The sequence below is a fragment of the Leuresthes tenuis genome, unplaced genomic scaffold (genome assembly GCF_036924035.1).
Source record: "Leuresthes tenuis unplaced genomic scaffold, fLeuTen1.0.hap1 SCAF_14, whole genome shotgun sequence".
Lineage (NCBI taxonomy): Eukaryota > Metazoa > Chordata > Actinopteri > Atheriniformes > Atherinopsidae > Leuresthes > Leuresthes tenuis.
Genome location: NW_027325368.1, coordinates 15359600 through 15493983, shown reverse-complemented (window position 1 = coordinate 15493983; position 134384 = coordinate 15359600). Strand labels below are relative to the sequence as shown.

The 134384-nt window shown below is 40.8% G+C and overlaps 8 protein-coding genes across 9 annotated transcripts; 1 reads left to right on the top strand and 7 right to left on the bottom strand.

Annotated features, from left to right (window-relative positions):
- Positions 1–1416: 1416 nt before the first annotated feature.
- On the bottom strand, positions 1417–4047 carry LOC140268873 (zona pellucida sperm-binding protein 3-like). Its single transcript, XM_072363865.1, has 8 exons — positions 3608–4047; positions 3400–3515; positions 3160–3263; positions 2839–3016; positions 2596–2713; positions 2291–2376; positions 1838–2100; positions 1417–1606 (listed from the first exon to the last, which is right to left on the bottom strand). Exons 1-8 carry the CDS (start codon positions 4013–4015, stop codon positions 1500–1502), a joined length of 1380 nt encoding a protein of 459 aa, XP_072219966.1. The 5' UTR covers positions 4016–4047; the 3' UTR covers positions 1417–1499.
- Positions 4048–6828: 2781 nt separating this feature from the next.
- On the bottom strand, positions 6829–8443 carry LOC140269046 (interleukin-12 subunit alpha). The gene is made up of 7 exons (XM_072364073.1): positions 8425–8443; positions 8177–8328; positions 8000–8086; positions 7746–7787; positions 7440–7562; positions 7195–7239; positions 6829–7080 (listed from the first exon to the last, which is right to left on the bottom strand). The coding sequence occupies exons 1-7, from the start codon at positions 8441–8443 to the stop codon at positions 6955–6957; spliced, it is 594 nt and encodes a 197-aa protein (XP_072220174.1). The 3' UTR covers positions 6829–6954.
- A 1077-nt stretch (positions 8444–9520) lies between these two features.
- LOC140268687 (schwannomin-interacting protein 1-like) lies at positions 9521–16989 on the bottom strand. Its single transcript, XM_072363642.1, has 7 exons — positions 16828–16989; positions 14919–15028; positions 12085–12202; positions 11767–11973; positions 11224–11347; positions 10728–10821; positions 9521–10628 (listed from the first exon to the last, which is right to left on the bottom strand). The coding sequence occupies exons 1-7, from the start codon at positions 16855–16857 to the stop codon at positions 10577–10579; spliced, it is 735 nt and encodes a 244-aa protein (XP_072219743.1). The 5' UTR covers positions 16858–16989; the 3' UTR covers positions 9521–10576.
- Positions 16990–25573: 8584 nt separating this feature from the next.
- On the top strand, positions 25574–29338 carry LOC140268193 (uncharacterized). The gene is made up of 12 exons (XM_072362966.1): positions 25574–25615; positions 25879–26000; positions 26131–26180; positions 26310–26432; positions 26515–26607; positions 26710–26891; positions 26991–27049; positions 27166–27380; positions 27786–27865; positions 28077–28235; positions 28458–28683; positions 28844–29338. The coding sequence occupies exons 2-12, from the start codon at positions 25979–25981 to the stop codon at positions 29096–29098; spliced, it is 1464 nt and encodes a 487-aa protein (XP_072219067.1). The 5' UTR covers positions 25574–25615; positions 25879–25978; the 3' UTR covers positions 29099–29338.
- An 846-nt stretch (positions 29339–30184) lies between these two features.
- On the bottom strand, positions 30185–35260 carry selenot1a (selenoprotein T, 1a). Its single transcript, XM_072363825.1, has 6 exons — positions 35047–35260; positions 34231–34341; positions 33270–33396; positions 31110–31197; positions 30824–30990; positions 30185–30698 (listed from the first exon to the last, which is right to left on the bottom strand). The coding sequence occupies exons 1-5, from the start codon at positions 35178–35180 to the stop codon at positions 30866–30868; spliced, it is 585 nt and encodes a 194-aa protein (XP_072219926.1). The 5' UTR covers positions 35181–35260; the 3' UTR covers positions 30185–30698; positions 30824–30865.
- A 539-nt stretch (positions 35261–35799) lies between these two features.
- kif2c (kinesin family member 2C) lies at positions 35800–43009 on the bottom strand. 2 transcript variants are annotated; one of them, XM_072364103.1, is made up of 23 exons: positions 42926–43009; positions 42659–42737; positions 42462–42556; positions 41562–41663; positions 41184–41232; positions 41075–41110; positions 40167–40313; positions 39753–39872; positions 39537–39634; positions 39330–39425; positions 39189–39243; positions 38904–39066; positions 38695–38785; positions 38536–38599; positions 38243–38334; positions 38018–38160; positions 37573–37786; positions 37194–37304; positions 37024–37091; positions 36811–36889; positions 36645–36725; positions 36465–36558; positions 35800–36209 (listed from the first exon to the last, which is right to left on the bottom strand). In XM_072364103.1, exons 2-23 carry the CDS (start codon positions 42717–42719, stop codon positions 36148–36150), a joined length of 2121 nt encoding a protein of 706 aa, XP_072220204.1. In that variant the 5' UTR covers positions 42720–42737; positions 42926–43009; the 3' UTR covers positions 35800–36147. The 2 variants fall into 2 exon arrangements, with proteins under 2 accessions (XP_072220204.1, XP_072220205.1); XM_072364104.1 differs by lacking the exon at positions 41075–41110.
- A 14554-nt stretch (positions 43010–57563) lies between these two features.
- On the bottom strand, positions 57564–85579 carry ptch2 (patched 2). Its single transcript, XM_072363553.1, has 23 exons — positions 84945–85579; positions 83351–83543; positions 74922–75111; positions 74759–74828; positions 74566–74657; positions 72127–72235; positions 71916–72002; positions 71667–71788; positions 70718–70865; positions 69633–69764; positions 69363–69518; positions 69104–69196; positions 68890–69015; positions 67712–68099; positions 67073–67597; positions 66430–66572; positions 66125–66305; positions 65751–66031; positions 64208–64345; positions 63620–63762; positions 60534–60939; positions 59846–60413; positions 57564–59730 (listed from the first exon to the last, which is right to left on the bottom strand). The coding sequence occupies exons 1-23, from the start codon at positions 85089–85091 to the stop codon at positions 59696–59698; spliced, it is 4473 nt and encodes a 1490-aa protein (XP_072219654.1). The 5' UTR covers positions 85092–85579; the 3' UTR covers positions 57564–59695.
- An 8862-nt stretch (positions 85580–94441) lies between these two features.
- eif2b3 (eukaryotic translation initiation factor 2B, subunit 3 gamma) lies at positions 94442–123376 on the bottom strand. The gene is made up of 12 exons (XM_072364589.1): positions 123061–123376; positions 121102–121254; positions 119065–119222; positions 112401–112560; positions 112153–112264; positions 106426–106515; positions 104263–104399; positions 103794–103984; positions 102182–102244; positions 101879–102027; positions 98849–98952; positions 94442–94672 (listed from the first exon to the last, which is right to left on the bottom strand). Exons 2-12 carry the CDS (start codon positions 121247–121249, stop codon positions 94620–94622), a joined length of 1365 nt encoding a protein of 454 aa, XP_072220690.1. The 5' UTR covers positions 121250–121254; positions 123061–123376; the 3' UTR covers positions 94442–94619.
- Between the last annotated feature and the right edge of the window lie 11008 nt (positions 123377–134384).

Here is a 134384-nt window from a genome sequence, read left to right as displayed (position 1 = left end):
CGTCAGTGCCTGATGACATCTGATGAAGAACATTGTCTCAAACGTGAGGAGATGACCAAGTGGAAGTCGATGGTATCGTTTGAAAAGCAGAATGCAGGAGAGACCATTTACGTGTGGAGGTTACGCTGAAAGATGCCTGGATTGAGACACTGACGCAGAGCCATCATCGACCCACCGCATGCCCAGAGGACGTATAAAGCACTGACAAAAAGTAGCAAAACAATCAACCACGAGTTTACGTTCACAAAATAAAGATGAGACTTAAATGGAGAAAATCACAAAACAAAGTGTGCATCCACATCCTGCAACATATGACACGAACACTTCTTTGGTCTTATGATTTATTATGCACTTAGGGAGTATACTGATAACGTCCCTCAAACAGTCGTAAACAAAATGGCTCATTCACTTGTTATGGAAGTAAACAGGCGCCCAAACCGAAAAATGGGAGGGGGACGTATAAGAAAGCAGCCTTAAGTGGCTGGATATGTCAGGACCTTGGACAGAGTTTGACGCACCCTGTAGTGAAAACAATGAGGGGCGCTGTCCGAGGTTCTGACGCACCCAACGCCACGCATTGCCTCTGGCATGCACAAAAAAAATCCATTTGCGGTACCACTTCGTGTAGACTCATGGGTCAAGTAAGGTCATCGCTTAAAAGGCTGCAACGGTTTGGTCGACGTCCATCTAGGTGGATCAGTTCTTAGCAAGCAATGAGTGCAAAGTGCTGCCGCTTTGAAAAAGGACTTTTGTTGAAACTGAAAGGTTTGGTCATACTGCTGCAACACACAAAACAGTTATGCTTCCATTATTGATGACCTGCAATAAGCTTTTAAATACACAAACTTAGGTTAAATGTAGTCTATGCAATTTTCAAAGAAACATCCAGATTTGTGAGTAATCGTTCTGCTGGATGTGGCAAACGTATCCAATTTTTTGTTCCATCATAGCCTTCAGAGATAATCGATACTGTGACTGCATGATTAGGTTGTGGGTAGTAATGGAAGGAAGTGCTCCCTAATAGCATGTCTGCACATCTTCTCAATGGACAACAGCTAGTATCATGTTACTGTATATGAATATTTTCAGTTGTTTAAAAGGAAGCATTATTTGTGCTCGAGCGACAACATTACATTCTTTGATATTCACCTCTTTCTGGGGTTTAATGGCCATAGGGAGACCCCTTAAAAATTACAGGATGTTAGACTTTCACACAGGCACATGATGCAAGGAAGAAAAAAGTAAACGTGAGATAATTATTGGACAAAAGACATGTCAGAAAATAACTGTTGTCACAAAAATATACAGCAGATAGTCAGTGATGATTTTAAGAGGATGGTTGAAAAGGTTTTTTTTTTAAAAAAAAATAAAAATACAAGGCACAAAGTATTCATAAGAAATTTGTTTAATCTCAGCATTTGCAGAGTTTCTTGTTGTGTCCAAAGTTGTTTGCAGCAGTATAATCACTTTATCCTCACTCTCAAGTCAAGCACAAAGTCTCAGGTTGTATTTTTCTTTTGTGAAAGTACCATTTTGGACTCCGTGCCATTGGCGACATATTTGCGTGATGACAGTACAGTAAGGGGTCCCAGTTGGATGGTTTGTTCTGAAAAACAAATCACAGAGAGTCTCATTTAGAAATGTGCAACATCTTCCTCAGGTGCAGATAATATATTCAGAGTCTCTCAAATAAATAAATGCATTGTTTAGTGTTTCATTTAATAAGTTTTATCCATTTATGACAGTCAAACAGTTATTAGCAACATTTCTGGAAAAGTGAAAAAAAAAAAAAAAGTTTAATTCAACATATGGTACTGTACTACTAAAATGTGCTCACGTTCTTTGTGATCTGCGTCTCTCTTTATTAGTTTAGTAGAGGATTTCACTTGTGGGCTGTTGTGCGATCCTGGATGGTAACGAATGTAAGCGGCTGTAGGATGTTCAGCTTTCTGTTTGACTAAACTTTCCTTGGAAATCATGGAGGGCCATGCTTCAGTGCTCAAGGTAGCTTTTGGAGGTTCAGGGATTGAAGGCATTTCAGCCCGTTGGGAAACATCACAGCTTCTACAAGCATGATTACTCCCATCTACGGAATGCCATCTGGACAAGGAGGAAAACATGTCACAATTCTTTCAATAAAACTCCTGTGAAAATACTGTAATGCACTTCAATCAAATCTTAATGGAGGAAAAAACATTTTCAGATTACATGGGGTTTAATGGTGTAATTTTCTGATGTCGCTCTTGAGACAACTGGCCATTGCTAAATCTACAGTTGATTAGCAAATTACCCGTTTGCAATTAAAGAGCATGCCCGGTTTTTAGGACTGACAGGGAGAGTGACCAGAACAGCTTTCACATGGCATGTTATGTAGACCTGCGGGAGAGAGAGGCTGGTGTGAAATGCAATCAGGTAGTGGCATAGAAAAATTAGGGCAAACCAGGTCAGAACTGTTATTGCAAAGTGAGCTGAGGATAAACTGATCTCCAAAAAAGGCTCATGGTTAAAGAAACATTACCGTCAGTGATACATTAATCTAAAGTTGCTTATTGCCTCCGCTATAAAAAAGTCAAAGGAGAGAAAAACAACATCGACCTGGTTGCTGGGCTCTTGGTAGAACTTGAAGGCCTCTAACTGGAACCTCAGCTTGTGTTCCTCGACTCTTGGTAGGAAACATGAGTTGGAATTTGTCAGGTAAGCATCAGCAAGACATCTGGTATGGCAAAAATAAAAGATAATGGGTTAAAAATGTAGTTTAGTTCAAAGAAACCACAAAAAGAAATGGCCCTCCAGACTTTCTCCTGGCTGTAGGACAGAAAGGTTTGCTCTGAAACATACCCATGATTCTCAATAAAGTCATATCTCAATGTTGCCTCTGCATCAGGAGTTGCTGTGGCAACACAGCGGTCAACATACACTCGCAGAGGCATGTGGTTACCCATGATGGCAGAGACTTCAAAATGAATGGGATCGCCTAGGTAATATGTATAAGAGCCCCTCTCAAACTGCCAGTCATCTACAAAAAAAAAAAAAAAAACATGATTAAACCAACTTCTGATACAAGTATCCTGAAAGTTGTGCATGGCTCCTCTTCAGTAACACACACACACACACACACACATATATAAAAAATGCTCCACCAATGCTGCTTTTTCATACCAGTTCTGATTTGCAAAGTGAAGTCTATTTGGTCATCTACAGAGGCCATGGTGACAAAAGTATCCCAGGTGGGGTGCAGGGAAGCAGAAGTCACAGAGTACCTCCTAAAATCAAACACAGAACACTTAGCAATTGAATGACTGGCATTCAAGAGACCTAACACAAACAAAAAACAGCAATATAAGAATAGTTTTTCCTGCAACACATGTATAACCCATTTTTTAAATGTGCAGGACCCACCTCTCATAGTGACATTCAACTGGGATAGCTGCTTCATCCAATCTGAGCAATCCATCAGAAGAAGGTTCTGGTGTGTAGATCAGCTCATTGGAATAGATTATCTTCTCTTCTGTTGACTAATTTAAATACTTTTACTCTTAAAAACATAATTTCAGCAGAGAACATTAGCCAAAACGAGAATCTGCATCTCGAAATAAGAAGTGCTTACAGAGAGTTTGGTTCCACACTCACTGAGCCAGGTCAGAATGGTGAATTCCTCCTCTCCAGACTGGACCGCTCCGCACTCACTGCCCTCCCTCAGAGAGTTCCAACCCAGTCTCAGATGCTCACCGTCCACCTTCAGGTCCGTGTCAAACAGGTTAGCCTGCACCACAATCTCCATCGAATCTGGGTGGCACTTGACCACGATAGGTCGAGGTCGCCCATTGAGCTCCGCGCTTTGATGCTGTTCGTCCGTCGACTGCCTTTTTTGGATTGTTCTGTATGTCCTGGCTGGAGTTTGAACGTTTGTTGTGCGTGAGCTTCGACTGTCAGCGAGCAGAGGTTCTGTGAAAGTGAAAACTGAGTAAGACACGACAATCCACCAAGAAACGATCCGTCGCAGGTTGCAGTCCATTCTCAGACGTTAGAAAGGATCGTGACGGGGCCCTGCGCTGCTGGAAATAGGAACACGGCTGCAGGTGATTGAGCGTCTTTAAACACACCTGGGCGCCGAGTTCAACTGACTGCAGCTGATTTACCGAACGTGTCTGTGGAAAAGCTCAAATGAAAAAGGCTAAACTTCTATTTGTTTGACTTCCACATATATGCTATATACTTAATTTCCCATTAGGTGGTGCTAAAACTGCATCAGCTCTGTCTGTCAGCTGCAAGGTGCTTTAGTTTTCATCAGCCTCGGTAAAGCAAATTTAGTTAACTGAACAGTTTAGGCTTGTTAACTTTTTTTTCTTTGAGATTTTTCTTGAGGGTCATTCGGTGCTAAATCGCCCAACCCTTAAATTTCATATCCTTACACCCCCCCCCCCCCCCCCCCCCGAAAAAAAAAAAATTCTTATAATATATATTTTATTTGACACATTTTTTTTTGTTGTCACAAAATCATGTGAAAAAGTTCATGACCCCAAAGCTCTGTTTATTTGTTTACATGATATAGTTGCCCTGAGAGCTAGATTATTGTTAAATGCTAATCTTTTACAAAGCCAATTTTTTTCCCTTCTGAATTTGGTTAGAATTTCCCTTCTCAGCAGCTATTGCTTAGTATTTTAATGGGCGAACAGAGAATTCTCACGGTCATATACAGAAGTTCTTTCATCCTGAATACAAAGATCTTAGACATAGCTTTGGAGCTGAAGAACCTACAAAGTGTTTTAAGAGTTTTTTTTTCCCCAGAGAATAATTACTTAAACCGATTTGAAATCTGTTCATGGGAAATTGTTACTATTTAATGCTGACACATCAAAATTCCTTTTTTTCCTTTTTTTTTTAGATTTCTTACAGCAAAAACTGCAAATCTTGCAAAAGATTTCACGGGTGGACTTAAAGTGAGTGAGTATAAGTGTGGCACAGGTAGAGAAAACATTGAAGTCAACATACAACATCTTTAAATCATTCATTTTAAATAAACAACAACAGGTTGCTTTTAAAATGTTTCATGGAATTGGAGGTACTCCAGTCTTTGAAAAGCTGTGTTTTTTAACTGTTGCTATATGTAATAAGATCAGTAGTGGCTCTTTTTTATTGCAGAACTTCATGATACTACACAGAGCCGAGATGTGATTGCGAGAAAGTGAAAACTAGAGGTGACATGACAATTTTACATTTATCTATTATATAATTTAGAGACCAATGTTTAGTTTCTGGTGCAAATTTCCATCATTCATCATTTTAAGAGTATTTTGAAGCATAAATATGCAAGTTTCCCAAAGGGTTAGATTTATGTCAACAAAATCCATTGCATGAATTTGGAGGCTTGGGTGAGCTGACTCTCAGTTTATCATCCATTGTATTGTTATAGTTCAACAAAAAGTGGAGAAAAAAAAACTTTATGCACATATAAAAAGTTTGGAAGCTAAATCTAGATGAGAGAACAAAATGTTATGTCAGTAAGCTAAACAAATTCTATTAGATGACAACGTATATGTTTTGGTACTTGTGTTGGGCTTTAATGGTTTCTCCACAGAGACACCCATGAGCTACTTTAAAGAAAGTATTGTATCATGGGTTCCTATGACTTGCTCATTCTGTCTCACATATGGCTTGCAATGATATTTCTGCCTTCTTATTTAGGCAAACTCTAGTTTGTCTCAGTAGCAAATGGATCATAGGTCTTTCTCAACCTCAGCAACCACAAATGTCATGTGTGGCCACATCACTGGACACAGAGGGAAAAACGGAAACTAAACCCAAACAAAACATCTATTTTCTTTCCTCACCGTTATAAAGAATTTCTTGCAGCTTACCTACACCTTGGAAACATCTGTTTTATATCCAATTTCTGTTACACATTGTTGGAAATGCATGAGGTGCATTAACATGCTCTAAAGGATTTTGCCCAGTATATGTTTTTGGTGTATGTAATTAAATTCTGAACGCAGAACCTGGGATACATTGATCAGATGCTGCCTTACCCAGGTCTCTGAGGATTCATTTTCAGTTACAAACATAGTGTCTGAGATTCTGATAAAGTAATTAGCATTTCGTGTATGAAAACCAAGGCAAGAGGAGTCAAAACCCAATTTCAAAAGTTTAATCCAGACAATGGCCAAATTCAACAAGGCTTTCACATCCTTCTGAGTATCAAACCCCTTTCCCTGACATTTAGGTCCTGTGATTGTAAGTTTGTGAATACAGTGGACTTTCCAAAAGAAGTGTGATTTAAAAAAACACACCATTGCATTCTGTGTGTGTCCAGCATGAAGCACAGAGGTGGTTACAGGAAAATGCTACCATGTCTGCAGCGTAATATCATGGGAAAATACTACTATGGGTCCGGAAGCCACATTTTTTAATTAATTCAAGACCATCAATCAAGACAAGTTTGCTTTTTCCTGTAAATTACACATACTTCTTAGTATTGACAATATATGCAGCTAAGTCCAGTCACTGAATGTGGTCAGTGTGATCAATTGCTCTAACTGTCGATCTAGCATTAATGTATGAATCTGAAAACGAATAATCATCTCAGAGTCATTTTAAAAAGAAAAAAAGAAATTAAGTGTAAAGGACAAACAGCAGTTGGAGAAAAAAAGATAAACCAGCAGGTAAAATGCAGGGAAATGTTTATTTGGTGATTCTTAGAACCAAGTAAAATTCATCACAATAAATAGTTTCAAAATAAATAGTCCAGAATAAAGAAATAATAAATAGACAGCACAAACTCACACAAAAGAAAGTCATGCTCATACAAAGATAATAAATATGTACCCTTATAAAATTATAAAGTAGACATCAGTGTTCTTTGTCACAGGTAGATAATTTGAATGTAACATACAACTGTTACTCTAGTTTATCTTGTGCTATTTGGATGTGAAGTGGTTCTGTAAAGAGAGGATTCATTTAGAGTCCACTGGAGTTGATGTAGTTAATGGCTCGGTTGATTGTGATGGTGCGAACATGGAAGCCCTTCAGAACTTTGCAGAGCTTCAGTCGTTTGGTGTAGGTATTCGCATGCTCCTCATCAGCCTTAAAGAAACACAGAGGCGCCATTACGAATTTATGAAAATTAGCTATATTGTATAACTTTAGGATTTTTATTGCTGTCTGAATGAGGAGCATATTTCTTTGTTGCTGTCTTACCTCCTTTAAGGCCAAGTCTGTTGGCAGGGACCCCGTGAAGCAGTTCTGTTAATAGAAAAAGAAATCCCCTTATATTTTTCAGCATTTAAGTATTCAAGTATTGGAAGCTCGGGATTCTTCCTTTTCACAATATTAGTTATTCAAGTGTGTCACATCTAAAAGCACACATAACAACATTTTTCTTTCAGTTCTGGCACTGATATAAATCTGACATGAATCTATATATTGGGTAAGTAATGCCTCACCTCCATGAGTTCTCTGAGGCTGAGCAGAACAGTTGAGCCAAGTAATTTTTCAGGGTCTGGCTGATTCGTGAGGAATTTGTAGTAGTGGCTGAGGTCCTTCCCAATGTTTGTCACACATGACTCCTAGATGGGAAAACAGCAAAACAGAGCTGATTGCAAACAGCTATGACATTTCATCTGTAGTCTGTTGAGTGCAGTTTAGAGCTTTACTTGAAAAATGTGACTTTTTAGAAATAATCAAAATATGTTTTACATGCATAAGAGCTAACTAAAGCAGTTTTTTTTAACACAAACACTGCATTTTACCTCGTCAAATTCGGATTTTGTGATTCCAAGGCATGCAGATTCCTGTGAGACAAGTGGATATAGAAAATTAAATTAAAAAAAAATCAGAAAAAGGAAAATAAACGGAAAAAGAAAAGATATCAAACCCACTGCAGCAAAAGAGCTCTCAAATGTTCAGCACGTGGATACATGAGGATTGATCTCTGTTAATTCGTTTTAACAATATCGTTTCCCTCTCAGGATATTGACTTTTAATGTAAAGTTTCAGTACATACCGGTGGTGTGCACACAGACGGCGTGCTAGTCTCCATGTTCAGTTCCATGTTCTCCTTTGCACAGTCAAATCCCCTGAAGAGTTTAGTCTGTTCGGAGGAGAGAAGTTTAACACCAAACTATGACAATGTGATAAAAACAAAAAGTTGTCAGAATGTCACCTTAATTTAGCTGCATACCTGTGCAAGGGCATCGGTGATGTTCTGTAGGAGCATCCGTGCATATAAAGTGCAGGAGTCGGTCATCGGTCCTTTGTCCATCACTGGCAGAGACTGGCTGACTTGCCACATTCGACAGCTGAGTGCCAGGAGCAGCAGGGCAGAGGTGAAGCCTGTCAGAAAGAGATACAGAGTCCCAATGAATCTTTTCATCTAACCATTATCTTGCAGAGAATAAATACTCTTCAGTCAGGTTACATAATACTCACAGAGCTTGATGAGTGGCATCTTGGAAAAGACGATTGAGTCAGGTTCTTTGAGTGAGTATGGCTCAACTCAGACATCCTGAAGTGTTTTATACTCTCAAATCATGAAGGGATTTCCCTCATTGCACAGCAATGTTTTGACACCTATCTGTAAACTGAAAGTGCAAGGTCAAGGTTGAGTAATGTCATTTCCCTCTCCATCACCTCAAGTGTCATGGTGAAACTGGAATTAACATTAACCTTGAAGAGTAAAAGGCCTTTACGCCTATTCTGTGGTTAGCACAGAGCTTTGTGTTAATGACTGTTAACCTTCCAAAGAATGCCGAGTTAAAAGATTATGTCATAAGCTATTTTGAGTCAGTGTCCAACACAGTCATGCAAAATACTTGTGCCAGTATCGACACCATCCATAGTATCACAAAACACAATCCTATTAATGTTAGAAGTTTAAAATGCCTTCCTTTTTATCGTTGATCCCGTTATGAATTTTAGAAGAAAAACTACTTAAATGTTAGATATTAAGTAAAGGAAGGCAGTTTTACTATTATATAATTTTGCCCCTTATCGTTTTTCCTTTCCTGCCACTGTGTTGCATCATGTCCTTTGCTGTATTATAACTCTTTTTATTTATTTTTTTAAAGTTTGCTGAAGCCGTTTTAGTTCAGGGATTTAAGGATTTTTCTTTCTAATGAGTGGTGACGACATTAGGAAATCTGCATTTTAACCGTTTGAGACTTTCCCTCTTTTGGCACAGCTACTTTTAGAATAAAATGTATATTAGTTCATTTGAGTCAGCCCAATGTTATTTTTATCAGCGTAAAGTTGTTCCCCTCTTGCTTGTCGTAGTCTTCCACAAAACTCAGGCCATGCGTGTGTCAATGCAAGCGTGAACGTGTGAAAAAGCAGAGAGAAACTCAGCTTGCGCCCCGCAAATGTGAAATAAATGTGTCAGGGGGGACGACGTTCAGTGGTTTCTATGTAAATGACACCAACTCATTGGGCTTTCTTCATCGAGTGATTTTTTTTTTTTTTTGTAAATTAATAAAATGACACTAAGAAATAATTTTCATCATCTTCAGCCAAATATGGACAAAGCTAATTCAGACACTCCAAACATTTATTTCTGGATTTATCTTACAATCATAATACAGTACATTTATCAACTAAGCAGACAATAGAAAGTTTAACTTTGCGTGAAATTACATTCATAAAAAGCCGAGTGTGAAAACACAGAAAATACATCAAGGCATATTCTTCATCCTTTAAATAAACTATCTTACCAGTTACATACAGTGTATCCATAAACATTTTAAACAGTTAAAATAGATTATGCTCTGACCATGATTTTGTGATATATTTGTTTTATATAGCTTTTTCTTTAGTATCAATAAATGAAGCACAACAAAAAGAAAATTATATTGCATATTTCTGTTAAGAGGCTGTTTATTGTAAGATGCCACCATCTTTTCATTCTCTATCTTTTAGTTTTAAAAGAAAATTACCAAAAAAGTGCAACAGCTACAATGACTTTCATGAATCTGCTCCATCATATTAAAAGATAACAGATGATAATCATTCTCTATGACAACAGCAAAGATTTTAGATACTTGCAATGAATTCCAGTGATAAATAGCGATGACACAGTACTCAGTGAAATAAATGACACGCCACAGGTGATGAGGACATGCCAGAAAGTGAATGAGTTGATTATCATAGAGATAAACTAAAGACTTGTTTTTGTTTTTGAGTTTAATTCAGGAGGAGCCCATTTGAAGAGGTAATGATTTGTTCTGATACAAAGGAGAAACGAGGCTTGTTGGAACATCAAACATGCCTGAATGCCAGATAAAGGTCAGGGATGGAATTAAGTCAAGAGGATTCTCCTAATTCTATGAAATGTGGCATGATTAATCAGGTTGAGTAGATGTGAAAAGCCTGCACAAACTCATCTCTGCCCATACTGAAATGATCATCATCCTTTTAGATCCGTTTTTGGGTTTCTCAGACAACCTCATGTGACAACATATTATGGGTGTGTTAATGCAATGTACTTGTGTGGTGCTCTCCAGACATAGTCAGCACAGATGGAGTTTCAATAGCAACACTAGTAACAGTCCATGAAGGGGGTGGGGTTGGACAGCGTGTAGACACACGTTTATTTAGACACAGCCTTCTCCGCCTGGTGCCGCTGATGGCTGTGTGCATGCCTGTCACAACAAAGACAATAAGAATGTTAAATAGAGCTTCAAAAGAGCTTGCGGAGACTTCCCCTCTCTGCCAGATATAGACAGACATATTTGGTTCACCTGGTGAGGTCCTCTATGTCCACCAACATGGCGTCTTGCTCCACGTGCAGCTCATCCCTCATCAGCAGCAACTGCACCAGCTCCTCATTTAGACCTGCAATAGATTACAGATGCCGTTAACCCATTATTGAGGACGCCAAGATAACGATTAAGGGAGAGCAGAGGAGAAATATCAATAAAACGATACTTTCAACTTGAACAATTTATAATCCACTTTACATTTTAGAAGATTCAGTAAAGTGTGATACAGGTTTATTCCCAGTGGTTTCCTCCTCTGACCAGTGAACCAGGGCAAATGATAACAGAAAGCTTTGGAAGCATTATCTGCAGGATTTAAGGAAAATGCTCTTTCCTCCTGCTAACTAAAACATGCCATATGGTGAGAAAGACAATGGTTTGCCACTATTATGGGAAGATAACAGCACTCTAGTTTTTGGGTTGATCAAATATTTGCAGTGCTATTTGTGTCATACATGCATGTGTGTGATCTACTCACTCTGAATCTGTGAGTGCAAGTCATTTGTGATGACTTGCAGCTGTCCAAGACTCATATCTCTCATGTCCCCTTGCCTCAGATTCCTCTTCATTAAGCACTCGCTGATGTGGGGCAGATGGGGCAGCTGAACAAACACGCAGAAAAGAAATCACTGCATGACAAAATGGCTTTAAATGTGTTTTTAGGTTTTCTCAAAGTAAACTTGGTCTGTTTGGATTTGCAAATATCCCTTATGCAGCAACAGTTGGACAAATTTGCTACACTTGTTTACCAGTTTCAGGGGCTTTCTCTTGTCACACACACACACAACAAGCCTGACCACTGACCTTCTGTTGAGGCCATGCAAGTCCCTTATGTCATCTTTATTGTGCTGTGTTTACCGTAAGATTTGCTTACAGTCATTCTATGCTCACTTTATTTCCCCTTTTACATTTGAAATGGATCCGTTATTGTCCTGAACTTTTCTTACATTGCGCTGCCACATAAGAAAGAGTTCAAGCACTCCACACAAAGATCCCTTTGTTCTCTTTCTCTGCGACTAACCAGGTCAGCCACAGGCGAACGTCTGTGCAGCTGGATTTGCCTCTCCACCTCCACCTGCATACGGGCCATTGGTCGAGCCAGAGCCAGCGCCACCCGGGCCTCCTCCTGCAGCCTTCGCTGCACCCTCCAAAACCCACCGCAGTCATCTAAAGGATCCGAGTCCTCCTCTGCAGTGTCTCGGTCTGACAGTGACGAGCTCTGCTTGCTCTGTACAGGAAGTAAGGCGACTGATATGATGCAACAGGTAGTGTGGTTTTCTCATGTGGTTATTACGCATGAAACTAGCGAGACAAGAAGAAATCATCTATAGGTGCATACCACGGGTGACAGCGGTGTGTCCAGACTGGTTTCCGTCCTGCTGTCTTCAGCATCACTGTCTTTGTCACTGCTGCTGTCGTTGACAAAACACACTTGCAGGTTCACGCCACTCTGCAGCCTGGGAAGGAAAACACATTTGTCAAAATAAAACTGCAGGGGGGCAAAGGGAAATTGCTTTGTTTTAACACAAACTCACAATTCAGATTTAAGTGTTTAAGGTTCCAGCTTAAGCGGAATACTCAAAATGAATAAAAAAAAAAATTATATGTAGACATAGGTGTAATTTCCCCAAAAATGTTAAATTCATTAATTTTGATAGCTTTTTTCTGCATTCTACGTCAGACTCCATGGGAAATCAGCTGATTATTTCAAAGCATGTTGCTAGAGGTTCACAGGGGATTTTTCATTGCAATAAATGCTCAGAATTGTTTTTACGCTGTTTTGGTAAAACGTCATGATTTCTTTAAAGAGGGGAATTACTTTATACTGCATCTTTGCTAAAACAGAAAAAGAGGACATGCCTGTCCACCTACTCTACCATAGGCTGAGTAATGAAAGATGTGTTCATGGCTGTTATTAATTCTTAATGTTACTGAAATGCAGATATTACATGTTATGAAACAACTGTGCATGTTTAACTTTAAAAAGATGCTGGGGGAAGACCTTTCCCTGTTCAAACGATATTAAAATGAGACAAGTGGACAATGACAAATTCAATTGGCCTGATGTTGGCATCACCTAAATCAAAATAAGCGTTTAATTTTATGAATGTCACCGATAGCCCACTTAGATTAGCTTTCGACCATGAAATGTATTTAGGTCTGTATTGCTACAAGCTGTGACCTAACACCTGGAAGCAGGTTGAAATGAAACTGAAGGTATCAATGAATCTAAATCAAGTAACAGAACGTCATATCCTTCACAGCAGTCACACAGCAGCATCCGAAACCTCAACCACAGCTTTTCCAAGGGCTCAAAAAGCCATTCATTCAATTCCCCATCATGATACTCCAGCCAAAAGAACCTAAAGTAAAATAAACAATAACTTATACATCCCACAAACTGGACAGGATGGTGCTGGAATTTCCAGTTAAACCTAAGCAACAGAGGATGCACCTTTACCTCCAGTCGTCACATGACTTAAATACTGCAATCGCTGCTGCTGGCTTACATCAGGCGTCACTTCTTCTTTTGGGACTTTAGAACTGAACTTCCTCAAACAGCAGGCAGTAGTGTTTAGGGAGGGGCAGCCCCATTGGTTGATATAAGGTAAAGCTCTTATGGAAAAGAAGTCAAGTGCCAGAAAGTTATTGGTGGTCAGACCTCCCATGATGACAGAGTAGTAGGTGTGTTGGGTTGTTTTTGTCTGTAAACTCTGTAAATACACAGCATATGTATAGATAATTTTTTCTTATGCAAAAATAAAAAACTGCTAACAAAATAAAATAAAATTGTATTGCATGTCGGTGTGTTCCACACCCTCAGAAACTAGGCACAGTAAAACCACACCACAAATTTGAGGTGGAAATATGACATGTTACCACTGTGTTCAGTGGAAGATGCCTCATTCAAGCAGAGACTCTTGATAACTATATCCTAGCATAGTTTCTCTCTCAGAAAAATGTCATGCAACAGAGGTTAACCACTGTGACACGTCTTATACCAGCTTTCTCCCACTGCTGGGGTTACTGTAGATCATTCTATCGATTGTCTGTCTACTTGGACTGTAAACAGGAGTGGCTTTCCGGAAAGCATTTTTCCTACGTGTCTGATGTAAGTGACACAGATATATCATATTTTCTGTTGCCAAGAAAAACATAAAGATACATGACAGTTTTACTGGGCTGCTGTTATTTAACAACATAGTTCTCTCCTTTCATTCGTCACTGTTTCTGAATACAATTCCATAGGATAGGTGCTGCCATCTGCACTGGACATCTAAAAGCCAACAAGCCAATCCAAACAGTTTATTTGTTGAGTTCATAGATTATAGTTTACACTATGTCATTAAGAGCTGATGGAAGCTGCAGAATAGCCCCCTCTCCTGGCCTTGATCCTTGTCATTTTATTTTTGTTACTAAGAAATGGAGGCTTAAGTCAGATTTTGCTGTGTGAGAACTTTTCTTTTTTAAATGATCTGCATAATCTCATGGGATTTGAAATGCAATAAAAGGGCAAGAGAATCCTTCAATTTCTTCTAAAAAATTAATTTTGTTCTCGTTTCATTGGTTTGTCAATAAGTTGGATGTGTGATAAATTTCATATACTATGGTGACCTCATATCTCTCAGAAGGTGCCTTAGAAACCTTACATATTCATCAATTCATTTTTAATGAATGTACACACGTACATGCACTTGTTTTAAAAAATACTTTTTGGCTGTTAAGCCATTCCCAGCCTAATGACTTTTCAGTCATTGCAAGAAACAACTTTTTATGTCCGTAAATCTTGTCAGCTTCAGGGCAAAGTCATTGTGACACAATCATTGCACTCTAGATATATATCAGCCACAGCTTTCTGTTGATGATTTCCTATGTGCCAACTGATTGCGCTAAACAAGCGGAATATCATCTGGTATCGATGTTGGGCCAATATCTGTGCATTCCTAATACAAACCGCACATGTTGTGTGAATCAATAATTAGTTGAAACAAGGGCATATTGCTGTTTTTTTCTTGCATCTATCCAATAATGAAATTGAATAATAAAAGATTTAAAGGCCAACAGCATTGCACCAGCAGATATACAGCACAATACATTTGGCGTGAGTCTTCAAAGGGCTGGAGTGATCAAACCCTGACAAACACAGAACACACACATAGAATTCAAACCTACCGGGAGGATGGGCTGTTCTTGCTGCAGCTGGTGTAGATGACTGGCTCGTCGTCATAGTAACTGCCAAGGGCAAGTTTCTGCCTGATTGACTCCCTCTCATTTCTCTGAGCCTGCCAAAAAGCAAGACACATACATGAAGATAAAGAATATCAATAAAAGTACTGCTCCTGGACTGTCACCTCCCCTTGATAGACTAACTGGGTCATGCCCTGGCTGGAGAGACAACTGAGCAGATCAGAGCCAATATATATTTTTATGATTCCAAAATAAGCAATTATTCTGAGGTTCCAAAATGTGTCTTGAATATTTTTTTTCTACTCCGCCATAAGCTTTGATAATTGCATGTCTTATATTTAACTAATATCATTTCTAATACATACCCTTACAAGAGTAGGACAGGTTCCCCTCAGAGAGATGCTGTCTCGATAAGTGGGAACACATTTGCCCCAATGTACGTATATGAGCGTAAATCCTTTTATCCTGCATCTCTGTTAGCCTCATTATCAAATGACTACCATCAGACATGTAATTCCAGGACCTAGCATCCTGGGATAGACTACAGCCCCACTGGGAATAGTACAGAGAATGATTAACCAGTTAATCTGGTTTATTAACAGATCCTGTTACCTAATTACCCAAAAAGACCAACTAATGAAGTGATGGAATCATTTCTACATTAAATCATCCTTCCTAACATATCAATTTATAGTTAAAGAATATAAGGTATTTGTTCATTGCAAACACAAGATTAGATTGGCTGTAAATCTTCAAAAATGTTTTTTTTACCAATTTCCTACATTTACATGTCGTCATCAATGAAGTGACTGATATCTAAAATAAAATAAACATGGAGAAAGACATTTTTGTTCCATCTCTGCTGCTGGTTGAAAATGCCAAGTCATTTTCTACAATTTTCACCACCTCCTGTAGGTGGCAAATCTCTTTTGACTGATATTTTTTCCCTCCGACCTTCCGTTTGATCTTAAACTTTGCTTACTTCGTCCTAGTACACAATTTGTTCTTCCTTCTGTGCTCAAATTTACATCCATCCTTGGGGCAGTTACCCCTTTTCACAGCTTCCACTCTGTAGCTGTCCTTACATCTAAATTAGTTTCTCTTGAATTCTCTCTTTATTCCTCCCCTCAATGCTGGGTGATATCAAACGTAACGATTCAGCAAGAGATGATTCTCCTGCCAAGAAAAAAAAAAAAAAAAATTCTCTATGGCTGAATTGTGCCAGTTGTCGTCGTCCTGTACTGCCTAACTACATATGTGTGTGTTTTTGACAAACACTCATCAACAATCATTGAGTAACACCTCTAGAATTGGAGATATTTCTCTTATGTGCCATGGCCCTTTCTCCTGTTAAGGTAAAAAAATTATCCAAAACACACACATATATGTGCACCCTCTTTTCTGTGACGCATTATCAGATGAGGATATGACGTAAAAAGACCTGATCAGCCTTTACTCTCTAAAACAACACACTGCATCCTGCTCACCCACTTCATGGATGTCCTCCTCACAGAAGGTTTACACATTCACACAAATTCAGGCACAACCTATTTTACTCCTCCAGAAGAAAGTACAGTATGTTGTACAAAAAAATTCAAATCACAGTGACAAGTACGATGTGGAATGGCTCGATTTATGACAAATTGAGCACAGCATCTTGTGTGTCTATATGGATCAATAAGAGATTTCAAATGTTACTGAAGATATGTTTAAACACAGATGTGCCTATAGAAATCTTATACGAATACACCCACTACCTTTTCACACATTCACTGATCCAGTATGGCTGACCATCTACAGCACACCCATGATGGATACCTTTCATCTGTTAATATCATCTCACATATGCGACACCCTCAGAATTACACACCGACATGAACACAAAGCCACACACCTGGTAAATGCGTTTCTCTTGGTGCACCATCCTTTCAGCGCATCGTACTAAAACAGCCGTCCTGCCCTCCTCTACACTGCAGTGAAGCTAGACCCTGGAGACCCTCTCATATACTGCAGGTCCGTGCAGGAGACGAGAGCGGGGGCGGGAGGGAGGAGACAGCAGAGAGAGCTGGGAGGGGAGGGGCAGCAGAGCGAAGAGTGATGTGGAAAGAGTGGGGAGAGACGGAAGCAAAAAAGAAGAGAGAAATGGAGGAGGGATTGGAGAGAGAGAGCTGCTCAGTGCTGCCACTGCCTTCCTGATCCGTTATCTGCGCCTCTGTCTTCCTCACAGGCTTTCTGTCTCTTGACTTCTCCTCTCCATATTTCCTTTACTTTAAGGGAAGGAGCAAATGATCTAGATAATGCTAGGAATTTGTACATATTTACTGAAGTAAGAGCAGATGATAAGTTGCAGGTGTGCAAAAAGGTGGGTTAAAAATCCTGATGAAATGAGAGAAAATGCAAAACAACCGCTGAAGCAGCTGATATGTAAAAGCACCTCAAACACATGACAGACCTTTTAAGCATCACAGACACAGCATCTGCCTATTGCAAGTGTGGAAAATTCTTAATTGCTATACATCTATTGGTCTCTTAAAGGAAACTCCTGCAGCCTCAACACACATTACAGATTCAAGCACCGTGAGCTGTGTAAAAGGCAAAAGGAAGCACACGGTGCATGTGCCCACACATGCATACACAAACGCAAATACAAAAATATGCACACAGCTCCCACAACACTGTCACACAGTGTAGCAGTGGGATGATTAAACAACATTCTGAGTCATCCGTCATTCGACATCATCATGCAGCTAAATATATCCAGCCTATAGCAGGAATTACTAGGGGCAATGGATGTAGCATTTTAATCACAATTTGTTTCTACACTTGAAAAAGAAACAGTCACAGAACATCATGGTTGAGTTCATACTGTTACCATTTGTAGTTCAGTTTGAATTACTTTTTTTTTTTTTTTTTTTTAAATCTTTAACTTATGTCTTTTGATTAAAGAATGTTTCATTTGAGCTAAAACTTCACTAAGATTATGATTTTTCTTTTAGTCAACTTTAGTCATCAGAGCAAATAAACTTCCTGTGTAGCTCAAACAAGAGAGACAGTCAATCACTCACAGAGATGCTGGACAGCCTGGTTCGCCGTGCACTGTAACAGACTTCAGATGGTGGTACAAAGATAGCCTGAAGCTCCTCGGCCCAACTGAGACTGTTTACCATGCTGCCTTTCACTTCTCTATGGTCTTGTAAGTCACCACTGCTCTCACAGTCTTCCCACCAATGGTGTGTTGTGGCCCCCCTGGTGAACACTTCTTCCTCATTCATGTCTGTGTTGTACTCCTCCATAAAGAAATCTGCAAATAGGGTGAGTGAATGTCAAGGTTGGGCCAAGTGCCAAACTGTGGGACTGTGCCCAGAGATGGAAAGAAGTAGGGTAAGGCTCTCTGACTGAAATTCTTTGCTTGAGCATGGACTGTTCTGTTGCAAAAGGACTTAAGTATGAAGGTTTAGCAAAACCCATTTCCTACCGATCTGTTACGTTCAAGATCTTTCAGTCCTCCGCCATACCTTAGTCTAAGGAAACAGAGGTCAAAACAAATTACTCAAATACACTGTGACCTAAATACTTAAATTCTTTGTCAGTTATAAAACAAAAAGTCCAATTCTGTACAGACTCACCTTACTTGGATCGATGAAGGACCTCCTTAAGATGACTGCAAAAATTCAAAACAAGCAACTGTTGCCAAACTTGACATGGGCACAGTGCTGCATAATAGAAATTTAGGATTTCTTGCATCCAGAATTTATCTGGAACTCAGTGCCCAGCAAAGATTGAAGATTACCAAAGAAGGAAAAATATAGAGGAGCAACTCTGGGTTCAGAGAGAGTAGCGTTACACATCTCTTAACTGTCACGTGTAGCTCAGTTGCAGTGATGTGTGTAGAATTGCTTGTGCATGCGCAGTATCAGAGGGTGCCTGAGGGAGAGAGTGCACCATGTGGAAATACAAGAACAGACAGAATGGGGTGCATGCGTGCACACATCTTAGAGTGTAGACAGGAGTGGGTTTCACATGTTTAAGTACCAATGCAACAGACTGAAAAAGCTTTGAACGCTAAAAGCACAGTGTATTGTAAATAAAATTAAGTAATGTCAACATGCCATGAGTTAATGAAGAATCATTTATATTAAAAATAAAAAAGTTCCTTTTTTTTTTTTTTAAACTGATAAATTTGACAGGTGATACATGCAAAAGAAAGTTGTAAACCCATTTAAATGTCTTTATAGGTGACAGATTTGGGTACACAAAGAAAGTAAATATAACCAAATACTTAAATTGTATTATTGGATTACAATGAATTTAACTCTTATTGGCTTTAATTTGACTGTATCATTGAAGTGCCTTGAGATGACATTTGTTGCGATTTGGCATTATACAAATAAAAGACAAATATACCCAAGTAAAGCCTGTTTATTGAATACTCAGAATTGCCAGACACCTGATAAAGTAAGTAAGACAATGACAGAATGGTTAAACTTACATGGAAACTCTTTTCAAAAGGTAAGCCTCAACACTTAATCAGTTTATACTGTTAAGGGACAAAACCCAGAGAGTCGGCTACTAGTAAAGCCTATCTGCATATGAGGGAGGAGCTTGTGGCTTTTGCCAGTGTAGACGTCTCCATAAATATTTGGCAGGAGACTTTGAAAGCGTAGGTTTTTCACGTATTTGTGGCAGCGTCATTGCGGGATTCGTAAGAGCACCATGGCCACTCAGCAGAAGGTGTTGAGCATGGCTAGGGTAATGGGCAAGTAGGTTTTTCAGAAAGTCTAGATTAACAACAGCCTCCACTGGAGGTGGAGGAGTAGTTGTGGTAGTAGCAGGAGGTAGGGTTGGTGTTACATACATGCAGCAGTAACAAGGGTGATAACGGCAATATGGAGAGCCAGTATGACTCATCAAATGTTGCCAATTTAAATAGCGCTTAGAACGATGAAGGCTCTGTGGACTGCGAGGTAACTGAGATTTAAAGGGCCTGCTCACAGGGCCAGTCGTAGTCAAAGCTGGCACTACAGCAGGACTTGGCAAAGTAGAGCAGGTAATGTCAATTGCTGTCTCCCGCCAGCTCATTGGCAAGACATATCTCCCATTCTGAAACGAGATTGGAGTAATTCAGATGGTTACACAAGGGATTAAGCATTTGTCAAAGTAAACAATTGTTCCATGTAGTTTGGTCTGAGAGTCTTTTGCAAATTCAGAAGGAGCCATGGTATACCTCTCGTTTCACATAGCAGCCATAATAAGGAACAACGAGAACAAGGCCCAGTGCATTCAGTTTCACAGAGTAGTCGCATGCTTCAGGCACCTGGATTAGAGGCAATGGGCGTGCGTTGCCTGAGGAAAAAGTAGAGTAGGGGGTAATTATTATAAGTTACATTTTGTACAAACTAAATTAAATATTTCCCCCCTACCCATATCCATTTGCAAGTCAGCAGCACCAGGTCCCATGGCTTTCAGTGTCATCTTGTTATGACCACAATGAAGTGAAGTATTCAAGTGTCTCCATGCCACTTCCTTTGTCACAGTATCTTCAAGAATTTTAGGAATAAACACCACCCCAACATCAATTTATTTGCAATAGCCTGTTGCTTGGGAGTGTCATTTTCTATGTACATAATATATGAAGTTCAGCAACAACGGTCTTACCTGTATGGTCAGTTTGAGATAAATAGCTATGCAGCATTCCATTATTTTCTGTGGTAGTAGCAATGGCAGAGTCTGACTGGAAGTCAAGCTCTCTCCCATTGAAAATAATACTTCCTTTCATTTTGTCTAATACAGCAGCCTCGTTGATATTCTTTTTAAATCCTTTGTTCAGGCTTTGCAAAATTACACATGTTAAACTCAGAACTAAAGAGCATAGGAGCAAAATGGCTACAGCTTGCCATGTCTTACATTTCTCACCTCCTACCATCCTCAAGATGCAAAACTAAAGGAAATGAAGAGTTGCAATGAAGAAGAGCAACTAAATCCCAACTTTTATTTTCTGTGCAGGTCATAGCACCAGGTGAGTCAGATGACGTTGAAACCAATTGGATGAAACTGCAACTACAGGTTGCAGCTGTGGTAATTAAGCTCAAAACAGGTGGAGTCATTATGAACCTTTGAGGTCTAATTCTATCCTTGTCCCTATATACAAATCAAGAAACACATATAATGGTGTATGGAAAAATTAGCATTTTGGGGGGGTCTAGCAGCGAAGCTACAGATACCCATTGTGTTAGTAGCTTTTCCTATCATTATTGATCTGCTTTCCGCTGCAATTGAAGTCTATGGCAGCCCCATGAACGCTATGGTAAAAAGTTTTGAAATTTGGCACAGATTCCAGAGGCATTTTCATGCCCAAAAAAACTAACTCTCTAGCGCCACCAACAAGTCAAAGTTTGAAGTGCATTCAGCTGCATAACTTTGGAGTCATTGGTCCAAATTTCAGTAATTTGGTACCGTTGGAATCCTTGGATCATGACGATCAAACTTGGTGGCGACAACGCCAAACAGGAAGTAAGGCCATATCTCGGCAACCGTTTGATCTTTTGACATCAAACTTCTAACAGAGACTCATGACCACTTCTTTAAGAGGCCCAAGAATTGTGGTGACCTTTGACCTATAGGGAGCGCTATATTTAGCAAAAATGCATTTTTGCTCATTTCTTTGGACCCGTTGGTCAAAGCACCCTATGACGTCATTTGCGCCATCTTGGATTTTCTGCTATTTTGAAATATATCAAAAACCTTCGAAAAGGATCACAGGTCACCCAGATTGTCTGATTTCCACGGGACTTGACACAGAATCTTCAGATCAAGCCTCACAAACGTTGTTTGGATTTTTTAAATTCGCTTCCATTTAACCGTAGCAGCCAATCAATTTTGGCGCCAACACACCAAACAGGAAGTATGGCCATATCTCTTTGACGCATTGATGTATCAATGCAGCTATACATTTTTATCATTTTTGCTTCCTAGTTATGTGAACTAAGCAACACACATAAGACCTTTTCCACAGCTGACCCTTTGAAAGCGTAAAAAAGGAACCCGTATTCCCTTTCGAAGAGACCATGCTGGTTCACTTGGATCTTAAAGAGAACTCAAGGCTGTGGAAAATGCAAATTGTAGAAAAGGGTCTATATGCAAACAAGGATATCATAAACATGAGGGCATTGAAAAAAAAAAACACTTAAATTATCAGAAAATAATTCCCCAGAACAACATTCTCAGAACACGGGGTGCACCAAGTTCCAAGTTGATGGGAAAAGTGCTTTTTTATGTCTGGACTTCAAATATACCCTTGACTCCTCAGTCAAAACATGCATGTCAGGGATTCTAAAATCTGGATGTGTGAATAGCTGCTGGCAACCTGTCCAGGGTGCTTGTGCTCTTTCATAACCAGCATCTTCTTTGATAGGCTTCAACCTTACATGATTGTCCACAGGAAACAAGAGTTCCCACAACTTCTCTAATCAAGTCATTTGGCCTTACTGTTGGAAATATTTTTAAATTAAAGACAACTTCAAAACCTACAACCTTGAAATGTACACCCATTACAGCTTTAACTAAAAATTTGCAGATGGTACGATGGATCCTACACAATTTTCAATTTGTTAAAACCATCCACTTTAAGTGGAGAATTAAATTAAACTTGTGCACAGAGCCATTGAGTTTCAGAAATGTTCCTTCAGTTTTGAATTGCTTCTGCAGTACACTAAAATTACTCAATTAGAGCACCACTGTATCCAAGGCCAGATAATACAGTCACTGCTAAATTTGAAACCCACTTTCCATTTGAAACACCATGTTATATGATATGTGTAAACCAATGAATTTCATGATCTTTACTCAAAGTCACTCGTTATTCAAAACTTTTATTGCAACAGTTTCAGTCTAGCCTTGAAACTTGTGGGGCAAATATAGATATTCATATGGAATAAAACGTTGCTGTGCAGGTGGATATTGAAGGGGGACATCTCCTGGAGAGAGAGTAGCTGGAGATGGAGCGGCTGTTGGTTTAATTTCTGGCACAGGACTTGACGACTGTTGCATGCGAGGTCCAGAAGACCAAGGAATATGCTAGTAGAAATGTTTCCGGGGAGGAATCACGACTGTGGGCACTGCATTGGTAGTTTGTGCAGCTGAGGGAGGAGGAAGAAAAGGATAAAAACATTGGGCATGAGGAAAGGCATTTTTTAAATTTGTCTGTTCAACTGCTGCAGAGAAGAAATTTGCCTGAGGCAGGGGGTAAATGGGTGGCATAACCAGAGGAACTTGAGGATCCTGTGGGGTCAGGTGAACCTGAGGAGTCTGGCATGTGGCGCAAACCTGAAGGGTCTGGGGCACAAAGTGAATACGACCGTCCTGGGGAGCTGCATGAGCCCGGGGTTCCTGGAGCACACGAGACCATTGAGGTTTATGGTGCCACAGATGCTTGTGCAGCAAATGATGGTGCAACTCAGAAGTAGAAGTTGTTGCATGCCTGGCACACCAGAGCGACACAGGATTTCCATGCCACTGTAGTGGCAGCATACAACTTCCATCCTTGAAACAAGACAGAGTTAAGTTACAAGTTAGCCAGGAAACCATCTTCCAGTTAATTTCCAACATTTTAATACTTTTAAATTCCCCATATCATTCATTATCATCTGCACAAACAGTTCTGATAAATCATTTTAACCACATCTGAATTTGTTCCCTCTCCCCCTGAAAGTTTCCACAACAGGATTATACTGTACTTTAAATACAGTACGTTTCAAGTCTGTAAATAAGATTACCTGTTGAACCACATTGCAGCAATCATACAGAATGGTCATAACAAGCACCATGGAGTTGCTATGTTGTAGCCACAATTTTGGGGAACCATGGACAAAGGTAGAGGTGAGGAATTTTCTGTTGGAATAAAGAAAGTGGTGTTATGCAAACTGCAAGCATGGTTGCAGTTACACAAAGTGAACTCTGCGACTACCTCGTTGCACTGCAAATCGTGAAGCTCTCAGTCCAAGTGATCTGAACTTCATGTGATCATCAAAACAACGCAGAGAGGTTCCCAAGCAGTTCCATTCATCTTTGGCTGAGGCGTCCCCCATGTCGACATTGGACCAGCCTGTCAAGTGAACATGAATGCAATGACAGTTATAAGAATTTTTTAAAAAAAGTTTGAAATGTGGTTCAAAAGCAAATATACTCAAACGCAAAGTGATTGAGAATTTTCCCCATTAAGTCAGACACAAATATACCTCACAATACCAGTTATGCATTTGGTTTAGTCTGGATATGTCAAACAGCATGTTACCTTAGCTCACTTACCAAGCATGCATGGAATTAAACGACATAACCTTTATGACATGGAGCAAATTTTGTCTAAGAAAGTAGGAGCCACCTCCACAAACTGATATTGTACACCTGCGTAACCAGGTTAACCTTAAACACAAGTCACCCCAGCTCATTTACGATATATTATGAGCATACCTGCAGAATCTGCTTGATAAGCCGTCTTTAACAGAGGCGTTGGAAGAGGCTTTCCTGGGTACATCTGCGATCTGCAGCTGTTTGCGGAAAACCTCCCCGAACATTATTTTGCCCTCTTGAACGCCTATTGAGCTGACAGCATCGCTGTCACCTTCTTTTTTTCAGTCGAACGCAGTCTGTCGTGAGTGCTAAGTGACATATCAGAATCACGGTTGCAGCCCAGCAGTTACCGACACTTTTCCTTTTATCGTTACGCATCATTCCGTTGTGCGCATCTCCTGAAAACGTAGAGCAATAAAGATGTTATTCGTCACAGCTATTTGTCTTGTAATGTTCTCTGGCAGCAAGTGCAGCCGGTGTTGCAACAACCAATCAAATGCGGTGACAGGTGTTGGTCTTTAATCAGCTGGGATTGATTACACCTGGGTGCAATGTCGCTCTGTGGTCAAGTCCTTTCATTGTCCGTGTTTGGGCTTCACATACATCTCACTGATGGAGTTGGTTTAAACAATTTAAACCACACAGATAGCCAGTCAGATATTTCAGTTCCGACCCAAGATGGCCAACTGAGGAAAAAAATGCACGCCTACTGGTGAAATGTTAACGTGTCAGTGAATGGAGAAAAAAAGTGCCTTCATCCACTTTCTATACCCGCGGGGAGGCTGGAGCTTATCCCAGCAGATACATGTTAACGGATCAGCGGTCCATCACAGGATGAACGCAGCACAACAAAGAGACAAACTGTCGTGTACGCTCGTGTCCACTCCCACTGTGAATCTGGAATCACCAAATAACCTGACACGCAGTGCTAAACCTAATTCCGGTTTCTCGAGTCATTAATAAACTTAGACGCCTCTAAGCTACCAAATGCTCTGATGATTCTAATGATTTGAACATCTACATGTCAGCTGAGATAAAAAGCTTCTTAATAAACCTTCAGGTGAGAGCACGTCAACTTCTTAATACAAAACTTTCTTGTCTCCACGTTCAAATGCATTTATCAAATAAGTGATCCTTTTTTTTGGCATCATGAACTCTTCACATAAAAGTGTGCTTTGCATTGCTTATAGGTATTATAACCTGTCAGCCATCAGTCAACAGTGGAGTGGCTATTATGTTTAGACCTGGCAGCTTTTCAAGAACAGGGATTTCATCTCCAAGGTTACTAACAACACCAGCAAGTTGGAGTCATTGCTAAATTTTTAACCTCCGCTGTGGTGAGTGCATGTCTTTGTATTTTTATATGCGCTACTTTAACAATTTCCCACAATTTTAATGTCTAAAGCTCATACAGATATTTCTGAAGTTTCAGGCATATTTATTTCTGCCGTTTGGACAGTAACCTGTTTCTTTTTCTGTATGGTTAATCTTATCATTTCATAAATTTGATATAGCTCTTTTACTTAGTGTAAGAGTATGTGATAGAGATAGAATGTGCTTTCTATTTTGAGCGTGGTTTGTGTGTCCGTTCCTTCGACAGGAGAAGCAGAAAACCTGAAAGAGAAACCTGAATACTGGTTTTCATCCTGGGACAAATGACAGATGAAACTGACTTCACTGCAGTCTGAGTGATTGAGAAAATGATGAAGCCCAGCTCTTCCTGTGAGTCTGCTCCACACATATCCAAACTGTAATCACGAGAAGACAATACAAAACTGCAAATTGGCTTTGTAACAGTTGTCTTGTTTAGACCAGTGTGACTGATATCAGTGCTACTTTTGTTTTACATTAGATGCCAGTGTGTCAGCAGAACCCAATCCACTGCATTGCCCTGATGAGCATGTAAGACAGATGAAGCTGTGGACTGCACAATGCATCTTTGAATTAATAGCAAATTCCGTCTTCTGTCCCAGAAAAATGTGCTTTTTTAAAAATTTGTATATCTCCTTTTGTCTGGTTTAAAAAAAAAAGGAAGAAGGATGTCTACAGTCTGTCAGTGGCCCATCCACCTGCTGTATCCAAGCTGCAGGAGTTCTGAGATACAATCGGGAGTCTGAAAACTATAGGCTAAACTTAACAACTACTCTGTCACAGGTATTCAGATCACATCTCTACCCATTGTTATTGATTTCCACCTTCAGCTTAATGAAAAGTCCACTGTAATACTGTTATCCAGGACCAGCCACCAGCAGAATACGCAGCAGAATGTGAGTTCTGTGGAGAAAAGGCCAGGCCTCCACTGCATCTAACATGGATACAGGTGCCTGAGGTGAGAGATAAAAGATATTCACATGCAATTTTTCTGGAATTGACCTTTTTGACTACTCACCTTTAGCATCTTCTTTTGTATTCATCCTGGACACCTCCACAGTTCTGCTGCGCCCAGCGGCAGCAGCTGGGTCAGATGCTGCTGAAGCAGAGATTTTGGTTGGAGGGAAGACGGGATCTGACAACAGAGCTCGACAAATCGGTAAAAGAGGAGAAGCTGCTCCTCCAAGGCAGGGAGATGGAAGACCACAACAAATTTATCAAGGACTTACCAATTACACAGGGGTAAATATTGTATTTGCATTTTAAATGGACCAAATCTTTCTGAAGGATTGCATGTGATGTGGATGTCAGGACCAATGAAAATTGTATTTTCTTTCATAGAATACAATCAGACCTTAAAGTCTATAATGATCAAACAGTCCTACCTGAGACAGAGACCTGTGAGTAACATCCACGCTGACAGCCTATGTCTGTGGTATATTTGATTTCCATATGTTTTGTTTCCAAGTTATTTGAATGAGAGGAAATTATGTTTAACGTTAAATGGATTTGTGAGACTTACATATATATTTTTTTAATATTTGTTGTTTAGTTTCCCCGCCATCAAAAGGCCTCAGCTTCCGACTTTCCTATCCTCCAGGCAAAGAGTCTTGTCTGGTGTCTTGCAGCAGCACAACAGAAAAATGCTTGAAAATAAAAGAGGAACAAGAGGAGGTGTTGGTCCCTTATTGTGATCACAATCCAACCCAGTTTGGCTTGTGTCATCACCAGGTACACGCATATTACTGACTGTTCGGCATCGAAAACCTCCTGCCTGACAGGCCGCTCTTACCACAGATGATATCATTTAGATTTCTGAATGTATTTGTATTGAGACCGTGAGAGTTTAAATGATAATTGTATGAAGAGTTAATACTGCCCCCATGTGGCCAAAGTGTGTTCCAACAACCATCAATCCCTGGACAGGTCGCCAGTCCATCACTGGACCAACTAAAGAGTTTTTTTCCTTGTAATTGGGATGAATATACTTGATTGCATACATCTATGGTAACTAAAGCGTTACTGAAGCAATCTCAGCTTTAACACTCTAAAATCAAAAAGCAGAGGACAGATTGTAATATATCTAATATGTATTATCAGTTCACGTTTTGTATTATTTTTTTTTTTTCAACCTAGGGGGCTGGTTTTCTACAGAAGTATTATCCCAGTGGCAAGACATTTCTTACCGTTTTCCCTGATGGTTCTGCTCAGGTCTTGTATCCACTAACACTGAAAGTAGAGCAAACCAATTTTGATCACGCTATTGCATCGTCAGTTTTCACAGGAAGACCAAAGACCACGCTGGAGTAATAAAGTGTGCTTCTTTAAACGCTGACAGACTCAAGTCTGAGCAAATGTCATTTGATACAGACTGTATGTGCAGTCGTGACACGTGGGGTGTTCTCGTCCTTACCATCATGGTCACAGTTATCCCTCAGGCACTCTCGCTCTTGTTGTCGCGGTCCCTGAACGAAACGGAAGAGTCTGCGTAGTGTTGGATGATGGCAGTGCTCCCAGTCAGCCAGTCAGAGCGGTGTTCCAGTCTGATGGCAGGGCAGTGTGTTATCACAGCAACGGAAACATGTGGTAAACATGCGCCGATGTATGTCGTGTCATGATTTGCTTTGTAAATGTCGCATTTGTATAGTTGTGATGAACACTTTTCAGTGGGGCTAATTCAATCATAATCATCATGATTGAAAACAATAAATGATCGTGACTGCTCAGCGGTGTTTAAAGCTGGCGAACAGCGAGGGGATAAAAAAATAATAATAATAATAATAAAATATGATAATGTTCACATTCCAGGCTGGTCTTGAACAGATCAGGTGGTCAGTGTCTGAGTGATGCGGGTGCCAGGACTTACCAGTGGAGTTGGGGCAGTGCGAGCCTTACTCGCACTCTCTTCCACCCCGTCTTCCTGTCCCTAAACAAAGCAGTTGGAGTCCGAGTCCTGGGGAACAAGAAAGTGTTTGTGTCCTTCTTGGCAAAAGGCCAACAAGCAAAGTTCAATGTGGGTAGCTGCTGTACTCTGGTAAGAATCAGATGTTTTTTTAACCTATTAACATGGCTTCAACCTTCTTCAAACTGCATTTTGAACCCCCCTCTAAATAGAATTGTAAGATTTTTTTATTTTAAATCATTTATTACATGGCAAAGCTCTTTATTCGTTGAAACAATAATTCTGCTCTCAGGGGGAACACAAAACACCTGAATGGGGATCATCACTTCCGAAGGAGGAGCTGCAAGTGTTGGCCGCCAAGATCAGGATCCACACGACTCTTCAGCATCTTCAGCAGTGCCTGAGGACACCGTTCCAACCCCGAGTGCCAAAGAGCACACTTACTCCCCAACTCCGTGCCGCTGCTTGGAGACTTCTGCACAGCGCCGGCGTAACGCTGACAACCAGCGACAGAGAGTTCATCCATAGGCACCTTAAGGATTGTTGACATATGCAGGAGTGCAACAGCGGCTCTGTGTTAAGAAGTCAGGAGTGATGTCATGTAGGTTTGCTGCTGAAACACATTTAGGTCTTTTCACAGTAATTTAAGTGAACCTCAAACAGAATACTGTTCAAGTGCTTGTTCGTCAACATCTGTATGTGATCTAAACCAGTAAGAATTAAGGCCTCTATTTCCTTTTAACCTAAAGAGAATAAAACAAACTTGAGATGAGTTGGATTTTATGGATAAAACTTAAAGAATGTCATAAATAAAACCTACACCAATTACATTTTTTCATTGAATATGCGCTAAACATGTTGGATATGCTGCCATTTTTTAACCAGACTGTATGTTCAGGCCTAATTTCTACTCATGTCTAATCTGTTTTACATAATCTGATCAAATAAGGCAGGACCCAACGACTTCCTAATCACATTAGCTTAAGAAGACAGCCAGTCAGACTGGCTTTGCCCCTAAGCCATTTAGATGATTTACCGGTAAACAGGTGTTCAAAGAAAGAGCGCCATGTGGGAATTTCACATTTCTAATTCATACTTCATTATTCACAAGCAAGTACATGCATAAAGAGAAGCTATTCATTTGCAGACAAGTAAAAGCAAACTAATATTTCACATGCGATCTGAGTTTTACTAAATGACTCTTTAGAGCCTTTGCAGATACAATAGAAACCGTCGGGCGAAGAAAAAGCTTAACGGCCTCTGGACCGAACGATGGCTGCACACCATCGAAGCGCTGATCACTTTGAGGGGGTGAGCAGATGAGAGTTATGGCTCGCTGAAATTCCCCAACTGTGCTGACAAGTGCAGATCCCACACAATGCCAAAAGCTTCTTAAAAGGATTAAGGTCCAGAGCAGTTTCCCTGTCTTAAGTTTTGCTGAACTGTCCTTTGAGAAGTTTGCCACCTGGAATGAAAGCCGATGAGTTTTCAGGCCCCCCCCCTTCAAAAAAAGTTGAAAATATTGTCATGGTTCCCACTTATTGGTAAGCAGACAGGTATCCTCTGATGAACTGAAACCCCATCGTTTCCTCTGACATCAACCAGGACACATCAGCACATCTTCACAGTTAAATAGTTACAATATGTTTTATTAATCTCCTTACTCCAAGGCATGTAAATATAAAAATTATTCAGAAATCATCCCAAGACACATTTTCCAAATGTCATTTTAACAACAGTGACAGATCTCAAGTGTTGCATTTTCTACATGGTTAACTACTTTTTTTTTTTTAGAACAATGAACATAGAATTCTACATATGGCTCAGCGGTACAAATGACACTACTCTTATATTCACATAGATCAATTATATGCAACAAGTTAAAGACTAAAATAACTGATGCCTAATCTCTCCTTAGTGGACCACTAATCGCTTGGATGAAATCTGCAGTAATATGAACAGTAAAAGAACTTGACATTGGCCAGCACCGTTGCCATGGATCCCGCTCTGGCGTCAGGGGCGGGACGTCTCTAAAGAGCGTGGTGAAGAGTGATGGGGACATCCAGTCTGTGCTAGCAGTTTCCCTGCCTTCAGCACAGACATTCATAAACATCACTTCACAGCCCGGTGAGAGACCCGCCTCAAACCTAGACAGCAAGAGAGTCAAGGCGGACTTAATAAACAAGTGTATTCACACAGTTGCCCTGGCCCAAATGTAGTCAAGATAAGAGAAAAGTTTGCTCCTGCACTCTCCCTCCACTGCTATACTTACATGGAGGGGCTTTCAGCTCCAGACAGGTTTTCGAAAGTAGGGTTAAGAGTGGTGGTTTGGTCTTGTGTTCATGTGGACGTTCATCTTCATCTCATTGTCCAGAATTTGCACAAGCTGCTGCATGGAGGGCAGGTGACCCGACTCCAGCTTTGACCAAACTGGTACATCTAGAAACGAGAAGACCTCCTCAGTAAGTCACTGAGCTTTGTTCCATCACCTCACAACAAATACAATGCCACAAAAATCACAAAGATGTTGCATATGCTGTACAACGACATCAACTCACCATTTAATGTGACTTCAAATGCTCCCGTTGACATTAATTGGTTTTCAATCATATTGCTGAAGAAGAACACCATCATGCAGGCATATATCTGAGAGAAGAATGAAAGAAATTAGTTCAAAGCTTTGAACACAAAATGTCTCCCCTTAGTTTCTTTTGTTTGACTCCCTGCAACAAACATGCATGCATACATATTGCACAGTGAAGTTGTCTTGTGGAGGAAAAAGGAGGCTGTGCTCCGGCAGCGTTGCATGTTCAAAGCAAGCAGAGGCTGTGGCCTGATTAGGCTGCAGGCCAGAGAGGAATTGCAGAAGTAACACAGACACAGTCGGATTACACAACAGCCATGGGGTTGATTGAGTCACAAAACACTTGAAAGGTGACAGAGGTTTAAAAAAAAAAAAAAAACATTGGGCATGTGTGAAGACTTACTTCAGCTACCGCAATCAGGCTACTTGACCCTCACTGGTAAAGCCACAAGTGAATGATTGAAGGGCCTTTATTATTATCATTTGTGTACAAGTTATAGTGTGGACCGAAATTACGTCCACAGTGCTGTTAGTGGCTGACAACATCTAAGGCATGAAATAAGAACATCAGCAGTTGTGTTTGAACCAAGAACCCGGCAGAAATCCCTTTTTGCACAGGTTAGATCAAAACTTGCCATTTTCAGCATTTAGGTCACTAGTTCAGACACTTCTGTTTCCAGTTACATGGTTTGACATAATTATTTATTTATTTTAATGGCTTCCTGGCTCAACAAATGTAAATAAGATTTTTGGGCAAGTTGTTCAATCAGGTGCATCGAACTCACTGTCCCTAACTGAGGCGAACTAGTTGACCATTTCTAACAGCTAACCAGCCAGTCCCCTGAAAAGGACCGTTTACTCAAAGTATTCTCACTTTGTCAAGCGATTTTAGAACAATGTCAGAGGAGACTACGGAAAGAAAGTCTGTTTTCTAGTTCTTTCTGTGCTACGAACAGAACAGCACAGCACAGCGGGGCTGAGGAGGAAACTGCTGTTATGTAACCTGCTGCACAGTTCACCAGCAAAGCAGAGCTCAAAACAATTCAATTATTGTTCACACAGACAACTGCTCATTGAAATCAAGCCGACTACTTTGAGACCCGAAAGCTAAATGTGTGTGTGTGTTAAGCTGCAGTTATATGCTTCAAACAGTAAACGCAAAATCTCCTTTAGCAAAATATTTGCAGACAAAACTCATCGAGCACACAGACAAGACGCCCTCCTTCATCATGCTGCGTTTCGACCCGACGCGTTGTGAAAATTCAAAAGCCCACACAAAGAACTGCACTTTCAGCACCCACACATGTATGTGGAAATGATGAATGGGCGAATGAATGATCCAGCTTTACAAAGTACACATTTCAGCATCCGGTCAGTTCACTTGATAAAATAGTGGCATTAGACAAGAAATTTGGGCTCGTCTCCTCACAGGGTGCACATGCTTGCAGAAAGCTCTGTGCAATAACACACACAAAAAAGAAGAAAAGAATGATAACTGCATCATGGAGATGGATTTTTCTATGTCGTTTTCCACCTGGCTGCTGGTGGGAAAGTATTTTGGACACTGCCGTAGCAAAAGAGAATGCTGTACAGCAGTAGTAGCCAACTGGCAGGCTTATCCCTGTTGATCACATCAGATGAGTCAGACTCAGTCGCTTGCCAAACACAAGATGAATTATTACAAATTTGGTTTGGTAAAAATGGAAAGAACTGTCATTTATAAACCGGTTTTTCAGTCCTGGTGTTTCACAACATACTTGTGCACTCTCTGCACTTTGTGAGGTTGTCAGGAATGGACAGATTTGAGCGTGTGTGATGTCTCATCCTCTCGCCCAAAAATCCCCTGATTGGTTGATAGGATTAAAAGCGCAAGCCCTGGCGCAGTCAGTGAAACGAGATTTATTTTCTCAGCCTTTCGATTCACTGATAAAATGTGGAGAATAACACCCAGCTATCACAGAACATTTTTAAAATCAATGTCAGCTGTCTGTTAAAATGCAAGATTGGCCGTCAGCGCAAGACAGTTTAATTTGATTATTAACTTGATTCCACCCATCTGAACAGACTTCAGTGAAAATCACAGTGAAAAGTTACCCAACAGATCTGAGCTCGAGGGAATTCCAGGAACCCTTACCTTATTTCCTTGGCTCCACTCCCAGATACCCGGGGCTTGCATACCAATGAGGGCAAAAGGGTCTCTGCCGACAATAATCAACCCGATCACCAGTAGTTTGAACACAGACAGGAAGGAGGCAAAGTGTCTGGAAAAAAAGACCAAACAAACAAAAGATTAGGAATAAAATTCATAGATATAGCAACACAAAGCAGACACTGATGGCTAAAGTGATAAAAACTGTCCAAGGAGATAAAAGCTGTGCTTTCCCTGCATGTGCTGGTCAAGTTCAAGGAACATTTGATTGGATTCCTGAAGAATTTAGTTGTTTCAGTTAAATGGAAAAAATTCATACAAGTTTAACTGCTTTTAAAGTTTAACATGTAGAACTGGTTGAGCAAAGACCTATCAGTGGACATGATCGCCTTTCAATGACTGAGCAAGAGATAAACATTGAAGGAGCTCAACATGAACACTGGCTGCAAAGTGTGACTGCCCCCTCTCTTTCAACATGGCTAATCTCTGGTGAGTTCATTAAGTATATGAACACACTAAATAAGGACCCAAGAGTCTCAGCAAGGACAGATGTTTAATTACAACACCTGAGACTGCAGACACCAGACTCACATCAGATCTCACTTCACGATGCTTCGAGAGCCGAAATCCCAAAGGGAGTGAGCCTTCACACTGCTTCTGATGTTGCGTGATTATGAGACTGTTAAAGCATGTGTGTAATGGTGCAAAAAGATGGAGAATGTTCCTGGAGAATTCTACATTGGGTGAAAAATAAACTGGATAATGAGGTGGCCAAAATACCACGGTGTAAAGATTGTAACCGTCTATTACAACAGCCTCTGGCTTGATAGGATGACCACACCTTTGAAATAAATTCTAACAGTCAGTTTCATTTGTGTCTTCTAAAACTACCGATTACCATCTATGGCCAAAAAAAATCCACTTGAAACGAGGCACAGTCTCTTACCGGTACATGGGGACGGGAAGATAATTCTCCCCTTCAATGCGGATGTCTGGGTACCGCTGGTACAAAGCCTGCGTGTACTCCTCATACACCCGCTTGTACCCTCAGGAAATGCTGCGAGAAGACAAAAACATTGTGAAGTAGACATACAAATGACATAACATCTGATCAAACACATTTCACTCAGAAACCCCAGACTCAACACTGTGTACTTCAGCGGCCTGGCTTTGACAAAAGGCGCTTTTGGACTAAACTAAAACGTACATTGCAAACATCTCCTGGTTTAATCACGCGTCCTCATTCACAAGGCCATGCAACCACGTGACCTCCTTATTAGCATAATGTTAAAGATAAACAGCAGTGCCAGTTAATGTACTATTTAGCGACGCATAGGCTTACCGCAATAGCGTGGCCTCAGCTTCGGTTTCCAGCAAAAAAAGTTACTAAACCAGATAGGTTGACATTGTACACGTTTACTCCAGACAGACGATATGTTGTCCGTTCATTGCACGAGATTAATCTATACAAACTGGGTGGTTCTTAACAGATGTTAACACTAATAAGGTGTTTGACTGCGGAAGTGGGGCGATGTTACCGATTAGATGTTTACTACAACCGACAAAAACTCAGAAACAAGAAATGTTTGAAGCATGCTTTTACGACTCTCCCTTACTAAAGACTTCCGTAAAGCAACAGCTCATTCTCGTGTGGCCACTATAATCGAGCACCCTTTCGCCTTTCGGCCTATAACGTCGCTAGCCGGTGAGTTAAGCTAGCGTGCAATGACTCGCCAGATTTTTTTTTCGCTCGTCTTCTCACCAGATTTGAAACTTGAGAAGAGGTCCCGCAGCAAATTGCATCTTCATCTTCTTCACGCCACTGTTGTCACCAGACGTGGCGTAACACAGCGAGAAGACCCCCAAGACGAGGAGCGAAAAGCGTAACCACTTCATGGCTAACCAGTCCGAGGTTGGTTTCCTCTCGCAGCCGTAGCAGAGGTGGGTTAATCTGTGTATTTCGTTACTGGTTGGTCCCTCCTTTCCTTCTCACTTTGGTACTCAATTTTAAACCAAGCCGGGGATGCTTGCAGCGCCACCTACTGGCCTGGCTGTTCACATGGATCAACGTGCCTTCAATATTAAACACTATTGTTGAAATTGATATGATTTCTTCTAAGTGATATACCATGCTCCGTTTCATTATATATAGGCTTTTTATTTTATTTTATGGGCTGGAAAGTGAACGGAAAAAATTGACAATTTTCTAATGAAGCTTTGTGGGGCTTATGTTAAGAGGGGACTGGATTCTTAGTCAGGTTTGTTTGAGTGGAACTGGCAAACAAACCTGACTAAGAATCCAGTCCCCTCTTAACATAACCGTTCATGTTTAGAAGAGCTAAATTAAGTGACACAAAGTTAAAAAGTGAACTTATTCAGCAAATGAGAAAAGTTTCACTAATATCAGCTGCATCCGATCATATTGCTGTTTGAATCTTAACAGCCTTCCAAGAGCAACATTCACATAAATGATCTGGTTCCTCGCATTCAATCGTTAATATGTGCACACTGGGATTTCTTGTGAAATACCTGCCAAAATAAACAGCTACAGAAGCCTTTGGCATTCAAGAAATAAACTATTTGACACCCGACTAATCTTTATGGGCACAAGAACAAGTTCAAACACTGCCACGAGGAACAGTTATGCAAGAAAAACATTCCCATTAAAAAAAAAAAGTGCTACATGCAACTATACACCAATAGTTTTGAAAGCAATGTTATACAAAACTACCTGTAGTAGCATTTTTTCCCCCCAAAAAGAAATAGTGTCTTAATACATTTTATTTAATACAAAGTAATTAATACAATGAAAACAGAAAATAATTTTAAAAAAAAAGTTCAGTTTGTTCCTCTGGGTGAGATTTCAGTGGTTCAGCCTCGCCATCCGCTCCTGATCCACAGCAGACTGCAGAGCCAGAACTGTGTCTGGATGACAAATAACACCAAATGTAAACCATTCCTGCATATTGATACTGTTTTTATTTTATTTTTTTTACATTTTTATTAGGCTTTACACTTAATCAACAAAATAACAAGATGAAAGGTTTATATTCTATATTTTTTTTACAATTACAATTTCAATTAAATTCTAAAACTCAACAAAAGAATCTTGAATGTTTTTTTAATTTGATCAAATATACCTCTAAATACACAGAAAAAAATAAAATAGTTTGTACCAACCCATTAATGTCCGGGAATGATCCGTCAAGGCTGGAAGTCCTGCCTCAATGTTGTACGAGGTTTGTTCCATGTCTTTAACCAGTTCATTTGCTCTCTGGACAAAAAAAAAATAATTAAAAGAGTAAACTTATGTAACCCTTTTATTAAAAAAGGAAAAAGAAGCTGTAAGGTGAATACTACCTTGAGCTCCGCATAAACTTTCTCCTCAAACTCTGCCACCTGAGATATGGCGTCATACACGCTGGTGTCTACATCAGTTCCCTAAGGAAAAATAAATAAAAGCAATCAATCAACAGACCGAAAAAAGAAAAAAAATATTTTTGGACTTTATACAGTGCAAGCTTACCTCCTCTGAGGAACTGTCCACAGGTTCCTGTGTCTTCGGTGCTTCACTGGCTTTAGAACTGCCTTTCAACTCCTTCACTCTGTCAAAGAGCAGAAAATCCTTTGTTGTTCCAGAAATTTATCCGCTTTTCGTAATAAAGTCAGAATTTCCATGACCAAAAAGACAACAAATGATAGGTCATCAAGTTGAGAAGTTAGTACTTGTAATATGTACCTGTCAGCATAGCGTAGTGTATTCATAGTATATTCACATGAGGCCATGCCTGGAGACACCATGGCGATCTGAATAAGAACAGAAAACAAGTGTACATTCATCCTGCATCTGCATTATCCACTGCAACAGGACTGGAGTGGAAAATGCTTGAATTTGATGTGGCAACATACCATGCAGGTCCTGGACTTTTCTCCAATGAAGGAATCCCTGAGCACTTTGGTTAGAGTGCTCATCCGGAAAGGAATGTGGTCACTGTTCATTCCCAGTGAGCGAATACACTCCTACGGGACACAGTAGTGGACATAGGGGTCTGTATGGTTTGGTCAACATCCTCTCGGGTAATATGAATGCACGTGATCATTTTTAAAGCGTTCTGAGAACATCAGAAAAGGAATAATTCTAACTCATAAACACTTCTACATATTCTCCTTTGTGATTTCACTTTTAGAGTTACTTTAACTTCCCCTTGGCTGTGCTTCCACAGCCACAAAGGATCATTTGCATCCACAGCTACATCTATCCTCCGTGTGCACATCAGTCGCACTCTACCTTGAGCGCGAGCAGACTGCGGTTGATCTCGGCAGTCTCAACCAAAGTGTTGCGGTCGTTGCTGCTGACGTCGGTGCCGCGCTCATTGCCAGCCAAATCCACCAATGAAAACTTGCCATGCAGAGAGGTGGCGCGGTCGTTGCGCCGTAGCACAATCTGAAGGACGGCGTGAGAGCGCGATGAGTTGGCGTTGGCTGAGGTCTGGCCAGATGTTCTGCAGACGGTAGAGCAGCGGCGGAGAAGTGAAAACAAGACAATCGTTTGCTCGATTATCAAACAGCAAAACGCATGCAAATGTCTTTTAGCTGCCGATTAAACATTTAAAGGTTTCATAGAATGACAAGCTGCACTTGGAATTTTAAGGTAAAAACAAAGTCAAGAATATGCTGCAATACCATAAGCTTAAGATAAGACTGCAACCAACTCATGCTCAACACACAGTTACCTGCAGGAACTGCCCATCTGTATAATCTTGATGACGTCTTCCGTTGTGGACACGTAGATCTCCTCCAGCCCCACCACCTGAACCTGCTGCCGATCATCCTCCAAGACGCGGAGCTTGGCTTTCTTGTTCAGCAGGTCATAAACCTGAATCAAAAAGCATATTTGACTACAGCAATAACCTGGCTTTTCACTGAAAATGTGCTCATATGAAAGAGTTTGTAATTACTTTGCCATTGTAAATCTCAAAGAAGCTGACATAGACAGACAGATCCAGATTAGTGTATCTCCTGTGCTTGAGGTAGGTGAAAACATCCTGGGCTACAAAAAAATAAATAAAACAAAATCGAATTAAAGTGCAGTTCATATATAAAAGAGAAGTTCAATCCATCCCACATGTTATTAAAGGTCAACTGTATAGTTAATCTAAACAAATACAAATAATGCGGAAGAAAACAAATTGCTTTTCAAATTGAAATCTCATCTTAAAAACCTGAAGAGATCATCTGGTTTTGGTCTAACCTGCCAAGGCGTAGATTCCTTTAGCACTGTTCTGCTGCTTCCCTGTGAAATTACCTCCCATCGTCTAGGAGAAAAAAAACAAAAAAAGAAAAGAAGGTGCAATTAATTCAAATTCATGTTTCAATACAACTCAGCCCTGCACACAAAGCAGAGACTTACGTGGGTCTTACCACTACCCGTCTGGCCGTAGGCGAAACAAGTTGCCATACCACCATCAAAAATGGACTGCACCAAAGGTTTGGCTGCGAACCTAAAAGGAGAAACATCCGGCATAAATGTCTTGTGAACCCCGAAGGCTATTTAAAAAAAAGAAAATATAAAATCAGATCCATTTCCTGATTAGTAAAAAGTATAAATGAGGTAATTACTTGTAAACCAGGTCATTGGTGGCACTTTCATCAAAGGAGTAGTCAAAGTGGAAGACCTGGTTGTCCAAGTATTTTGTGAGGTCTACCTTCTGTTTTGGCTCATGGACGAGTAATGTTCCCCTTCCAGGCACAGACACCACATCTATTTCCTTCTTAACAATCTCTGAAATGCACAAATAAATAAGTCTGCATTAAAAAGGTAAAAGCTTCTCCTTTTCCCCCTAATCAACTCCATTATAGTCACTTGATGCCCTCTGAAGGACATATACATCATATCTGGCCCACCTTGCTTGTTAAGGGGCCGCTTCCGAACGCAAACGCAGATCCTGTGAGGCTCAATCTGTAAAGATTAAAGATGTGCAAATGAAGGGGTGGACTAAGACGACGACTCCATACGTGGAGCGTGGCCGCTGTGTTCAAACTCACCAGGTCAGCTGTGGATAACGGGGTTATTTCCAAGCTCTCTCGGAAATCTTGGATCATCTCATAGAACTTCTGGTTCGGACGAGACGCCTCTCCAAACTAAAAGGATTGCAAATAAATTGCCAACTGAAAAGCAACTTCGCTAATGTCTTCGGGAATTAATGAGATAAATAGCAGAACGAGTCAAACAAAACCAAGTTAAAAAGGTACCTTTCCCTTCTTGGTCAGCGCATCGAAGGGCTTCATAACAGAAGACAGTCTTTTGTTGCCTTTGTTTAACTCCTGGGGAACCACAGATTTTCTTCTGCCTGAAATACACAAAAATTGTGTTTTTTGAAAAAAAAAAAAAAGAAAATTCTAATATTTACCCTCAACAAGCCCCTTTTTTCCACCTTTACGTAACTTTTTTTTTTTTTTTAAACCAACCTCTTGCTGAAGGTGGAGGAGGCATCCTCTCAGGCTCATTTTCCTTTATGGCCTCACGAGCAAAAGTCAGCGAAGATGCTTGCTTGGCATCCTTCTCTTTACGCTGCTGATTAGGAATTGCTACATAAACAATATATGCAGCGAGTTAAAATAAATAAATAATTCAAAATGATTGAATAAGAGGAAAGACTGAAAAATAAAACCTTATGTCTAAAATGCCTGAGAATCTACTCGATTACCATCAATGTGTGATGCGACTACAAAGAGGCACAGCTTATACAGTAAAGGATGCAGCCATCGGCAATGAAAACTATTTGTTTCGGTTAACAAATTAAACATATACAGCACCAGTTTGTTTAATCTATTTAGAAAAAAAAAGTAATGGTTTTATCATCCAATAAGTTCACTACTAACTGGAGTTTGTGAGGACTGGTGATGGATTGAGATCAGCGCGGATCGTCTCTGGGTTTGCTTGGGAATATCCAACGGTTGATGCTGGCGCTGCGACGGGCGCCGGGACCTGGAACAAACAAGTCTGACGCGCCTGAGACCGAGTGGCAACTGGAAGAAAGAGCAAAACCAAACCGTGCAATATGATGAGCTTTAAAGTGAATATCGTTATGCATTAGTGGGAATCTTTTCCCGTGAGCATATATGTAATCCAAACCCAAGGGGAGAAGAGACTGCGCGAAAACGTTAACCCTGCAACACGTTGGCAGCTCTGCTGGGAAACTGATTCATTCGAGATCCCGCATGACAGAGAAGTGCGTTTGTAGCGACAAACATGCACAGAAATGCCTCAGCAAAAAGGCTAAAGATAAACTTAATATGTCATAGAAATTAATTAAAAAAATAAATCAATCAAATAAATTTCCAGAAAGTTTTTGTTGCAAAAAGAAATGGTTTTTTTTGTTTGTTCGTTTCAGCACAGTCCATTCTCTAATTCGTTCAAGTATGCCAGTATAAAAGTGGTACCCAGTCATGATTCCCAGCACTAATTTCCTCTTTCCCATCTTACAGTGTGAAAATTCTTATGAGTTTTGTTAATTTAAAAAAAAAAAAAAAAGAAAAAAAAAAAGGCCAAAAACAAACGGTGCTGCATGCCCAATATGTCACACCTCCCCAAAAAAAACCGCTGATTTGCACCCGTGTCTTATTAAACTGAAGCAGACGATTAATTGTGTATAGTCGGGTCAATCCTGCGCTCAGCTCTAGCAAGATTGTGATTTGTTGCACTTACACCCTGATCCCCTTAACAAAAGCAGTGATTAGAAAATAGGATCGATTTGCTTCAGAGAGAGGAACATGCATGCCTTGCCGACCTGACTCTTGAGCCTTTGGTACCACTGGAGCAGAGGCTTTGGAACAAAATGAGCTATTAGGTGACAGTTACTGAGCTAAGCAGTCTGAGCAGTCAATTTGTTTACATACAGGAAGGAGGGGCAGGAATCCTTGATGAGCGAAGTCGACCGTCATACTTCTGCAAAAGAAAAACAGAATCAAACAAACTGCTTCATCTATCAGGTATTTAGATCCCTGTGGCTGTGTATAACCTGCAGCCTCACTTTGCACATATTCAGTCTGAAGCTTTACATCCAAACACACTTGAAATACTCAAAGACAAAGTAAAACTTGTTTCTGACACAGAGAAAAAAAACAACAACATTTGATTTAGCTTTGGATGACTAAACGAGATAGCAGTTAAAAAAAAAGAAGATGATCTGATTGAGACAGTGACATTTAAAAAGTAAACTGGAGCGGTTAACTCTGATAGCAAAGGGCTCAGTGTCAGACACTTACAACACTTACTTTGTCTTTCACAGGAGCGGGTGGATCGGCAGCTTTACTGGTGGCAGAATTTACAGGCTCCAAAAGCTCTGGATTGAGTATACACAATTCGCTCACTTCAAGCTAAAACATGAAAAATAAAACAAATAAAATAAGACATTAGGGTTTAAAGAGGGTTCCTATGCTTTACAAAACAGCATTACTCATTTCAAAGCCTGGATACATCTGGAGCTTCCTCTAAATCCTAAGCATGACATAACGAGGTGTGAAGCTCGTTTTAACACACAATAGTTATGCAGTGATGTTATCGATGCACGATTCCATACATGTTACACAGATGGACTTTATTTCCTGTGTAAGGAAACAATGCCTTTAAGACTGTTGTATTGTTATGTGTAAGAGACTAAACAATATGGAGGCACCAACATCAAAACAAGAGCTAATCAATATGTTAAAGAAAAATACAGCAACTGGAACTCCTTTTCAGCATTCCATCTTTAACTAATAGCTGTGCATTGGACTGCATTGGTGTTAATTCAGGTTGGTTAAAGATGTCAAGAAGTCACTGACAGCCAAGACCCTCCATCCAAGTATTAAACTTCACATTCATTATATGTAAAGTTATCCAATTACCTGGAAAAAAGTGGGGAGGTATTTAAAATATGGTTCTAACTGCTACACAATCAACGCAATATATCTATTTTGAAACCCCTAAAGTCCATCCTTCGCTCACATCTTGATCACTTCGTCTTAAATACATGTTGGTAGTGTGCAAGGACGAAATTAAGAAACCTAGTTACTGCCCATGTCCTCATGGAGCAGATCGTATACACATTTTTTTTTCTGACGGCTACAATAATAAATATTGAAAACGGTATGATTTCGTATACATCATATTTTTTTGTGGTTCAATTTACTGACCTCCTTCCCTCGAAGCATGTTATGTTCAAACCAGTCCACCATAGCAGTGCACTTGACGCCATCAACGGATTTCACCGTGGCCGAGTGGACTCGACCTGGTTCACACACAAACGATTAAGTCAGTACCAAGCTGACGACATAAGTTTCCTACAGTGGAAGAAAATAAATAAGGCTTTTTAAAAGCCTTGTGAACTCACCATCACTACGACTAATCTGAACAGAAAGTCCTACTAGAAGTCTGGACAGGTTGCTCTCCATTTTAGCTTCTTCTCACCACTGGAAAGGAAAAAAAAATTCGAGTACATTAGCCTACAAGATAACTAGTTATCTGGTAACAATGCTGCTTCCGCTGCTAAATCATATTATCCTTTTCTTGTTAAATTAAGTGCCACAAAGCAGAACAACATCTTCGTTATTCTATTTCATTTGTTTATTTCACTTACTTCAGACAAAGTCGCACTTACCTACGAGCCAATTTCAACAGCGCCCAAGATTTAAACTAGCGTTATTTCCGAGTGTCTAAGAATCTGATTGGATATCGTCATTACATAGTAAGCGATGTTCTTCTTCTACGGCCCCTCTAAGTGAAATTCAACTGGTTATTATGCCGCCACTACGCGGATCCGTTAGGAATAACCTCTTCGGTAAAATATGAGTCGAAAATGACACTCGTGTGGATCTCTGAACTCCATGAAGTAAAACCAAGTTGAAATTGCGTTTTATGACAATTAACTAAGGCTCTATTTCAGAGACAAGATCACTTTCACTTCACATAAGCCGTTAAAAAATGTAATGAGTAAATACTTTGATTGCTTGATTAAAGTAAGAAAACTTATTGCATTTCTACTATATTTGGAACGACTGATAACGGATTCTTCATCGAGCACTGATTTTTAATTTTTTTTTTTAAGCATGGTGGAAATGAGATAGTTCAATTCAAAAGACACGGATAATGATGTTGGAATAACAATAATAGAAAATTATGAAATGATGACGAAAATATGTTTCTGAGATGCTCACAGGTGGTATATAATGATCTTTATACACACTCTAATCGAGGTAATGGCTGTTCCTTCTAAACTATGAAACCGTTGATATTGTTGCACCCGGTTTTGTCCCGACTTTTGTCCAGAAATATGTAGATAAAAGGAATCACAGTGACGTAAAATATTAATAGTGCTGGAATGAATGTTACATTTTACATACAACACGTAGGAATAAAGCCCAATGTACTACATTGAATTAGATTTAAAGTAAAAGTAAATTAATTCGGATAGAATCGTTTCTAAGTAGCTGGCATTTAAACAAAATCTTTAATTTAGTCATGACACTTTGTTGTATATACTCCCTGATAAATAATAACCACAACACTGGACGGTGATGTGGTGGTTAGCACTACCACTTCATTAAAAGAAGGTTTCTGGTTTGGAAAAAAAGGGGGAATACATGTGTTCAGGTACACACCTTTTTAAAACAGGAATATTTAGTATTAATCCAAATCTGTACATTTACAAATATTACAACGGCATTGTCAAAATTATAACAGAAGATGGAATTTTGTGATGTATTTAAATGATCTGAAACTGTGTTACAATATTGTCACTAAACACACCCCTTTCTGTTAATTGCCTTTGTTAAGTGGGTGAGCTAAACTATTTTCTTAGACTATTTCCAGATTGTGTCTATAAGGTTATGTTTGTCAAACTATGTCTTGGATTATGAAGTTGTTTTTCTCCATTCATTATGTTATTGCTCAAATGTCACTTTTGATATTGTAGTGTCTTGATGCTGACACTGAGCAAAGTTGCATTTGGAAAATATTTTGCATGTGACTTTTACAAAAACAAGCAACCCCATTCATTATATGTGGTCCATGGAATTCATGTTTGACATGCCATATTAAGTAATCACTGCCGAACAGAAATGTATAAACTGTCAGATGTCATATACAATGAGGTTTACTAAATAATCCCCTTTTTATGTCTTTGTGTATAGATCATTGAGGCTGATGGTACAAATCAACTATGACCTTTGCCCAAAAATATTGTATATAGTGACATGTATAAATATTACATCTCAAAAATTCTTTGAGTTTTTCTCGTCATTACACACCCTTCTAATGTTACCATAATTATTCCCTAATTCTGCAAAATGTTGATCCATTTGGCCCTCTGCATTTCATCCATGTGACCACAGGAATCCTGTTTGTTCACATGTGCTCTCTCTTCCCACACCCACTGCAAACCAGTCCCCCATGACATCAACATTCAGGGACAGCTGGAGAATGACCCATAATGCAGTTCAGCCTTGCCTTCAGCGTGGGAGGCTTCCTATTTTTCCTTTTTTTTTTTTTTCTTTTTGCCCCCTAGACTCTCTCAGCCTCCAAACCTCCCGACTATACACAAGCTGGACTTGTGTATACACAGTCTCCACAAGCGAACGCTGACACATGACAAATCAAAGGTCTAATAAACAGCTTGTGTGGAGCAATTTTCCCCCCACCACCAAGGGATGAAAAATAAACAAATCCCTGTCGGTCGACTGTCCAAACCATTTGGTGGGTCTGTCTGCTGAAGACTGGGTGGCCCAGGGCTTCTTGGTGTGAGGCCTGGGACGGTGCCACAACTGTTTCCTGTGGGCAGCCCAACCCCCAGAACCTCTCCACAACTGGCTTAGTGGGTGGTATTCCCCTCCTCCTTCTTCTCCTCTAACCCCCCGAACTCCCACACCCTCCTCCCCCCTTCAATACACTCGTCTCCAAGCACCTCCCCTTTCCCCCTCTCAGTCAGTTGGTCTGTCCATTTTCACAGCACAAGCTCAACACTTCCCCAGTGGCCTTGAGTGGATTGAATAAGCAAAATTTTAACTTTGTCTTTGTTTAAATTTGGTTCTGTCTGTCTGTTTACCAGGTGTGTTTAGAATTATGGCACATGTACACTTGAGCTCATATACCCTCATTATTTACTTGAAAACATTTGATTATTGCACAGAAGATATATGCATTTAACTTATTCTCCTTTTTTAGGATTTCAAAGTAGCTTATGTGGTCTGATAAATTTCTTTGAAACGCCAACGAATGGAGTCCAGTAATGAAAATCAAACTTACTATTTGAAATTGCTGACAAGAAAGTGAAATATGAACGTCCACAAAGTCCATGAAATTCCACTTTATATGTCAAATAATTATATTTTTTTGGCGGGGGGGGGGTTCAAGGAAATCATCTAAGTGCTTCCACATGTATTATTGTCTCAAAGCTGTTTAGAGCCCTGGTGGTCTTTATCTTATCAAGGTCAGGCCATAGAGACACAAGACACTGTTTTTGTTTTGATCCCATCAACGAACGTTCTGTACATTTCGTGCAACATATCATTCGTACACTTTAAACTGTCGCTTTACACTTTCTTTTTTTTTGTTGTAAATGTTTTTCTTGTAAATGATCATCTCCTTAAGTCTACAGTTCTGACTCGTAATGTTGAGAGTTTTCAGTTTTATATTCACTACAGAGGATGTCCCACATATGTTGCAGAGCCTCCAGGGTGGGCCGTCTCTCACATAAACACTGCATGCTAGTGCACAGATAACTCTGTAAAACATTTGCTCGTTCCCACTGATAAGGTTCATTATTTTGCTGAGAAATACTTCCAAAGGCCTTCTGAGTGGAGGTCTTTTTGTTCAAATATACCCCAAGTTTCAGTAAGTGATTTTTGTGCCATACTGTGACAGGATTAAAGTAATGGAAAAGAAAAAGCAGCGACATTGAAGGGGCTGGGTTCTCAGGTGGTTGATTTGAGGAAGAAAGGGTCATGTATCTGTTGGCCCTGAGTCCGTTTAACAGCTCCCATTTTTCCATCTGTCCAAAAGCATATTTTCTCAATGTAAAGTAAAGAGGCCAAGGCTCTGTTCCCCCTATACAGACTAAATAAACACACACGCATACTGTACGTGAGCTGAGCATGCTTACAAACCACCCAGGAAGGTTGACAGATGACTAGAGGAGCAGTGAGAGGAACAAAGAAGCAAATGAGAGACAAAAGGGGAGGACTCCAAACCCAGAATTTGGAGTCCATGCTTGGGATCTTTGGAACAATTTATACATTTAGGGACTGTACATTTAGCTAAATCCCGAAATAAATAGTTTACAGTATTTTATAGCTAAAATTAGACAAAAAGATAAGAGAAGTTTGTGAGTGCATCAAAGTAGCTTTAAAAAAAAGAAGCTGGTTCCTCATAATTATTTAATTTCTATAAAGTAAACTTTTGCGTCATGGTAGGAGTCACGTTTCAGAGAAAACTTCACATCTCTTAAGCTATAGCAATAGTCTTGCCAAAGTTTGGAGTCTGTCGTGCATTATTCAATATGGCCAGCAGAGTGCAATACAGCTACAAACTAAAGTGGCATCAGGCAGTCAGTAGCAGCAACTGCAACCTGCCTTAAATATTACTTGTTGTTAAATTCTTTTGTTTTTTTCCTGAAATGTGTGTATCCAATACGGCATCAGCAGGGATTTAAAGCTTCTTCAGCCAAGGAGCAAAACCTGAGCACATACTAAATTCCTCTGGAGCAGACACTCATTAAAGCATATTAGTATTCTTGGCATGTGGGGATCCACTGAAACATGCCAGTGACCCATTTTGGTTCCCAGCTCATCATTTTCGAGAGGCTGCCATACAGCCTAACCTACCCCTTCAACTCTATCACTCTGCGCTTTGGAATAATCAGTTTACAGTTTATACACCTTTGACCTCTGCCACACTGGCTTGGTCTTGAGACCATCCTGGCTGGTTTTCCAGCTGGCAAATTTTGTTTTGCTTTATCTTGTGGATTTATTAGGCCAGTGTACGACACACGTTTGCAGAAACAGTTTAGGAATAGCTTGTCAGGTTGGGTAACTTTGTCACAACCCTCTACTCATTAGTTTACCCAGTTTCACGCCAAACAATTGCTCAGATTGAGTGTAACAGCATTAATGTTGTTAATCAGACTTTTTGTTAATCAAAAACACATTTGATCAATCTATGTAATCCATGAAATGCCAACCATTTGTTCCCAATCTCTCTCACTTGTTGTCGACCCAGAATTAATCGAAGACTTTTTGACTGAATTTAGATGTCTATGACTTTTTAGTAGTCTTATGAAATCATTTTGAGACCAAAGATGTATCATTTTGCAAAAAAAAACAACTTAAAAATGACTGACAAACAAATCCAAATCTATATTGTGGAGCTGTTTTCTTTATTAGAGACTTGTTGCTTAGTTTGTGACACAAAAGGATTTGTAACACAAAACTCAGTCAAAACAAATGAATATAAGGGTCAAATAATTGGAATGGCAGTGGAGAAGATCACACTCAGAGCAGGCAGTTAGTAGGAATGAGTTCAGTTTGCCTCAGACTGAACAATTAGTTCCTATTTAAGACTGTGGTTGGATGCATCAAGGTTGAATAAAACATTTCATGATCTGTCTATGTCACTTATCCCATGCATCAGCACATTAGAGACAGATTGATTTCAAGAATAGGAAAACCCAGAAATAACTCTTAGACTCAACATATATGTCTCTTGGAGCTTTCCAGCAAGAGAAGCACTGTTAAAATCAGGCAATCTGGGATTTGTAGCCTTTCAGATTTGTTGCCCAAAGTTTAAATGTAATCTGTTGGATTCCTTAGATAGGCAACTTTTTAAAAGAAAAAAGTATTGTATGGATTAGACTCATTTAGATTTTATTCACTTTGATTTGATTGCATTATGATGATCTTGAATTGGACTGTATCTTTTAAAGGCCTTGAGATGACATTTGTTGTGATTTGATGATAAGTAGATATATCTGAACTGAGTGGGAAGAAAAAGAGAATCAAGCTGAATATAATTATCCCAGAAGTGAATCTGTACGCTGTCTCAGAGAGTTGCTGGATGAGCGCTTCGAAGAAGAGGAATCGCTATGTATGAATTGAGGCATCGGAATGATACGGCTTGAAAATATATCAGCAGCATAGACAAAAAAAATGTTCATACAGTGTAAAAGGTTTAAGATGGAAGTATAAGATAAGATATACTGTAAATTTGATGGAATAGACTCCCAGATCCAAACAAGTGAGAACAGATATAAACAGATGACTCCTCGAATTACATTTAACTATTGCACTAAGGGAAGTGAAAAGAGACTAGGACATTACCAAAGCAGCTGATGTTGGGGGGTTATTACACAAAGAGTGATTGGGCTTAGCGTATAGGTCGGGGATTTTCTCTGTTGTGGACATACCAGAGAAAAGGCTCTGTGAAAGAAGCTAATTTTTAGTCTGGAGGTGTTAGCTTTAACGCTCCCTTTGCACTTACCAGATGCTCTGGGGGGGGGGGACAGGCTGTGGCCGGGGTGTGAGGAGTATTTGACGATGGCCATGGCCTTCCGGATGCAGCAGGCCCTGCAGTTATGTATGTGTGACTATGGGTACTTAAGGTATATTTAGGACATTACGGTCTTGTGAGCTCTAGTATTGGAATACAGATTGAGTCACGGCTTTACACACATGTTCATTCTCAGAGTGCCGCTCTTGGTTTCTCCGTTTCTCCATTTGGCCAGTAACTAGTCCACGGGGCCACTCTGTCACTCACAATTTCCCTCTCAGTCTTTGTCAGTTTTCACTTTAAACTACTCGGTGCAGAGTGGGCTACCTTACAGGGGGAAAAAAAGCTGAGTAAGGTTTTCAGTTTAAAACAGTGCAAGCATGTCCTCTGAAACGTTGATGACTAAATGAAATGCATTTGAAACAAGGTTTTAGCTGTAACTGTGAGATTAGCTCATAAATTCTATTCTTGAATTCAATCAGTTGCTTTATATGAACCGTAAAGATTGAAATACAGCAGGCCTGCACACGACCTCTTTTAGGGGAACACCAATCGAAACCACAAGCCATGAATAGAGCAGAAAAGTGTCAGTGTGCTTTTGAAATTAATCCTCAAAACCCACCAGTGTTTCTTTTCCCCTTTTTTTACAAGGCTCAACAGAGAAGTCAGATGTTTGCTTGCATAGAGCTGGGTACAACATGTGGACCCCAGAGTTTTCAAAGAAAAACTTACACCTACAGTACACACAGAGTTTTACAGCGCTCACCAAAACCGCAGCATTGGGTTGGACTGCGAAAGAGATTCTGTCACATCAATTAAATGTTTGTGTTTCACTCAATCACAGAAGTCTTACAAGTGCTGTAAATTATTATTTCATAGACATATATTTATATATTCCAATGCAGCAAAAGAAAATTGGCAACAACTTGAAGCAAAAATCTTGAAACAATCGTTCCTGAAGCTATATCTGCACTGTATTACAAAAAGAAGACATGCTGGGTTAAGTAAGAAGATTATGCTATGATTCATTCAATATTGTTCCATTCCTGTGCTCAAAATGTGCAAAAACACATGGATATGGTTGTGGAATCGATGTCGAGAGTCAGGTCTAAGCGAAAGGTTTTAAGTCTCTGACTCAGCCCATTTCGATTTCTGTTGCCTGCACTGGTAATTTAATTCATTTTGGCTCATTGTGGCGATATCTTACTTATAAAGATGCACAATGCATTATTTGTTAGATTGAACAGGAAAGCTGAACTGGTAAACAAAAAAAAAAAAGGTATCGAGGCCCCAACTATAATAAAGAAAATGAAAGAAATGACAGAAACCACATCACAAGCTGTGTTGTGCTCTAACGTGTGGTTAAGAATCACCACACCAAACTTTGGTTTATCTTCAAAGACATCAGTAATATGAAAAACAAAACACTTAAAGTAGTGATCTTGCATAACTTTAATTCATTTATGACACCATCATTTTGATATCGTTCATCAAGGACATGAAGTACCTACAACACATTCTGCATTTTAAACTGTTTAAACCCAACAAACATCCCAAAATTGAGTCGGTAAAAGCTCCTCAGTGGAAACGTCAGTGTTTTTATCCTCTCTACCAGGCAACAGTGGAATGTGAGGGAGAGCAAAAACAGGCATTTTTATCACCTAAGTAAAAAATATAAACATGTAAGAGATGATACCGTGTATCAGTGACACTGACATCGAAAAAGTTTGAAGATTTCTCTAAGTAGTAAGCCATGTCAGTAGACTCCTCGGTAAATATTTGTCATGTTTAGAAACCTTTGGTGTTGGTTTCATTGAATAGGAAATCGCTGTCGAAACCAGGTAAAGGCCATCCATGGAGATTAATCTAAATTTGCTTTTAAATGTAAATGTGCTTTTATGTGAATTGAAATGTAACAAACACCTTCAGACCTATAATTTAACATTGCTGAGTTGCAGCACCGCTCACCCTGTGCACAACATATTGGTAAAACAACAGCATCTTCAGTCAGAGGCTTCCTCAGCTCACCTGCAGTTAAGTCCACCGTGATGGCTCATTAATGTCCACTGCAGTGACCTTTTACAATGATTCTCTGTGCCAAGCGAAGGCTTTTTTTTTTTTTAGGATTAAAGGCATGACGTATCTGCCTATTTTTTTTTTTTTACTTTCCCATTGGTGCATAATAGAGTGCTTCCCTTGAAATTACCAATGCACATTTGAATTCAATTTCAATTATCTTCGCATTAAACCTTTTCAAAACTCATATTTGAGACCTAGGTGCTTGATTTTCTCAGGCCCTGAGCTCACTTAACTTATCTCTGTCACGGTTATTATGAGCTACCAACCCAGTGGGGCTGGTTTTATTCACATTGCACTCCAAACGTGTCAATGCCATTGTTTGTCTTCTTCATTGGCCAGACAATGATTCGGCAGACGCCAAGACAAACAATATTGAAAAACCATACTAATGTATGGTGTCAATTATAGTCTATCCTCTGGTTTGCCTAACCTTCTGTAGAAGGCTCTGCCTTATTGCTCCCCAGCCTGGCCCAGTCCTCCTCCTCTTCCCCTCCTCTTCACCACATGAAATGGCCGTCTGTGCCAGCCTTGCACTGGGCCTTCATTAGCTTTTACTACCCCACTTGGATGTGTTTAGTTTAGCTCTCCTTCTCTCCCTCTCTGTGTGTCTTACTGTGTGTGTGTGTGTGTATGTGTGTGTCACCCACTGTAAGTGTCTGTGTCTGCATATGTTTAATTACCAACCCCTGCCCTCCCTTTGGAGTACCCCTCAATGCCATGCCACCATATCATTACACTGTGGCTGCAATTTAAGCTTCAGTCACACACACACTCACACACACACACACCAGTGTATGCAGGCTGGAGACAGCAAGGCACAGCAGAGAGCCGCTCGAGCTCTTTTATTCAAACCTAACATGGCGCTCTGAAAAGGAAACCCACGTACACAAATACAGTGACGCGGAGGAAGGAGGAGTGCGCGACAAACACAGCAAAAATTGCCATGGCGCAGCGCACTAGAACACAACACATCACGACTAATCCACGACTACGTCTGGTGTTCGAACTGTTATTGTCTGAACTAAACAAATCACTTATAAACACAAGGCCTCTGCCTTACGAGGTTCATATTTAGGCCCTTCTGTAAACAGCAAAGCACAGAATGAATCAATTAAAAGGGCATTACGCTGGTTCCTGTTTATTTAAAACATGTTTACACTATATGGGCCCTCCCGCCTGTCTGCATGATTGCCTGGAACTTCATATCCCTCCTCCTCCTGCCACTACTCGACAGGCCCAGTCACGGCCAAGGTATACCAAACACACACGCACACACACACACACACACACACACACACTCGCACTGGGCATAGATTACAAACACATTTGTTATGTTGAAGAGAGTTTTGAGTAAATATTGATCTCGTTCTTCCTCTGTTTCTGTGAGAGATGATTAGAAGGAGTCAGTTGGAGCAACAGCTTTGTGCAGCATGCAATCACAGCACATGGAACACATATAAATACATGTAACGGGGGAAAAAGAAAACAACTCGTTGCTTAAAGGAGCAGTCGGTGTTAAAGAACAGGCTCAGAATGGTGAGTAAGTGCAGAAAGAAATGAACACGTGTCTTTGGTGTTAAGCGATTTTTACCTTTTGAGGAAAATGTTTGAAAATGTTGCCGCGGAAACTAACCTTTCACGCACAGTGTCCCGTATGGTGGACAGTTACGCAGATTACTTGTAATAACTTTGCAAAAAAAAAAAAAGCAGAAAATAATCTCATAGAAGCTTTCGTTGCTGTTTGTTTCTGTTTCATTTAGTTTTTGCTGTGCTGTTTATTCTCTGTATCAATATTTGTTAGTCTGACATGTTGCCTTATCTAGAATGGAAGAATGTGGTGTAAGTATGTCACTGCTGAAATAACTATTAAAGCCATTAAAAACATTTGGTCACATGTGTACTCTTTGGTTAATTATAGCTTAGTTAAGTTTGGCCAAGCCATATTTCAATTATATCATAAAGGCTGCTGAAGTTACCTGTGTTGATTCATATACTGAGATCATTATTCTCGAGAAATATGTAAAAGCAAAACAGGATTTCATGTTAGTTTGATGTTACGATGCTTTCACGCTGTTACAGACTGCTCCTCTGCTATTACATATTAGAGCGTGTATGTCTTTGTGGGTGTGCAGGGTGCTCACATTGCGTGAGTATGTACGCTCACAATAATATCTCTATGTTCAAAATGTTACCCTTAATAATAATAACTCTTTATTGTGAAATGTATGGATTTTAAGATTGTCCTCGTACTTTGAGCCAGAGTAAAGTACTGAGTCAGTAGCACAAACATACATCAAACTACATCTGGATTTTGATATACACGTGGTTTATTGACTCTGCCTGTGTACTGTGTTCAGATATCTGTTCTGGAAATGTTCACAAACAAGCACATTTAGATAAAACCTATTTTGTATTATTATTTTTTTCTAATGCTGATTATTGACATATAATAAAGAATAATTCCCACTTTCTCCTGCACTTTCCTGCCTTGGAGTGTACCATGTGTAAATCTATATGATATAAATATCAACTCGCTATCTATAAGGGTAGCTGGCTAGAGAGACAGACTGACATACATAGACACGTATATAGATACATACATACATACATACATACATATATAGATGCATACATACATGAATACATACATGAATACATAAATACATACACAGTAATACATAGATACATAGATGTTATAAAAAGTCCAAGTGGTTGAAGAAGATAGTAAAAAAAGTCAAATAACTTGCAATACTTACTTTGGTTCAGAGGCTGCAAAGAAGTTTTTCTATAGAGACAACGTATATATGCAGAAAAACAATCCCCATTCCCCATATTTATGTGGTATGTCACCTTGAAGTCTGCCTTCTCACTGGCTTTACAGCTAATTCCCCCTATTCTTCGGTGCTGTGTTCAGTGCAAAAGTAGATACACATACATCACCCCCTGCTTTACACAGACACGCATGCCTGTGCATGTTTTTTAGGCACACACACACACTTTTCTTTACTAATCAGCCCTATTGAATTCCAGCAACAATGGGCGCTCATCCTCTGGCCACCCAAGCAGTGCATACATGCACACACACCCCAGCATCACCAGATCATGAGTTCAGTCTTTTGTTCCTTTGTTGTGTTTTCTCTTCCTCCGTTGATCTCACCTCCACACACAGGTCAGGAGTTGGCACAGCAAGATCATGTTATCTGGACTATCAGCTCCCATCTGGGCCCACACACTACCTCTCACACACAGAAAGGAGGGAAGAGGCTCATTTAACCAGCCTCACATTCACTGACCTTTTGTTATTAAGAGGAAAGAAGAAATAGCTTCTTTTTTTTTTCAAAGTCTTGTGTTTTGCTCAGGTATGTCTCTAGTTTTCTGATGTGAAGGACAACTGCAGAAACGCGCATTCGGTTTTTGCTACAGTGCAAACTTCTCATAAAACACATCTCGTTAGCTTCCCAGCATCTCAAAACTGGATGCTGTGCATAATCTAAAAAAAAAAGCCATGATTTGAAAAATTTTGCCAACTGTTGACACAGACAAATATTGATGTATTTGACAAATATTTGCTCTATTTAGCACGCTTTAAAACATTTTGGACAGGCACGTGTTTACCACCTCGTCCTTTGACGGCTGCAACAACGACTAATTGCTGTAAATTCAACTATTTTCCCCTCCATGTTTGACAAAGGATTCAACTGCTCAGCAGCTCAAAGCCTTTGTTGTCATAGTTTTGGTTTCATATGCCTCAAATGATATCAGTAAGGGGGAAGTCTGGACAGCAGGCAGGTGATTTTAGCACTTAGAATCTTTTACCACTGACCAATGCTGAATGTACACATACATGCAGAATGTGGATTGCTGTTAGGAGGTCGTGTTGTCCTAAAACAATCATTACTTGGTTTTCAACTACAGAATCATGTTTTTAACACAGGGCTGGCTTAGGGCTCAGAGGCTACAGCCATCTTTAGAGATCTCAGAAATATTTATCTCTTATGTATATTGCTGTTGTGTATCACTGGTAATGAACCTCCCAAATCTATATTAAATTAAAGTTTTACTTTCTGTGATGCTCTTTTTATACCCATCTGATGACCTATCATCAGTTAAGCTGATCATTTGGGAGTTTTACTTATTTTTGTCTGTATCACACATCTTCGATCATACATTTTCCAAACAACAATAAAAATTCTCTGTTTTATCATTTGAAGTGTTGTATTTTCTATTTTGAATAAAGAATAACAGCTTAAAAGTTCTGTTTTTACTTAGATCCAGCATACCAACTGTTGTTTTTTTTTCTAATTTGTAAAAGATGGTCTCTGTACAAATACAACCCTCTAATTGCCCTGAGATTATAAAGACTTGAACTTCCTCTCCTCTCCTCAACCCAATCAAATAAAAACATTAAGATCAACAGGTCAACTCCAGCAAAGCATAAAGTTTCTTATCTGATATGCCTCTCTCAGTCTACTTGTGTAACCTCTGGCAGCCCAGCTCACTTTTGTATAAGAGTTTGTCTATGGAAAGCTAATGGAAGTGAGTGTGAAAAAGTAGCACAGGGGCTTTAACATTAGAATGAGGAAAATGTTGTTTAGTTCATGGTGCATTTGTCCCTTGTTTCTTCTCATATTTTGCCATATTCACTTTGTTCATAGCTGAGAGTTTAAAGGTCCAAAGGTTTTTAACCAAATGCATGCCTGTATTGCCTCCAGCAGTGTCGGGACGCATGTTGTTTTCACTGAGCTGTGACACTGAATGCAACATGTGCTTCCAGCACGACATCACTCACTTCCCAAATTTGATCTTATTGATGTACAGCTTTAAAAATGAATCAGCACGGCCTCGAGATGTCCACAGCTTTGGGCTGAAGCAGGTGACACTTTTAACTTTTAGCTTATCCTTCATTTAAATGTATTAACATTGTGTTGTACCGTTCGCCTAAGTTGTTTGTGTGTGACTATATGATGTTTGACTTACATCTGGATGTGCATGAAAGCAACTTCAAAAGACTGAGGTATCAGATTCAGACACGAGCTGCTTTGCCTGGGCCGACAAATGAGAAGTTGTTGTGTGGGAAGCGAAGGAATTTACAGCATCTAACTTTCATCTACACAGGTGGGCCTCTGTGTTTTTGCAAGGATACCTGTACACGAGGAGGTGATCATGTTTTACTATATTCATGAGGTCCAAAAACAAGAGGCTCAATGCACTTTTGGGGTCCAGAATACCAGATCTCACAGGACCAGTTGGCTGTTTAAGAGTTAAGATGTAGTTTCACTGTTAGGGTTAAAAATAGATTTGGGTTGCAGTGAGGGGCGAGGTTATGCATTATCTCAGTGACGGGTCCCTGTAAAGACAGAAGTAAATAGGAAGGGGTTGGTGTGTGTGTGCGGTTTGTTTTGTGTTTAAGTTTTCAAGGATGTGTTACACACACAAGTGGAACAGGGATATTTTTGTGAACACGTGTGTGTGTGTGTGTGTGTGTGTGTGTGTGTGTGTGTGTGCAGTGACGAGGATGTAGACAGAGGAGTCACAACAATGATTCAGGCAGCAAATGATCCCAGATACTTTCCCGGCTGTTCAGAGCTCCAGTTCAGTGGCTTTCAATGTTAAATCTTTGTCCGGTCAAGTAGATGTCGGTTAAAAAAAAAAAACCCCAATGATAATAAAGAAAGTGTGTGTGACTTTCAGTGGATTTTGGGTGAATCACAGGAAGTCGTGACATAACTCACGTCAGGCACAAAAAAATAACAAAAAACAAACTGATACAGATCTGAATCTCTTCAGCAGTGAGCTTCCTGCCATCTAATCTGTCTAAATTATTACACTGAACATATCCAAAGCACCCTGACATTATCTGAACCTCCTTCTTAATTTAGCCTTTAATAAAATCAGCAATACTGTTGGCGAGTTTGGGTCATAACATCCCCAAAGAAAATAAGTACACATAACATGCCAAATTGGATATTCTCAGAGACACAGTGGTCACAGCCCATGTTTTTTTCATTTTCTTTACAGTTAGTTTTGCTTCTTGCATTCGTTTCGCAACTGGTTTCAGTTACTTATCAACACACACACACACACCTGTGTTTGTCAGCACTTTCCCTCAGTATAACTGGTTTTCTGTTCCCATTTATCCCATTGTCATTGTTTTCTTCCTTGCCAGTTCAGTCCTGCTCACTGCCTTGCCCTACTTTGTGTATCTCTGTTTTTGGATTCCCCGTTTCTGCAGCACCTGTAATTTTTGTTTTTTTTGCCGAATAAAAGTTAATAAAATCTGTCTAACCTCACTTGCTTGCCTCCCGCATGTAAATCTGCATTTGAGTCCTCTTGTAGAAGCAACCCTGACACAATGCTTTGGATTTTGATGGGAAATTTACCGAAGCGATAATGAGTAACAGCTCCATATTCAGCTGATGTAACTTAAAACAGGACTGCTTTCAGTGATACATATCAATGTAAATGGGCTAAATTTGCATGTATGCATTGAAATGTCAACATGCTGCCATCTAACCTTTAATTTGACACCGAAGCAATGCATCTTGATAAGAGCAGGTAAATTCAATGGGTATATTTAACCAGTAAACGGTACAAAGCTCATCCGCACTCGCTGACCCTTTATCTCTTTGCAGGGTCACGCGGGAAAACGCGTTTGAAAAGACAGACAAAAACTCAGGGAACACTTTTTCATTCAATTTATTTTGTTAGTTAAATTTCTATAGCAGGTGAGGGAACAATATGGTCACACATGGGTTTTCTTGAGCATAGTTTTCAGAAGTCACAGTGTTTCAGACGTGGACAAGAACATCTTAAAAATGATAATGAAGAAGGGAGGGCCAAGAGGAAACTTAAACACAAGGTGTAACAGTGATACATTCCTACACCACACCTCCTCCTTCATGATCCTCCAACTGCCCCCTTTGCTCCACACACACACGCACGCACACACACACACGCACGCACTCAAAATAAAAGGCCTCTGCTCTAATGCATTGTCATCCCCTCCCTCCTATGATACCCCCCCCACACCCCAAAAGGCAACAAAACAAAACAATAAAACAAAAGCAAACTCAGCAACAAATAGATATATTTATATATAATATATATATTTACTCTTTAAAAATAGAACTTCAGTCTAGATACTAACATCTGTACAAACTACAAAAATAAAATTTTAAATATAAATAATTTATATGGCATGACATTAACAGTTTTTGAAACAAACTACAAACGAATGCAGGAGTTCCCCCCTCAACCCCCCTCCCCAGTAATCTCCTCCTCATCATCTGACATCACCTCCTGGCTGTCTGATTGAACTGAAAATGGTGCTTTGCTTCTTTTACTTAAGTATTCACAACTGCAGTAGCTACTTGACTCTTCTCTCATTTTGACCCAAAAAAGAAGAAAAAAAACAAAGCTGCCACTCAAAACATGACATAAAAAAAAAAAAAAAACAATCCCTGCAATTCAACCTGGCAGTGACGAGACCAATACTGAACGACAACTGTGAAACTGTGTGAAGGAAGTTAAATGAGAACGTATGAGGTTTGCGATGACAAAAAAAAAAGGGTAAAAAGTGAGAAAGTGAGTCAAAGCAGGTTGTGTCATTAAGAGAAACGGAACCAGTTTACAACAACATGAGAAATTTGACAACCCTGAAGCAGCCAGCAAAGAAAAAAAAAATAATACAATTAAGTTATAAAACAACTCCCTTTGCATTTTATAAGTCCCTTTTAAAAACAAGGTGAACAACTCTTCTGTCAAAGACAAAGTGACAAAAACAAACACCACCCACCCACCGAGCTTAGAAAAACTGCAGAAGTAAAAAAAAAAGAAAAAAAAAGAAGAAAAACATGTCACAGCTCCTTCAAGTAGTTAAAAACTGCAGAGGACGTTGGGACATCCTGACATAAGAAATATGAAATCGGAATTAGGAGTGACGCTGCTAGCACGATGGCTGAATTATCGCAAGAGAAAAGATCAAACAGACGGTGACCGCTGACGAAAACCAGCCGACCACCGCCTTCGACAAACATTCTGTGTCTTGACGAGACAAACACATATTTACAACCAAAGCAAGAACATAATACTGACCTCTAAAACGCTGTAATAACGACAAAGGGGGACACAGTGAAGGCACAGCGGTTACTACTGTTAAGAAAACAGAATCTGATGTGTAATTCTCTCCTTTGTTCACAGTGCGCACTGCGGCAGAGAATGTGTCAGAGGAGTATTTCACAGTTTAATGCTGTGAAAGGTTTTTTTTTTTTTGTCACTTTTAATAGAGGGAGTAGAGGGGTCACTGCACTATTTTTTTTTTAAGGCAAATTGCTTAAAATTGTTTTGAAGTGTAGCAGCAAAATGAAAAAAGAGGAACACAACAACACAAAATAGAAATAAAACACTGACCATGTACGTTCAATAGCCTAATACCTTAATAACATCTCATCTTTCTGTGAGAACATATAGCACATTTCTTATTCTATACAGTGTGTGCAGGGGGGAAAATTCCAACACTCCACGTGAAAATAATTTTTTACATCTGAACTTTTACACAAGAGTATACCCAAGTTATACAGTACTCTTTTAAATAGCTTCCCTCTTTTTTAGTATTAAAATATATACTCATAGATTTATATAATTCTTAAAACATGTCATTTTTTTTTTCAAGTTCTTGACATGAATCCTCTCTTTTTTTGTGTGAAGTCTATGTACAACTGAGAGTTCAAGATGGGATGCAATATGTCCGTGTGGACATAAAGGTGCTCTGGGAACCAGAGACTTGAAGAGAAGGCATGGTGTGTGAGAGAGTCTAGCAATCTTTGGATGCCTGGATCCTCAGCCCACCTGCAACAGACAAAATAAAGAGGCGGATTGATTACCATAAACTGCGTTAACACTCACTGCGAGTCTTGATATGTTGTACAGATTAGTGAAAATTATGGTGCAAATATCTGCTCACCTTGTGTCTTGCCGAGTTGATACTCTGTCTGGTCCTGTGTTGCTTCCAAGTCCTGGAGCTCCAGAGAGTCTCTTGTGCATGAAGAAAAGTTTGTTTTGTCACCACACGTCCTTTTAGCAGCTTCAAAGCAGTCCGACTCACTGTCTGTGTCAAAACCTTCATGCATGTAACCTTGGTATGTCGCCCCTGGCAAAGTCGGATGCACAGCCACCGTCACCGAGGCGGTGGCTGTGACCATAGTAACAGGTCCCCCAGAGGAGCCTTGTTGCGTAGGCAGGGCAGAGTTGCTGTGGCTGTAGCTCGACCCTTTAGTTCTGTTTGGCTGCGGCCCTCTGCCGTTCTGCGGCCTGGAGCCGCTTTGACAAGTCCTCCCGGGAAAGTGAGCTCTGTCTCCGGGTAAGTGTTGCGTGGGCTGAGCCTGCAGTCTCTGGAGGCCGTTCAGCTGCTCCTGTTTGCTTCTATCCCAACACGTAACCTGGGAGCCGAGAGGTGACTGTGCAGTGTGAGAGGTTTCACTTAGGGGTTCAATCCTACCACTAGTGGCATTTTCTCTGTATGGCTTCACCACCTACAACAAGCAAATGTTTATAGGTTAATTTCAGAGAAGAGCATAATTTCTGGAGAACACATACAAAGTAAAGAGTGAATCATCTATACTCATGTAGATTTAGGAGGTCATGCAGCGTACCGTGAGTTTGGGAAAGCTGGGGTTCTTGCTGGCTTCCAGCAGTATGTGAGATGTTGCAGGCGGAATGCTGTTGTGTGATGTCGGGTACGCACTCCGGTCACAGTACTTATAGTCCTCCTCGCCAATCCCTGATGTGGTGGTCAACTCAGAGTAATACTCAGAGTCTGACGACTCTGAAAATGCCTGTTGACGAGGTGACCGTGGGTTGTGGTGGCCTGTGTAGTACCCATGGTGGGTAATCGGTGGAGGCAGCGGTGGCTCGGGGGAAGGTGCCGGCAGGCAGCTGGCATTGTCAACCGGGGTGACCTCAGCCGGAGGGCCCATCATAGAGAGGAGGACTGGGAGAAGAACTAATCCATTCAGCATCCCCAAAACAGTCAGTATGGCTAACACAGCAAAAAAATACCTGAGGGACAGAGAGACAAGAGGCAGCAGTTAGGACAAGAATGAAAAAGACTCAACAACCAAGACAGAAGTAAGCGAATGAAAAAGCACCTTTGTGTTTACACTGAACAGATCTAGCAATCTTCCTCAAGTATATCAATGGTATCACCCATCGACTTGGAAAGTGTAATAGCACACAGTCACAGTCCCACAGAGACAAAATCAATGTAATCCTGTCTCCTTTTGCATATTATGGTTCATATGGATTGTGACACAGACGGATTCTGTGTATGCCAAGCTCATGACATTTTTCATAGAGCAGAAAATATTTAACATTTGACACACATTATTGTTTATTAATCTACTCAGTTTTTCTTTTTATGTTTTTAAAAAAAAAGAAAATGCGCAAGACCGCATGGCCGGGATGGATGTTTTAGACGTGTGTGCACGACTCCAAGCACACACACACGGAGCCAGCACATGAGGAAGAGAAGTAGCTCAGGGGAAGAAGTCAGGGAAAGCCCAGTGTTTGTGTATCAAAGGCAGGAGGTGCGGGGTTGGGGGGGGGGGGGGGGGGGGGGGGCGGGGATCATTCCCCACTCAGCCCAACTAAAACATGCTTTGATGCCTCTGGTCCTTCTGCTCCAAGACTTTCTCTCCCCGTGTTTTTTATTCACACTCTGCGCGCGTACGTGTGAGTGTTTTTGTGTATCTGCGTGCATCTCGGTGGAGCTCAGAGGAGGCCAGGGGTGGAGGCAGGCCACAAGAAAGAGCTCCCCAAGAAAATTAGAGAGGACTCCACTTAAGCACTAACAGAAAGCAGAATGAGAGAGACAGTGAGATGCTAACCACCAGCCAGACTTTAAGAGGTAAAAAAAAAAATAAAAAAAAGAGGGAGGGAGGGAAGAAAAAAAATTATGAAGTTGGTATGGAGTGGGGGGGGGGGGGGGGGGGGGGGTTGTGGAAACATGCTTCTCTCTGAATGGACTGCTGAAATGATTATTACTACTTTACTTGGCAAAGGTCACTCTTAAGGAAAAAAAAGTTCAGCGTTTTATATGCTGGAAGTAATCTACCAGCCTTATTTGCACAAATTTCAGCAGATATTAATTGGCATGCCTTGTCAAATGAAAACACATTCTCATGCAAAAGCTGAACAAACAAGTAGGTTATCACGACTTTTATGGCATCACATTGGTCTCCACCTTTTAGCTCACATGCTTATTTTACTCAAAAACTACTTTTCAACTTTTCAGTACATGGTGGGAAAAAAAAAAAAGAAGTGAGAAGGAAAGACAGAAAGAGACCTCCAACAGCGTCTTGCTGTCAGGAATTCTTTTGTTTATTTAAACTGTAATCTTTTCCAGTCGTTGTCAGGCCTGGGAAGGCCTGTGTATATATGTGTGTGTGAGAAAGAGACTATAAGTGTTTACATGCCTGCACATATGTGCATTTCTTCTCATGTGTATGCCTGTGTGTCTGTGCAAGTGTGAATGCAGGCTACGTATGTGTGTGTCAGAAATCGACGTCTCTGAGCAGTTGAATCAGGCTGGTTGTTTATTCAGTACATTACAAGGCCAGGAGATGTTTACAGCAGTATATTTATGCTACTCCCCAGCTTGCCAGCGATGGCTCAACCCATTCACCCGATCGCAGCTACAGCTACAGCTAAAGCTACAGCTAAACAAGACCTCCAACAGAGACGACACCCCTCTGTTTCACCCCCTCCCCTGACAATGATATGTTAAAGAGCAAAGTGAGAATAAATATCCAGAAAATTGCCTTTCCATCTCCCTTTAAGGGCAATCAAACTTTCTATCTAAGCTCAACTTTTCTTGACGCAATTCATTATCCACTGATCAGCCCACCCACCCATGCACAAGGAGCTCATATCCTTGCAAAGGAGCCACCCTCAGAGTATTTCTCCTCTTCTGCCTCCATCTGCTTCTGTCTCTGTTTCTGCAGAGAAAACTGAGCTTTTTATGTCATGGAGGCCTGTTGCAGTCTGTGAGCTCAAGGTTGTGGTTTTGGGGGTTTGGGCCTAGACCACATTCAGCTGAAAAACATGGAGCTATTTGCCTTTTTTCCATTCTGACCATGAAACAGTGGTAGAGAACACACACATGAGAGTTTGTGCACATACACAAGACTTACACTCAACCATGCAGACACACACAGAGAGAGGGGGAGGGGGGGTGGTCTGTTGGTGGGCTACAGACCATTTCACTGGCTGACCAGTTCAAATTTAGCTCTGCTTTTTACTACGGCATCCAACGTGGAGGGAGAGAATGCCAAACGGATGATAGGAATTTTTACAGATTCCCTTGTGCGTGTGTAAAAGAGACAGAGTGTGAGAGCTGGAGAGACACCACCCAGTGGGCAGCAGAGTACTTCCATGTTTACAAGCAGCTGCTACACACCCTTGATGTTTTCCCCATTTGTTGCACTATGAAGCTGGGGATGTGTGTGTGCCCAGAGTGACAGAACCAGGTGCGTAGTTGTCACTTTGTGTGAATGCATGTGTGCATATATAGGGGTATAACATTCCCCCCCTACTTGCATCCTTTCCCTGCGCATTCAAATGAGCCATCTTTGCGGCAAACGTGAGCGTTGTCGCCGTCACGTGCAAAAAAAAGCGGAAATGCGGCGCAACTTGTCAGATGACCACACATACACAGTCATACGCCTGGATCACGTCTCACCTCATGATGAAGTCAAACTCTGACCCTGCCAGCATGAGAACACTCAGCAATGTAGAGATCGCTCCGTCAACCACCGGCGCAAACATGTGCTCCAGTGCCACTGCCGACCGCTTGTTTCTGTTGCCAGTCGCTGTCAGGAAGCCCTGCAGCAAAGGGGAAGGTGGGGAAGAGAAATGAGTTGGAAATCTTGCCGATCACACAAAACTTGCCTTTGCGGCAAAGCTTGGCAAGCTTTAAAATTGCCGCATTTGGTTTTGTTGAGGATTACTACGCTTCACTACCAGGCAGAACACTGTGCTCGAAGGCAGGTTTGCCAGCATGAAGAAGGAAGCCAAAAGTAAATCCTTAATTACACACAATTTAGCTAAAATCTCTTTCCTTTTTAGAAGTGAAGGGTCTCTGCTCTGAATTTATTTAACTTCCTAGAAAAAATTAATAAATCTAGGACTGGTTAAATATATTTCTTCCTTGACTTATGCAAAACTACACATATCCAGAAGTAACAGGTTAAAATAAGTGTTTGACTCACTTGTCCTCACAGCTAATCCACATTTGTGCTATTGCAGTAGGCTGAATCTGTTGACTTACCAACGCAATGTGAACAGTAAACTCCACGCCGATGCCCACCGAAGCAATCAAGATGACTACAGGAATGGCACTGAGCTTGATGCCAATCAGACCCATGATGCCAAACAACTCCACAGTCATCATGGCCAAGATAAACACCTGAAACACACATGAGGAAATTAAGTGTTACCATCTCCTGTGAGGGAAAAAAATAAGTGTTCCAACATCCTGTGATTGAAAAACAGTTACTTAAACAGGGAAAATTCAGCTAAACAACATCATAAAGTGATTATGTCATCTTTAATGAGTGAGTTCAGCCCTTTTGCCTCCTAACACCACACAATCTGCGACCTTGTGTTCAGGACCTCAACCACATGAGATCAAATTTCCCACCTTCAGGCTAATAGCATCCCCTTTCCCCGCCTGTCTTCCTTCCCTCTCTGTTTCTTGTCTTTTTCCCCCTGAGGCAGAAGAACTGACTGACAGTACCTAAGACCAAAGAGAATGGGCACTAACAATCCCCTGACACCATATTCATATGCATTTATTTGTGCAAAACAATCTATCTTGTTTTTCATATAACAACAGCCTCTATTGCTTGTCTAATTGTTTCGGATATTTAAATGTAACAACTCGGCAAGGTAGCACCTCAGCTTTCGTATGTCTTATTTGCAAATGTTCTGTGTTACTGTAAACCACAATGCAAATAGCAACAACTTGTCTTAGAAAAACAACAAAGAGAAAAGTAGAACTGGCCAGTAGGAGCTTTTGATCCCAGCAGGGGCTTTGAGCTGGGGCATGGTTAAATTGGAAATGATAAAAGCTGTTTTACTGCTCGACCACATACAGTCAGAGTGAAACTGTTACAGGCTGGCAGATGCTCGGGGACCATACGTGCATGTAGCTCTTGTGTTGCTGTCTTAATCAGTGCTGCTATGGACTGCCACTTAAATTAATCACATTCCTACTGAAACGGGATCTGTTGTTGTGCTACAGGCCCTTGGTGGGAATATGCAGATGTGTGCGTATGGGGCTTTTTGGGACCATCAGTCCCACCAGCTTGCATGCTCAGATTGTCTCTTTCTCTCTCACACATTCACATACACACACACACACACGAATATCCCTGATGGATGGGTCGAACAGGCCAAGGTCGCAACTGGGCAGATCTATCCTGTCCCCAAATCTTTCCTTTTCCATTTGACAAAAGCAGGAAAGGGAGTTGGAGGTAGAGGCTTCAGGAGGGTAAAGCCCGTCTTGCTCCTTTGCATTTCCTTTTCTAAGACTGGCTGAGCCTACATTAGAATGACAATGTCCTTGTGTGCGTGCGTGTGTGCTCATAGTGGCCCTCCACAGAGAAAAAGAGGCCCCCTAGACAGCGTTATTGAGCTATACTGAGAGGGGTGAGAAGAAAAAGAGATGGCGATGAGAAAGAGGAAGAGGCTAATGATATTGTGTTGGGACGAGGTGGAAAAAGACATTAAAGAAATGGGAAATGATGGAATAGAGGGGTGATGATGAAGACACGATGAAGAGTCACATAGGAAGCTGACTGTTGACTTACGATGATGCCAGCTGTCCAGGGGTTGAGCAGGAGAATCGCACAAACCAGGAAGGTGCAGGCCAGCACCACACTGATCGACAGCAGAAACCAATGTCTGAGGCCGATGTACTGCTCCCAGAACAAAAAGGGGTATCCGTTAGGGTAGTTGAACACACCCTTGCGACTGAACTCATCGCAGATGGCCCGCACACTCTCAATGGCCTCCACAAAGTCGCTGGCCTGACGAAGGCCATTCAGGTAGAAGGGAAACTGAGCAAACTCCAGGGGCTCAGCAGCTGGGACTGCAGGAAAGCATGAAGACGTTATTTTGTGTTCATACTGTATGGCATTTCCATCTCTATCCACTCAGACCAAAATGTTATGATCACACTTACTGCGCAGGTTTTCTCCTGTAGTATCATACTTGTCATGAATCCACTCTCTGGGGTGAGGGTAGAAGTTGGCCTGGGAGGCAGCATAGCCCAGAGGGTCGTTACTGACCCAGACTGCCAGATAAATGTAAAACACCTCCGGGGGGATCAAACCCTCTGCATCCACCAGCTGACGAGAGGTGAGCTGGAGGAAGATGATTCAAAAGGGACATCCATACACTGAGTATTTGTTATGTCACAGACCATGGCATGAGAAAGACATCTGTTTATCTGTGTTTGAGTTGTTTGATTTTCTGTGCAGGTCTTACCTGGCTGTAGTTAAAAGGCTCTTTTTTGGAACCGGTCTGGATGAGGAGCTTGTATGCCAGAGCTCCATCCTCTGTGCCATTCCTATAACTGTCAGCAGTAATCCTGCCTGCCTGCCAGTCAGCATCAAAAGCAGCCTGAAGACCTTCATGTGAGATAAAACACAAAGTAGTTGTTATTGGTGCCTAGGGTTCCTGCATGTATGTCTCAATGTTAAAAATGTGAAATATCAAGTTTCTTCTTTTTTTTTTTTTAAGTTGGCCCTGATTGACCTGTTAACTATTACTTCCTCTTGACTGGGCCTCTGACACATTCTAACCTAAGGAAACACACACTCACATATGTACACACACATGCAAAGATAACCCATGACCTCAGCCCATCTACTACACCACCCCTGAGCCCAGGTGGAGAGGGAAAAAAAGGGGGACTGAACTTTCTCTCACCCTTAGCAAATTTTCACCCCTACACCCACTGCTGTGAGCTGTCCTTAGAAGAAAAAAAAAAGCACACCTGAAAAAACTTGCAGTCCCCCTCAACTATAGTCTGTCATCGTTATCGAAAAAGCCCTCAGGGAGACAGGGAGTAACTTACTACCAGACTCCCTGAAAAAAAAGTTAACATAACTGTGTTTGATTTTCTTACCTTTGAGCCAGTCCTGGAAGTAGTGCAGCCACATGCGGGGTAGTTTGTTGTCACCATCTCTAACGACATATCTAACAGAGTTGAAGGCGTTGTGCAACTGAATCAGCAGCCTCTGAGACCGGGCATAGTCAAATCCATTCATGGTTACCAGGTACATGTTGTAGAAGGAGAAATACTTGAATTGGGCATCAATGAAATCATACTCCTTGGTGTCACGCGGTACGATATCAGTCAGGTAAAGGCCGTCATGCACCATGGTGGTGCCGTACAGGCTGAGTCCCAGGAGGCCCAGGAAGAGAACTACCACGGTGGCTTTGCTCTTGGGGTTTAAGAGCAAGGGGCCATATTTATCCCTGGCAAAACTGGACAGGTTCCAGTGAAGGAAAGGGAATGGGACACACTTCTTTCCTGATTTAGAGTCATCCACCTGTGCTAGGAGGTCTCGTGTGGAGCTGGAAGTAGGGGTGAAGAGCTGGGAGCCGTATGGGTCTGGCACAGAGGTGGTCGTAGGGGAGGGCGAGATGGCTACAAGGAGAAAATCAGGAGATGCGTTTTATGATTTTTTTCAAGTGCTTTTTTTAAACTTCAATGAATACTTCCTATAAACTAACAGGAAGCTTATTATGTGGCTTTATATACCTTGACCCTGTGCGGTGGGGCAGACGATGATGGAAGTAGGGCTGGTGGAGATCTGCGAGGTAGGCGGCAGGATGGTGACAATATGCTGACCTGCTGCGTCACACTGCGTGAACGCCTGCACTGTTGTAGTGATTTGGGTGCTGGTGGTGATTGTCGATCCCGCCGTGTACTGGTGCGTGTGCGTCGTCCCTGTTGTGGGAGAGTGTAGTTGTTCTCCGGCATCCGACAACTCGTGTGGAGAGAGGTGGATGACGCGATCAGAGCAAGGGCTGTACAAACAGCAGAGGATGTCCAAACGCTTGTCTTCACGTCGATGGAGGTCCAAACTGAGGATGGCGGGGAAGATAAGCAGCACCATGGCAAAGTTGAACACAACCACTATGGCTGCCTGGGAAAAGAAATGCAAGGAGAAAAAAATATATATAAAAGTGAGAAAAGTCAGAGAAGAGTGTATAAATACACACAAACTCCAGCTGGGGAAAGTCAGGATTTTTTTTTAGGGTCTGTGACCATATCCCAGAAAGTAAAGAAAAGCCCTGCTCTAAATCAACAGCAAGGAACACTAAGTCAGACAGTAGGGGAGAAAGAGACAGTGAGAACAGAAAAGAACTGCTTCAAAGAATGAAAGAATTAGGGAGGATATATATGTTGCGAGTCTGAGCAAAAACTATCACCCTTCTCCAATACTTTCACCACCTCTCCATTCACCCCAGCCCCTGAAGCTGACTTTCAGTTCTATGGTTTCCAGTGTGTGTACATCCATGCATGTGTGTGTGTGCTTGTGTGTTTCAGACCACCCACAGTTAGTCACAGATCAGAGAAAACCGCCTTGACGGGCCAGTGATATACTGATCTACTCCTCCCTCCTTCCCCTTCTCCCTCTGTCTGCCTCTTTAAGTCTGTTCGTCACTCTCTTTGCGGTGAATATTCCCCATTATACACGCACACACACACATGCAAAGACATGCACACACAAAACATTGTTGGCCCTCTAGGTGCAGTGGCAATAAAACTGGGAACAAAGGCTTTCCTTGCTCTGAATAAATGTCACCTCTTTTAAGTTATCTCTTTCATTTGCAAAGGAGCCTCAGGCCTCACGGTGTGCGATTGTGTGCTTGTTGTGTTTATGTCTTTGCGCATACATGTGAGAGTGTGTGTGTGTGTGTGCCAAAACGTACCTGCAATGAGAAAGCTCGCAAAGCAGGGATGGGCACAAGGGCAGCCATGAAGAACGCAATCATGTTGTTGATGGAAGTCAGAGCCACACTGGTGCCGGTGCGACGCAAACAGTCCCCTGTCCTCTCCTTCACACAAGAATACAGGCACAAGTCAGAGGAGAGCACAGGGGAGGACACAAGAGGAGAGCCGAGACAAAGAGATGTTTAAAAGTACCTTAAAGGGGATGCTACTTCCAGTTTCTGTGAACGAGTGAGCCAACAGAAACATGTCATCCACCCCAATCCCCAGTGCCAGGAAAGGAAGCACCTGGGATGGGAAACACATCAAAAGAGAGAAAGGGGTTAGAATGAACATTTGAAGTGAGCAACATTAAAATCCTGGCTTTAAATTAAATGAGCACCCATTCATCCCCACTTAAAGATCAAATCATCTTCTAAACTATATGATGCATATAGGTTCCTCTGTGATGTACCTGTGTGGTTGCAGCATTGAAAGAGAGGCCAAGGAGGGAGCAAAGACCCAATCCTGCTGCCACTGACAGGGCCACCAACAGCACTCCAGCCAGCCCAACGGCCCCCTGGGACTTTGCACAATCCCATCTTAGCATAGTCACACAGGCATATGCCAGCTAGAAAGGAGACATCCACAAGCATTATTAGAGCAAAGGAAAGCAAACAACATGACTTTTTAAAATGAACTTCATGTTCATAATTAACCAAAAGGAATTAGTTAATATGCTCACCATAAGGAGGTATCCACCAGCCACCCTGATGACACTGACATCAGAGAAGGACTTCATGATGTCATTGAGGGTGGTGGTGGAGAAAGCATGGATGGACTGACTCGCGTTAGCTGGGATACTCTCGTGAACCGCCTATAGGAGACACAATTATTTGTCAAAGGCTTTTCTTAAATACAGGAAGCAAAGAATTAAATAAAGTAAAATAAAACAAAAAATGTGTTTAGACAAAAGCAATAATTGAAGGCATCCACTCTTGCACACATGCTCCAAAACCACCAATCGCACGCCAAGACTCTCCCGCTGCCTCATATTTTACGGACTCTTAAATTAAACTGAAATTAAATTGGGAAAGGCTCTTGTCCTTTTGAAATGTGCATTGGTCTAAAAGTGAGTATGAATGTGTGAGTGTGTTTTTACATGTGGCAGCATGTGTGTGTGTGCATGTATAAGTATGACAACCTAGAGTAATGAGCACAGATGCCAGAGGTTGTGAGGTCAAAGGTGAAAAGGATGGGATCACATGGCTGAGGCGGCTACTCTCTGCACTCTGAGCTATAAATGAAGCACAGCCCCCAAAAAGCCATTTACCTGTAAGCATTAAGTCATCATTTGCTATTTCTAATAGATCTGCTTGTTCTTTAGTGTAGCAGGAGGGGGTCTCGTGTCTCTGTCAGTTTACGTTTGAGTTTGTTACCCCTCCTCCCTTTCACATATCCCTCACTTTCTTCCCTCCTTCCCTTACCCTCGCTGTGGTGGGTGTCAGCTATCACAGCAACAGCTTGTTCCTATAACTAGGGCTCTGACAGAGAGGGATGATTACCCTACCACACACACACACACACAAGCACGCACACAAACATGGCGCCCTGGTCTGCCCTGCGATTCATTTTACAAGGGAGCTGAAGACTGATGGAATTCAGACACTGCAGAGTATGTCCCAGTGTGCATGTATGTGTGTGTTCCAAATCAGAACAAGGCTGCATAGGAAGAAGGAAATGCCCACTCAGAAAAATCTCTATTTTTCCCCAGTTTTCCTTGAAGTGCTTATATGTAATTGTACGTGAAATCTGCGTGTGTGTTCGCACCTCCACAAACTTTCTCTGCCAGGACTCGAGGATGGCTGTAGCCTTTTCTTCATTCCAGTTGATGTCATGGATCTCGTAGTCATCTTTAAAGTGCTCGTATAGCTGTTTGGGACTCATCAACAGGAACATGGTTTGGAGAGCCTCAGCACTGCAAAACACACCAGCAGGCTTAGGACAAATCGAATTTACAACAGGGTTAGGATAAATCAATTTACAAATTCTCCCTGGCTAAAGGCAGGTGCCATGTCTTCCAGGATTTGTCCATCTGCCTGCCTGTCTGTCTGTCTGCCAATGTCAACAACTAAGAGCAGGTGTTATCTAATCTGTCCTCTGGTCTCTAGGCTGCAATCCCAGATGTCCTCAGGTTTTCTTGGCACCAGCACAGCAAGCAACATTGCTGCTCAAAATGTGAAAGAAATGATAATAAATCACTTCCAAGAGTAAGTGTGGCTCTTACAGATGGAGCTGGAATCCTCTTTCATTTGAAGCTCAGCTGGGCTCTTGCCCAATGCGGTCACTCCATTTGTACTGACCACATATTCAAGTCCAGTTGAAGTCAAAAGGAAAAAGGATAACTCTGGAGATTAGCTAATAATAAGATAGTAATGAGACTTAACTAGAGATAAATATGAATTAGTGTATTTTTCTTCTTCCTTCTTCCCTGGTGCCTCCTGTAATTAATGGGTAGCAGGGCACAAGGTTTTAAGTATCTGTCAATCATCTTTAATTGGCCTATCCCAGACTGGGGTCATTCGGGAAACTGATCCCTCCTGGTACAAGGAATTCCTAGGCTAGTTAAAAGGGCCTAAACACAGAAGGCAGCGGATTGGCTGTCTCTCTGTGGTGATGTTAACATCACGTCATTGCTATCACATCCTCAAATCAGACAAGAGGAAACTTGTACTGAATAAAATCAGCTGAAACTGCTGCATTTGATACACACACACACCTCAGCAGAGTATCTTGGCTGCTTTTGACTCGTCCCCCCAGGATGAGCTCCTCCTGCCAGTGCATGAACTTCCGACTAAAACCATGACAACCACCCTGGAGATGCCCTGCAATGTCAGGACTCTAAATGGACGAGCAGAAAAGGGGTTGATCAGAAAGCATAAAAAAACAGTAAAGTGTTTCAAGAAAAGTGCTACTGCGCTCTAAATACTACATTGTGTTCATACATTGTAATGGTGTGTTAGTTTACCTCTCCCTGTTCCTTGTTGGGTGCACTGAGAGGGCAGTCAGGGTCCGAAGGATCGAGGCAGGGCCTGTTCATGTAGGCATGTCCCACCTGATGAATCAAATAGTGTTACAAAAGTGTCAATATATGAAGAAAGTATTTATACTGATGAATAGCCAGCTGTTCACATAAATCTCTTAAGCAGTCAGGAAATCAGTGTGTTCTAGTGTCTCACCTGGGCTTTGTCCAACATCTCCTTAAATCCTTCCAGGGAAGTGAACTGGCTCAATTCCTCCATCAGCTTGACAGGATCCAAATTCATCCACTGAATATCTGGCATACCCCTGCACAGCAAACAGATACTTAGGATCCCTAACAACCCAAACCAATTTGACCATAAAAGCAGAATTTAGAGAGGAAACTAAACAATCTAATCTCATCTTTATACTCGTTTACTGCTAATCTTTACTGCGAGAAGAGAAACGTTTGGTTCGGTTTCCTTCTCACTCTTTCGTTGCACTGGGCTACGCAGGAGGCTAGCTGCAGATACAGGATAAAATAGCGTTTATTATCCTGTTTCACGCTGCCACAATGCCCAGGGAAAAGGCATGGTGGCTGCCTGCTCACTTTCATTCCTCAGTGCCCTGCACTGAGTCATAACAATTACCTCTGCCTCCAAAACATCTTGATAAGGAGGGAGGCTGAGAGGACGAGTGGGAGGGAGACAGAAAATAGGTGAGGGATAAGGGGAAAGAGCCATGGGGACCTTTCACACTATTCGTTGTGTGATGTCCTCTGACAAACTACATATATGTGTTCCTCATCTGCACTGCCACCTTGTTTCAGTTCTTTTTTTTTTTAGCTTTCTACTTACAAATGTTGCTATGTAGATAATATTATAACATATTTATGCAGACTTACTGTGAGCATAAACATGGATCCTATCTTGATACAAATGAAAATAAATCTACCCATTTTGATGTATTTGATTGTTGCTATTTAAAATAAGACCAGGTTAAAGCTGAAACAGAAAGAATAAATGACATTTTTTGCTTAAATATATTGATTTGATTACAAGACTTTGGACATGATGAAAGGACACGAAGTTGGTTGGCAGGATTTTGTGGTCCACATGTGCAATTTATGATGACAAACAGAAGATGAAGAAATAAAAGAATCCAAAAGGATCTCAATTCAAGGCTCAATCTCCCTCCAATGGCTCACAAAGAGAGCTCCTCTTCCATTCCCACATACCAGGCTCCTTTTTGCTGCTGTTTGCAAAAACACTCCTTTATCAGCTAGTTTTTGCTTGACTGAACCAGACCTGGGTCTTTTTGTTTTTTCATAGATTGCTGCTTTTTGTTCTCCTTAGTTTTTTCTCTTCCTTTCTTACACACTCGTCCTCACCCTCTTTCCCAATCTGCCTCTCTGTCTCTCTCCCTTACACCTCTCTATTACGCACTATTTTGGGGGGTTGGGGGGTGAATTAAAGTTGGTTTGAATCAAGAGGCTGCTCGAAGCAACACTGCTGTCACTGACAACTGCTAGTTCTTTTTAGCCCCACATGAGAAATGGGTAATAAACACTTAATAAATAACAACAGATGTTGAACACTTTGTGTGGATTGCAGAAATGCTTGGATGGTGTGTGAATCATCAAAGACCCCCTTCTCCCTCTCTGCTGCATTCAGACAAACCAACTGGGAGTTGCTAAGGATGGGAAACTTGTGTTTGTTTCTGTATGTGTTGGCTTGTCATGCAACACAGCACTGTCATCTCAGACAGATAAATAAACAAATAATTTCTTCACAAAGAAACATCTGCCATGATCTAAACTATCTTTTCTAAAGTAAGCATTCAATTGAAATATCTCTTTGGATGACAAAAAAAGAGATCCCTCTTAGAGACTCTATTTTTCAAGAGAACTTTGGTCTCTCAAAATGGGGATGAAAAAAAAAAAAACCCGAAAAAAAAAAACCCTTGAATCTGCGAATACGCCCAGAGTCTGCTGTTAACAGTCTTGTAGCCTCTCTCTATCCTTGTCGGGGGACTTGAGGTTTGAATACTGCCCATTTTATTTGTTGGACAACTTGGGAGCTGGGAGCCCAGGGCATTACCATGAGAATGCCGAGTGTTAGCCATGAGCTGACAAAGCCGGGCCCCCTCCCTCCTCTGGGGCCCCTGCACTGATGGACACTCACTCGTAAACTGAAAGAATGCTTACCATTGTCTGACCCAAAGGGCTCCCCTGCCACCACCACCACCGCCGCCACTGCCTCCCCGCCTCCCTGTCCTCAGTTCTACCAGCCCACCACCCAGTTGCTGCTTCAGCCATCTCCTCTCCCTCCATCCCTCCCTCGCTCGCTTTGCTGTATCTGTCCCTAACCTTCTCTCTTTGAATTTCTCTGTCAGGACACCTCCCTCTTCCAGTCTCTCTCTGGGCCCTAAAAGAACTCTATTACTGACCGCCGCTGTCAGTCAGAGCACCCACTGACAGAACTCTGAAAGCCCAACTGTATGTCTCCATCCAGCATGTGTTAGAAGTTATGGACCCTTCCAAAAGCTCTACTCGGATGAGATGGAGGCAGTGACAGCACAGGGAGTGCTGAGGCCCTCTATGGAGTGTTTTAATGTGCACAGAAGATTTATGTTGGGTCAAATATTCTAAGACTTACGGTAAATAGGCAGAGCCTCCCTGGAGTTTGGCTCCTTCCCAGAAACAGTCCAATGGAGTGATTATCATACAGGGGAAAAGCTTGTCAATCATCTGGGATCAGGAAATAGAAAGGAAGAATGATTAAACCCCTAAGAACAGCGACAAATGTGTATTTAAAGGAATGAAAAAATGCTTTTTTTCCCTCAACGTACCCTTTCAATCATGACATTTTCTATAATAGGCACTCCTGATTTATAGCATATTTTATTAAGATCCCACGACCTATAAATAAGAAAATAAAATTCATGTTAAAAGTTTTATTAGTGACACAAGCATAAACACAAGAAACCCTTTCAAATAACGAGGCCCACTTACTTTCCAAACAGAGACACCTGCACCTTGCTCGCGGACAGGGCAGCTTCCATGTGAACCAGCAAAGCCTCCTGGGTAAGAATATTAGTGCCCTCTTCTTTGGGGGTCTGAATAAGCATCTGTGAGGTAAATACAGACTCCTCTCCTTGCTTCTCCCTGGTGTAGCGAAGTTCTGTGCTCACCCGACTGCCAGCTACGAAGCAACAAAAGAAAAAAGAAGTGACGAGTAAGTTAGAGATAGATTTTGAATTCGTACACTGAGGCCACACATATTTGTACCCGATTGCCATGTGACTTTCATGCGAACATACTGTATCCACACACAATTACACACGAATATTGACCAACGCCCTTGGCCTTCACCAGTGTTGGTTTTGAAGGCACTTCACACAAGTCAGTGTCTGGCCAAAAGAAATGACTAATACAGCCTCTCATTGGCTTCTTCTGCAAAACAGATGTGCCCTGTTAGTAAAACCAGCCTTCTGATGCCCCAGAAACCTCTACTGTACAGCTCATGGCAGCATACAAGGAGATTTTGAACTCATAGAAAAGAATCATTATGGACACTTGACTTGCTATTCTTTATCTTTATGTGCCATAAGGTTGTTCAACCTAACTACATCATTAAGAGAGGAGAAGAGAAGACATCACAGGGCTTTTAGAGAAACAAGGAGAGAGATAAACATGGATAGAGTCAAGAAGAAAGAAATATGGACATCAGAGATTGTGATGAGCAGGAAAGAGTTAGATGGAGGATGAAAGACAGAGAGAAAGAGAGGGAGAGCTATGTTGTGCAGTGCGGTAGACCCCAGCCCCCTAATTACAGGAGGTTGCACTGAAAAGAGTTTGCCAGCCGGGGGGATCTGTGCCTGTGCCAAGTGGACATGAAACATGCCGCGCTGGATCACAGAGAGCCCGTCTGCCCCTCTTGCTGTCCCACTACATGACAACCCCGGAGAGAGAAAGAGAAGCATGGGAGGGGGAGAAAAGGGGGAGGTGGGGGAAGTTTGGAAACAAGCGCTACCACCTTCTGAATTAGAATTTTTGTCACTTTTACCCACTTTCACAATGCTGTGCTCATTCCTGGCTTCAGCTCATTTTTTTGAGCATCTATTTCTCTGCTTCCTTTACCCCTCTTGCTTTGGTCTCTCTTCATATGTCTCCATCTTTCTGTCTTTTTTCATCTTTTTTTCCCTCGCGCTCTTTGCACCTCCCCCAGCCTGGAACAGGCTGCTATAATTGATGGGGAGAAAAGAAAAAACAAACTACTCAGCCTGCGCTGTGAAAGTGTGAGATCAGGTTAGATCTTTGGGGCTTGGAGACAAAGTCCAGTATTTCAAGGCGTCACTTTCAAGGCTTTAATTACATTCGCAGGGACTTGAGAATATCCGGCCGATTGTTTATTTGCAGTCAATCTAGCCCTAACAAGATGTGTAAAATCAATGTATTTATAAAGATTTTATTCTGAGGGAATCGCAACAAAAAAAGACGTGAAATGAGTAATATTGTCAAACTTTTCTCTTACGGATGGAAAAATTGCCATTGACGACTGAAGTATATTAGACATTTATGATTTACAGTCATTTTCATACTGTCATACACCACTCAGTTATTTTTTTTCTCCAATACAGATATTCATTCAAAAATGGCTTCTACAAAATGGAACCCTTTCCGTTTGTGGACCTTTTTGACATCTGTTAAACCTTTTTTGACATTTTGTATGTTAACCTCTGCAGCGCTGGGTTTTGATCCCAACAGGAACTGGGTGGCTCGAAGAGACTCTGGCTCTGTAATTACAGGCCTCCTGAAGTAAATTATAGCTATTTGTGTCTCGTTCCTCCCATCTGGACCACCCAGGCAGCCGGTCCTCTCTCTACTCTCTTTCTCGCCTTCACTCCTCAGCCCCTGGTCCGGCCCCAACCACCCAACTCTGCGGAGCTTCTCGGCAGCTCTGTTCACCACTGCTCCGCTCATCTCACCGCTCGCTCAGTAAGGAATCTCTCTCTTTTCTCTACCTTTTCTTGTTTCTCTCCTTCTTTTCTTCCCTCTTTCTGATGTCTGTCTCTTTCTCACTCTCTTTTTTTCAGTCTCCCCCTTACTCTCCCCCTCCACTCAGCCTGAGCACCAAACAGCCTTAAAGAGACAGTTCCCGGAAATTTTCCCACCCTGGGAAGAAAGCACCTTTGAATGTGAATACCCGGGTTTTAACACGCCTGCATCTGGTCATTTTATTACATGTGCAACTCTCAAACATGAAATATTTGTCTGTGTTGATCAAACGTGGAGGAAAGGGGGAAATTAACACAAAATGGTTAAAGCATCCGCAGTTTTCTTTTCGTTGAGAAATTCGACCATCGTCTTACAAATTTAAGCCAAGAACTCGACTCTGTTGGGTACAAAATACGAATGTCTTTGCCAGCTTGACCACAAAATATGCTCTTAAGACAGTTACGACACTGGCGAATAAAAGTGTGTATCAAACGAAAATGTCCTGACAAGATTTTGTGGCTGTGGGTGTATGAATGTAAAATTTGTCCGAATGTATGTGCTCTTATGCCTGTGTGTGTGTGCACATTGGTGTTAACACTGGACCCTGTCTCCACCAACTTCATTCATTTCCTCTCCACCTGACCCTTCCGTCCCCAAGAGCCAAACACCCAGAAACCCCTAGTTCAGTAAAAACGTGTGGCTTCTCAAATCTCAGATGAGACAAAACCACTTTTTAGGTTTTTATTCTATTCCACTCTGTCTTCTTGGCTTTTTACAGGCCTGGCCCCAGTTCAGGCCATGCTAGGTCAGACCAGGCTGCCTTCAAACTTCAGTTTGGTAGATTAGCTGGATTAGGGGGGCCTCTGAAAGGCCCCACGCTGCTACAGAGGAAGACCCAAGACGAAGAGGGCTGAAAGTGACATGTATGCTTTCACTGGTTAGGTACTTCATTTGACGTGTTTCCTCATTTACACAGCATGTCAGCATGAGAGGGAATGCACATCTGATTTCAACTCAAAAATGTCATTCATAATATATAGATTCAGGAGGAAAAGAGTTCTGACAACCATAGAGTAGCAACAATATCCCATCATTATTACTTATTCTTAACCGCCATGGAGGTCCTTTAGTTTTTCAGATTTCTTTTAAAAGGAACCAAATGAGAGATTAATTATACTAGCTAATTATACGAGATAATTATACTCTTCAGCCTTTAGTCATACATGGACCTACCAGAATCAGGACCCACTTTGGGTTCTAAGCACAGCCCTGTCTTATGGCGTTCCCCAGCCATGGCACCGCCTAAAGAGGGCTGCCTGAAGCAGATGGGCCTTTCCTCCATACAATCCTTCAATATGGCTCCTGACTGAAAGCAGACCCTTTTGTCATTCAAACCCTGTAATTTCTTTCAAATGTTTCCCAACAAACAGCAGAATAAAATAAAAAAGCTTTTTTGCAACAAAAGCAAATGGACCAAAACTTTCCCAGCCTGTGAAACAATGCCAGAGTCGGCTGTGGGAGGGTGAGGCGAGGGGCAATAAAGAGAAGCTGGCACCTTGCTATCTTGCCTATAGAAATACAGTGTATCTGTTCAGGAATCATCAAAGACAGTCTTATTTGGGGAGATACTCTTAATCACCGCATTACGAGGAAAAAAACAACATAATCAACCTCAGTCTGTTTAAATTCTGTGGGTCTCCCATAAACTGATGTCCTGCAGTCACAACTTAAAAACTGCATAAAATTGCAAAAACCATATGAAAAATCAGTTTCACTTACATTCTATTCAGATGTGCCAGTGGTGTTAGCCACCACACATAAATTTCCACCAGGGTTGGCATTTAGGCACTTTATTTCCATATGTATAGGCTTGCCTCTGCTAATTATGCTAATCATGGGCAGTGTTGGCCACTGTGAAAAATAGTCACATTAGACACTCCAGTGACCGCTAATACTGCTTAATGTGTGGTTGAAACATACATTCATCCCTGCCTGAAAAGCAAAATTTTTCCACGTTGCTGGTCTCATTCAGATGAGAAATGAATTTATTGGGCCGAAGAAGCATTCCTTTTTCCCTCCCAAGTACCAAGAAAATGTTCGCTCTCTGTCTCTCTTTACTTTTTTATACTTTCACGGTGTAAAGACAGACGCAAATGGTGCAAACTCTAAGGTGACTGGTGCCGCTTTATTTCACCCAGACCAGAGACAAAGGTTGCACTTCAGCAAGAGCAGAAAGGGTGCCGCACTATACCGACTGAGGTTTTATTATTCTGTTTTCAGCTGCTTTGCAGCCTTTCTAAGGATCTTGCCTTCAATGTAGCAATAAGTCTGACAGTCCAATGTCCATTTCATAAAAGATTTAGAACCAAAATAATAGTATGAAGGTGCTTTTTTCTTAACACTGTAAAACATGCGATGCTCATAAGACAATAAATATGTGACTGATTTTAGTTTTTTCGGCTTTTGAAATTGAGACTTTAAAAAGACGGTTGGAAAGCTGACCATGGGTTTCTTCTACAGTCTAAACAAATCCCATGTGTCTGTCATATGCGCATGTATCTATTGCTGTTCACCGTGTTTATTTGTTAGGGGGTGGTCCTGCTCTGCCAGTTTAGTGTGTTGGGGGATGCTGAAAAAGGGGATGGAATGAGGTAGTGTTGGATTGAACGATGGAGGGAAGGGGGTGAAATAAACATTTAGAAGTGACCCAGGTTGACTCTGGTCTTGTTTGTTCTCTCTACCAGTGAGGTCCTGGGCCCTGAACGCTGGGAGTTTATTTATCTAGCTGGGGCACCACCGCGCACTATTCACCTCCAATAATGCCTCATAGAGCTCCCTTTCTCTGTCTGAACTGGGGCGCTGTGTGCACTCCAATGAATTATAGCATTTACCTGCTGCGCAGCTCTGAGGTTTGTTTAGAGAAAGTGCTCCAAACTGCGAAATGTCCACGTGTGTATTCGCTGATTTGCACAAACTCAGGGGTGTTTTTTCTCAACCAGCCTCTCTTTTTCTTTCTTTTAATCAATCTAGTTTGTTGATCTCCTCATATCCTGTCTAATTTCACTGCAAGCTAAACTAGCGCTTCAGTCTCTATGCATTCATACTCATGTGAAGTGTGCATGTTCTTTACCTCCCTCTCTCTACACTGCCTTTTTATGGGACATGTGGTGCAACTGCAAGGCCCTGTCTTGCTGCACTCATATTTGGACAGCTTGAGTCTGTGTATATGTCTGTCATGCCTCACCCAAACCCTGCCAAGAAAGATGAGTTTAGTTGATGTCAGAGTAAACACCACCTCTTCTACGTGCAGCCCATTTCTTTTCTCTCCTTCCCAAAAAAAGCTTTTCAAGTGGAGCATTGTAAAAAAAGAGAATAACCAGAGCAGAAAGAGTTGGCCAAAGACAAGTATTCAGACAAAGTGCGAGAAGGAATAATCAGATCCTAGTAAACTTTCAAACTAAAGAAAGCAGCCTCTCTTGGAGGAACACACTTTCTCCTAGGACTTTGTTCAAGTGAGACAGGAAAAATACCAGCAAAAGAAAAAAGCGTGAGCTAGCCATAAACCCTCCACTCTGTTCCTGCCCCAACCCCCTATTGTCTCCTCTCATCCCTGTCTTCTTCCTGCACCTCTTTTTATGATCTCTCTTTTCTGCTTGTGGACAATACAAACCGTTTCCCATTTCACACCACAGTTCATGCTCTCAAGTATGTTTGCAGTGTGCAAAGTTTATCTAAATAAGAGACATGGGAGGGATATAGGAATACAACATAATTATAGCATTTGTTTGATTATGTTGTCTTAAGCTGACAACCACATTTAAAATGTGAGTGTAAAGTCATTTGATGGGTGATGTCTGTCTCCGATTCTCTCTTTGACTGAGCCAGAAACTGTTCTTAATCCCCTTAGCAGACTAAACACCCTGATACTGTGGCTTTTAGTCTCACCTACACAGGTGCAGGACTGAGGATTAATCCTTCAACTTCCAAGTTGCATGTGTGCGTAGAAATTCTACAGTCAAACAAAAGGATGTGAATAAAGGTAGGAAGGTAAGAAGGAGTAAGACCAAAACTTTTCCAGTCTTCTATTATGTCGCCCTCTCTCTGTCTACTACTTCTAGACGCAGACTGCTCTGCTTCACGGTATTTTGGTCCTGTAGGAGGGAGGAAGCAATTAAAAAAGCCCTGGTGGCCCTGACTTCACAGAGCAGGCAGGCAGACAGGTAGAAATATAAACAGACACACACACAAAGCACAGGCAGACAGACGGGAACAGAGTAAGGAGGCAGACAGACGGCCAGGCGAGCTGAACGTGGCAAAGGTGACAAAGATGACAAGTGTACGTGTTTGTGTGTGTGGGTGCATGTGTGAAAACTGTGGGGGCAGCTTCTACTATGAATATATGATAGGAAGCATATGCTCCTAACACGTACAGCTTGGAGGCAGAGTGTTAACACATACGGTGTCAATTCTCAACTAGTTTACTCTGAACAAATTAGGATACATGTGGAAAAACTTTCTCTATGCTGCAGCGTCGATAGGCTGACTTACGTGTTTACATTAGACATGCGTTTCCTCTTTTTCAGTTAGGATACACTCATATAGAAAAGATAAACATTCAATAAAAACTAATTAGTGAGACAGAACAATATTTTGAGCCCCTTCATATGAAATCTGCTGGGTTTTTTTTGAGCACATCATTCCTCCTCCTTGTTTTCTGGCTCATGTGCAATGGTGCATGAGTGTGTGTTGTTTGTGTGTGAGTGTGTGTGTGTGAAAGAAAGAAAGACAGAGGGAGAACTAACCTCTCCTTGTTACCGAACCACTTTACTCTCCATTGAGGCCCTAGCAGCTTTGTCAATGGGCTATTGGTGGAAACAAGGCAGGCAGAAACTTTAGAAACATGGCCACAGCCTCTTAAAGGCACAGCGTTCCCTTTCAGCCCCCCCTGGTTCAACTCTGTGAATCCCACAGCAAAACAACTGGCACACAAACATCTAAACATCTCCTTTAGGAGACAGCTCAGCTAATTAGCTCATGAGTTAATCCTGAAGCTTTACACTAACCAAAGAAATCAAAGAAAATGGAAACAGTGGAAATCAAATCTCTTGTTCCTTGTTTTTGTTCCTGATTCAGGCTTTTTCTTCCACCTCACACTAATAATTTAATTTACAGAAAAATTGTCTTTTTTTTTTTCTTTTCAATCAAGCCTAATCAAGGAATTTATTTAAATTCCTTTGCAAGTGAAGCGTACAGCCTCTCAACACTTCTCCCAACACCAGCAGTGTGTGACTTCTCCGACACCTCCACACAGGTCCTGTGGGAGCCGCCTGTTCCCTGTCCTCTTGTGACATGGTGGGCTTAAAAAACCCTATAGAGTCTGTTTATATTCACCAACTGCTGTGGCGCTTTTAGAGCGTGCAAAACAGGTGGGTAAACTTCAGCTGCATTCACTTATATTTTTTCTTCTTGTGAGGAGGAGAGAACGAGGAGGGGGGGGAGGTAGGGAGGTGGTGCCTGCTTGCCTCTTGTTGAATGGAATCCAAGAATAGTTAGGGACCACACAGGGAGCTGAGAGGGGGGAGGGGTCAGACCCTCAAAGATGGCTAACCATTCACACAGTCCATCTGCTGCGGGGATCAGGCCCGGCACTGAAAGCCTGGGGGTTTAAAAGGAATTTGGCCAGTGTGAAAAACCAAATAAAGGTGCTTCTGCCTCTGAAAATGTACAGATAACGTAAACCTCAAAAGTACACGGGGAAGAGAAAGATCAGCACTGTCCTGTAGCCACAGTCATGACTCGATGACAAGCAAAAGTATGTTTCTGGATAACAGAAGAGGAAGAGAGAGCATTTTAAGGTAAAAGGGTCAGTGATGCGTTCCCATTTATCAGGAAAAGACTTTCTTGGAAACTGTCAAGAAGACTACAAACACTGGCCGTATAACATGTTTCTACCCACAGTAAAAAAACAAAAAAACAATACTGTGTCCACTATTTATTTTTCACTTTTATTTTCATCTAAAGAAGTAACAAAATGATGAATCTATGACAAATCTAGTAAATCAGTAAATCACCTCAACACATCTTTGATGCTGATCTCAACAGGATTCCAGCCAGACAAACCAGTGTGTCAGTCACTGAACACCTAGTGCCATCCCATGGCAGTAAGATGACACTAAACTGGCCACCCTGCATCTTGCCACCAGTCACCATTGTCATTCAAACTCTTGTTAGTGGAAAAGAACTGCTGCCATGAGCCCAGCATTCTGAACTTAGAGGTCCACACAGAGACAGCAACAGACCTACAGTGAACTCACAAAATGATGCTATAGGTGAAGAGTCTATCGGGGCAAACTGAAAAGCTTATAGGAAATGGTGTTGTGATGCACACAACCACAGATGACCCAAACACAAGCGGTATAAAATGAGAGATCTTTTAAACTCACCTTCCACCCATAGCTGCTCAATGTTTGTTTCGATGGATGCGACTCGGAGTCCCACAGACAGAGCCCCGAATACTAAGAGTCCAATAAAGAGGACCTTCCCACAGTGTCTCTGGATGCGGCAGCCCAGAGAGAACAGAAAGGCCTGGAACCTCGCCCGGATCCACAGAGGAGCTTTCTGACCTACCGCCTTCCCCTGGATTTCAAGCAGGAGGGAGGGCGAGAAAAAGGACATGATTATTAAATAACTACACATAACAATGCATCACTGAGCAAAACATCATTGAATAGGCTTCATATCCTGTATTTCTGCCTGTTTCTCTTGTCAGTGATAGTCCAAAACATGATTGTAGAAATGAAAACTAACGCGGGTTTTGCTATTGAGCCAAACACAGATTTGACGCACATGCTGACCAATCTTGTGCATGCTGAGTCCTGTTAGAGCCCCAAGTTTATCACCTATCTAGTCCACGCAGGATGACCTTGACAACCCACATTTCAAATATCAAAAGACACAGCTGTGATGATAATGTTTATAAAGAGATTAGCGAAGGAGATGAAGACAAACATCACCTGATCAAGCACCATATTTCAGAAAATCTCCATAAGTTAAAGACAGCAGTTGTTGCCATGACAGTTAAAAGTCATAGCTCTAACTTACAGAAAACTATGATGGAAGATGTGTCAATCTATATTAGACACTTTAAATTCTGTTTTTGAGGAGTATGCAAAAGAAAGTCTTTTCAGCAACGTCTTTTTACGCATGAGTGAAAAAACTGATATTCTACACACAGTGTTTTATAAACGGAGTATATCACCCTGTACTATGTGCTTTCAACACCCTCTCCCTGTAATTTGAAATAAAGCTCTCCAAATCTCTCCGTGCTACAAATGTCACTGCTGCAGAGGACATTGCTCTGGTGTTGTGGTTTCTCTCAGCAGTGCTGAAACACGTCCAAGCATCCGGGCGGTCCAAAGATGCTTTGTCAGATCAAACTCAATCAGTGAATTCCTTTACAGGACCCACCACATTTCCAAACAGACCCCGGGCCAGTGCGCTCTCCGCTGGCTGAACAAAGCCAAAAAAACACGCACAGCACGAGTGGAAATAAGAGAACAAGACCTCCACTAACTCCCTTCAGCAACCCAAGTGAATAAGAAGCCGATGTCCATTCAAACAAACAGCAATGTTAACACAGTCTTCTGTTATCACGTTATTCCAGAGGGTTCCCGAAATGTCATGCAAGCTCAGACTTTCAGCCTGTCTGGTTTGTCTCATGACACACAAAACACAACATTTATGTTGTCGATACCATCATATGGTGGCGGTTTCTACGGTTTCCCTTCAATTTTACACATTTAAACTGCTCTAATCGTGACTTGGCTGCCGTCTCCCTTTGGGGAGCTCTAGTGGTCCCCCGAACCCCGGTTTAGGAGCTGCTGTCTCAGTCTACTCTGTTCCCACATGCGCCCTAAAATCCGGATAAGATAACAGCTACAATAAGAGCTGGCTGTGAAGACTTTTCATTCACAATTGCTGACTGAATGAAATCTGCCTTTCTAGTAAATCCCGTGAATGCTGCGAGCGTTGAATCACCTTTGAGATCTGTTTAAGTGCGAAAGCAGCGTGGCAGTAGCTGGGTCTCCGGAGTTGGTCTGGGTTCGCAGGCGGCTGGGAGCGCGTATAACTCGGGGGTAAATCTCCAAAGACGCCGGCCCCTGGGACCCCGTGATCCGAGGCCATAGTCCAAAGAGGGTGAACGAGACGCAGAGCGATGCGACACTGAATCGTTGCGAGTTCAGAAAAAGCGACAATAATCCAACATAGAAGTGGAGCGCATCCAGCACCACCGGCGACAAATGAGGTTTTCTACTCTTCCATGGAGCCAAACAAGTCGCGAAACTCCATCCCAACATTATGCGCCGAAATCCGTTTAGATCCCACAGTCTTCATTCGTCCCGAGAGTTTGTGAAACGACGTCTCAGAGAGGGGTTGTAGTAGCTGTAGTAGTAGTAGTAGTAGTAGTAGTAGCCTATGCCTGAGCCGTCCGTGTCAAGTCTAACTTCGATCTCGTAGCGGTAACATTTGGAGAAGTTCGCCTCTCGGCAAATCCTGAAAAGGGAGGTTTGATGGAAAAGTGCTCCGGCTCCCATTGGCCAAGGAAGAGGCAAATTACTTTGCAAACATCGCCTATTATTAGCTGCTAAGCAACAGCTCACCAAAGTGGAGAGAGAGGGGGACCACCCAGGCTGCTGCTGCCTGGGCTGGAGGGAGGGGAGGAGGCCAGGGGGAGGAGGAGGAGGGAGAGAGGAACTCTTTCAATAAACTCTGCACGGCCGCGCACGCTCGCACACACCCTCAAACACGCGCGCGCACTCTCGCGCACGCTGCTCTTGCTGCCTGCCCGACTTTTTACTTGCTCTCTGAACACTAGGCTATTCCCAGTGGCCTGGCCTTCCAGTTTGCAGAAGTAATCGCACATGCCATCTATTGATGTAACAGAAACAGGCATGCACGCAAACAATTTTCAGCTTTTCTGTTTCATCAGCATAGGCCAGCCAGCGAGAGAAGAAAAGTTAATTCAGCTTTTCCACATAGGAATGTAAACAAGTGATTTTTTTTCCTCTTTTTTGAATGTGGGAATTACAGATCTCTCAACACTTTTCATATCACTCCAGGCCATCTCGTGTTTTGAAGGCTTTGGAGCCTCACATTTGTTGCAGAACATCCAAAGCAGACATTTTTACCCAGACTTGAGTCTTTGCTGTGATAGCAGTTTGCTACAGACAGCTGTGAGAGGAACAGGAGGAAGTTCTTTGCTCCAGCAGCTATAACTTCACCTCAAAAGTGGCTTCATTAGCTTTCTTAAACACTCAATCCTGTAAAAAAGAAAAAGAAAAAAAGAAATGTGTGTGTGTGTAGAGGACTTTTTCTCCATATGCATCTTTTTTGTCAACACCTTGGCACTGCCTGGTTCGGTGTGACAGCCTTATCTCTGTGGAGCCTTTTGGAAAGGTTCCCATGTTTTGTCATGCATGATTTCATGGGTTCAGAAAGCAGTTCACCTTTCTGCATCAGAGTGATGAAGAAAAATGAGAAAGAAAGAAAGAAAGAAAGAAAAAGGAAGAAAGAAAGAAAGAAAGAAAAAGGAAGAAAGAAAGAAAGAAAGAATGAAAGAAAGAAAGAAAGAAAAAGGAAGAAAGAGAGGGTTCTCAATTCAGATTTAGTGTCTCAGTGATTTTCTAATGTAAGCCCCCATTGGCCCCACTCATGTCTGCATGGGGGTTCAGAACAAACACAAGAACAGATTACGCAGTCATTCCCAGCCTAAACACCAACCTGTGCTGCTGTGTGAAACATTTGTCAGGTGGCCGGTGCTAATTTGAGACCCTTGGGGTGACTGTAAAACCATCCAAAGCTGAAGTAAAGCAATTTGAACCTAGGTGACGGTGCTGCAAAGCTTGTTCCGTTTGCGAGGAAGATGGAGGTGCCGGCAGGATCAGTGTCACAGTTTGCTGCTGAGCTGTGACATCCATCATCACTGTTTACATGACGTCTGGCTGATGAAGAGGAGAATTTGTCGTACTTTCATATCACAGGGGCTGTGGCTCATGCTTGCCGTGGTGTGCACTTATGTGGGAGCAGAAAAAGCAGAAAAAAGATTTTGGTAATTTGTCCCTTTCCTTACTTTTGCAACATAAAACTGCAAGAAAAATATACTATTATTCGAATAAATAAGACAGTATTTAATTTATTCAATAAAATACAGTACAACATTTTTTTTACTCAAAGAATGATCAGATTTTTTCAAAGTAAAACACGAGACAAAAGGCACAATTCATGAAATTTTAGTGGTAGGGTTGTTTTCGAGTTAGGTATTTATTTGATTTTCTGAATACCTGAAACCTTATCACTAAATTCCTTTTTTTAGGTGTATTTTGAGTTACACAATTCCAGCAACAGTAAGAGATTTTAACATTTTTCGGAAAACACACATACACATATGTACATTTGTAAATATGTAATTGTCTATACAGTGCTAAGCAGTAGTAATGATATTCAATAGCATTAGTACATTTATTCCAAAACATGACATATAGCAAATTATATAAAAAGGGTAAAACTTTAGTGACCAACATGGTCTGCCTCAAATGACTTATTGTTAAATTTAGGCTTTTTCTTTTTCTGTTTTAAATGCCTCTGAATACAAATTCCAGTAATAGATGGACATAGATTGAAATATGCAGCTTTTGTTGCTGCTATTCACAGTATTTACAATTATAATCCCAATCACAGCTGAATAATCAAGTCCAGCATCGAACTGACTTATCATGAGTTATAAAAGTTAGTGTTAAGAGTAAACATATGTTACCATATTGGCCAGGGTTAGCGTTACCATTAACTATTTGCTCAAAAATGAACTAACTTCTCATAGATCAGGATAAAAATAATTCTGTGTGAAAGTTTTGTCTTCATTTGACGTCTTTAAAACTTTACCTTATTGTTGTAATGCTGACTTTTATCGATGACCAATGATGTAAGTATTAAGATCCCGTGTGGAACCACACCCTGAGAAATATTAAATCGTCATCATTTTTGGTGTTATCTCTGCTTTAGATGTAGTTTTGCGGTTTTACAAGAAATAAAACAGATTTTTATTTTCATTTTTTTTGCACCATCACTGTCATACTGAACTTCATTCATTTTTCATCGATTACCTCATCACCAAACAGTGTAGAAGTACGCTGATACATTTCTATGTACTGATCCCTCCAGTAAATGGATGGATCCCACTCACACAGCCATAGTGGCACAGAGGGGCCTGTTCCTCCACTTCGCTGGAGCTGGTTCTCCTGGACTGGGTTGGGTCGGGTTAGATGGTAGAGGGAAACAGACAGCTGGAAATGGGAGCTAATGTGGAATGTGAGGAATTGGGTTGTGTGGCAGGGGGCCCCTTCAAGCCTAACAAACTCAGGGAGGTCCGAGGCCTGGTCTGGAGGCCTTGGATAAATAAACCATTTGAGATGACCATGCGCGCTGCAGATATCTGCCATCACACCTACCCGGCCTCCAAACATAAAACCCTCGCTCCCTCCTTCACCTCTCCATACCCTTTGTCCCATATGTTCTCTCTCCCCACTTCCTCTTTATACCCCCCTTCTGCTGCATCTTTCCCGTTTTTATCCCCTCCACTCTTCAGTCAGGATCAGATTTTTTGTCTCCTAGCACCTTCATCTTCCTCTCTGTTTCATCTGGTACTGCCATCCCGCTCTTCCCTCTCCCTCCCCCAATCTCCATTCCTCCATTTCATCTGTCCCCGGTGACTCCATCCATCCAGCCGTTCATCCATGCATGGCTTGCTGTCAGTCCAGGGTTCTGTATGTGCTATAAGCAGAGCTACGGAACCACTGTGGCACTCAGCCGTCTCACAGCAGCCGAGTTGCAGGATGTTCAGGCCCCAAAAGTGTATATTTTTTAACACAGAGGCTGTGAGACTGCTTACAGCTGCATTTCTTCCTTTCCATGCTATATTGCGAGATTTCAAATGTTAGTAGTTGTACTTCTGAAATCTGAGATGAAAAACAAGCTATTATTATATGTATGTATTCATACAGTACCAGTCAAAAGTTTGGTCACTCTTTTCCATACATTTCCCACATATATATGGGATATATATATTAGATACTTTCAATATAGTTCATGCTCCATAATTTTTCTATGAGTGATGGAAAATTTATGATGGTGCTGGGCTGAAAAACACAATAACAAAACAGAAAACACAACAAAACACACCACATTTCACATGAAAAGTCATTTAGACAAACTACAACACAGTAACAAAATAAACAACACAACAACGCCTGAAAAAACACAATAAATCGGAACACACAACAACATCTTTCTGTAGATATTTCAACTGTCAGCTTCCAAAGTCAAAATGTCCATCGGTTAGATGCCGATCACGTTTTCGTGTTTTTCACCTTGGGGCACACCTTCCAGTCTATTGTGATTCCACCTTGCATTACCATCCTCATCCACTTTAAAAGACTGAGGCAATTTAAGAACAATCCCCGGAAAATAAAGAGAAAATATCAGAAAACAATTCATGTAAAAAAATTCATTTAAAAAATGACTTTCACGACGACTCAACAAAAAATATTTGGCTGTGTGCTGGTTGATGAAAGAACTAAATCTTACCAAAAGTGCAAAAAAAAGGTTTAACATTTTCACATCTACTATTTGATTCAAAGAATACAACAACAACAAAAAGAGTCATTCTACATATAATTGAGAAACCTCATGTGAGGTTTCGCAGCTTTACTATTTCGCAGATGTCAGTAAAAAGGCAAGGCAAGGGTAAAAAGGGAGGCTTTCTGCATTGAACACCTCCGTCAGAGTCAGAGCAGAGTCGAAGCTGCCACCCACAGTCTCACACAAGATTAATTATGATAATGCATTTCTTTATCCCTTTGTCATCGTAATGAATGGTTGCCTTTCTGGAGCAAAACACACAGAACACAGAGAAAGACAGAGAAACACACTTTTCTTTAAGTCTTTGTTTGTGTGGTTGTAACAGAGGTATTGTCAGATGCAACTAGCAGGTGGTAATGCAAACTTAGACCTGTGCCTTTAAAAGACAGTCAGAGGGAGCGTGCGTATATATTTGAGCAAATAATGAAAAAAAGCTTCCATCTGAACAATTTCAATCAACAAATCACAATCTTCACGAGATATACTTTAGATGTATTCAAACTATTATTTGAATAATACAAGAGCAAAATCTCTGTTGGTGCAGTTGTAAAATGAAAGATAAAAAGGGGATTTTAAGGGGGGTTGTAAACAAACAGCAAAAGGCAAACCGGAATGTTTCAGACAGAAAGAAATGCTCGTTTGAAATGACTTGAAACAACCCAATTGTTTCTATTTTCACACAAACCCTCCAACTAATAAGATTAGAAAGAAAAGGACTCCTGTGAGTGTAAAATAGGTCAATCTGTTGCCTCTTAGAGGGATATTAATACAAAAGGCTTGATCTCAATCAACCAGTCACTCAATGTTAAGTTAATTAACAAAGAGCAGACTCTGCAGTGAGAGACAGCAATTTCTGGCTTAGTGTAAATGTCTGTATGTGTTTCCAAGGCATTTCACTGATCTTCTTATCCCATACGGGATTTGTGTCTTCACACGTACTCTTTGTTGGCCAAGCAACATAAGCAACTAAAGCTTGTAAAAAAAAGGGTGTTTGTGTGCATGTATTCAGACGTTTAGGTTAGAGACGTGATGGTTTTGGTGTGGATGTGCGTGCGTTTGCTGATGGTGGAGGTGGCGGCGGTGTGGGGGGTGTCAGCATCTTGAAAGGTAGTGTGTCGAAAAAAAAAAAGAGGGAGGGAGGAAATTCATTTGTGGTTGGAGAACACAGAAGACAAATTGAGGAAGTGTTGTGCTAATGTGTAGGGGTCAGCAGCAAACACACGCAGGTTTCTGACTGACTGCCACTTGGGTGGCCTGCTTGCTCTGTGTGTGTGTCTTTTGCTCACCCACAATCAGCCCTCAAGCAATGAAGCCACCCATCTACTCAGGCAACCCCCCCCACCACCCCCCCCCCCCCCCCCCCCCCCATCCCAGAGCTCAAACTCCACCCCACCTCTCTGGGCATCTGCGTATGTCTGTGTATCACACATTTGTCTCTTCCATCCATCCAGTCAAGCCGTCTCTCATTATGGTTCCTTATTCTAGATTTCCCCGTAAGACCAAGACTTCACATATCGGGAGAGGATGTCTCAGAAAGAAACAGGTGTGACAGCGCTCAACAGTTTCTTCTTCTTACCTTATTCAGCTCGTTCTACAGAGACTTGGTCTCATTTGTATGCTCGATTCAATTTTTCCCTGAAGAAACGTCGTTCGCTGCGCTCAGTGGCGAGACCTCATTAGAAGGGTTTGTTTGGTTAATCCTCATTCCTTGTCTCACTTCATAAATTTAAAAAAAAGAGGATGATCAAATTCTTCTCCCCCAGCTTTATCAAACTCATTTAGCAGACTTTGCTTTGGACAGTTTTCATCACAACATCCGTAGGATGTACTTCCAATAAAAGCAACTGCTGTTCATGCAGTACATTTGGATTGTCAAGAGTAACTTCTAGTTTTCCCTAAAATCTGAAACTGCAGTGTTGCCTTTTACAAGATATAAGTGGGGCATATGCTTTAACTTGATTTGGGTGAACTTCCCCTTCAAACTGCCAACCAACCAGCTGTATTTTATTATATAAATCTGTGGTTTTGAGGCACAAGTGTAACATGAGATAGTGTCACTTTAACATGTCTGGAAGTGTAATGTAATGCATTTATCTTGACTAACACCATCAAATGATGACAACCATTTGACTCTTCCCCAACTTTGAGTCATTGCCTAGAACTCTGTCAACTTCCATGTCTTCAATGTCTCCATTCTTCACTCTGCAAACACTCACAAAAAAAAGCACACGTTTCACTCATAACACTCGTGCACAAAGACACCTCACAAAAAAATTAACTTTGGGGCGAAGTCAAATCACAAGTTTATATTTCAGGCATGTGCTGCCAACAAAATGTACAACCGCAAATGATTCCCTGGACGATCTGCGCAAGAAAATGTTTTTATTTTACACATCATTCCTTTTCTCACTGGTGCCACCAGTTTGTTTGGGACGCATGATTATATGAATTTTTTTTTCATTTCCACAAGGCTATCCGAAGGCCACCCGACACCAAGACATCAGATCGCCACATCTGCAGATATGCACATTTGCTTATGCATCTGTGCACACACTCACTGAAGTGTTAGGAGTTGTCGATGAGTTTTTATGATTAACAATTGCCACACATAAAGGTGAGCCTGCACACACACACACACACACCCACACACCCACAAGCAGACACATGCATGTGCTTGAAGGCGGGTGCAGCCTTGGTGGTGTTGCGTTGAAGAGACTCTGTGGTCTTTGTACAAATATACAACCTTCTAGCCAAACACACCCGGCAGCCAGATCTCATCATGCGGTTGAAGGGAGGTCAGAGTGGAATATTGCTTAAAACAAAAATAAAAAGTCTACGAAGCCAAAGACCCGAAGCACAGACCAAGTAAATCCTAGCTATTGTTTTTATGTCTTTACAGCTCATGTAACAAATGTCTTATTTGGTCACTCCTAACATGGCGGGGGAGGGGAGGGGAGGGAGGGCTTCAAGTCTCAAAATCTCTGCCAATGACAAAAGTATACAAGTACAAGTGCGTGACGTGAATGAAACGCTTAAGGTGGGCGAGGGAAAGCAACCCGGAAGTACAACTTGGCAGGTAATACCAAAAAAGAGAGGCAGTGATTCATACTTCAGTTTTTAAAAAAAGCTTAGTGACAGAAAACAAAAGCGTGTAACCGTGAATACTAAACATGTGATGGTAGCTGAACACAGGTAAAAGAAGGGCCATGGAAAAGCACTGAACCATCAAGTGTTTCAGTCAGTGGGTTAAGGCCACTACGACAGTAAACACAGCATGGGCCGATTCTGTGGCGGGGCCTTAAAGACCAAATGAAGCATTCGCTTTCTTTCAAACTCTCAAGGGATGCACTCTTGTGAGGAAACCAATCAAGTGAAAGTACGATTTCTTGATTTGTATCACAACTTGCAGCATTTAACTAGACTCTGTGGTGATTCTTGATACCATACAATACCAACTCAAACAAAATATGTGCACTAGATGGTTTTTTTTTGTTTGTTTTCTACATAGTTGGACATAAACAACTTTGGAGTGACACTTAAGAGTCACCACAGACCTTTGTGAATTCAGCCACTAGTACTGTTGTTGCTTGTTAAACTTACGTTTTTCTGAAGCTTTTGTTTGGGCTTTCTTTCATTTTCTGTGATGTGAGCAGCTCCTTTACTTCCTTCTCTCAGTATCAGATGTTTTTAGTCATCTGGTTGACATCATTACTGAGCATTATGTGAGTCATCCAACTATTATAAATAAACTTAATGTGCAAAACCAGTGAAGTGCTCACTCAGAAGAGAAACCAACCTGCTGGTGTAAGTAAAAAAAAAAACTAAAAAAAAAACCCACCTTAAGAAAACCAATATGTTGAATAAAATCCAATATCGCTCAAAAAGCCCCAATAAAGCTGTACTAAGTATCAGGGGGATGAAAATATAAGTTTGTGTATTCCATTTCATTCCATACTTGGCATTATTCAGTGAAGCCTATCTAATTTTTTTATCTTTGTACGGATCAAGCAACAACCGTAATATACTGTAAGACTATGACATAGTTAAAGTATCAGATGGATAACACATCAGGATCTACAAATACTTCAACATAATCAGGCCACGAGAGATGCCGAATGACTAAAGGCAGGCCACAGGGGGAAAAAAAGGAAATAGAGGACAGTAAATCCCAGACCGACACACAAAGCATCCCCACAGACACCACTGTCCTCATCTCCTTCCTTCATGACTATGAAACTTCAAACCTGTAATTTAAGAAAAACTCCACTGACGGAATGCAATAAATCTTGACAGCAAAGGGAGCAGAAGGGGGAATATGAGAAGAAAAAAAAAAAGAAGAAAGAAAAGCATCAGACGCGAGTCAGTTTCCTCTTCTGCTGTGTTCGTGAGTGTGCGTGAGGGCGGGGTGTCGGTGTTAACTGATACAGGATCGAGCTGGGTGGTCCAGGGCCTACACATACACCATTTTTGTGTACAAATAAACTTAACCCCCGCGCCATTGTGGTCACCCCTCCCACTGCTTTTTCTCTCCTTCTCTGGTCCACACAGCTGCACAGCGTGCATGTTCAAACACCTACGAATATTCAAACGTGTGTGATCCCATGCGCCTCCCTCTGAAACTGCGTAAAACGAGTGAAGAACACTGCTGTTAGGAGACAGTAATGATCTGATAATAGGCGGCATGGTGACATGACTGCTAAGATTTGACTGGTTCCAGTCAAAATGTTCCAATCAAAAGGAAGAAAACCACCTTGTTTCTTTATTGTGTGAAAGTAATTCCAAGGAAGATGTAAGCAAAAACACCAACACACTGAATTATGAGTTGAAGACAATCTGTCTTTATTTGGACAGAATTAAAAAAAAAAAAAAACCAAAAAAAAAAAACCATGAGAGTGAACTGTTTAGCAGTGTCCAGGTTTCTGAGCGGTCAGTCAGCTGTGGAATTAGATGTTCTCTGGCTTTTGCTGCTCAAGTCAGTTAATGAGGTGACGTCTCGCCCGGTGACATCTTTGTAAAAAGCTAGATCTCCATCAGCTGGTCCGTTCCAACGATGACCTCGTTAGTTCGCTCAGCTGAAGAGGAGAGAGATATTTTTGAAGTGTAAGGCAGAAATAAAGATGACACTTTGCAAGTCCATTTCTATTGATTTACATTGTTAAAAAAAAAGAAAATCACAAAGTTTCTTCAAGGGAAACAAAAGTTGCAACACCCACGTGGTTGATGTAACCATCCCAAAACCCACTGAACACAGTTAGCCCTCTTTCTGCGCTAGTTGCTTCCACGGTAAGCAAGCTTCTGGTCAGCTCGCAGAGTGCCGCAGGTCATTTCTTGGCCTTGCTGTGAGTTTCCAATGCAAACTCCCGAGTTAGACTGGCCCGATGATCCTGGAGCTAAAGGCTTTCACAGTTTTACATTAAGGATGTCCACATTAATAGACATTACTGGAAATGTGCCAGAGTTAGCCAAAAGGCTAATTTTCATCCGTAATACCTGCACAGGTGTTACAGAGACATTTTAAAAACAGAATATCTCTTTTGAGCTGGAGCAAGCGAGCAAGCTTATTTCCAGCCCCAGCTGTTAAAAATGCGTTCTCCTCACTCGGCCTCGCTTCTGTTGTGTTCTCTGCCTCGTCTGTGCAAACTTCTCCTCAGCTACTTATCTCGTCTCCTTCTCACAGTGCACGCCAGCGAGCTGTTCTGGTCAGTCCGGTGCAGGTTCTCCCAACAGTCTGTGCAGCGCATACAGGCTGCCTGAGAAATCAGGAGGTTTTCTGCAATTTTCTAAGCAGAACTGTGACCTTTTCACACTTTTCCATGAGATGAGACCGAATTGCTGTGATAAACTTTAATGCCAAATGCAACAGTTTCCAATCAAATATTGTTTGGCTGGTCTCATTAGGAACTTTAAAAGAGAAGAGTAGCACATTGATCATTAACTGACACTGATATATCTCTTCTGTAAAAAGAAAAAAAAAACAAAATCTTTAAAAGAACATTCTGTAATATCAAGCAGTTTCAGAAATCTATGGAAAACTGGCAAGGAAATTGAATGGGCTACAACATGCATATCCACTGCATGCCCCTGTAGTTTATTAGATATCAGAATCTTTAGAGAGATGACCCAGACTGATATACTGAAACTCACAGAAAACGCAGATGATGGACAAAATTTAGGTTGACTCTTTCCACCATCTCCCTCAACCCAAAGCTAGCTTAGCTCAGCCAGAACTCATCGGATTCCTCCATCTCTCCCTCCATCTCCGAGCACCAGTACTGGTCCAAAGCAAACGGTGGCAGAAAGCAATGTTCCATCCACACAGACAGGTTTTAGTGTGAAGGAATCTCCTGCTCAGAACGAGCTTATCCACCATTGTGTGGCGGGGAGGACAAATGGAGCATACGGCAGCAGGAGAGGGAAGGAATTGGGAGAAAGGAAGGGAAAGGTTGTGCTGCTTGGGCCAGATGATTTGTCAGAAATGAATAAAGTGTGTAGATGTATTAGAATATATTTCTCCTGCTAGAAGAACAAGTCTGGAATGTCGAAGAATGAGGAAATCATATTAGACACAAAAATGGGTCGTGATCACAAACCAGTGGTTGTATATAACCAGTCAAATACACCAGTTCAGTCTCATTCATCATATTTCAGTGTGCACAGGGACGGCACTTTATCTTGGAACATTCATGTTAACTGGGTTTGTTATTGATTCCAACAGAAAATGTCTCTTTTCTGAATTTATCTGCAAAAATGGCATCTGTGCAGAATTGAACCAAAAAAACATGGTTTTCCTTCTGTTAACCTATTCTTGAGAGTGCAATTTGATGTGGGATGACTGCGTGGTTCCTTCGTGCCAATGTCAGCTGGTGTTTTATATATTTCAATTGCTCAATTTCAAAATAATTACTTATCCTACCATATATCATGTGTCATTAAGGGAGTGTATTTAAAATTGAAGTTTTCATGGGTCTAACATTGTGGAGTCCATGTCAAATTTTCCTATGGGGGGAGAAAGTAAATAAGCGTGTACATATGCATGTATGTATCTATCGATCGATGTAGCCATCCACCCAACTATTTATCTATCTATCTTTCTATCTATCTATCTATGAGGATGATGGAATCTTTTAACTTGACTGCGTAGTACGACCAAAGCATCTTCATTACACACATGAACATGTTGAAAGATAGTTGTCTGTCTCTTCATGGCTATTGTATGAATACAAGTGAGGATGTATCTTTTAAACATTAACACCTGATGCACTAGTGTGTGTGTGTGTGTGTGTGTCAGGCTATCAGGGTGGTCTGCTAACAGCCTCAGCTGTAGAGTGGGTGTGTAATTTCTTTTGCAGCCTATGGTCAGCAAGCTAGATGGATAGCAACAGGCAGTCTTGTGGTTACTCACACATTACAAAGTAAATACAATATAAAAAGAAAAAAAGAGAAAAAGGTTCCCTTTCATTGTCAAGTATATCAGACAAAAAAAAACTAGTCTGAGCTGATCTAAATGATCAGGAAGAGGGAATCTATAAGAACTGTTTGAAGTGGGCTCCAGTGCATTACTTGGACAAAGTATTTCAACTTATTTGTAAACTTACAATTCATATTACAAAAATCACTGAATAAATGAAAGTGCATTCAAAATTTCTACTTCTCAGACTGCAAAGACATTTTCATAGTATGAATTAAATGTTTTAGAGGAAAAAAAAACAGCAATTTTGAGCTATTTGAGTCTATGTGACTTTTGACTGTAAAAGGCAGTTTATACATATATGAGACCATTAAAAAAAATGTTAGAACGTGATAATATAAGAAAGGAAAAAAATGCAAGAGTACAGCAGGAGTGACTTGTGGATGTAAGACATTAGAGGCCAGAGCATTATGTGACTTAACTTTGGCTATTATTTTCATCATCATTGTTATTATTATGCAACAGAGGTCCAAGTTTCCAGAGTTCAATAACATAATGTTGCAATTGTTAATTTACCCGGATTGGGGAATAAAAAAGATAAAATAAAAACAATTGTCTTGCAGAACATTTCACACAGTTGGTGCTTCAAAAGGAGCCTCAACTGTTTCATTTCAAGATGATTTTAGCTCCAATTCAGACTGTTGTTACTTAGAGCACCCTGTTGTTCACGCAATTAGGCTGCTCAGTCTGGTAGCCGAGCTTACGCCTTCTCTCTTACCAGTGTGTGTGTGTGTGTGTGTGTGTGTGAGAAAGAGAGAGAGAGAGAGAGAGCGTGCGTGTGTGGATGTGGCTGCAGGTCGCTGCTGCTGTTGAATTCCGGGTGGTCCTGTTCTGGCCCTGCTCTCTAACCTCTCCATCAATGTGGCACGCACACACACACACACACACACACACACACGCGCGTTCGCACACACACGCAACTAACTTTGGGGACAAGAGGATTAAGGAAATAAGAAAAAAAAAATCTGACAAATCAGACTTCAGACTGAAGAAACCTTCCAAGTTTGCTGGAGCGCTTGGCACCTATGAATGGATACCACACACATACATTAACGCCATGCATACAGAAAGATAGACACTTTAATCTAAATTTCTAAGCCAACATGAATAAAAAATAAAAAAAACATCCTTGATATGCTCATTAAAATGCAAATGGTAACATCTGTAAAGACATGTATGCTATGCAAACTTTCAACTTAGTAACAGGCTGATCTCGCTGCTCGAGGCACAAGGAAAAGGCCAAGTGACGCTGCTTCTCTCGCTGGCACTGCATTGTTCCAAAACAGGAATAATGAAGAAGGTAGTTTGATTAGAGCCCTTGGGTGACATGATTAAACAGATCCCGTCAATTGGCATTCTGGCACAGTAAGTAGCATCATTCTTTGTCTCTAATGCGAGCTTAAAGCCTGTAAAACCAGAGAAGACAGACGATTCGGCTTCAACATGCGATATCTATATTCGCTGGCATCAACATTTTGTAGTAAGCCACTACATTGTTTGTGCATACGTGGCAGCGTACAGTGAGTAGCAGCTCAGGCACACAACATACCAAGTGTGACACAACTGGTTCATTTGTGACTGGTTATGTTGTTTTAATGAAAAGAAGATAAATCCTCGATTTAATTGCTCTGACATTCCAAATTCTGTGCAGCGGTAAAGGTCTTAAGGTTGTGTGCTGATGAGAGGAAATTAATTACCAGTCCAAAAAGTAGATGAAAGAGCAAGAATCAGTCATTCTGAGGCCATTTTGTGAGCATGTGTTCATGTTTGTGAGCTTTACCTTCAGTTTCAATCCGTTGTCCATTTCCCACCAGACAGTATTTAAGGTCAGCTCCTCTGCCAATAACAGCATTACTGCAGATTACACTGCCCTGGATGTTACATCTGGAAACACAAACCAACTCTTAATTAGACCTTTATTGTATTAAGACATTCACGGGTCTGCTGGACACTAAACTTCTACATTAAGGAGGTGGCGGCCTCTGCACCAATGAGAGTTCCCATGAACAGATTAGCACTCTTTCAGGTAGAGAGGAGAAAAGTGGAACCAGATGCAGAAGCGCTTGGTTGGAAAGAAAAAAAAAAAAAAAACACAAAAAAACAACACACATGCAGACTTTGGTTCTGCATGGCACACGATTGGCCATCTCCGAATTAGTGTAAAGTACAGTGTAATCATTTCTAAAAATGTCATAGGTCACTTTGCCTCAGGGGCAAATAAAGTAGAACTTCTTCAATTTGACATTATATACTAAATAGAAGCCGTTCCATGATGGTTATGAAGGTGCGGCCATTCAATAATAACCCTTCACTGGCAACTGCAAGGGGTGAGTCAGTGACTCATTAGTTTTAAAACATTATTTTTCAACTCAATTACTTGCTCATTGCACCCTTATGCACACACAAAAACACACAGCAACGTGCACACAACAGAAAACATTTATCCTCAGCCTTCCAAAGCTTGCTACTTGCAAAGCAAACAGAGAGCCACATCAAGGATCCCCACACCTGCTCTGAAAACTCTTGAAATGTCCAATCAACTACAGTTAATGACGCGACATTAGCATATATATTAGGTAATAACAGCGGCCACGTTGTGTGCGCTCAGACCTTGTTGGCCTCGTGCTGCGGTCCCACCTGAAGTGACAGTGCCAACCCACCGTTCGTGCTCACATTAAGCCAAACCATCACCATAAACTTCTTGGAGAGAGACACAGACGGTCTTGTGTGTCCGGCGTCGGCAAACCGTGACGGGTGTGTGTATGTGCACGTGTGTGTGTGTGTGTGTGTCTCAGCAGCTTGGTGAGCCCAGTGGAGAGCTCTTGTTGGTCTTGCCCAGCCAGTGACGCACACACACTTGGCCCTCCGTACCTCACACACAGACAGGTTTGTATTGGCCCATTCTATTCAGGTGGTTAGGCCTGGAGGGAGAGGGAGAAAAGTGTGTGTGCCTGCGTGTGTGTGTGTGTGTGTGTTTAAGGGACAACCTAGGAGGTGGTGGTGGTGGTAGTTGGTGATGGGAGATTACAAGATTCAGAGTTTTGTAACATTAGAGAGAAGGAGAGACCACCAAAGAAGCTTCGAAGCTGAAACACCACTAATTACTAACACCAGGGCTCCTCCTTGTCATGACCCCCCCCCCACAATCCTCCCTCTCTATCACACAAACACACACGTATACACACACACATCAACCCCCACCTCCTGTGCCAACCCCCCTATAAAGTTGACCCCTACTATCCCTCTTCCCAAACACGCAGAGCTTTGTCAACAAGCTCTGGTCAGCTTCAAACAAAGAAACCAGAAATGCGAGGGGTTTCTGCGACATGGCTGGGGTCTGCTAATCCCCTCATACTGGCTCTTTCTTTCCTTTTTTTCTCCTTCCTTCTTATGTCCTCCTTTGAGCAAAAGAAAGAATTGCAATTTCTTTCTTGTGTGCTCGCTTGCTTTCCCTTCGCTTCTTTCTTCCCTTCCCTCGTCTCTCTCATTCTTTCATGGCTTTGTGCGTGCACCTACATGGGCACGATGAGGGTCCCCACGCTGGCTGGCTGGGGTCCCTGAAAGGCTTAAGAAGAGACGGCAAGAGACAGAAAAAGAGGGTGATGGTGTCGAGGCCTTGATGGTAAGAAAAGAGAGGGAGGAGTAAGAAATGGAGATAAAAGAAAAGGAGCCTCTGAATGAGTGCATTAAAATATAGACTTGAGGCCAAGATGAGTCTGTTTCCACTGAGCCTGCTGGCTAAGAGACGGAACAGATCAATCTACATGCTAATTCTACAGTAGCTACTGTTGCTTCTGTACAAGCCCTCTTTGTTGCAATGAGCCGGTCGCTTTTTTTTCCACTGTAATTACTAGTTAAACGTGAGCACTGAGCACAACAGTCGCTCATCATGCTGCATCACTGTTCAGGCTCTGTTGATGAAGATTCTCAGTCATCCAGCTCATGGTAATCATAAGAGCTTGAATAAAGGGCAACTGGACTTCTTCTTGAAAGCGCAAAGTAATGTTCAATGGTGATAAAAAGACGGCTAATGTAAATATTAAGGGGTAAACATAGCAATTAATGAATCCTTCTGGTGCAATTGAACTTCCTAAGAGAATTATCTGATACTTTGCTCATATGCAGTGCATCCTTCAGACCACAATGGTATTCTACAAATTCTATAACCAGGGGGGGCACTGGGTAAAGGTGAGTAAATTAGGAGCAAACTGAAAAATAGGGATGTTTTGTTTCACTTCAGCAGTTGCGTGTTTGTTTGGAACTGGTCTCTGGCTGGTTGCACACCAATAGATGCTTTGTTAATACAGCGATCCCTATTTGACCTCAGGGAGCAAAGAAAACAAAACCTGCTACACCTCCTGTCATCGGACACACACATCTACAAACATCTGCCTAAGACAAAAAAACACACAAACAGAATCTGCATTAGAGCATCTAGAAAATTCAATGAAAAGCTGTGCGGTGAATGAAGACCAAGGCATACCACTGCTTTTATATGTTAAGTAAAAAGGAAGGAAGAAAGAAAAACAAAGTGTGGAAAGAAATGATTGCAGGTTCTGAGGACAGTTGGGATTCAGAACATACAATAAACAGAGCTTAAAGGCGTTCTTTCCAAGCAACGTAAAGATATATATATATTTTTTTCCAACACTTTTCCTACTGATCACTCCTGTGTCACACAGAACGCATGTTAAAACTGAGAACTGAGGAGTTTTTTCATGAATATAAGGAGAAGTTATTTATTCATCTGTTTTTTGGCAGGGGACCAAAGCAGCTGAAAGTGCATGTTCTTAATGAGCGTGTTTCTCACCCTTCCTCGATGATAACCCCATGCATGATGATGGAGTTGGTAACCTTGACCTTCTCTTTGACGGTGGTGGAGTTTCCGATAGTGGATCTTTTTATGGAAGTCTTATCTGCTACCTGGCACAGAGCTCCAATGATACTGTCTGATCCCATCTGAAGGCAGAACGCATATGATAAAACTTCTCAGAAAAACAGACGGAGGTGTTATAACTGTGTGTAACTGTGACACACAGACAACTACTGCTATTTGACAGGTAAATGCAAAGTGACTGCAATTTGAAAACATTCTGACGTGGGTTACACCTACCTGACATTTTTCAGAAATAACAGCAGATGGGTGGACTGCTGGCTCCTCAAACAGCTTTGGGGCCTAGTCATGAGAAAACAGAACAAAGTGAGACAAACCAAAAAAGGCGCATGATATATTAGAGTGACTCGTTTAGAAACGGCGATCAATTAAATAACCCGCCTGTCGCATAAGGGCCGGTCAACTAACATGAGGATGATTTCTGTTAAACGGCTGTTTCCGAGATCAAGACTGAGCTCCCATGTAAGAAAAGGACTTGCAGCAGCAGACAGAACTAAGAGCTCTGAGAAGATCGTGAAAACAAGGCCTGGTTGATGAACGATTTTCTTTTTTTTTCCCCAATCAATTTGAATTTGTGATTATTTAGATGATTGTTTTCTTTCGTCTCAACTTTCACCAGCCTCTGCGCCTTCTGGGCATTTCCCCTGTATTTACTTTCCACAGAGACACAACAACATGGGGAAAAGAAGGGAAAAGTTTGCCAAACTTGTCTCACTAACGAGTATGATGGAAGTTTACATGGAACGCTAAGGGCCTCCGACTCCACAACCCCCATGATGCCTTCACCGGAGGAGAGAGAGGAGTCGGGTGCCTAGAGGCATGCGACGGACAGCCAGGGTGAAAGCATCGCACGGTGCTGAGGTCACGTGGACAACCTAGGGCCGAGAGGCAAGGAACAGGGACTACCAAAGGTTTCCAAAGACACCCCAACATCAAGTCCAATGAGAGCCTTTGAGCAAGCCGCTGAGAGTGTCCTCGTTCATTGGATAGCGAGGTTGGACCGTGGGGGAGCCCGTCTTGCAGTGCCAGGGAGAGCCTGTTGTAAAGCACTGGGAAATTATGGGAGAAAACAAGCCAAAGAAAACACGGCACGCTTCGGAAGATCCGTACTGTAGCGTGGGGAGAGTGACTTCTCTCAACCTGCAGTGCTTTGGTCACAGATTGCACAATGATGTAGGAAGGAGTAAAGAATAAAAATAGGAAAAAAAAAATAAGAGTTATTGTAGCTATGTTTACAAAAGAGAAAAAGACTTATTTTGGCAATACCATCCAATCTCTCTATCCGTTATTCTGTGGAAGTCTTGTCTTATAAGTGTTATCAGAAATGGATCTTTTTCTTTCTTTTTTTTCCAGCATTTTGCAGTGATTCAGTCAGAAATCTGTACAGGGTCTGATGTATATTTTCAAAACAGGCAAATCGGGTCCCAGGAAATCGGGACATTGTTAGAAGCTGGTGGCAAACTTGATGAAAAGTAAGTTACTTTTTTTTTTTCTTTCTTCCAAGAAGAGATTGCATTGTGAGTGATGCATTTCACTCATTTCATTATTAAGATTAAAGCAAAACCTTTTTTGAATAACTCCCTCATCAGTTGTAGTGTGTTGTTTTAAAAGAAAGCAACAAAACAAATAACTTGTATCATAAATCAGACTTGGTGGGGAAAAAATATCTGAGATTTTATAGTTGGGCCATATAGTGAAAACTCAAGTGAAAACTACAAGGCAGACAAAACAGAGACAGAACGCCATGAAAGCAGCACATATATGGAAGCATTTAAATAGAGAACAAACACATATGTCATCTGGACATGCACAGAGTCTCTATCTGACTCACCAGTCTGTTTGCCTCTATGTAAGCAGCCAGAGTGTTGACACGGTAGCACAGGCCCTGGTCCATAATGTGAACATAACAGCGCAGTTTCCCCCCGTGGTAAGCCTCACTCATATCACCCTTATGGTCATTCCAACATGAGCGCTCCTGGGCCAGCTGGAGGAGAGACTCATCCCGCGATGAGATGAAGAGCTCTGAGAATAGCCGGAACAAGAGACAGGAAGTTAGAAATAGAGGGTAAAACCAAACAGAAATGGGCATTTTGTGCGGCTTAACACAGGCGGCAGTTCTGCTTTCTTGTCAACGAAGTGTGAATCAATGGTAATTTGAGGCAAAAGCCTCACCTAGATGTTCTTAAATGCTCACGGTGTGCGAGTAAGATCCAAAAGAAATATAAAACTTGTTATAATACTGTGACTTAAATGTTGTTTTTTCTGATTCGGATGTATGAATTTGTGATGCAAACAATAACCGTGGTTTGTGGAGCAATCGTTCTTTTTCTGGGTTTGATCTTCTGAGTCATCTTTCGCTGTCTGACTGTTCGCCACTTTGGAAAACTGCTTGCGCGCCAAATACGGTACCAGCTCGCCCCGAATCGATGAAATGGACCTAAGACACAAGCAGAGGAGAGGATAGTAACAACAGGTTTGACATATAACAGATGTTGATTCACTTATTCATTCATTTAACGGCGACAGTCAAAACTTTGAAGACATCTTTACGTCTAAGTGCACATTTGTGATTGGCCATCAAACCTGGGTTTTTAAGAGCTGAGCATTCACCAACTCCACATTATATATTATTGTCGACATCTACGTCATTTTTACAGCAATGACTGTGTGTAAGACAATGAGCACCTCATATTCAGGTAATGACTTGAAATAAAAGCAGATAAACTTAAGCCGTGGTTTCAAATCTCTCAGTTAATCAGGGGATACCGTCCTCATCTTCACCCGTTTCCTACTCTCTGCACTGCGCTGTGCTCCTCTCCACCACCTCACCACCTAGCATGCCCTCCCACTTTCCTTCTCTTATTTTCTTTTAAAGGGAGATTAGAATTTCCATCTGAATAACAGGAGAAACACAACAGTTACTCTGTCTATGTCTGTCCTTGAGCAAGAGACAGAGGAAGAACATGGCAGAGGAGAGAGAAGAGGCTGAGGGGAGCAGTGAAAAGAAAGACCAAGAAAGGAGCTGAAGAAAGAAATGAGTCATCTACTGAGAGAGCTGATATATTGCGGCAGCAATGAGTGCATTAGAGATGCAATGATTGAGAATTTATACCTGCATATCTTTAAGCAAAACCATTAAGAAGTTGAGTAGAGGCGATTTGTATTTGTTGGCTTTGCTTTGCATTGACTGTGTAGAATTAAACTATTTTCATCAAGAGATTTTAATTCAACTATGGATGGTACCAGATTTTCATAATATGGCTTTTCATGTGGAACTGAATTTTTCAGAAAACAGATGTCAGCAAAGAACTCATCACTACCCTGTTTTAGAGAAGTTAGGCCCTATATTCCTCCTAAGTCTGGAAGGTTGCAAATGTCTATCCCTGGCATTACTGGGCATGCTTAATATTGTTGTTAGGAGGTTTCATACCTACTCACATCTACCCAGATCTCCTCTTTAAGAGTAACAGTCGGATTCAAAACAACAATAGAGATAGTGAAGCTGAAACATTTATTGCAATAACTGCTAAAAAAAAATCCAGCTTTTCCCCCCTCAAACTTGATCCGCTTGCTGCTCAATTGCTGTTGAGGGAATATAAAGCTGAAGGAAAAGAAGATGGAGAAGAAAAACAAGCTGCTTCAGCGATGGGTCTATAGCAGTGGAAGTGGATGGGATCCTCGATCCAAAAACAGATCACATGGAGTCATTTTAAAACTTTAACATTAACTTAGTGTTCATCATTTTTTCAAACATCTCTGGCAACCATCTTTCCTGAAATATTTCCTTGTACTGTTAAAACACAAAAGCAAGAGAAGTCCTGACCACATTTGGTTTGGAAATAACTCCGAGCTCACAGTATTTGCTCTTACTGATACATAATTAACTCTTTACTTTTAGGAGGAAAAGCTGTGCTTAAAATCAGGGAACCCAAACTACTTCCACTATAAAAAAAACCTAAGAAACTAAACGTGGAGAAACAAACTTTGTTTGTTAGTGTAATCATCCACAATGTCCTGTAAATTGAACCAAAGGTTTTAACTCACTGACAGCATTATGCTCACACTGATATCACACAGGAATATTGACTCCAAGCGGTCTCAGAAAGCTCCATGTCACACTGCTTCACTTTAGAGGCTAAAGGCCTAATAGCCTGTGTCAGTGGCACATAGTAAAACAAATTAACACCTCTCTAGAATACTCTTCTAACAGAGTCTTTCAAAGCCTTGCACACCATGCAACCATGCTTAACACTTGCTACAGATTAACCAGCGATTGTGAGCTCAAGTCGAAGTGAGCTGTGGGGACCCAAGCATGCACGTCGGTAAATGCTTCTTGCACAACAAGACCAGCTAGTAAGATTTCTGATCACTTGGAAGAATTCAGAGCTATAGTTCGAGGTGTAAAAAGTCTGTTTGTATTGTTTCCCCCCCCCCCAAAGAATGTAAATGAATTTAGAACTCACTTGTTTTCTGTGAGAAAGTCAACCACTGCCTTTTTCAGACAGTAGAGGTGAGCGTCCACCAGCCCCGTTTTGATGTGCATCCTGGGATGTCTGCAGATAAAAGGAAAAAGCAGAAGGCAGATACAGTTATATTGAAATGATCCTCTTCACAGATTCATTGAGCTGTCATTCCTTATAATAAAAAACAAAAATGCAGCTTCAAAACAGATCTACTTAATAATGCTTTGAATGAGGATACACACAGAACCCCTCCACAATGCAGACTTCCACTACTTTCAACGACTAAGCCTAACTGCTACCTGAAGGACAATCTACTTTGATCCTCTTCATCACCTGCTGTTTTTTTACGGTTTCTTCTCATTTACTCAATCCGCTTCATTTTCCTCAGTCTTGCACGGACGCATCTGACAGAAAACCTTAAAAAAGCATAATAAACCTCAGAGAATAGCGACATGTCTATCATCCTCTGTCAGCTACCGCTGATGTCACTGTGAAAGCTGTTGCCGTGAGACGGCACACGTGAATACAGACATGCAATCGTTCATTCACACATTTATTCTGGTATGGAGACACAGCGGGCCTGAGTCTCAAAGTGACATTTATGAAGCGAGAGCTAAAAGAAACCATGACATTTCAATAAACAAATCTATCCTCACTCCTTCACTCTGCCTGACTACCTACCCTCCTCTTCCTCAGCCCTTTCAATCATTAAATCAGAAAACTCTGGGGTGCATCGCTCCTAAAAGAGAACCATACCAATTCTTACATGTCGTTGCTTTACTTTACAACCCTTACTACTAAAGTCACAGTCCCCCTCTCCTGCTGGCAGTTTTTCAGAGCATGCAGCAGTGATTTACAATTTTTGTTAAAGCAGACTGAAGTCTGTATCTCATTATCACAAAACAACAATGTGACTTTGAAAAACTGAACATAATGTCTGCTTTTGATTTTGTCAGAGTGCTGTTCAGATCTGATTTACTATTCTACACTGAAAGGAGCGGAGAGACTAATGGTGAGTGAAACAACTTCCCTCGGGGTGGGTTTCACTCGTGTGACTGAAGTCTGAACTAATTCAGAGGGTGCTTACTTTTTTTTTTTACCCATTTGACTTATTTGTTGCTGGTATTGGTGCGACGCATTGTTTAACTAACAAATGAAGTTCACAACAACGGTAGTATGATCACTAAGAGCTGGGGTGCAAATAGTAATATATCATATAAGCTAGATAAGATAAGACAGATAGATTAGATAGATAATAGATTATATATTGTACATCACATGTATTGTGGGAGAAAAGATCAAACCCCGTATACCTTGATCTCTACCCCTCATCATCTCTTCTATCAAAAACATTCTTCACTACAAATTTGAAGCTTTCTCGTTTTTGTTTTTTTTCCTACAACCATCTCCACCGACTTATAACTAGAGCAACTCGGGAGGATTGCTGCTTGGTCACACATATTTTACAACCAGATGCTGAAAGTCATAAATCAAACAGAGTGTGTATTCATCTGTTCATCCTTCAAAAGCATTAAAACACATGTTCGCGCACGCACAGACATGCTCTGTGGGTGTTTGTCAAATGTATTTATTCATGCAATATTTCCCAGGTGTACGTCTCTGCGAGTGTAGAATAGGCATAAAGTTAAATTTATGAGAACACCCAGTATGTCACATGCTGTTTGGCACCTGCAAGCAGGCAAGAGACAGAGCCCTTGATAAGGGGGATATGGCAAAACAAACAAAAAAAAAAAAGCCACAGAAAATGTGCAGGAGGTCTGTAGCAAAAATCTAAGAGTTAAAGGAGAGACAAAATTTGTTTAGTAGGAGGAGTAAGGTTTCACAATCAATATAAAAGTAGCAGAGCGGTCAAGCTGGTTCATGGGCTCAAAGACAATAAAGGCATATTGTACGCAGAAAATGGCTGAAATTGGTAAAGTTTTCTTTTTGTTGGACAAACACTTCAATAGCCAAATCTATAGCCAATTTCACTTCTATGTCTAACTGTCATTTACACATAAATTATCTGTTTCAGGAGGATTCAGAGCACATAATAGCACAGAAAGGGCCTCTGATAGCAGACTTGCGTCTGTGCTTGTCTTGTTGGATCTCAGTGCTGCATTTGATATGATCGATCATAAAATTCTATTGCGAGCGTTTGGACATGTTACTTGGATTAAAGGAATCCCATTAGGTTAGTTTAAGTTCTATTTATTTGATAGATTTCAGTTGCATGTAAAAAAGAATACTCCTTACACACTAGAGTTCCGCAGGGTTCTGTGCTTGGACCAGTTGTTTGTACTTTGTACAAGCTTCCATTATTAGACAAAATGGCATTTTGCTATGCAGATGACACTCCACTCCACTTATCCAATCAGTCAAGACATGCTGACCTGGTTGATTGAAGATTCTGCTTCTAAATTCAGAGTAAACTGAAGTTGATGTCTTTGGACCTGGATGCCTCAGGAGCACACTATCTATTTTTACAGTTACTCCAGATGGCACTACCTTGGCTTCAAGTAAAAACTTGAGAAACTTTGGAGTTATTTTGACCAGGAGCTGTCCATTAACTCAAATATAAATGGACTTGGACTTGGATAAATGTCTTGGACCGCCTTCTTTCACTTTTGGGATATTGCCAATATTAGAAACATTCTGTCTCAGGGTGACAGAGACAAACTGGCACATGCATTTGTTAAATCAAGATTAGACTAGTATTCAATCCCATGGGGATGATTCCAAAAATTCTCTGAAAAGCCTCCAGGCAATCCAAAAAGTTCTGATGAGAATTAGCAGGACAGATGTTTCTCTAGTTTTAGCTTCTCTTAATCGGCTTCCTGTTAAATCCAGGATTTGATTCTTCCCCTCACATATAAAGCCCTTAATGATCAAGCTCCATCATGTGTCAGAAATCTCTCCACTGTCACGTCGTGGAGCCTCAGGCGAAGGGATTGAATCAAAGAGAAATTTCAATGCAATCTGCTGGTTTCCTTAGTTGGGATCTTATTGGATAGTAATTGGCTTAAATTGAACTCAACTATGTCAATGAGATGACATTCGTTGAATTAAAAAAAAGAAAAAAATATATCTCACAAATGCAACACAGGAAGAAACGGCATTTTCACCTTAAAAAAATCAATTGATCTAATCAAGTAACTGCAACTATATTATCAATTGTTGATTCATTCTTCTTATTTAATTTCCACTGTACTAGTACATATTGTTTTTGCATAATCTAACTGATATAAATCACAGACTTCCAAGAAAATGCAAACATTTCACCTTTCTTTACAGCAGTATAATGGGATTTTTGGTTGCTGCAAGTGTGTGTTGAGGGGAGCAGGAATTTGGTGCCTTTAGAGACAAGGGTGACTCAACCCTTGGATTAATGACTCACTACTAAAGTACCAGTAAAATCTTCAGCTGGAGAGAGAAGTTCCATCTCTAGCTCTAAAACACACATGGACGCATATGACATCATGTATTATTTAGTTATAACTGAAACCCCACAGCAGACAATGAGTCAGACACAGCAGAATGATTATCGGTACTCTCATTAGTCAGCTTTTCACGGCAGGGCCACCAGTGTTAAAGGGCTCAGTGTTCAGCTATTTATCCCTAAAAACTAATTGTGTCAATCCCTTAATGCTGTTAGAAGAACATAGTTTCTTTTGACCCGATCGATATACGGTTTTTGAACCTCTGTTCAACCGCTAAAGGCGGTCCAACAAAATATTAGTGTGGGACTTTTTTTGGACAGGCAGTGTACTGGATTGGATGGATAAATAAATAATCCATAATGTACTCAAGCACTTTTTCTGTGCTTGAGTAAATGACTGCCAGCTCAAAAACTCTGACAGGGCCAGCCACATCTGAAAATATTCATTCAGATTTGCCGTGTAATGTTACATTTCAGTACCGACTCGGAGAAGATCGTCTCTTCATCTCTATCTTCATCTCCACCCACAACTTCACATCATGCTCTATCCACTGTATCTTGGAAGCGAGAAGCTGGAATTCTTTTTCTCTTTTGCTTTGCTGTTTTATAATAAAGAGCTAGGAGTTGAAGATTTTCCATGTTCTTGGAAAGGTTTATGTAATGAATAGAAGCTTTATCTAAATCTTATGTGCTATCTCAACAGTTGAGATTTTCATTCAGCTTACTTATACAAAGTCTGCCCTGTCTCCAGGCCTGCCTACAAGATGTTCTGACAGGTGGAGCGGTAATGTACCAGGCAAAGCTCTGCTGGAGTCCTTTCACTCCGTTTAAGCAATTTCCAGGTCAAACAAAATCACATGTGCAGACTGTTTAGAGCTAACACACCTCAACCATGTGGAACCCATGAAGAAGGAAAGGGGGGAAAAAACTGCTGAGGTGTTGAGGTACAGGGATGGAGGGATGAAAGAACAGATGGAGGGATGCACAAAGAATGGGAAAGAGGGCTAGAATAATGAACGAAGGAGGAAAACTGAACCAAAAGCATGGTATGAAAAGATGCGTGCGTGGAATTTAGGAGGTGCCACAAGATGTCATCTTTCATGGGGGAAAGAAAAAGGACATTTCAGCAGTTAACCGACAAAGCCTGAAGTAGAAGAAATTCTCAGGTTCAGATGTTAGATGCTGGTATACGAATGTTTCACAAATTAGGCCGAGTGCACATTTGAAATGCATGGAGTGAATCCCATAAAAAGGAACCTGCGGTTCATGAGCGACTTGCGACTTTTTTGCTGGACAGTACTGATGTTCAAAACAGTCGGATCTTGTAAATCTACCTCCTGGTGGGTTATATGGGGAACCAGAACTCCAGGCTTTCTGCTGTTACAACCTTCGGTAATAAATACTGTACGTTGAGAGATTTTTTTTTTTTTTTTTTACATCTGTCTTGTGTGTGTTTGTGTGAAATGTGAGAGGAGAAATTTTTTCTATAGAATCTATGCGTTTCCATAACACTGAGACAATATGTGACTGTGATTGTTTTCTCTCCATTAGAGTATGTATATATCTTTCTGGTTTGTGAAAAAAGACAACGTGTGTGCAATTGTACACACACACACACACATACCCATACATATATCTATATACATAGATATCTATGTATATGTATATATGTATGGGTATGTGTGTATGTATTTGGTATGTATGTATGTGCGTGTAGCTCAAGATTTCCATGTGCAGAAAAGCATGCATGCAGCTGCTCTGGCCCCCTCTTGTTGGCCAGAATTTACAGTGGCTTTGGCTCCATGAAGTATTTACGAGCTCCCAAAACACCATCTCTCTCTCTCACATACATGCATTTTAGAACTGTGAAACAAAAACCAACCAAGAATATTCTGCCTCTACCAAAAAGTCCTAAACAACCTGCACAGAACACACCGAGTTTGAGAAGATACCCAGGAAGCAACACGTTTACCTTTGGTCCAAACCCGAGACACAGATTTACATTTGGTGGAATTACAACCTCCAACAAGCAGCATGCTGTGCAGGTTCAACAAAAGTACAGTATGAAAATCAATTAGCCTGATCTAATAAAAGCTGCTGTGGAGAGTAAGTAATGTTAAAGAAAGATAAGCCTCTAAAATCTATTTCAATCAAGATTACGATCAGGATTAGATCAGACATTGTATATTCATTTTCACAATTTGTTGTGATCTTATTGCATGTTATCATCCAAATTAGGAAAAGGTTTAGTAACATTTGTCCCCCCCCCCCCCCTTTCTGAGACCTACTTCCTCATGATGGACTTCCTAATCGAGAGCCCATCCTCAAGATCTGCCTCATTGGCCATGAAGAGCAGTCTCTTCCCAGACTGGTCCACACCAACGAAGTCCCTCTGCTCAGCTGGATAAAACACATCATATCATATCATATCATATCATATGAACACAACATTACAGAACACAGCGGATCATTTTGTTCGACTGCAGTTGCACAGCATAGCAGTCTCATGTGGGATGATGATTTATTTTCCTATTACCTGTCTTTTTCTTGCCCTTCTGACCGGGGACTGTTTCTGTGAATTCATGGGCTTTGCTCATTAACATGGCCAGTGTTGCATTGTGGGCTCTGAACAGATCAACCACCTCATGAAGTGCCACGTCTGTTATCAGGTCACAACTCACGACGAGGACGTCGGTCTGCGGAGAAACGTTGCAGAGAGAAAACAGTCAAGCCATTAACTGCACCGCATCACTGCAGGAGACGACAATGTCTGCAACGCGCTGCATCTGCAGTGGCTTGATGGGACTCTTGTTTGCTTCGTCAAGGACAGAGACTTTGGGCTCTTGAAAGGGAGTGTTCTGGCTTGTTCTTGCAAAATCTCTCAATTTCTTGTACTTTTAAAGATATTTCAACATCAAAACCATACCTGTGCACACATATAAATACACATGTATATAAACACATACTGCACAGGACATGAGGAAATTAAATACTGAGCCTGATTTGGAAACGGACAAAGAAATTTAAGCGAGTTTAAGGATTACTGAACTCCACAGAAGCTCGTTCACGTCACAAGACCGTTTTCTATTCCCAACAAGAAACAGGCTGCTGCGACAGCATTTGCTGTGACAATCAAAGATCACTCTGTGCATGGCGGTTGTGAATACTTTTGTCCTCTGCAGAGCCATTTAAACCAGCTGCACGGCGCACTTCTATCTGGTGCAGATGTGTAGGCTCACATCTTCGGTTTTCCACAGTTATTGTTGTTATGCAACACTATTAGGGTGTGTAAATGCACAGACAACTAGTGGGAGGAAACGGCACAGTTTTGCTAAACTCTGTTTAAAATGCTACACAAAGGACATATCTGCAGCATGTTTACAGGCAGCTGGGTTTATCCTAAGCCTAGAAACTATTTTCATTGTGTCGTACTCTCGGCTGACACTGACAAAATATCACATAACTCTTTTTTTAACCTTTCTTTTGTGCCCAGAACCAAAGCTGGCTGGGTGTGATCAACTTTTTTGAGAAATCCTTTATTGAGATGAGGAAACATTCCTTTGTAATATTCCTCCCAAAGTGTCATAATGCACATAATTTGTTACTAGTGTCTGTAATTTGACCCACTAACAACATTCCACTTGATACATATAATTTATAACCCCAACAGGAAGTGCAGAATGTGCATTAGTCATTTTAAACTGAGCTCCACAGATGCTACATGTATGTGTGTTTGCATGTGGGTGCGCCCGCATTGGTGTGCCTGTGGTATCCATCTGTCTGTCCAGCGATGAAGGCTGTCAGCGTGGCAACTAATCCCACCATTAGAGCCCACAGCCTTAATGACAGAGGCATTGCTGCTCTGTCTGTGATGGGAAGGACAGAATGAGGGAGCAGAGACCACTGTGAAGCACGTGAGAAAAGAGTCGATTACTGTAGAAAACAAGAAAGAAGTGCACGTCTATCCATGCGCCTCGGACTTCGTCTTTGTGTTTATCAACATTTGAAAAAAATAGAATTCAGCAGCACCTCGCATAACTTTTGCTGTCCTCCACATTTTTGTTTACTGACAATGAAAATATGGAGAAAAAAAAAAAGGTAAACTAGAAGCTCAACTCAAACTATGTTTGCTACATTTCTGAAAATTCATTTTGTTTTCAAACATGGTGGTCACTATTCATACACTGGTCAGATTTAAGCTTCTTCCAAAGCTCTTAATGAGCATTAAAACGTGCCAATGCTACAAAGAGCTGAACTGAAACAGAATGAGTTTGAAGCGGTTATTTGAGCCTGTGTGAATAACAACAGTGTGAGCTGGATAGAGGGTCATCAAATTGACCTAAATCATAATCTGCTCTGGTCCTGGCGACAGGAAGCTGCCACAGCAAGGCTGGAGGTTTCTGCAGCAAGATCTATTGACACTAAGACTCAGATCTTTCAACTCTCTTCTACCTCTATCACACACTGACGAACTTGCGCACATGTTCGGAAGCCGAGCGCACAAGTATGTGTGCATGCGTGCACGTGCACACAGACACTTACACACATGAATGGGCAAAAATGTGTTTGCACGCAGCCCACACACACAGGCACACACTTAAGAGGCGACAGCAGAGTAGAGTCAGCTGGAGAGACACTTTGGCCTTTCAACAGCCAGGATCACTGGACAGGTCAGGACCACACACATTGGTGCTCACAAAAAACAAAACACAACATTTGTCTCAGTGGAAGATGACTTCAATCAAAAAGCACAGTTTACATCATTTGATACATGGAATGTATCATGAGTTTTGTCAGCTTCAGTTCTATCATATATATCATATATACATATATACAGTGAATGGAATTCACTTTTTTAGGCCTTTTAAGTGGATGACAGATTCATGGATAATGCCTATTCTTTGCAATGAAATTGCAATCACTGCATAATTCCTGTTTTTTTTTCCCCCTTCTTAAAAGTGTAAATGGTGCGATCACTTCCAAATGCTAAATATGGCTGCCTTCTTTTTATCTTTAGCTTTAAGTGATGTTTAAGGTGTAAATACATAATTTTAACTCTGCAGATAACATGGAAAAACATGCCACAAGCCCTTTAATGTGCAGTTTGTTAGCTAGTGTCACCACATAAATCACCATTTGATATCCTTAAAAAAAATAAATAAATAAATAAAAAAAAAAATAAAAAAAATCGGCTCTTACTTTGAAACAAAAAAATCACAAAATTGTACGTGTGACTGGCTAACCTTGACTGATATTTCCTCCAATCACAGGCCTCCCAGACAATCAAATAATTAGCGTGTCACCTTGAGTTAAAAGTTAAATGGGTCACATTTAACATGAACTACGCCAAGGACTTGTTCTGTTTTAACATATGGTCCTTTTGTGGGTTGCAGAAAAGTGTGGCAGATATCCGCCGGAGTGGGCGGTGAAGTGAAAGTTTTTGTCGAAAGAGGAAAAAAAAAAAAAAAAAAAAAATTAAGCCTCAGAATTTTGTATGTTTGCTGTGTTCCGCTCATGAAAAGCCTCGGCTCCATCTCTCACGTGTCATTCTTCACCTTTTCTCTTGAGTATTAGAAGCTGACAAACATTCATAGACCAAAGGTGAGTCTTTGAATCAGAAACCCCAGTGTACATTTAGTTATGTTGGCCCATATACACTTATTTTGTCAGGAGACTAAGCCTGAATGATAATGAAAACGTCAAGGAGGCTTTAAGTATACAAAGCAAAAAAGTGCATGCGGAGTACTCCTTTCACTAGTTTGGCGTATTGTGAAAGACCTAAGCATTAATCAGCATATGCATCCACCTTTGTACAACTTCACTGTTTGAAGAGGGAACAAAATAAAATATGCTGCTTGTAATCTCTCCTTTCAGTAATCAAGAGGAATGACCTTCAGTGCTCACTCAGACTGTACATAGATTCCTGTAAGTATTTTGTTTGATAGCTTATACCAAATCCCCTCATGGGAGGGTGTTTGCATAAAGACATCACTAGGTGTGTGAGTGTCTATACTGCGCTGATGCATCAGTTTGACAGATGGAGTGATCTCTTGGCAGGCCCTGGGTATAGTTCCTCACTCATCGCCCTGCAGAGTTTGAGTGTGTGTAACTCAATGCCTCTAATCTAGCGAGCTGCTTGAAGGATTAGGGACTGAACGATCCTCAGTAGGAGCATGCAGGAGCTAGTCCTGTTCAAGTGTGTGTATATCTCGACAGGCCTTTTGTAATTTTTACCAATGTAAAAATTCATAACATAGATAGTCGTCGTATTCTTGTTACCTGAGAACAATCTATACCAAAAGACGCCACCGGTCACCATCGTGTTACTACAGTAGCCCACAAGGTAAAAACTAAACCCTAGGTCTAGGGCAGACATATAGTGTTTTTCACAGGAAGGGTAGTTTGGGAATTATTTGACATTAGTGCCACTAGCTATAACATCCACAGGAAATTAAAAAATAAGAAATAAAAAGTATTTTGTTATAAGACTCTGACTGAACTCATTTCAAAACCAAAATACAATTAATCTTGCTTTGAAGAATGTAACAAATGGTAGTGCCGAGACACGTGCCACAATTATTACATAAATCACACAATCGCGATCACTTAAGCTACCCTCTGTCATTCTGACAGTCAAAAGAAAGATTTCCATTCCTCTGCACAAAAATATCTGGATGAAAATAGCAGAAATAGGACTCTTTCCATGTTGTTTTCCAGCGATAGCAACCCCTCGCTCTGATAATGCTCAACAGCGTCGACTATCTGCGTCGAGGTGCTTCGCTTCTACACGTCTTCATGCCGTCTCCATCACCAGCAAAGATTTTGTTGCAAAGCCAAACATTACAACAATACTATGGGGCGTTTTTATTTGGCAGGCGAAGATGCCAGTATCACTAACATGATTCTATTAATGGCATAAAATGAAAAGAAAAAGATTATTTAAAGCATTAATCACAGTTACTTATGATTGCGAAATGCCAATTAAAATGTAAAGAGTGTGACAACTTTAATCACAACGTCATTGAAAAACAAGATCGAGCAGAATTCAGTCTTGGTTTCGTAAGCATTTCAGCTGCATGTGTACATTTGTCTGCATTTGTCTCATTAGTGGCAAAATTTTTTTACTATTCACTTTGCATTGTGATAATATCAGATCTTTTTTTTTCTGCCCCATAGAATGGAAGCATCTAATTTGCTTCCTCGAAATGATGCATTTTACAAACAAAACTCTTAACAAGTCACAGGAGCTAATTACAATTCTAAAAGTAGTATTTCCAACCTTCCGACTGGATAAAAATCGACAACAGGAGAACAAAACCTCACACTGACATATTTTCCTGGTCACAGAGGGCCAGTCAGAACCATGGCATATACAAAGGGATGCTGTACACCCCAACATACCCAAACACAAATGTTGCACAGATGTGCATGACTACTGCATGAGAATAAATGGTGCACTGGGTACACTGGCAGCAAAGGGAGTTTGAGTCTTAACCATGACCTCATCTGTTTAAAGTACATCGGATGAGGGGAGAGATGGAGGGATCAGCAGGCAGGATACAGGGGGGGGGGGCTCTGGAAATTAGAGTTGGGGGTCAGGGATACCAAGACAGCATGGGTATGTGTGTATGTGACTGTGTGTGTCTGTGCAGGTTTTAAAAAGGTGAAATGAGGCACTTGAGCAGGTCTTGGTCATCCAGGGGAGGGGAAGGCATGGATCAGTGATCACCCAATAGAACATACTCCCACCTAAACTTAACCTTATTGCACTGCTTTAATATGGACTTGACATAATAACAGAAAACTCCCCCTAACAAAACACTGACCAACAGAGCAGTGGTAACTGGTATCTGAGGCCGTACCGAGAATAGATTAGCTCTCCCCTTCAAACAAATTGCTCAGCTCCAGCTTTCATCTTAAAGAGCATGACCGTATCATCTGGCTGACATTGGATTGTTTAAAGCGAACACCCTGATTACAAACACTAGAACAAACAGCTGGGGCCGTCACGGTAACTAAGGGACAACGACATGCAATTTCTGATTTCATAGTATTTTTTTGTTTTATTCTAATAACACACCTCAAGAGGAAGATGTAGGTGGGTGGTGGACTTAATTTTGGATAATTGGTGGCAACTTTCTGTTGCAAAGCCAACAGATGGCCTTTTCAAAGTTATTAAGCTCTCTTTCTTTAACGGAACATTGAAGCGGTGGTATACTTTTCATCTAAATCCATGTGGCTGTCAATAGAAACGAACATCAGAAGGCAGTCAGTGAAACATCACAAGTTAAGTGCTTTGCCATAACCAGTTGATGGTGCTATCTCTCCACTCGTGCAACTGAACCATAGCCGAAGGATGGGGTTCAGGGGAATGACACAATCCAAAAATCTGCATTAAAACTTCAAACGGCACAGAATGACACGGAATCAGTAGAACTCCATCATTTCTGCTGGTTTAATCCAAGCCCCAACATTTGCAGTTCCACATAAAGCCACTGAAGCTGGTCCGACAAAATACACCAACGTGTTTGATGTATTTAGTCTGTAAAATGTAAATAGTTTCAGGATCACAGAATATGACGCACAGCTGGGTTTTTTCCATGGACACGCTCTCTTTGCCGCTGTCACGACAGCATAAACACAAGGCTTCAGCTAATATGAAAACAAACTGAGTCCCAAACATTTAGTTTTGCATGTTGCACCTGGATCGATTCAGCTTTGGTTCATTCTTTTTTTTTCCTCTCCACAGTCACATTAATCTGTACGAGTGACAGCTGGTTGCTGTGCCCGTTACAGACAGGAAATGCACATCACTCCTGGCTTCCCAGATCCATTCTATGCGCCCAGCTTCTAGCAGCTAAAAAACTAAACTGACTTTTGTTTCAATAGCACTTTTCAAGCATAAACCAAAGCAAACAAAAGGGCTTTATAGAACAAAAGGAAGACTTAAAAGGAAGGAAGCATGGAAACAAAATAAAAAAACTTGGCGATGGCCAAATCACATAACAGCAGCGAACCAACCAATAAGGTTCATTTATACTCAGTCTATGGTTTAATTTGTAAGGTTAAACAATTATGGCAATTATGTAAAATGGTGGCCCATATAACTACCATCAGGCAGTGTTGTAATAATTGGGATAGGACTAGTTGAGGTCTCCATTTTCTACTAAAAGTATCTGAGAGAGATATAATATGCACACCTTGATCTTTTGTTGGATGTGTCTGAGAGCATCAGCGGTGCCCATGTCTCCGTCTTCCTGGATACAAACCACATCCAGTTTCATCTTCACATCCACCTTCATTTTAGGGTCTGTGCTCATCATCTTCTGGACCTCTTTGGTGGTGATCACTATAACCTCTGGAAAACACAGGCCACTCAAAATAAGCATCTATCAGATAAGACTAAGTGCAGTAAAAAGATACAAAGATAAATGAGGTGCTTTATTTTTTTGACATTGCAGACCACTTCTTCGCTCTTTCATAAAGTAGGCAGTAGCAGCACCAGACCACTTTATGAATCCAAAACATAGCAGAGTCCGTCTGCTTTAATTAGCCTTGTCTGCATAAAATGGTTTCTACAGGGCATTTGTTCAGTCTAGCTGTGTCAGCCCAGTAAAATCTAATTGCAAAGCTTTGGCTAGTGGGCTGCACACAGTAAACTGTTGGCCACACAGGATGATTATGTATAGAAAGCAACTTTTATTTAGGCTGGAGAAGGATTGCAGGCTTTTATAATGAATAGTCCAGTTTACTGGCAGGAACAACAGTCTGGGGTAAGAGAAAAAAAAAAAGAGGGTTTTTACCTTTATAGGCCCCGGGCTTGTAGAGCCACTACATACTACAGCACAATAGTTAGAAATCTGGACTGTAAATCCAGACAGGAAATGCACACCTGACAATGGCTAATGATGTGCTGACAAGCTGGTAAAAGAACGACTACATTTTACACAGAAAAATGAGCATCCCAAGCTTACAAGGCAGGTACCACAGAGCAAACTGTCACTGACTTTAAGTACCTGTGCATGGTTGACATTCACAACTGTTCTTAGAGAAATGGAGTAGCTTAAAGAAGAGAACACATTCTCAGATACCTTTTTTTTCCTCTAACGTCTTAATGTTTAAACACTGGTGATAAACGACTGACTTTGCCCAAGTTTCAGAGGAACATCGGAGGCTGGTTTGTTGAAACATCCTTTTGTATAGAAAACGAGATTCCGCAGTAGATCTGCCAGAACAGTTAATATATCATATACATAACTTAGGGCAGGCCTTAATGTTGCAAAACTCCAACTGTTCCCATGGTCACCGTTGACTGCCAGATGTCGGATATCGAGCAAATGACCTTGAAACTGTACATAACAGATGGGCCATGTTGCATCTGCAACAATAAATATGCCTACATCCACACTTGCAAGCATGCACTGAAAGCATCGAGCAAAGCCTATAATATTAACAGATAATTCTTGAATAAGCTTCAAAGGTTATTCAGCACAGACTTAAATGAGGTTACAGTTGCCTGGTTTTTGCCAGACTTATGCTGTCCCAATAATTAAATAATTAAAAAAAACTTTAAATCACGTATGACATCATTATCTATCATACTGTATGTTCTCCTCCATTACAGGAAATTATCAAATACAATATCTGCCTCTAAGTAACACTAATCTCATCAGAATTCACATGAGTACCGATGTTTTTCTCTCTATAGAAATATCAGCAAAGGTTAAAATAATTTTTTTTTTTAAAAAGAGTCCTTTTGTGTAAGCGGGTGGTGAACTTTTCTTCTGAAAGGTAACTTTTTCCACTTTCTGTTCCAGACTTCCCAAGTAGGTCACATAAAAGTACAAGCTGCATTTCTGCTTCTTTACATTTTATGTGGAAACCAACAATGTCTGTGTGCCCCGTAACACTCTCAGCTCCTACCACAGACATACTTTTAAGCATGGAGGGCACGAAGCTCAAGCACAGCCATCGGATTTGATTGATGTGTCAGTGTAAGGGGATTAATATCAACATGTCCTCATACAAAGTTTGCAGAACAACATGTTTTAAACTTAAACTTTCTCTGTGGCACACAAACACTGCATTTATCTGATCAGAAGTTGGTTTGGTCATGAGATGAAGAAACAACAACAAAAAAATAATACTCATAATACTAAGTATAAGTTGTGGCAGTAGTAGCTGAAGAAATATTTCTTGCTTTTCTATATTTTCTATATTAAAATCCAAGCTATCACCTTCAAAGCCCACTCTCTCCAGCAGGTTCAGGGGATACCACATGAGGGGTTTGTTGCCAACCGGCAGCATAGCTTTAGGGGTGTTGTATGTCAAATCAGTCATACGAGAACCCCCTCCAGCCGCCATCAACACCGCCTGAAGCTCCATGATGTCTGCAGGGAAAAGCCAGAAAAGTGAGGCAGACCGAGAAAGGTAGGCAAAAACTTTACACTAATATGAAATGCAAAACAGGAACGGTTTAATGATAGAAAACAAATAAAATACCCTCCGAGCTATAGGCACTGAGCAGTTACACATCATTTTGTCATTAGGCCCTGTGCAAAAGCCCATTTAAACACGGTGGTACTTCATGTAATCTTTTAGGAATGCATGACTGCAAATAGAGAGGCTCAGTAGCTACTAACTTTAGTGTTGATTTCACAGCTTAGGAAAACAACAATCCAGCGAGGTGTACTGTAGAATTCTGTCTGCTCCATTTAAAGCAACCGTATAAAAAACTCCTCGTGTGACGTTTCATCATTTAGCAGAAAAATGCTCAGAAATACTAAAGTATTTATCTCTTACTGGCTTCATCTCAATTCAACTGATCATGTGATCCACTTAAAAGAAGAAAAAAAAGCCAGACTAAAGAAGAAGAGACAACGAGCGAGACTGAATGTGGCCGCACTGCAGAACATGTGCAGATTTCTACGGACAGATGAACTGAATTACAGTTCATCTTGGGAATTTTATTTAATAAGTTTCTGAATGATTTCTGGAAGATGTTAAACTTTGGGACATATGTGTTGAAATGGCTTCCACGTGATCCTTTTCATACTGATGTACACACACTAAGATGAGAACCTTTGTGGAAACACAAGAGCCTGAAAAGCAAAATGTCAAACATATAAAGAAGATTAAACAAAACATTAATGTCAAGGTACATTTTATATGCATTCAAACAGATTGTCATTAGCTTATGTCTGTCATGTGTGCTTGTTTCCTCATTTTTTAATTTTTTTTGCCTTTTTAATTTTTTTAAATTTTTTAATTATTTGCCATAGGAGTAAACTGAGCTATTACCACATTATCTGAGTGTGTTTGTCTGGTTCCAAGGAGCTCTGTTTGTCACAGACTAACTTGTTTTCAAGCGTTTTAAAAGTTCAATTTCAGTAATTACATGAGACATAGACATCAAAGGAAAAATCTGCAATATGTTATTGCTGATAAGTTATACAAGAAAAAGGTCAGATTCAAATGATTTCTAACAAATACCATCACCGCAACGAGTATTGGCAAGTATTCAGTTGAGAAGCTCTTTGCTTTATAGAATGCTGCCTTTATAGCGATTCTCGTATCATAAAAAGAAATTTATCACAACACTTGTAAGACATGAGCACTTATAGACTAATTTAGACAAAACTTTTTAACACTTTTGATTTTGAAAAACAATCTGATATAGTAAGAGAATTTAATATCTCCCATTAGTTAAACATGGCAGGTGTATTAACTACTATTTGTGAATGAATAGATATAGAAATGAATCCACAAATTGATTAAATTACATATTTTTTTATCATAAGTGACAATAACAATAATAACAACAAGTGGTGGTAGTACTTTGATGCTTATACTGGATATTGTTATCATGTTATATGTGCTTGCTTACATGTGCTTACACCGCTGTACTGGAACTATCATCACCGGTACATTGGTTACAAGTGGCCATACAAAGCTGATGACACGCTCAAATTTAACGAGAAAGCCGAGAGCTTGTACATTTGGCACGCATTTCTTTCTACATCATTTTTAACTGTTGCACGTCGCAAACACAGCATGGACATCGACACTTACTTAATCAAGCAGTGAATGACACATGTCCCGGCACGGTTCTGGATTAATTATATAATGGCTTCAAACAAACACCGCAACTAGAAAAGAAAATATCTTAACGGTTAAAGGAATACACATTTGCATACCTGTCACAGTCTCTTTGATTCCAGTTTATCAGCTGCCTGCAAATGACAGTGGTGGCAGACGCATGTAAGTTAGTTGCTGTCACTGTTGTGAGCACTTCACTAACTGTTAGCATAGAGGCATAAATGATACCGCTTCACCAGAGACAGTCCACAACCAGCCGTACACAGCCTTTGAGGACAAAACAGTCAAACAAATGTTCGGTGGTGACAAAGTAGGAATTGTTCGCTATTTTCCTTTACCAGAACTGCGTAAAATAAGCTAACAGTTAGCATTGTATGATGACATCTGGGTGCGTTCATTGAAATCCGTCCGTCAGGGAAACTACTTCCTCTGTAATGTGGTTCCTACAGATTGAAAGGCAATTATGTGAGTAGTTGATGCTGTTACCGCGTAAGCCATACACTGAATCGACACAGGTTCGGACTGAGTTTTCAGGAAAATTTAAATACAACTTCAAGCATTTACCTTTTTTTGAGAAATTAAAGAGGGGTGTTTTTAAAAGTTATTTCCTTCAGTCTTTCCCATTGCAAGGCTACCAACTGAAGTTCTTTATATTAAACAGCAAAACAAATCTATGGGAAAAAGATAAGAATATGAAGAGGATGAACTAAAATGATCTCTTAAAAACATATTTACCATGCTTACTCGTTGAGCTAAGATATGATTTACTGACAGTAATGCATAACAATTAATTCCTCATTAGCTCAATCTTGGTGGTCATAATGATGACAATTAAGATAAAGGGAAAATCTTTAAATGCATTTTTCCCTCTGGTTGTAGTTGAAGGAATTACTTGGGTTCACACATTCACCAAATGTGATGTGATCAGATTAGCAGCCAGAAGCCACCCAGCTATTCCTCCAGACTTCAAGCATGAAAACTCCCAATCCACAGAGCTGAGACGTAACAGCAAATTGAGCTTGGGGAATGTGGCTTTGGTTTTGTTTGCTCTGGCCAGGAGATGAGCTTGACTGCTCATTACTGCTAGCTCAAAACCAAGAGAGCAACAAGGGAGGGAAGAAAGAGAGAGAGAAAAAAAGGGACAAAAGACTGAGTAACTTGACTGTCTGTTGTTGCCTGAATTCCATAATACTGACACTAGAGAATGCAGTTTTTGGACACAACACGATGAAATCTGGCATCTGAAAAGCTGATGCTGAGTTGCATTGCTTGACTGATTGCTGGGAGCTGAACTACATTATATAATACATTGTGTAGCAACAGGATGTGTATGAAAAATTTGTGCAAGGTGTGCAATTGAAAGTATAGTAATGTTAGTTTCAGTTAATAAAAGTGTTGGCTACCGAGAAAGAGTTTAAAGCGTCCTTTAGTTCTCTTGGATGAAATATGACCGTTTAGGTTTTAGTTAGGTTTATGTTTAATTATCCCTTCAAAACAGTCTTGTACGAGAAGTTGCTTGGGGTCTCCCACCAAGTTATTTTTTACTATCCAGGAGGTTTGCCTGCTACACTTACCTGGGTGGGACTATCAAAATATTTTCAAATTCATAGTTCAGTCTGTTGGGAAAAATAAAAATTACAGTTCCATTTGAATTCTGGCCTGATTTATGATCACATGTTAGAAGAGACTGCATTTATAAATGGTACCCCATTAATTCCACTGAAAGCTTCCCACTTGGCAGTTACTCTGATAACTTGTATCCCAAAAAAAACGCAAACTTTTTGGCCCATAGAGCATGTGTGCAACAATTCTTCTACAGTTCAGCCAACTGTGTGTGTCCAAGACTTCCACTTGCCAAGCCAGCTGACATCCCGTTGGCCCTACTGAATGAATGAGATGCCACAACTTCACACACTATTTTTTAAATGTTATTAAACCCAAATTGATCTTTTTCCTCACAATGAAGATAATAATCTTACATTTGTATTGAAGTTGTGTTTAGATTTATTTGTCATTTGTAAAACCTTTTTTCCCACCATCTGAGAACTGTTTTGTTGGCCATTACCATCAGTCAGTGCTTGTCTATGTAACTGCAAATACACCTCAAATGACTTATACACATATCTTTTTACATTCTCATACATTCTTTATGTATTCGTCAAAAGATCTTCCATCACAATTGTGTTGGAATTGTGTCTGGAATGTGTACTCTCATTCTTCCAGTGTTTTATTCAGACGTTTGAGTTAAAAGCTTCTTCTCTCACTATTCCTTACTCACCGTAAGGGTGCAAATGACAGTTTGAGGTATAGGAGTGGAGTATTTGAATCATACCAGAGCTGAAGAAAGTACCATGCTGATGAACGAGAGACTCATACTTGCTATACCTTGGACATCTCTAAATGAGAGACCAATACCCTTACTGCAGCTGTAATCAACAATCAGCTTGTACAGAAAAGCCACAGGATGGGTCAGTAAATGCATCACAACAAATATTTTAGATAAATTGACTAAAAAACATTTTATCTAAAAAGATTTTTTTTTAAAAGTGCCCATCATCCCTCTAAAGTAAGAGTGAGTTGTGGTTTGGCTGAGCTGACCGGTTATTTTATGTGAAGCACACATTTGAAATGAATGTAATGTTATTTTTGATTGAGTTTTTAGACAGTGTCACAGGAAACAGTGCACCAGTGTTACTTACAAATATGGATATGTTTATCAATGCAAGAACATACGAAAGAAAGCTTTACATTCAATCATCGTCAGGCCCCTAGTTTACAAGGTGTTGTCAGTGTTCAGGTGACATCTCATAGCTTCATAAAAAGAGTGATCTGGCAAAAAAGCGAAGCTGCAATAAAAGTCAAACCAAACCACTGACACTCACAGAGATTACTGCTTGGCTGGTTAACCACAGGGAGCTGATGTGTGTGAGACATTACACATAACCAAACTGGAGAACTGGCCGAGTGCCACTGAGAGCTCACTTGACAAGATGCAAATGTGAATTCCACAAACGGCTAACAAGAGAATGATAAAGACTGCTGAGTTTTTAACAAGACAAACCGTTCCAGAGTAAAGACAGATGTCTTGTGTCTGGAGGAAAGGCCTTTGAATGAGAATGCAAAATTCCAACCTTTTTTCTTCTGGCTCAAATTTAACCTTTTGAATTAGGTCACAAAGGCAACTGTGATGCATTTGTTGCAATTAGTTTTAAATATATTCCTTATGTTTTGCTATATAGATGTGATTTTACACACCTGTTTAATCCTAATGAGGGTGGGAGGGGGAGCGGGCTGGAGCCTATCCCAGCTGGGAGACAGGGTACGCTCTAGACAAGTTGCCACTCAATTATAGTGCCAATGCAAAGACAAACAACCATAAATGCTCACATTGTGGAGACTGTGGGAGGAAGCTGAAGTGAAGAGAACCCACACTGGCACATGGAGATCATGTAAACTGCACAGAGAAAGTCCCCAGCCAAGATTCAAACCAGTAGCCTCCTTGCTGTGAGGTGACGGTTGCTGACCACCGCACAAAATTGCAACCCCTAAATCTTAACATGCTAATCAAAAAAATAAGAATCTGAGAAAACGCTGGAAGATCTACTACTTGCCCCTCAATAAATCCCGTCCCAACTCTTCACCACTGCTTTCACTCATTGACTAAAACTAAATACGGATAGTGCAATCATGATGTCACCATTTTTGAATTTGAGGCCTCAAGCTGGACATTCTGTCATCACCATGGCGAAGTTTTGGGAGCCAGAAGTGACCATTTGAATAACCGGGTGGAGCTGGAGAGTGATACTTAAAGGCTGACTGGATAGAAATACCGCTCTTTGAAGACTTAAATATGGTGAATTATTTGTCTATTTTCATAAGGACCACCAGCACACTGATCAGGAGGAGTGAATCTTTGCAAAAACTTGTCAAACTTAATATTTCGTGAGAAAAGTTGACACATTTTAAAAAGGAAAAGTAGAAGCATACTTTATGAACAATGTTTTTTTGTAAACGGCATTCCTTGCTAACATTTTAGTTTTCTAACTTGTCCTGACTGAAATAGTGTTTTTCTCAGAACTTTGAGACTCCTAATGAAAACTCTCTCTCTCATGCTGCCTCAGAACTTAAAATCACTTATTTTGACCACTATATTTTAAGTTCACAAAATATAGAAAAGCATGGTTGCTTCCAGGTTTGCTTTGTGGTTTTACTTTTAACAACACTTATTAACAGTTGTTTAGTTCTTACATGGGCAACGAATGCTGTAAAACTTCAGTGCCAAATGTTTTGTTTGACCAACAATTTTAAAATAGGAAGATTCTGCATATGCTGTGCAGACGATCTTTTTGGGAAATACAACAGAAGAAAGTCGGAGTACAAAACCTCACCTGATCCACTTCATGTTTCTCAGATTTTTTTAAAAGAAGATTATAAGTTTTCGGGTGCCATTGAATGCAGCGTCAGTTCATTTTCTGTGCTGGAGCTTTCAGGTTTCTTTTGCCAGTGCCAGTGAAGCAAAGGTCTTATATAAACATTTGTAAAAACATTTTTGGGTGTCAGAGATATAATAAATTAAATACATTATAAATAGCTTGGTTCATCTCCTTTTCTCCTCAACATTAAGTATATGCATACATATGTTAAACTCTTCATTTTAGCATCTCAAAATGCTGTATAATTTTGTTCTGTCGTTGATGTTTTGACTAACTCTTTTGCATTATAGCCCTCTGCACTCTTGCTGTACATTTGGATTTTAGGGTGACGATGTATATATAGAAATAGAAAATAGGGTGCTATACCCTATGTTCATATTGTTACTAACAGTAACAACAACACTTGTCACATCACAGCTATCTTTATTCAGCGTGTCCATTATAAGAAAGAGGGTTGTGATTGTTTGAAATATAGTGACTCTTATTAAGATTTCCCATTCAATGTCTTCTGCGGGAAAGTGGCAGAGGATGAAATAGAGCTGTGAATGTGATTAAAGGATTCACATGACATATACTGATCCATTTCTTTTTTCACAACATAGAACTAGGATTGTTTGTCAAATACACTCATCCAATGTGGAGAGGAAGAGAAATGAATAAGACCAAAAACCAAATGCAATAACTTTTAAGACAGGACCAGATGGAGGAAGGCATGTAGATAGACATACAGACACAGGTTTAATCACAGAGTGACTTGAAATGGAGCCCATAGATTTCCTCTGATTTCCTCTCCCTCCTTGGCCCTGTTGCTGCATCTTGTAAATCATTCTCAATTCACTGAAACAAGCCAGTTGGATTAGCTTGGTTTAGATCATAAACATTTGCAGCACAGACCACCCAGTGCGAGCGCAGAGCCAAGGCGAGTGTGTGTGTGTATGTGTGTGTGTGTGTGTGAAGCCTCGCTCTGTGTTTAGAGGTGGGCATTGCAAAACATAAAAGCTCAAATGTGGTCTTACACGTGCACTGGCTTGCGCACACACATACACTTCTACTTGGGTTTGCGTTAAGGCCTCTTCCAGGGCCAGAGCACTGTGGGGCCCTCGCCGCTGTCTTGGAAACCGAAACGGTCTGATCGCCAAGTCAGTGTCAAAAGTGAACACACACTCACAGCTCAGAGATGAAGATGTCTCTGCACTGCTGCTGTGGTGCATGTATTCTTTTATGGTAAAAACTAATAACTGGTTGATTTATTTTTAGCTTTTGAACACCTTGATTTTCTATTGTATCTGAGTATGACTCAAAGCTACTCCCTTGTTGTCAAACTTGCGCACCACTGCTCTCAAAACAAGCAAGAAAATGTCAAACAACTATGATATAATGCATGTTTTCCAGCAACTTTCACAATAAAGGCATTTTTTTTCCCACCCTAAAGTTCAATATTCTGCATCACCAGTCCTTGAAATTAAATTTTTTTTCACTTGAACACAGTTGAAGCAATTCTTCTCTTGTTTCTCTCCACATGAAGGAGAGATCCAAGAGCCAAAGTGGTGTCAGAACCAGGAAATATCTGGGTTGGGTTTTGAAGAGCCAGAGTAGGAAAAGCTGGGCAACTCCCTGCTGAAGGCTGCTGGCACTTTACTCTGTGAGTTGCTTGTCTGCCTAACTGAGGTTCTATCTAACCCTTTCTGTCTCGCTGCCCATTTACATGTTTACCAACTGATCTGCATCACTGATGACTATCTATTGTTATTAATCTGTACTCTTTTTCTGGCAGAGGACCACATATTTACTGTATATTCAACTGCAGATGTTCTCAGTGCATCTTTACAGGCTTTTCTGAAATGCAGTTCTGCTGGGTCAAGTATTTCAAAGATTATTTATGATGTTTTTCAGTGTGCTGCAGGCCTCTCTCAGGATTGTGCTTATGTGTGTGGTAACAAAGATTCACATACGTATTGAGATATAGCTAAGACAGATAAATATGAATTTAGATAGATACAAGGAGAAATTTAACAGCAAACTGAGGATGGACAAGAAGACAGAGCTTGACCACACTGTTTTCTCGCTGTCTGTCGGCGTGTCCTTTCTTGGCCACATTCTGTTTGACAGACTGTTTGGGAGGTCCCTGAACCACACAGGGCAAACATGCAGAAACACAGACACACAGCTGCACGCACACAGACACAGTCTTTGTGCTCTATAAGCATGTGCTGTATATATTTAAGTAATAAACCTTTAATTCTTTTGGACTCCTCAGCATTTATTTCAGGCTAAATCTTTTAAAAGTTGGTGATGGAAATAAGAACCAGATCCTACACGGCTGAACTGTCTTTCAACTCACGAAACACTTTTTCGAACATTGTAATGAAGCTTTGAGCAGGCAGGAAGAGAAGGATATGTTATATAGTATTTGATATAAAGAGGATCTAATGCTGAAACACACCATCATGTACAATAATGTATATGAAGAGGACAATCAATTAAGGACCCATTTCAACAAGTTCATGAATCTAGAAATCACACAAACTTCACACAAAGCGGGAAAAAAATATATACGGTCTCTAAATTGAAAATCCTCTTTGGTAACTTTCTACCTCCTAAAAAGCCAAGATGCACAAAAAGACATGCTTTAGTATAATACATCTCTCCCCTTTTTAAATGTTTAATGGATAATCACTGACTCAGGAATAGCTATAGCTCTTTTTATACATAAACTTGTCCCATTTTAAGAACAACACACCCAAAATATTTGGTCATGTTTGATCTCTATCTGGTGGCCCATGTGTGTTGTTAAACTTTCCCTCCCTTTTAGCCAAAACAGTGCACATGCATCTACACATATAGACGCACGCATACATGCCTGCACATATACACACAGGAATCTTCCTTTCAACCAAAATAAATGTTTATAGCATTCCAAACATTTTGTGTGTGAGACGGTATGTGTGGTCCTGTCTGCACCTAGCGTGAGGTTTGAGGTTAAGGTGTTTGTGTGCTGGCGTGTGAGTATGTCGGTGAAGTCTCCATGTGTGTGCAAGACAGAGAAAGCAGGAGAGGAACACCCATGTTTGCTTCTGAAACATTTCTGAAAAGACTAGCAAAACAAAGAGAATAAAGGAAAAAAAATCATCATTTCAGGGATAATGTGCTTTATCCAGCACGTTACTGGATGTATTCGATTCGGCAATTTGCTGAGTCACCAAAACAATGAGGAACTACTATTAAATGACAAATATATTCATCCCGCTTAAAACTTCATTATTCAAGTCAAGACTATCCAAGTCAAGGCATTTTGTGCAGTGCTGGCACAGACAGTACTGAAGTTATCAATTCACAAAATGATGAGCAAGAAAGCCTATAAGCATGAAGAACATGCATGTATGACTAATAACACTTATATACACATTGGATTTGACTTGTTTATTGGATGCAGCTGCTGATTAACTTCAGATTAGTAAATCTAATAAATCTCTGGGATATTTTTTTGCCAGAGACACATCATGTTATGATGTAACATGATAACCAGGGAAAGAGTTCTTCTTTAATTTTTTTTTTAATGTCTAACATGTTCAAAATTCCCTGTCCTTTAACTGCTATATTTGACATATTTATTAACTTGAGTTAATGGTGTGGTGGTTAGCAATGTTGCCTCACAGCAAGAGGGTTCCAGGTTCAAATTCAAACGCATATTCTCCCCATGTATGCATGGCTTCCTCCCACTGCCCAAAAACTTGTATGTTAATTAGTGATTTGTGAGTGTGAGCATGCATGGTTGTGTGTCTCGTTTGTCTCTCTGTGGCCCTGTGATTGACTGGCGACCTGTCCAGGATGTACCCCACCTCTCACCCAATGACAGCTGGGTTAGGCTCCAGCACCCCAATACCCTAACATTGGATTAAGCGGGTATAGAAAATGGATAGACAGATGGAGTATCCATCATGTTCACATTTGCTAAGAAATTAGTATTCAAAGGTCATGAGTTTTAGATGTTGCATGAATGTTTGCAGAAAAGTTCTTATCAATAGGTGCCGGTTTCTGCCATTGTGATTAAATAACTACTTCATCTATTCAAAAATGATAAACCTATGTCTTATAAACTCAAATCAGAATCATTTCAAGTGACAGTGTTTTCATTTTGAGACAAAGTCTCAAGACGATGACTTTCAGAATTTATTTATTTTTCTTTACACATACTGAATAAACACATTCAGGCGACTTTGACACATAGGGTCGAGTGGTCATTCTTCAGCCTCTGCTAGTGCTCTTATGAATGAAAAAGCACTGCATAAATGCAGTGCAACCCATAGAATAAGAAGCACTATTGGTGTGTTTGTGTTAATGGGTGAAAGAGAGACACGAAAGCACTTTGGAAAAGCTAAAGCAAGGCTGAAAAAAGTGTTATGTACAATTACAGCTCATATGAAGAGATGCCATTTGAGGTTTACTTTTTGTGTCTTAAACTGTAAAACAGTAGTAACTCAAACCCAATAACAGTAAAACTATTCGGTAACAAATGGCACGCCTTGCCTCTTAAGCATTTTATAAATCTCTGTTAATTCCCAAAAGGTCTGTTCTGCCAGGCGCTGCAAAATACATGGAAACAGTTGCTTGCATTTAGAAACTATTATACAGCTAAATAGAGCAACAAAAACACATACATGTGGGCATTTCCACATATACAAAGGACCACACGCAGAAAAAACTATATCAGTGGTACAAAGCCTTTACTGCCTTTACTTTTTTATGGCTGACTGAACAGTCAGCATCTAATTGAGGATATGCTCTTTTAAAAATCTACATATTTGTGTTTAACCAGATTAATGTTTTTAATTATAATGTTTATAGTAATGATATCTCAGTTGCCACGAAAAGTATAAATAATCTCTGCAAATACGTTTTTATGAAACTATCGTGCAAGAGGTTTTTCCTTGTTTCCAACAGGTTAAAAGGTTTGTAGCTGGAAGATGAAGCAGAAAATTACTGCTTTCAGTGGCTTTTGAGTTTTGCTTTTACCAACTGTTTAGTCGGGGTTTAGGCAACTAAACCATCTGGTCCGGTCAGTCATTAAAAACTATTTGGTTAGAGTTCGGAAACCATCATAGTTTCATGGGCAGAGCCAAGTGGTGGCCATGGGTGGCCATAACCACTACATACTTAAGTCTGGCAACCCCGCAGGTCACCACACACATCCAATAGTTCTTCAGAGGGCTATTCATGTACTCATAACTGGAGTTCAATGAGTAAATTATATATCTTATAACTCTGTGCCACGCAGGGAAAAAATGAATGTGGCATCAGTTTCTGCACCACCCCAGTGAGAGTAAAGGTCTCAGCCTGGTGACCACTGTAAAAATGTTCTGGCTCCACCACTGCATGGCATACCTTCAAAATGGCTTTATTACGTTGTCTACGACATGGTAATTGATGAAGCATTTTGTAAGCCCCAAACATCTGCACACAATGCACATATGATGTACGATGGACAAAAAAGAAACTGCCCACCTACAAAACTTTCGATTTTTGTTCCTATATGTACAACAGTTTAAGTACATATAAACTGTAACTGCATAAACTGCATATAAAGGCTAAACAGTTTATCTACATGTATATCTTAGTGATAGTGCTGAGGGATGAGAGTGCAACATAAGAGTCACTTTTTTAATCTTTTTGTGTGGCAAACAGGTAGGAGGCTTTGTATTATTTCCAGCATTCTGGATCAAAAAGGTCGGGGCTGCATATTCTTCCACACATATTTTGTGCACACAAAGAGAGATGGGCGTTAGCTTCTGCCGCAGATGCTGAGAGTATTTGGTTTCAGTAAAGGTAGTGCAGTCTCACATCAGACAGCAGATAAATCACAGCTCTGGACAGCAGTGAAGACACTTTTAGAGGCCTTTCTAAACCCACCACATTCACTTTGGTCCCATATGGCAATATTCACAGATGCTGTTTGGAAAGAAACACACACAGAGCAAAAAAACACGGGTATTTGTAGTATTAGTAGTAGTAGTGCACAGAGCCAATTCTTTTAAATGCTAACTATAAAACTATTTTCTTTTTTACTGAAACATTAGATGCTCTATTTCTTTCTTCTGTCATTAACAGCCACAAAAATCGAATTCTTATCATTGTGGCAGCATCATCAGAAGATTAGAAATTCCCTGTGAACAGTTCATTTTACCGGGCTAACCGATATCAACCACATGGCCCAGGAATATCACTTCATAAATTGGCTTTGAAGACACAAGACAAGTAGCCTCAGATGGAGAGATTCAAAATCCCTATTAGGTTCTCTGAATAGGAGCGATTTCCTGATCTTGACACCTAAAGTAGTTGTTCACCCTACAATCTTCACATGCAGCCTTTTTGAGTCAATGAGTTGTCAATCATGAAAGTTAAGTCAGAAACTGGACACTCACCTGTTTATGAGGTCTCCACTTCATTCACTTCCATTCATCATAGACATCCTAACCCAAATGCTAAATGAAACAATCCCTGCCACACCCTAATCTTAACCATATCCTGTTCAGTTCTCCCTAACCTTAACCAGGTCCCTAGAAATTTTATTTTGCCTCAACTGGAACGTGCCTTGGGCCCCATGAGGACTAATGGTCCCGATAAGGTCAGTGTTTACACCTGGAACGATTCCAAAGAGATAACAAAACTAAGAACATACACAAGCACACACTAAGAATGAATGGAAACAAAAAGGCTCAAAAACAATCTAAATAAAGTTTCCATTTCAATATGTTTTAAAGGTACAAGCAGTAATTTAAAAGCTAGCTGAATAGTGTTACATGCCATACAGCCTCTGAGCACCCCAGAAGTCTCATTAAAGCTCAGAAAAAGAAGGGTTGTATTTACATTGTACTATTGATGAAGTCACTATACTGATTTTTAATCAAAATGAGAATATGATGCGTATTACCTCTACCTTTTTTCTCCTCATTGGACAAAAATAAATTGTACGCTGTTTCTTTCTCACTCTT

Excerpts from the sequence above, each read along its gene's own strand:
- ptch2 (XM_072363553.1), bottom strand. The coding sequence starts at position 85,091 with ATGGCCTCGGATCACGGGGTCCCAGGGGCCGGCGTCTTTGGAGATTTA. Across the intron at positions 70,866-71,666 it reads AGCCAAGATACTCTGCTGAG|TGCTGAGGCTCTCCAAACCA; the intron begins GTGTGTGTGTGT and ends TGTGTTTTGCAG. Across the intron at positions 66,306-66,429 it reads AGCCTTTTAACTACAGCCAG|CTCACCTCTCGTCAGCTGGT; the intron begins GTAAGACCTGCA and ends ATCTTCCTCCAG.
- LOC140268873 (XM_072363865.1), bottom strand. The coding sequence starts at position 4,015 with ATGGACTGCAACCTGCGACGGATCGTTTCTTGGTGGATTGTCGTGTCT. Across the intron at positions 3,264-3,399 it reads GTTGAATGTCACTATGAGAG|GAGGTACTCTGTGACTTCTG; the intron begins GTGGGTCCTGCA and ends GTTTGATTTTAG. Across the intron at positions 2,714-2,838 it reads GACTTTATTGAGAATCATGG|ATGTCTTGCTGATGCTTACC; the intron begins GTATGTTTCAGA and ends TTGCCATACCAG.
- LOC140269046 (XM_072364073.1), bottom strand. Across the intron at positions 7,788-7,999 it reads CGTCTGTGTGCACACCACCG|GAATCTGCATGCCTTGGAAT; the intron begins GTATGTACTGAA and ends CTTGTCTCACAG. Across the intron at positions 7,081-7,194 it reads CAGACTTGGCCTTAAAGGAG|GCTGATGAGGAGCATGCGAA; the intron begins GTAAGACAGCAA and ends TGTTTCTTTAAG.
- LOC140268687 (XM_072363642.1), bottom strand. The coding sequence starts at position 16,857 with ATGGTGCACCAAGAGAAACGCATTTACCAG. Across the intron at positions 12,203-14,918 it reads AAGAACAGCCCATCCTCCCG|GCTGCAGAGTGGCGTGAACC; the intron begins GTAGGTTTGAAT and ends TTTCCTTCCCAG. Across the intron at positions 11,348-11,766 it reads GTTCGCCTGTGGCTGACCTG|CTGCCCCATCTGCCCCACAT; the intron begins GTTAGTCGCAGA and ends GTGTTTGTTCAG.
- kif2c (XM_072364103.1), bottom strand. The coding sequence starts at position 42,719 with ATGGAGAGCAACCTGTCCAGACTTCTAGTAGGACTTTCTGTTCAGATT. Across the intron at positions 38,786-38,903 it reads ACCAATGACCTGGTTTACAA|GTTCGCAGCCAAACCTTTGG; the intron begins GTAATTACCTCA and ends TTCTCCTTTTAG. Across the intron at positions 38,335-38,535 it reads AGGAATCTACGCCTTGGCAG|CCCAGGATGTTTTCACCTAC; the intron begins GTTAGACCAAAA and ends ATTTTTTTGTAG.
- eif2b3 (XM_072364589.1), bottom strand. The coding sequence starts at position 121,249 with ATGGAGCTTCAGGCGGTGTTGATGGCGGCTGGAGGGGGTTCTCGTATG. Across the intron at positions 119,223-121,101 it reads GGAGAGAGTGGGCTTTGAAG|AGGTTATAGTGATCACCACC; the intron begins GTGATAGCTTGG and ends TGTGTTTTCCAG. Across the intron at positions 106,516-112,152 it reads AGGAAGTCCATCATGAGGAA|ACATCCCAGGATGCACATCA; the intron begins GTAGGTCTCAGA and ends TTTTATCTGCAG.
- LOC140268193 (XM_072362966.1), top strand. The coding sequence starts at position 25,979 with ATGATGAAGCCCAGCTCTTCCT. Across the intron at positions 26,433-26,514 it reads TAACAACTACTCTGTCACAG|GACCAGCCACCAGCAGAATA; the intron begins GTATTCAGATCA and ends ACTGTTATCCAG. Across the intron at positions 28,684-28,843 it reads TGGGTAGCTGCTGTACTCTG|GGGGAACACAAAACACCTGA; the intron begins GTAAGAATCAGA and ends TTCTGCTCTCAG.